Below are 130,707 nucleotides of genomic sequence, written 5' to 3' on the forward strand. Positions count from 1 at the left end.
AAGAAGAAAAGGAATGAAGAAATTAAATTGTCCTTTATGACACACCCACTGCCCCGGTGAGCTGTCAGGAGGACATGGGGGTTTAAACCTGTGATCCCAAAACCTTCAGGAATATATCTTTTAGACCTGTGACACCAAAACCTTCAGGAATATATCTTTTAGACCTGTGACCCCATACATAACATTTAGGAATATATCTTTTAGACCTGTGACCCCTTTAGGAACATATTTCTTCAGCTCTTCCCCACGATAAGAAATCCCCTCCCTGCAGCCAGTCCTGGAGGCACCAGTGATTCCTGTTACCCTGGGCAGCACTGGGGAGTGGTGGGAGGGCAGCTGCCACTGGGGAAACACCAAATTCCCAGTGTGAGCAGGCTGTGGTGGGTATTTCACCTGCTGCCTGCACAGCTCCCGGTGCTTTATCCACGTCTTGGCTGCCCAGCATGCTCCCAAGGGCAGCAGGGATCCCAGCCCCAACCATGAGTTTCCATGGCTGCCTCAAAGCCTGGCAAGGAAAAGTGATGGAAAACACTTCTAACAGGCATGTTGGGGGTTTGTTTGTTAATATAACTCTGCCTGAAATGAATTTTTAGTTTTTTGGAAGGGAAGTAATAACTCAAACACATAAGCACTGCTCTGAATGCTCATTTCATTTAGCTGGGGCTTGCTCAGTAAAGATGATGAAATTTCAGGCTTTCAAGTTTGTACTGGTTTTTGGGCTTTTGGAGGTTTTTTGTGGGGAATTTGCTCATCAAAAGGGAAATCTTTCCACCTTCCTAGAGAGGTGGTTAGTGCCCCAAGCCTGCTGGTGCTTAAGGTGTGTTTTGGCAATGCCCTGAATGACAAGCTGGAATTTTGGCCAGCCCTGAAGTGGTAGCAGCAGCACTGAGGGACAGACTGGCTCCCAGGGCTTACCCAGGGCATTCCAGAAGGCACAGCTTGGGCACACAAATCTGAGGAGGAGTTATGTGGTTTTGTGTTGATTTTCTCATGCCATTTTCCAGCCTGGAGGGTGTCCCAGCTGTCCTGAGCCCAGAGCCCCACCAGTGGGCTGAGAACAAGATTTTTGGTTTGTTTTGGGATTTTTTTTTTTTTTGTGTGTATAAAATGACAGAGCTGCTCCAAGTCCCTGTCAGTTTGGAGCTTTAGGGCAGAGGATCTGCTGGCTCTGCCAGCCAGGCTGTAACTGTGCTTCCACACAGATTTTTCCTCAGAGACTTTACAGCAAACCTTGGCTGCCACAGCACCGGTTTGCACTTTCCAAACCCTCCTGGTTCTGAGTTTGTCTTGCAACAGAGCCAAGAGTGGTGCTACAAAATTGTCTGCAGATAGCTGCTTTATGTGTGTGCTTGTGCCTGAGCACACCTGTGATTCCTGACCACCTGCCAAAATAGCCAGAAAGGGTTTTTTGTGTCTGTGAGTTTGACTTGTCTCTAGCCAAGAGCCAGATTTGCTGCACCTCAGTGTCTGACCTGTTGGTTACAGCTCCTTCCTTGATGAGGACATCCAAAAAGTGGGGCTGGCCAGAAGGTTTTATTTTCTGGTAATGGGAACTGTTGGGTTTTGCATCCAAAAAATCACAAGGTGCTTTACAAATGTGGATTGTTTGAAAGGAGAGGGAAGCCCTGGCTTGCTGACTCTCTCTAGAAGGGATTTGAAGCCAGTGACAGATTATTAAATTTATTATTATGATTTACTGGTGAGAGGAATAGGATTTGTCTCAGCTGTGGTTCTGCTGGTACATAAAACTAGCTCTGGGAGATAAAAGAAACAGTGGGAAGGATTCCACTGATTAATGGAAAAAGATGTTTACTTTTACAAATAAACTTCAGGTTTGCTGAGAAATGAAATTAGACATTGAGAGATTAAAGAAACAATGGGAAAAACCCCTGAATTCCATAAGAATTAAAAATTAAAAGGGAGGGTTATACATTAGAGGGAAATCTTTGGTACCAGGTGTTTTGGGAAGTCTGTACCTCTCAAGTACCTCAGCCAATGGGGAAAGAGAGAAGGGAAATGCAGCTGGGAAATTGGGATAAAAAGGAGGCTGCATCCTCCAAAAATTGGAGACACCCCAGGGGAATGCTCCATGGCCTCTCCCTTTATTCCAATAAAGTCACAGGACTCCTCTGTCTCCTTTTGGGCATAAACCTCTGGTTTTGTGGATTAATTTTCCTACCACTGGGGTTTTTGTGCCATCTCAGCATTCCCACACAGACCTGCAATGTCCCATTTTTTCAGAGTCCAAACTCCATCTCTGCCTAGGCAATGCCCTGGAGAGCTGAGAGAGAGGAGAGATCACCTGCTGAGAGATCACCTGCTGCTCTCCCATCCTGCCTAGAAAAGGAGCATCCAAGCTCTTCCATTTCAAACACACCCCAGGAAGTTCTTGCTGTATTTTTCTGGTACTAAACAATCCTGGTGACCAGGGTGCTGTGTGGAAGAGGGTGGTGCATGACAGGGGGGCTCAGGAGGCCCCAGAAGCACCTCCTGGGCAGCAATTTCTTTGAGCTGGGAGTCAGAGCAGCAGCTGGGTGGCCCTGCATGAGGCTCCTTCCCTAAAAACTCTTCCTGTGGGCTGGGGGTGGAGTGCTCCTCATCCCTGACAGGCTTGATCCTTTGTCTTATAGCACAGGTAAGCCAAGGAGATGGGAGACAGGCAAAGAGGGGAGGCTCTGTTCGTGGGGTAGATGATTTGCCTGCTCTCTTTGATCTCTCCCATGAATTTTTACAGCATGACAGGAGAATAAAAGCAGAGAGTGGCTCTTAATCCCACAGACCAAGCATGAAGGTAAACTTTGGATTAACTTGCTCTTCAGATGTTTTCAGAGAGATGTTTGCAGCAAAAACCTCCTGTTTAAAATGGGGAAATGGGACAGTGCATGACAGTGCTTCTCCTGACAGGCTCAGACTCCCACTTGGGGCAGATGCTGTTGTCATTGCTGCTCAGAGGCAGCTCTGGGATGGACAATTGCCATGTACAGATACTCTGTGGTTTTACATGACTCCTGCATTAACAGACACCAAACCTCCCTTGTAAATTGGCTGCTGTGGGGGCACTCACCTTTTTAAAAAGCTGTTTTCCTCCCAGGACCTGCAGGCTCAGTTTGAGCTGATTATCAAACCATACTAAAGCACAGAGTGATGGGCTGAGGGATCTCACAGCTTAAAAAAAAAAAAAAAAGAAAAAAGAAAAGAAGTAAAATCCCAGAGCTCATCATTGTTTTCCCAGGCTAAATGGTGTGGAATTGTTATAACCCATTGCAAGCTCAGCTTTGATCACAAGTCTAGGACAGCAGTGCAAGGCTGGGGTGCACCTGGCACTGTCATGATGCTGAAAGCTGCAACAGGTCATAGAAAATCCTCTGTAAGACACCTCCTGCAAGCAGAAACAGCACTGAGACACAATACCCACTCTTAGTCACTGGAACAGGGGAGAAAAGATTAAATCACACTCAGACATCTGTCTCCCTGCCTCAAAAAACTTCATTCTCATGCTGAGTCTGGTTTTAAAATGTCACCTTGAAAATGTGTGACATTTTAATGGGCTGATTGCCTGAGATTCTCAAATCCTTTAATTAGCATATGAATCACAATGTTAAATATTGTGGGAAAAGCATAAAAAACTAGAATTATGAGAGAATGCTTTGCATTTCCCTTGGTTAAACATATCTTGGGAGGATTGTCTCATAGAAATCTACTATTACAAAGACAAATGAGATTAAAAAAATTTCTGTGGTAGTCCCATTTATACCATCAGCTGGTTGTGATTGCATGGGGTTTTTTTTATTTTACAGCTGCCTATGAAAGCAGCCTGGGTGTTGCCTGTTCTTTCAATAACCCTGAGAGCCCATGGCAGCATCACCACAGTCACTACTGGAGCCCTGAGGATGGGTTGCATTCCCTTTTTCCACTTTTCTGATGCAGCTCCAAAATATTCAGCAGGATTTCATCAACATCTTTTGTTCATCTCTCTCCAGTAAACAGCTTTTTTTAAGAAGCTCCTTGGTGCCAGGGCTGGTGGGAGCTAAGCAGATGGATAAATAATGGCTGGATTAGGGTTTGTGGTTAGAGAGAACTTCCAGCTGAAACAAAACTTCCTGTAAGGATCTAACTCTTAGGAAGTTTTAGTGGCAGGAGGGGACAGTGAAGTTTGCACAGCAGGTTTTCATCTGTGAGCAGCTCAGTGCAGGAGCTGGCAAGGCCTGAGCAATTGCTGATGGCTCCTGCACAGCTCATCTGCCCTGGGAGCTGATTTGGGACAGAAATCTGCCTGAATGGGGGTGGCAAATTCCATTTACTCGTGCAAAAGTGGTGAAGAATTCCACAGAGGAACAATCTGGGAATGTACTTTGGATTATAAGATTGAGGAAAGAAAAAGGGCACAAACCACCTGTTAAAATGGATAATGAGATGATTGGCTCTCACAGTTAAGGGATAACTATCATGTGAATATTAAGAAAAGCTTTAGTGATGTACAGTGATGTTATTGTAGTTTAGATGCCCTCTGCTCTCCCCACAGTTCCCTTTCCCCCCTGTATTGTTGCCAGCAGACAGCCAGGGCTGTCCAGGACAGGTACAAAGAAGCTGCACAGGTGTCCCTTACCTGGGGCAGGTGGGAATGGAAAAGCTCAGGGGGTGCTTGGGGGGTGAGGCATGGCAGCACCTGACCTCCAATCCAGTGACAAGAAAGCAGTTTGCACTGATAAATGGCAAAGCAGAGCTGACTGACAGACTTTGGGAGGGGCCAGGGCTGGCTGATGCAACCCCAGGGGTGTAAAAGACTGAGCATCCAGCTTGGAGATGAACTGGCCATGTGGTGTGCATGAGGGGCAGCTCCCAGCACTGCAGCTTTTTCCTTGTGTAGTCCTTTGCTGTATTTCTGTCAAGGTTTAATAAACCTTTTTAAACTCTCAAAGTGAGCAGTTGTCTCTCATACCACGTAATTCAGGTTCGACCTTCAAGCATCAGAAGTCTGAGGTTAATCCAAACTAGGGTGTAGTTCATCCATTCATGGAGATTCTGTGGGAGCTGGAGCTGACCCTGGGCTTGGATCTTTCAATTTCCCTTGGGATCTGTTCAAATCCAGGGATCAGAGTTTGCAGCAGAAAGCCCAAAAGCACACACAAAAAGCTGTTTAAAGGAGGAGGCACCAGCAGACAGAGCCAGCTGTGAGTCTGTCCTGGGTCTCTGGAAATTTCCACGTAGGAACAGAGTAGAGGGATGGATGTTTTGGGGTAATTCGGATCTCCCTGAGAGATTGGAGAGTAACTGCAATAACACAATTTGTGTGCTGATGAAAGAGACCAAACACAGGAAATGGCACTGGGGGAGAAACGAGAGATAAACTCAGGATTAATGTGCAGAAACAACAGGAGAACAATCTGAATTCCCAGAGCAGGAGGCAGGATTTGCTGTTCAGGGCTGGTACCAGAGACCTGCCAGAGAGGCTGAGCTGCCTGAAGTGTGTCCAGGGCCATGGGGGGAAGGATTGATCCCTTTCTGCTCACCCCTCTGACAAACCAGCTGCAGCTTTGGGCTTTGCAGAGCTGGGGACCAAGGGGAGCCTGAGCAATGTCCATGCCTGTGCCTGCCAGTGTGGGAGATGCCAGCACTGGGTGCATGGAATCCCTGCTCCCACACCATGGCAGGGCCTGAAACCCCCAGCAAAAACAACCTTTCCCAGCTGGGAGAGACCAGGTGAGCAGCATGGTTCCTGTGGGGGATTTATTCCAGCCTTCCCTTTGGTGAGGTGGTGCCCAGGAACCAATCTCAGCACTGTCTGCTCTCACTGCTGCAACACCTGGGCAGAGCTTGGCTCCCAACCATCACTGAACCACCAAGGGAACTGCAGCTTTCCATGATGTACCACAGGAATGATTCCAAGGCTTCTCCTCCAAGGAAAACCATCCCTCCCCTCTCCTGTACAGCCCCTTCCCTTCCATTCATTATTGGTCTTTAGGAACATGGACTCTTCTCATGTCAACACATACACAAAATGAAACAATAACACCCATTTCTGTAGAAGAATATATTATTTAGCAGATCAGTTTAAAAGTTAAAAAAAAAATCTGTACATCTTTGAAGGTGTCTCTTGTTGTTCTGGTTTTTTTTTTGGTTTTTTTTTTTTTTTTTTTTTTTTTTTTGCATCAACAAGGATAAAAATGTGTTTGCAGCATGGTTTTTTCAGCTTTGTGCTCCCTTCTTTGCTCATGCTGAAGGATCCCATGGTGTCCAGCTGTACAAAGCAACCCTGCAAACTCATTAAGGTTTCTTCTGATTTCTTCTAGTGTAGAAAAAAAAAAAGAAAATTGCATCCACTATGCTGGGCTTCTGAATGTACTGTGAACACTATAAAATTCAGAGAATAATGAGGAGAAATGTGTCATTAGGGCCTACCAGGCAAACACAAATGCATGCCTGGACCCTTGTCAGTGTATAACATTTTTGCTGTAATTAGCACACTGCTGTACACACACAGAGAGTGTCTTGACTAAAACAACCCCTGGTGCCAGGGCATCATTTCCCAGAAAAGGCTCCTTAGCTAAACTCTGATTTGTCTCTACAGACTGTGGGCAGCTGGGTCACCAGAAAGGCAGATCTGCTGGAGGATGGAGCTGTGCTGCAGCCTGAGCAGCATCTGCAGGGAGAATCCTGCCAGGAGGCTGTGGTGGGAATGCTGGAGCCTGGGGAATCCTGCCAGGAGGCTGTGGTGAGGATTCAGGAGTTTGGAGAATCCTGCTAGGAGGCTGTGGTGGGAATGCTGGAGCCTGGGGAATCCTGCCAGGTCTGGGAGCCCGCAGTGTCCGATGGCAGCATCCCCTCTGTGAGGAGGCTGCAGGCTGTGGATCCATCTCTCCCTGCATGGTCCCACTTGGATTTTGATGTAGCCACCACCTCTGCTTGGCTAATGGAGCATTTCTCAAACCAGAGTAGCCTCGAGGCTCGTGGTTTGTTTGTTCAAAGGCTGCCTCCGCTCACTTTTCGGTACTGCCGGTGGTCAAACCTTCACTTTTCTGTTTCTGCAGCTGGAATGAAGAGCAGAGCAGCATTAATCCCTCTGACTCACACTCACAGTGCTGCTCAGAGTCCCACACTCAGCTCTCCACAAAGCATCTGCCACATTTCCTGGGAAATAATAGGCAGCAGCTTGGAATATCACAGGCATTGTTTCATCCAAACAGCTCTGGATGAATGTCCTGGGCAAGCAGAACTCAGTCTTTCTCATCAGCTATTGTACCAGGCTCTCAGATTATTAATTTAGTCCTCTTGTTTCAGAATATTTCTGAGTTCAAGCAGCTCCCATTTTTAAGGTCTCTTGTGCCAAGACACTGTAATTAAAGCTCCATCAGTTTGTGTAAAAATGCTGTTTCGACAGCTTCTGTAAACCAGAAGTAAAATCTCAGCTCAACTTGAAAATGAATAAAACTCAGAAAGTCTGGCAGTTGTATTTGAGTTCTTTTGCCCTTGTTTGACAAATGCTGCTGTCTAAATGGAAAAATGCTTAAAAGGCTTTGTTCTCCTTTAAAATTTAGTGCCCTCAGAGCCTCAGTACTTGAAGTGCTGAGGGGCTTTTTCTCCAAGCTTGGAGAGGAGATGGGAGGAGATGGGAGGAGATGGGAGCTCCAGCAAAGCTACTGTTCCACTCATGGATGATCAAGTGGAGGAACCTTCATTACCCACATATCAGACAATATCAGCACAACTGGTGCTCCAGGGCACTCCCCAACTTATTTTAGTGATGGAGTGGCTGATAGTGGCCTGCCCACATGGTGAATTATTTAATGTCAGAAGCTCCCTGCTCTGTGATGTCATTGGGGCAGGTTTATAGTGGATCTTGGCAGGGAAAAGAGGCACTGGAGGAGGTGTGCAAGAAAGGAGTGCAGGGCCATTGTCACAGGCTGCCGGGGGCTGGACCAGCACTCTGACTGCTGCCCTGGGCACTGCTCCTGCCCTGCCAGGCTCCTGAGGCAATGCAGAGAGACAGCAGATGTGGTTACCTGAAATTCCCACCTCCCCTGAGCCTTACAAAATGAGAGATGCCCTGTACATTAAAGTCCCCAATGGGCAATTAAAGGACTTCACTGATTGTGTGTTTAATCCTCCTGGGTGCTTTGCATGACAGAGTGGTTCCTCATAAAGTGCCAAGCACTTCCTTGATGACACACAGGTGACTGGAAGTTCCTTCCCAGAAAATAAACTCATGCACTGGTGCTGCAGGGCCTTGAACTGCCCAACCCCAGAACATTTTGCTGCAGTGTAACCCTTCCCAAGGGAGGGCAGATCCCTCCAGGGAGAGCTGTGCTCCCTTCAGGGGTTACCCCTGGGGTCTGTGCCTTGCAAGCAGCTCCTGTCCCGTGCCCATACTTGTGTGGCTCCTGGTGGACTCTGCAAGGACTTGTTTTTACTGCTTGTGGCACACACCTCTCTCCAGGCAGGTGTAATGAATGGGTTTCTCAGGATAATGATTACGCCACAAGCATTCCCACTGTTTCAGAATTAAGCTGCTGCTTAATTACAACGTTTGGCTTATTCATTACAATGCTTGCTGTATCAAGGAGATAACTGGAGTTTACCTCTTTCATAGCATCATCTATCTGTTTTAACCCCTCATAGTGGTCCCTGGATTCCCACAGAGGCTGGAGCATCACCTCCTCCACTTCTGGGAACAGCTAGGTGGGAACAAGAGAAAGACTATCAGCATTTCCTTTTGCATTCTTCAGCTTGCTGCATCATTTCAAGGAACACGCTGAAGAAGGGGTGTGGAAGGTCCATCCCCATTGCCCTGGGTCACCAAGCACTGCTGGGGGCCAACCCTGCAGCTCTGCTCTCCCCCTCTCTGGTTTCTGGGCCTGGGTGACTTTACCTTGGTCACTGTTTCGAACATGGGGATGAGGACAAACTTGAGGAAGCCGATCTGAGCCGTGGGTTTGGTCACTTTGTCGCGGTCCATGAACGGCGCCACCGGGAGCCCCTCGGATTTTTCTCGGTCGCTCTGGAACAAACCCAGAGAAACAACCCCGAGGTAACAAAGCCAGAGATAACAAATATTAATCCTGTCTAGCAGGCTGCGAGGAGAGCGAAGCACCAAGCAGATGAGCAGCCCTCAGATGCAGATCACAGAGGTGCCTGTGGGTAGCACAGGACAGTGATGTGCTGCCCTCAGGCCAATGTCTCTGCTTTGTGGAGAGCAGCATCTGAATAAAGAGAATTCTGTTCAGTTAATTCTGCTCAGCACCAGCGTCAAAGTGTTCACCTCCAGGCTTGACTCCATTTGCAAACCCACTGGACTTGTGAGGAAAAATATTTCAGGGCATACAGAAAGCTGGTAGTGGCTCTTGCTACTCTGAAAAAGAAGGAATAGTTCTGTGATTTCCTCATTGCTCTCCAGAGAGTGATTGTTCTCAGGTATTCAAACAGAAATCATATCTCATTCTTTACTAATGATTAAAAGAGAAATTCAGTTGCATCCACTTGCTTGCTGAGCGGGTTCTTTTGCTGGCATCCTTCTCTGATTTTTTGCAATAAAAGCTTTCCATGGAATCATAGAATGGTTTGGGTTGGAAAGGACCTTAAAGACCATCCAGTTCCAACCCCCTGCCATGGGCAGGGAAACTTCCACTAAACCAGGTAGTTCAGAGCTAGAACCAGACTGGGCTGTCAAACAGCAAAGCACCTTTGGGATTTGGAAATAGCAGAAAATTGTGAAATTGTGCAATTGCATCTCTCCCTCTCTCTTACCTGCATAAAATACTCCTCCAGCAAGCAATCTACCCAGGGCTCTGCCACCTCCATGGGGCGGACTTCGTTGGAGATGTCACAGCATTTTATCAGCACCATCTTCAGCTGAAAGAGGATAACACTTCAATGCTGCACTCCTAAAGCCAGCCTTTCCCCCCTTCCCACAACCCCTGTCCTTGCACTGCACTGGCAGGCAATGCTTTCAACCAGAAAGGACAATTTCAGATTTACCAGAGCTCTTAAATGGTCTGGATCCTTTTTCCCCTCTCTCAGCTGCTCTGTGTAAATCACTTATCCCCTCTCTGCCTTGGTTTCCCCCTCTGGGATGTGTCACAGAGGGATGTGCACTTATCTGCTGCAGGAAGAGATTCAGTCACAAATGACCTTAAAGTTTTTTATGGGGCACTCAGAGGCAGCTGGGAGAGGATTCCCCTAGAAATCGAACACAACTGCACTGGGGAATAGAGGAGACTAGAGGTTTTACTCTTATGGAATTTTTTTGCCCCCAGACTAAAAGATGGTAAGAATTTGTGGCCTAATAGAATAAAATTTTTATTTTCCTGATAGGACTTCAGGATTTCTAAAGCTGGAAAAAATCTATTTAATATAGATCACTTCCAAATTGTAATTATTTCTTGGTGTAGGATGGATTATTTTTTGATAATATATATTGAATCTCAGTTTTTCAACAGACAAAAGCTAACCTACAAGCTTTCACTCCATACACAGAAAAATAACAATCCACAAAACCTCCTTACACAGGTCATGTGTTCTTCATTTGTGTAATCAAAGTTTTCCATTTTTTCCTTGAAAGAGTCCAGTATTTCTGCGTGTCTCGCCATGTCTGTAGCCAGGATTAACGTAATTATCCCCTAGCAAAGAAAACATGTTCACATATTAACTTGACATTCCTTACAAGTCCTGCTATTGCAAAGCCAAGCAGGGTCTGTCTTGCACACAGAATGCCTCAGATGCACTGAATTGCTCATGCTGGAAGGGGAAATTTCTGTCTTGGAGCTGCCAAGGAAATGGGAGGGGGGTTATAAAGAGTTTGTGGTACATGAGGATCATGGTTTTATGTGATATTCCAGAGACACTGAGGCTTTTCCTTTCTCACTGACTAATTGTAGAAAAGCAAACTGTCCAACAGGATGTTAAAAGCCACACTCTGGCTGCCAAGATCCACTTTCCTCTCCTTGGAAGGCACTGTGGGTTTTGCTGCTGACTCTTAGTGGCCCTGAGACAAAAAATCATGATGTGGATTTCCTTTGTGCCAGCTGTGCCCATCCTTTTTGGATTAAGGGCTTTAAAACACTTGGATGAGGACAAGGAGCTCTGTATCCTCCTTCTGTGCAGAGTTTATGATGGGAAAACATGTGGTTAATTTAAAGTTGTGGGTTTTCATACACAACAGTCCATTTTGGGCCCGTGCCAGTTTCCCACACACTGGCAGAACCAGGAACTCCAACCAGCCCTTACACTGCTTCTTCACTCAGTGTGAAGGAAGGTGGAATGTGGAAATTAGGACTGAATTTTAGCCCTTAGAGCCCTGATGGCATTGTTCAGTGCCTCAGAGATAACTGTGATGACTCCCAGTGCACCAGGGCCTTTTCCAACAGCACCAGTGCTCTGCTGCTGCAAATCTTTTCCCCTTTTGAAGCCCCTCTTGAAATTAATACAGTGTTCCTGTAAAACACAAACTTCTGCCCTGAGAGCTTAATCCTTCCCCAGTCAGAGCTAATTGGCTCCTCCAACAATGCAAACATCTACCCCCAAAATGTCATAGGCTTTAATAGGCAGGATGCACTCATTATTCCCCAGCAATGCATTCCAGGGAGTGCTGCTCTGGAAACTTTCCAAGAACCCCTCTCAGATCCTGTCACTGGGATATTTTCTGAAAAATCCCTTTGCCAGGATTTCTTCTCCTGGGAAGCTTCAGCTTCTCCATGTTTTGCTCCTCTGGAATGTGATTTGGAGAACTGTTTACCCAGCATGTGAATTGTTTTTAATTAATGGCCAATCACAGCCAGCTGTGTCAGGCTCTCTGAGTCTGTCATGAGTATCTATTATCATCCTTTTCCAGCCTTCTGTCTTTTTTCTCTTTCTTTAGAATAGATTTAGTATATAATTTTCATATAATAAATATGATATGATATTATAAATAAATATAAATAAATAATTGTATAATATAAATATATTAAAAACTATAAAATAACATAATTATATAATATATATTAATAATATATATAACAAATAAATAACATATAAATAAATAAAAACAAATATAAATATAAATAACATAATAATATAAATAATAAATACTTATAATATAAAACTATAAGTAAATATTGAATAAATATATAAAACTATAAAATACATATATACATATATGTAAGACATATAATAAATAAAAATAAAATAAATAAACATAATGAAACACAAATATATATAATAAATAATACAAATAAACAAACATATTATGAAATAAATATATTAATATAATATAATACAATAACATATAATATATAATATAAGAATATAATATATAGTAATCATAATATAATATAATATGAATATATATAATATAATATAATATAATATAATATAATATAATATAATATAATATATATAATAAATATATAACTATATAATATATATAAATCAATATAATAAATATAATATTAAATAATATAATATAATATAAATAAATATTATTAAGATAATATAATAACGATACATATATCAATATATACAATATTACTGCTCTAAGAAACTTGGAGTCACATTCTCATCTCTCACCTCATCCTGGGCCCCTCACAGCACACAAGAAGATCCTCCCAGGTGTGAGGGCCTTTTCCAGCCCTGCCCTCCAGGGAGGATGAATCCCTCCCATCGCCGAGCAGGGAACTCCCTGCGTGTTTATAACCTCAGGGACGGTGTGCCCAGCATCCCTACCTGTCTGATCTGCTTGAACTGGTCCTGGTCCACGTTGGAGAAGATGTTGCACTCGGGCTGGGAGATGATCTGGAAGGCCACGGCGCAGTGGTGGTTCTCCAGCGGGGAGATGTCGTTGTAGCGCACGGCCAGCTCCGTCCGCGCGTTGATCTGGTACCTGGGGGAGGCAAACCCTGAGCACAGAGCTCCCCAGACACCCCCAGCTGCCCCAAACCACGCTGCTTCCTCCTGCTTGCATTCTTCTCTGTGCTCATTCAATGGGCTGCGCCTCTGGGGTTTTTTGGGTTGTTGGTATTAAGCCAGATTTTCACAGAAAAGAGATATTTAATATAATCTCAGGTGCTGATTCCCCTCAGTGGGTGAATACCAATAAAGAAATATAAATATACTATAAAATACCAAATTATAATATATAAAATACCAATACCAAAAAACCCCAAAGTTTTTTATGCCTTTTTTAAATTTTGCCACATTTCTAGGTTAAACTTCTAGTTTAATATTTTGCCACATTTCTGGTTTAAAAGGATGTAGAACAAAACCAGTAGGAACTGGGTTTGGTTTTTTTTTGATTTTGAACAAATCAAAAATGGTTTTGACGTTTTTTCTACCTCTAAAAAAATATCTAAACTGGTTTTTTGGGTTTTTTTTTTTGTTTTGTTTTTGTTTTTTTTGTTTTGTTTTGTTTTGACGTAGAACAAAACCAGAATTGAACTGGTTTTAATTCAGTTAAACAATTTTAATTTTAACTGAACTGTTAGTTCAGTTAAAACTGAACCCTCCTAATGCCAAAATGCAGAGATTCACACTGATCCCAGTCAGAACTGGGTTCTGCCCTTATTTAATGAGTGGTTACAAATAAATCAGATTCTCCCTCTTTCACATGCACACAGAAGTGTCTGTGGGTCAACAGCAATAATTTCCTCACATGAAAATAAACAGAGTAAAGTACACTTCATGATTTATAATTATGAAATAAAGTGTAAGCTAAATCCCCCTTTGAATTTTAGTGTAATTATTCCATTATAACATTTTATAGCTCTGTTACCAGCTGTAAAGTGTTTCACCTTGTTTTCTCAGGAGTTAGGGGGGAAAGTGTTTGAATAGGAATCTGAAAATAAAACATTTTCCTTACAGAACCAAGGACAAAACTCCAAGCTGGCAAAACCCAAGCTGGCCAACCCCAACCCAGACCTGAGCTCTGCTTTGAGAATGACCATCAGGGCCTTGGGAAAAGGTCAGGCTGTGAGAAGGAAAACCTGATCTACCAAAAATTGCCAACCAGTGTTACCTTCCCAAGAGATTTTAAGGGAAGAGAAAGCAAGAGAGCAGACTCACGTGTTGTTATAGCCTGGATGGTCCAAGTCATGGCACACTGCTGCAGTCATGAGAATCAAAATGTCAATCTGGGAAAATTTCTCCTGTAAAATACAAAACATGAATGTAGTATTGTGATTTCTACTTTCCCCATCCCTGTAAATCAAAAGAAATAAGGAAACCAGACATATTTACTTTTTAGAGAAATGCAAATCTGAGCAAAATGAAGCATTTTTCCTTAGATGAATTTACTTCAGTCAAGAGAGAGAATTTTGCCTTCTCTTCCAGTAAAAATGACTCAGATTTGCCTTTGTTGCATGAAATAGCAGCAGCTCAGAGGAGGCAATTTCCTTGAAACTTGCTATTACTGCAGAAATTATATAAAAGCACTGAGACATTACTGCAGTCTCTTACAAGTCACTTGAGCACCCTGATTAGGTAAGGGGAGGGCTGGAACATGGCTCTGTTGCATTCTGCATTAAATAAAGCTAGGAAAACAGCAAGAAAAATTAAATGTTGTGTTCCAGCAGCTTTTGAATAGCATGGACTTACACTAAAGCAAATTTTTCTTCATACTGCTACTGGCAAGAAAACAGAATTAGGCCAGTAACTGATATGTTTAACTATAGATAAAAAAGGGTTTTTTTAAGCGAAAAAAAGCAGTTTTGTCCAGCAATGAAACCAATATATGAGTGCAGGTTATCCAGACAGTGAAATTAATTGATGCCTATAGTTTTGGACAAAATAAAGGTGAAATGTGTGTCCTGCATACACTACATGCCAGGCTACAGGACAAGCACACATTTGGAGAAAACCTCTTTGGGAACATTTTGTGTCCCAGACAAAGAACAAACCCACAGACCATAATTCAGTTGGGGTTTGTCTCTCATTCCTGAACATTTCACTCCATCAGACTACAAAGTGTGCACACCCAGGAGGTGAAGTTACCTCCCCAGCAGCCTCAGAAAGCTGTGCTGGGGCTGGGGTCAGGAATGGGATGGCTGAGGTGGAAATGCAACACCTCTCCTTGTGTGCCTGGGTGTCAGATTAAGGTTTTTTTCTCACCTAGAGATGGTGTTTAAAAATTTTTTATTCTCTTTTCAGTTTCACATGAAGGGTGAGACAATAGAGATGTTATAATTCATGCCATCACAATCAGAAGTCAGCTATTTCTTAATTGTAGCACTCTACAAGTGTTTCTTGGCCTGTTAGTTTTTGCTATGCTGTACTTTAAATAATACTGTAATTAATACTGTAAATGCCTTAAAGCCAATAATCTAAGATCACTCTTTGTGGGTCAATACAATGCACCTTTCACAGTTCTATTTCCCTAAGGTATCCAGAGGCCATCCTTTGTAAGGCCATCCTTTGGAACTTGTTTCTAGCTCCATTTCTCTCTCCACAATGTCTGTCCCATTCCAGGGCATTTCTAAGTCAGCATTTCTTGTCTCAAGGTTTGCACACAGATGCACACTGGGTGAGCCTTCTGTCAGGCTCTGAGAATTCCCTACAAATCCATTTCCCACACCCGGGGACTGAGCAAGGGCAGCCTCCTCCAAGGCCACCACATTTTGCAGGAGAAGTGGCTCAGGTTTCAGGGTGGGAATGAGTGGGTGCCATGTGTCAAAATCCAGGACATTCCTCTGGCTGCCCGGGAGGACTTGAGACCCTGGCAAGGGGCTCAGAGACCTTGGCATGGAGTCAAAAACAGCTGTGCCTTTGATTTTAGCCCATGGAAACAATTACCAACTTTGCGTGAGGATTTACAAGCCCCAGGAGTTTGAGTAGAATGACAATGAATTTGTCACAGGGTGAAAATGTAGAATTTTGGGGATTTAGAATAGGGGTTCAAGAAGCAAGGTGGAGGAATCTGAGCGTGTTCTTTCTCCTTCCTGTCCTCCATTTTCTGCTGGGATGGTGGCACTTCTGGATTGGTTTAGAGTAGAGACAGACTGTCTAACATAGGTGATAGGTATTGGAAAATTATTGTTAATAAAGCACACATAGCTTTTAGTAAAAAAAGATATTGGAATTCAGGACACCCTCTGGCTGTCCTGGATTGCCAGAACCCCTGCCAGGGGGCTCAGAGATCCTGGCACAGAGCCTAAGACACCTGTGACTTTGATTGTGACCCATGGAAAAAATTACCAACCTTATATGAGGATCTGCAAGCCACGAAAGTCTAAGTAGAATAATAGTTAGTTTGTCACGGGGTGAAAAATAAGATTTTTGGGGTTTTTAGAATGGGGGTTCAGGAGGCAAGATGGAGGGATCTGGGTGTGTTCTGCCTTTCTCCTTCTTCTTCTTGGCCTCCATCTTCTGCTGTGATGGTGGCACTTTTAGATTGGTTTAAGGTAGAAGCTCACTGTCTAACATAGGTGATAGGGATTGGGAAGTGATTGTAAATAAAGTACATGTAGGTTTTAGTATAAAAAGCTAACACTGCCCTGAGGGCAGTCAGTGTGCCATGAACCTGCTGGACAGACCTCAGCACGTTGGAGAAAGAATGTTACAGATAACAGAAAATAAACAACCTTGAGAACGAGAGCCAAGGAATTCTGCCTTCCTCTTCAATCTTGGGGCTGGGAAAAAGAGCCTTTCTAACACCTGGGGGTCATCTGGACACCAGAGCCCTGGTAAGGCCAGGGAAGGGCTGTACCTGGAGGCTGCAGAGCGAGATCATGCTGTACATCATCTGGGTGACGCAGAAGCAGTGCCGGAAATTGTGGAAGGGGTTGTTCCTGTAATTGTCGTGGATACACAGCTGCAGAGAGAGGGAATGGAGCTGTCAGAGGTGGCAGAGCTGTTTGCCAAGCACTGGAAACCCTTAAAGGAGTCCTATTGTGATATAGGGATCTCCTTGAGCCAGGTCTGATGAGCTCTTGGAGATCTGTATCACACCCAGGATGGCTCAGCTACCTCAGATGGCAGAAAATCAGCAGGATGGCTTCTGTGGAAAAGTTTTAATAAAAGGCAAAACAACAAAACTCTTTACAGAGAAAAACAGAGCCAGGTGGAAGAAGTTCTTGCTCCTGGTTAAACACCTCACAAAAGCCATTAGTTCCTTTGTTCTCTTCTTTTTCTAGCAAATTGCTCAGGCCAGACTTTTTGGCTCCTGTCCAACTGGCTATCCTAAAGTTTGAGGTGAAGTCCCCCAGGTCCTATGAAGTGTATTTTTACCTAATTGAGGAAAGAAACTTCTGGGCTCTTTTCCTTTTTGAGGGGACAAAGGATAGTTTTGTCACTCCATCAAGAAGGGGCACATTCCTGTACTATGGGGCTCAGGATCATTCTCTGCTGGGACAGAGTGACAGCACAGGGCCTCTGACACTTTCTGCCTTCCTGGGTGATATTTGTGTTATAGATACATATTACAATATTGGCTTTTTGCAAATATTAAAATGGATTCTCTAGGTGTGATGTTAAAGTAACTTAGTTACAGAGATGTAGTTTTTATTTCTGTTGTTTATTAAGCTTAGACATGGTAGTGACGTAGCTGCTTGTGTTAAAATTCCTGCTTGGAGGGGATAACACCCAATGAACACAGGATGAGGACACCTGTACAGATCTGCCATCCATCAACACTCTCTGTCTGGAAACAGTGTGGACCAAGGCCCAAAAACTGGAGGTGATAAAAAAGGACTAAAACCACAGCCAAGGAATCTGCACGCTCAAAAAAGGTGGATCCCAAGGAGGAGATGTGCTAAACAATTCTTGGAACATGTAAACCAGTTTGGGGGAAAAGTTTACTATGCATAAGGGTCTATAACTATGCAAAGGGCTGATGTAATTAAAAGGTTTTTAAGGGATATCCCCAAGATAACAGTGTGCTCTTGCTGAGTGCCAAGATGCACCCATCATAACCTCTGCTCTGTGGTCCTTGTCTCCTATTGTCCTTTATTAAACTTTTAAATTTTCACAGCAGAGTGCAGGTGTTTTTTCACATTTGTGTGCTCCAAGAATTCACCAGCAGGTAAAGCTCACAGAAAATCCTCTCTCATGCCAGCCAGCAAGGGGCAAACATCCCAGCAGAGCTGCACCTCATCCTCAAGAGAGGACACTGCTCTCCTCCTGAATTTGTATTTCCAACCTTGCAGTGGCTAAATGGGGACTGTGAAGGGCTCAGAGCCCACCCTGGCCCCTCTCCTGCTGAATACAAACTGCAGCTCTGATACCCTGAGGCCTGAAACGTGCCTGTCACGTCATTTCCCAGGGCTCAGAGGTGGCACTTTGGGACGTGTTGCCTGGCACAGGGAAGATGTGAATGCACACCAGGCTGGGCACACCTGGGTGGGTTTTCTGTGCCTGTCAGCCTGGCAGAGATGGAGCTGTCACGGGCTCACAGGAGCCATTCTTGTGTGGTTTAACTCTCTGCAGATCCTGGCTTGGTTGCCCTCGTTTCACAGGCAGGATAAAGCCTGTCTGTCCCTGTGTCCTGGCTTGTGCCAGCCAGGCTGGCAGAGGGAGGCTGGCACATGTTGACACATGCCATGGCCATTATTCCAACCTTCCTCTGGTTTCCTGGCCCTCACGAAGCATATAATATAATATAATATAATATAATATAATATAATATAATATAATATAATATAATATAATATAATATAATATAATATAATATAATATAATATAATATAATATAATATAATATAATATAATATAATATAATATAATATAATATAATATAATATAATATAATATAATATAATATAATATAATATAATATAATATAATATAATATAATATAATATAATATAATATAATATAATATAATATAATATAATATAATATAATATAATATAATATAATATAATATAATATAATATAATATAATATAATATAATATAATATAATATAATATATCATCTAATATAATATAATCAATATCATTATATCATCTAATCTACTATACTCTCCATCGGTCATCTCATCTCTCACTCCCGATCATTCCTTCCTCTAATATCCTATACTCTCAGTACTTTGTTCCAGTCTTTCCCTGTATGTTTATTGTACAGTACTTTGTGGATTGTTGACAGTTTTGATATACATATATATGATTTAATTGGTTACTGAATTAAAATATTTACACTAGAATTTAATTATTAATTTATTTTAGGTCAATAATTTTTTATAATGTATTTTACTTGTGAACAAACACAGGTGCAGCAAATGAGAGAAGAATTTTTTTTTTTTTTTGAGGTTTAGAGAATATGAATTTTAGAAATTTTTTGGGAAGTTGTGCTTTGCTTTTTTCTGGGAAGAGAAATGTGGCAACACAAAGTGATGCCCACACTGTGCCACTTTGGAGCAGAGCCCTTGGGGCTTTTAAAAATCATCTTTCCTTCTTCAAGAAGATGGGAGACGTCACCCTGCCTGACCTTTGTAGAAAATCCACAACAAACTCCCCTCCTGTGCCCAGAGTGAGGCTGTCTGAAATGCTGGTGCTGACAAATTGCTTGGAGACTCAGCTCGGGGAAGCTGCCTGCAGCAGAGTGTGTGGGTGGGCTGTTGGTGTGTGTTGACATATCACCTTGCTTCCCATGTTTTTGGGCTGTGAAACAGGAGGAGGAGGAGGAGGAGATCTGCTTTAGCTACTACTCTGTGTTCCCCTTGTTTGTGTTGGGTTTCATCCCACCCCTTGTCTTCAGCTGCTTTATAAGGTCAGCACCACCCAGCTTTTCATTTGCCTCCCTCAGAGGGAGAGATTTACCAGCTTTTGATCATTTTTGGTGTCTCCTTTAATGCAGTCAATATTATTTTTCTAAAAAAGGCTTCACCAGCGTGGGGAATAAATTTCAGGAGAGCCTCCTGCCTTGTGTGGTGACATTTTATCCCTTACTGCAGGCTGTGCTCAGCCTTGTGCCTGGCTGTGTCCCTCCTGCAGCAGGACACCCAGCAGTGACAGCCCCATTGCTGTGCTCTAACACCCAGCCCCAGCCTTTTCTTTATCCTACCCAGCTACCTCTTGGTTTTGTGACATTTTCTAGGAGTCTACACCCACCTGAAACAGTGCCCTCTACTCTCTGCAAGCCCCTCAGGGAATTAGAAGAGATTCATGAGGTGTAAGTCTTTATTTTACACAATATCTGTATGATGAATTCACACCGTGATGTTTTTAATTATTGTCTCAGTCCATTTGTGAGACACAGAGGTAAGTTTTTACTAGTTATAATTCCTCAGGCTATCCCTGTCTGCTTTTAAAACAATGGGTAAAATATTTACTGGCTTACAGTTCTCTAAGAACACGATGGGTTTTTTCTAAGAAAGCAAATATATTCCTCAGATTTTCAGCAAACACTTTCTTTTGCTCTCCCTTGGACCTGGAAACTCATTGCTTTTAAAATATTCCAGTGTTTCTCCCTCAGCCATCTCACTTTTGGTATGATCTCATCTTTCTCACATTTTGCATCTTTGCAACATTCTCACATCAAAGACTGAGGCAAAGAAAGTTACCTTCTCAGCAATTCCTTTTCCTTCCTGACTTGCTCTTTCCTCTGCTCCCTGTGATTTAGCACTTTGAAGGATTGTTGCACTTTCCAGCTATATCTGAAGGCACTTGTCTTGCCTCCATTTACAGTAGGTATCAAGAGCATTCAGCAGAAATGAGTTGCTTTCAGTAATAGAAACCTCAGCAAATGCATGAAAAACAGTTTAAAAAAAGAGTCATTTGTGACCAGAAGAATGCAATCATTTTCTGAAGTACTTAAATTTAAAGAATTTGTACAGACTGAGTGCTTTCACTGGGGTTACTCGTGCCAGTCATGTCAATTCCATGACTAAATGCCTTGTTTATTGATCCTTGAACGTGAAAAATTGCAAACACCAACTTGAAATACTCACCAGCCACCTCTTCAAGGTGATGGGGTTGATGTTGAAGTCTCTGACCAGCCCAAGGTCGTGGTACATGTGCTCCAAACAGCTCAGCATCTGCAGCCAGGAACAGGCAGGTTATGGCTGGCTCTGTACATATCCCTTCAGGACACCCTGGGAAGTGAATTTCCCTCTTGCAAGCATCAAATCATTGCAGAGCCCTCTTGAGATGAAAGAAAGATGTTCAAAGGCTGCATGATTAAAGGCAGTGCAAGAGGGGAGGCAGAGAGGGCTGGGAGCTTTTGGAAGCAGACACGCTGCTCTTGACTTCACAGGTTTTGTGCAGGGCTTTGAATATCACACCAGCCCTCTGCAGTGGCTGTGATCTGTGTGTATCACAGCAGTTCCTGCCCACAGAAAAAGCATTGCCACTTTTCTAGTTCAGCTGGGATGTGTCCTGTAGCTCAGTGAAACCAGTGGGAGCCTCTCCCTGGCTGCACAGAGAGGGATCAGGCTCCAGCTGGATAGAGAATGACAGCAGGAAAGAAGAGATCCCTGAAGAAACATTTATTTCAGACCTTTGTCAATACCTTCTTTCTTTATGACTTCTTGTGAGCTCCTAACTCCACTATCTTGCCTCACATTTCTTGTTTAAAAGATTTCCCATTATAACCCTACAAAACTGCAGCAGTTTTGTGATTTTCCCCTCGTGGAGGCTGTGACTATGAGTGCCTACAGCTGAAATGCAGGCACAGGCAGCTCTTCCTGACAACATCTGCTCTGCAGCCCCAGGGGGGATTCAGGTGATTTAGCACCACCCCTCATGTTCAATCATCTGGGCTTGAAAGAATTAAAAACAAAAGATATTGATAATCTCAAAGAATTGAAAACAAAAAATATTGATATCTCAAAGAATTGAAAACAAAAGATATTGATAATCTTAAAGAATTGAAAACAAAAGATATTGATAATCTTAAAGAATTGAAAACAAAATATATTGATAATCTTAAAGAACTGAAAACAAAAGATAGTGATAAAGAATTGAAAACAAAAGATATTGGTAATATCAAAGAATTGAAAACAAAGGATATTGATAATCTTAAAGAATTGAAAACAAAAGATATTGATAATCTCTATATATTGATAATCTCAAAGAACTGAAAACAAAAGATAGTGATAAAGAATTGAAAACAAAAGATATTGATAATATCACAGAATTGAAAACAAAGGATATTGATAATCTCAAAATATTGATAATCTCAAAGAATTGAAAACAGAAGAAATTGATAATCTCAAAGAATTGAAAACAAGATATTGATAATCTCAAATAATTGAAAACAAAAGATATTGATAATCTCAAGGAACTGAAAGCAAAAGATATTGATAACCTCAAATAATTGAAAACAAAAAATGTTGATAATCTCAAAGAACTGAAAACAAAAGATCCCGATAATCTCAGTCTAACAGCTTCCACCAGCCAGAAATGAACAGGTTTCCTGGAGCTCAGGAGTTTATGTGTAAATGCATTCCCATTTCTGAAGGCCCAATCTGCAGGGGATGGAATGTGGCCCTTGTGTTAGAAAATGCAGTTTTTAGACTGTAAAGCAAACCAGGGGTTTCAACATGAGGGGTATCATGTCACAAATACAGCCCTGGGGGCATTCTAGTCAGTTTTCTGTTATTTAGGCTCTTAGAAACTCACCAGAAAAAATTATTTATTCTAATGAAACTTTATATTTATCCAGGGAAATATAAATATAAGTCATGGAGTAACAACAGGGCTGATTTTGAGTAATCCAAACAGGAAAAGCAAGACCTGAGGGACAATGCCATGAGCTGAATGCTGTTCAGATCACTTGGACTGCATTTTGCTGAAAATCCCCTTCTCCTGGTGGAAGATTTGTTTTGCAATAGTTCCATAAAAGCCTTTCCAAGATAAGAAACTTTATCCAGAAGTGCTGAATTACCCTTGGAAATGCAGCTGTTGCCGAGAGAGCTTTGGGTGAGTGAGGAGGAGACTCTCAGACCCAAAACACAGGGGAGTCTCAGTTTTCATGGTCAGCTTTCCTGGTCAGCAGCAAAAGGCTGAAAATGGGACTCTTGTAAGGCTTGGAAAGTGGGAGGGCATTTGAGAAGGAGCAGCCAGGCTTGCTGCAAGGCTGTGTTTGCTGAGGTGCAGCAGGGCACATCCTTCATTTGCTGGCAGCTGACCCAGCTCTGTGTCCTGCCTGTCCCCCTTGGAGCACGTGGGCAGTCTCACTGCTCAACAAGCACTGACAGAACTGAAATGTCCTCTGGAAACACAAAGCAGAGCTGAGAGGGACAGATACACCCATGGGGTGCCCAGCTCACCACAGCTTGTGGGGAATCTCATTTCTGAGCAGACTCCTCCTTGCAGGGCAGGTAAAATCTCCACACCCTCCTGTTTGCCTTGTTCTTGCCACCTGGCAGTGCTTGCTAGCCCTCTGAACGAGTTGCTGTGCTAAAGCACTGTCCCCCAGCCCACAGGAAACCGTGGATAATGGGTTTTGTCTCTCCTCATTCTTTCTTAACAGTCAGAGCAGCAATAATCCAGCAGTGTTGTGGTGCACCTGTCAGGCTGTAATTCCCTCTTGCCATGGTGCAGAGAGGGAGCAGTGGCTGCAGAGCACCTCTGACCACACAAGGGAGGCTCTCAGTGGATGGGAGATGGACCCAGAGCCACCAGAGAGCCCTTCTGTTCTTCTTCCAGACACAGGGAATACCCTGAAGGGAATGTGGTTGGCGTATGGGGTGTTTCTCCTTGTCATGCTGAGCCAGAATCACTCTGCCTGCAGAACCTCTGAGAAGGCAATTTGGGTGATTGCTGCTGGGGGTGCTGCCAGAGGTACCCAAGCCTTCCCCTGGGAAAAATCCAGCACCAAATCCCTGGTTTAGTCCTGTCCTCCATAATCCTTTCAGTGAGTGAGATTTGCTAGTGCTTGCTAAATCTGGTTTTCCATTACATTGTAAGATATCCACTCTTAACATCCTTCTCCTTCATGCTTCTGGAGGTTTACACATAGAACCTTCCAGAACCTTCTGCAGTGCAAGTGATGAACCATGAATAACACTAATAGCAGTTAAAAACAGAAGAAAATTAAGTAATTTGTGATTGCTGCTGTGGGTGCTGCCAGAGCTACCCAATCCTTCCCCTGGGAAAAATCCAGCACCAAATCCCTGGTTTAGTCCTGTCCTCCATTATGCTTTTATTGAGTGAGATGTGCTAGTGCTTGCTAAATCTGGTTTTCCATTGTATTATGAGCTGTTTTTACATTAAATTATATATATCTGGTTTTACATTATATTATAAGCTGTCCACTCTTAACATCCTTCTCCTTCACGCTTCTGGAGGTTTACACATAGAACCTTCCAGAACCTTCTGCAGTACAAGTGATGAACCATGAATAACACAAATAGCAGTAAAAAAAAGGAAAAGAAAAAAGCAATGAGATACTAATTGGCTTTGAATGCAGCCCTGCAACCTCTTCAGAACAAGCTGCAGAAAAAACCCCTCAGCTGAAGGGGTGTGAATCAATGCCTGCACCTCTGCCTGCTGCTTTATTGATTTGAGTGGAGTTATTGATGATGTGCTTAAGCACACACTTCACTGGGGATTGATTTGTTCAGATAAAATGGGATGGGACTACTCATGTGGCAGTAATGACAGTGCACCACTTGAGGGACTTTACTAGGAAGAGATTAAAGAGCAAATAAAGAGGAGCCAGGAAATGATAAGCAGCATAATCTACCTGGCATCTGCTAGGAAGAAGCACTGCATTTCTGGTGTGGTATGGAAATGAAAAAAAATATATAGAGAGAGGGGCAGAAAAGGGGGGGAAACCCTGCAGACTGTCTCAAAGGGCTCTTCTGGCCCTACTGGCTCTCAGAAAGTGCCACCCCTGCCAGCCTGGCATCCTCACCTCGTTGGGCTCCCACAGCCAGACGTCAAAAGTCGGTTTCCGCAGAGCCTCGATGGTCTCCTGGGACAGCATGTACTGCAGACAGAAAGGCAGGAGGGTAAACAAGGATGTCCCTGCCGTGGGAATGCTGTTGGCACATCCTTGGGGCTCCCAGGGTTCCATTCATGAGGGATTTAGCCACATTTCCCAAGGAGAGAGAAAATGATCTCTCCCTCTGGCCAGCCAGCCCTCCTCACCCTTCCTGCCAGCTGGCAGCTGCTCTTTGGGGTAGATCCTTGTGGAGCAGATCTTGGGAGAAAAGGGAGAGTGGAGGTGTTAAGGAGAGGGCCATGCCTAAATCCAGCAGAGAAAATCAAGGGCACGGGGCACAGACCCATCCCTGCACTGGTTCTGCTGCCTGCAGAGCATCAGGCACTCAAAGCTGCCAGTTAGGGAGGGGTGGTGTGAAGTGTCTCTGCTTACAGTGCTAAATTAGCTGGTGGGGATGATATGTTTATTTTCAGATGATTTATGCTCTTGTTTCGAGTGTTTTTTCAAGAGTGCCCACAGTTTCAAATTGGTTGTCAGCCTGCAAGATTCAAGTGATTTTTTATCATTGTGCTCAAAGCCTAAAACAAAATCAAGCTCATTCACCAGTTATGGCTGTATACAAAATGAAAAGAAAAGGAATGTGCAGGGCTAAAAGACATGGGGATATCAGGACTCCACAGATTCATCTTTTCAGGATCCTCTTCATCAGTGGTTTTGGGACTCAAAATCCTCGTGGCTTCAATTGGCCCATTTACCATGGCTGTCTCTAGTTTGGGTTTACCCAAAATTGTCATTCTCCTGAGCAGGTGAATGACAATTTCTGAGCCATCAAATTGAGACTTAATCCAAGGAGGAACAACCTAAAAGATTAATTTTTCTTCTTCAAAAGGCAAGGAGTTTTGCATTTGCACACACAATGCACATTTAGTGTGACTTTCTGCAAAAAACCTGCAAATTAGCAGCACAGATCTGGTGTTGCAATGATATCTTCCTTCAGCCTCTCTGACATTGGACAAATCCAGCACCTGACAACTGATAACAAATTTTGCAAATCTCCAAAACCCCAGACTCCCATGAGTTTTTGTCTAGGAATAATGCAGAAATACAAAAGTTTACTCTGAAGTGGTTCAGTGCAACTCTTTGTAGCCTTTATTCTTAATTCAAGATCCTAATGCAGCAGTCCATCAAAGTTTAATCTGACATATCTACTTATCAAGGGAAAAAAAAACCCTGGCTTAGAACTGCTGTGTTCTGTGAAATCATGTGTTAGTGTCAGGAGCACAAGCCTCCTGGGCAACAGTTAACTAAAAGAAATAGAAGTGCCAGAGTCTCTGCTTTAGTGGAGGTCACTTTAGTGGGGCAGAGCAGAACAAACAGCAGAATTTATTGCTCTGCTGGGCTCTGAGGACAAATGTGCACAGAGCCACGTCCGTGTCATAGATCTGCATCACCCAGGACTGGGAGGATTCAGGGTGGCTGAGCCAGCTTTGGTGTGTGTGAGGTGATGCTCATGGTTCAACCATGATTTGCAAATGGGTGAGCTGGTGTTTTGTCAAGGTCTGAGCTGGGCACTGGGCAGGCATCACCAGGCAGCTTTAAATAATTCTTGTGGGCAAAGACTGCAGGTTCTGGGATTCAAGACCCTGTGCTCTTGATGGCTTCAGCCTCATTCATCACTGTGGATTTGTAGTTGTGCTTGCCCAGGAGACATTTTTCTTCCAGCATTACTATTTTCTCTAGCAAACACTCTAAATCATTTTCACAGGGATAATGAATCATTTTGGAGAGGATCCAATGTTGCATTTTCTCTTTGTTTCCCTAAGTGAAGCACCCCCTTAAATTACTTTTTAAATTAAAAAATAATCTATTAGGAGAAAACAGGCAGCAGTACTACTTTCAACCAGAACACAGCATTACAGGGTGTTTTTGATTGTTGCTATGAGCGTGGAGAATAAACAAATATAACCAGACAAAAGAGTGTTAAATGTTGATGAATGCACAATGTTCATTAACATTTCAAACACTAACGGGCTTTCAAGTATTAAAGACTACTGAGAATTAAACTTTAAGTCACCACGGGCAACTGATGGCTTTTTCCATTGGCATTTTGGATCAGACCCTGGATTTAGAATAACAGGGAATTAATGGCTAAGGAGGCACACATGGTAAAGCAGCACTTGTCAGGGTGGCAGCCCTGCAGCAGGAATATGGGAAGAGAAAATTGTGTGGTACCTTTGGGTAGGATGGTACATCCCTCCGGGGAGCTGGCCTCTTGTTTTCATCCAAAAAGCTGTACTTGCAGGGACAGTTAGTCCTGAAATGAAATGTTCATCTCTTAACATGGAGGGAAGACAAGCTCAGTGCCTCAAAAAGTGCCAGAAGTGCTCTGGTCTCCCAGTGGCCACCCCTCAGAGCAGCACCCTGCTCCACAGCCTCTCCCTTTCTAATGCAGTGTTCAAAATGCTTCGGAAGTGTGATCCTCCTCAGGATTTTCTCCCCTTGTGCAACACCCCTGCTGCCCTTTCTCAGTCTATTTGCATTCAAGAGAGAAGCATCTGAGTTCAGGCAGGTATCCATGGATACCTGTTCCAGATTGCAAGGCAGGATGTATTCTATTTGCCATCTGCATGGCAGTTGTGTTTTGTCAAGTGGGCAGTTTTCCTTATCTCTTCCTCAATCACTCCTCCCTCTGGGGACACACCTGCTGATAACAGGCTATTGGATGTCACTGCATGGCTTATAAGAACTACAGCATCCCATTGGGAGATGTGAGCCCAGAGGGAGGAGCCAAGCATTCCTACCTGGATAGAATCTGGAGATTCTGGAACACCAGCACGGCTTCTCCACTGGATTTCCAGAGGAACAGCAGCTGCCTCTTCCCCTGGATCTTCAGAGGAAGACTACACCCTTTTCTACAGGATCCCTGCTCCAGCAGAACCACCCCTGACACTCCAGGAGGACTGCAGCCACAATTCCAATGGGACTGCTACCAACACCCTGACCAACAGGGTGTCAGGTGTGTTCTGACTCTGTCAGTGCTGTTTTGGTTTACTGCATTGTTTATCTTATCCTTTTATTTTCTTCCCTGGTAAAGAACTGTTATTTCCTACTCCCATATTTGTTGCCTGAGAGCCCCTAATTTAAATTTTGTAGCAATTCAGAGGAGGGGGTTTACATTTTTCCATTTCAGGGAGGCTCCTGCCTTCCTTAGCAGGCTTCTGTCTTTCCAAACCAAAACAATACCCAACCACTTCTCCTTAAACTTCTAGTGAGCAGCTTGCTCACTGTCCATGGCAGGCATCCTTCTCCAGGGCTGCCAGGGACCACGCTGGCTATGGGCACACCTGTGCTGATTCACTGCTGAGGGCACCCACTGAGCCTTGCTGCAGCCCATGAGAACTTCCACTTTGATGTTGTGACCTCCTTGGCTGCTGCCCCTGATGTGGGACAACAGCAGAGAGGCACGGACTTGGCAGACACCTCTGCTTGGCTCCCTGGTCCTGGAGAAAGGGAGCCACTGCCAGCAATTACAGGTAATTAACACTTGCCTGGTTATTAACACTGCCAGTTATCTACTCTTCTTTCCTCTGCATATGGAAAAGCCAAGCTGATGCTTTCCCATCTGAGCAGAGGCCCGGGGGGACCTCATCCCTCTGCAATTCCCTGATCAGGCTGCAGCCAGGGGAGGGTTGGGCTCTTCTCCCAAATGACCTCAAACTGTGCCAGGGAGGGACAGGCTGCACATCAGGGAGAATTCCTTCATTGAAAAGGTGGTCGAGCACTGGAAGGGGCTGCCCAGGGAGGTTTGGAGTCCCCATCCCTGGAAGTGTCCAGGGAAGGCCTGGAGGTGGCACTGAGTGCTCTGGGCTGGGAACAAGGTGGGGATCAGGCACAGCTTGGACTCCATGGCCTTGAAGGGCTTTTCCCAGTTAGTTGTCCACATGGACTTTATTAATTCTTGTGTGAAGCTGATCTTCTTGCATTTTGCATTTACAGAGTCATGGAATGGTTTGGATTGGAAGGGACCTTAAAAATCATCCAGCTCCACCCACCCTGCCGTGGGCAGGGATGCTGCTCACTGGGTCAGGTTGCTCAGGGCCCCATCCAGTCTGGCCTTGAGCACTTCCAGGGATTTATCCCTGGAGTCCTAACATTTGGATTATCCTCTCTCAGTTTTCAAGCTCCCTGCCAAAGGAAGCAGAAATAAACCTCCCAAAAGAAGCCAAGCAAAGCATTCCATTAACTCGGTTTGTGCATTTTTGATTATTACATTTTGCATTGTATCTCTTTTGAGTGATTCTCTTCTCTGGTGGGAATTAGTCCAGGTCTCTTTTCTCCTCTTAACATTGATGCCTGCTGTCATTTCTGATGGCAGTGTCAGAATCCTGTGAAAGTTATGTCATTTCACAGCTCATGGTGGTCAGCTGACATCAACCAGCTGCCTTTTCCTGCCCTGTTTAAGGAGATTCTCACTTGATGAAAAGCTGTCTTAACCGTTTCTAAAGCCGTTTCCTCAAAACTCCACTGTGTGGGGTATTAGTAGGATAAAAATAGTGAGATTGGGGCTTTCCTTGCCCTAATTGGAGCTGACTGCCAGGGTTAACTGAGGGTCAGCCAGCTATCTCTAATTCCCAGCTGTAGTAGGATATTTAAGCCTTCATCCCAGCACACTGGGGAACACACCAGTGCCAGGATGCATCAGACCTTCACAAATGCAAAACTGGATCTGCAAATGATCATGATTTTAAATGACACCATAATGCTATTAGCATCTGCCAGTGGTGAGTGCAAAAAGCAGACAAGCAGAAAAACCCAGCAATTTGAGGAGGATGCAAATGGAGCTGCTTTGGTCTTCTGAACAGAGAGCTGTACAATTCACTGTGCTTTTATAAACCTGGCTGCCCTACCTTACTCTCTCATTTGGTAATGTAACAGCAAATATAAGGACAGGTGAACACCCATACAGCTGTGTACACTGTGATCTTATTGAAGGAATACAGGTGCTCACAAATATTTATGTACATCAATTCAATTTAGATGGGATCCCTAACTGCCACCACAATGCATTAGCTAGCAAATGACACTGCACAAGGATGACAGGTCTAAATGAGAGCAAATAACATTTCCACTTCCCTGGGATGCCTCTGTTCCCACACACATCTCATGCCAGCAGAGAGGGTTTGCTCAGCCACCCTGGGGTGAAGCATCCCTAGGCTGGTGACCTGGGGCTCTGGTGCCTTGGGAATAAGGAACCTCAGCTCATTCCTCAGCAGCTCCTGATGGGATCCACCAAGGAGCATCATCTCCTCAGTCTTGTACCCACATCTAGCTGCTGCTTTGGCTCCCACACCCACGGGGTGCAGAATTCTGCATGAGCAGGAGGAGCCTTTGAGCAACTGGGAGGAGGGAGAGGCAGCTCAGGGTAGCCAAGAGGAGCTGTGACAGAGCCACGTGGACACAGCACCAAGGTGATGCTGAGCAGAGTGAGCCCTGCTCCTGCTCCAGAGAGAGCAGCTGTGAGTGTGAGCCCAGAGCAAGCCAGGGTGGGTGTCTGTGCCCAGTTGAGCCCACTCCCATCTTCAGCACATCTTTCCAGCCTCACACCCCGTGCTGGTCTCTCCTTTTGGAGCCTGTCACATCTCACCACCAGCCCTCGGTGAAGGTGACACCCCAGCTGGAGCTGGCTGCACTGAGCAGATGGAACACCTCCCATTCCAGCTTTTCTTGTTAACAGCTTGTTAAGACCACAAAATATAGATTGGAAGGTGACAGGATCTGGGATGGGAATTAGTCATGGCTGCTGGGACAGTCTCGTACTTCCTGATGTGGTGTGGTGGTGACTGGGTGAACATGAACTTGCCATAACTTCTTTTCTTGGACCTAATTCCCTGTCCACCTGTGCATCACTGCTCATCATCATCACTGTGCATCACTGTTCAGCTCTGCCAGCTCCCTGCCACAGCTGAGGCAAAGACACGTGGGCACACACGTTTCTCACATCACACCCAGCACAAATCAGCACACATGCTCCTGCATTGCTGCCAGCCTGGGCTTGGATTTTTCTAATGAGATTTCTCCACACACCCCAAAAAGAAATGATGCAAATCACAGGGCAGGCTGCATTCCACCCTGCTGGGATAAATCTGAGGCACACAAATCTGAGGTTAATAATGTTACCCTGCGTTTATGCTAATATGACAGCTGAATTTGGCCTTGGACTTCATGGGAATGAATTATCATTGTGCCTCCTGACATATCTGCATGGCAACATTCCCAAAAACGAGGGATTATAAAGCCTGAATCTTTTAGCACATTTCCCACTGCCCTCAGTAGGAAACAGTTTTGATTAAGGGTCAGACAATTTGACCCCGAGGCTGTCAAGACAGCAAAGTTACATTTGCTGAGAAAAATCCCCTTCACCCACATTTTGAGCAGCAGGGTATATTCCTCTCCAGCATCTTTCCCAGGAGTATTCCCAGTCTCAGACTGATTTGTTTGTCCTAATGGGGCACTTCAGTGACACAGGGGGTGTTTTCCAGCTGAGACCACGCACTGTAGGAAATGCAATTTTTTCTGCTGCTGTTTTAATTACAGCAAAACCGAGCTCCACCATCACAATGAGCCCTTGCATTAGAATGCAAATTCCCAATTTCTCGTTGGATTTGAAACGGATGATTTATAATAGCATGAGATCATAATTAGAGGAGCTGCTACATATTTATTTGGTAATTTCCCAGAATATATTGGAGCTGATTCGAGTTCCAACTGGTTCCCAACCAAAGGCTGCAATGTGCAGAAGTTCTTTTCCCATTCTCTCTCTCCCCCAGTAAATCTGGATGAAGAATTCCCATCCTGTATGATGACAAATAACTCCCAAGACCTTTTTCTCTATTCCCATGGCCCAAGCTAATTTAACTGGTGAATGGCTATAAATCTTCAAATGGTAAAATAAAGCCACTGTCCTTGATGGTTATTGGTTTCCTTGCTCTCTTACTTCTAAGCCCAGGAGATAATTCTGTGGAAATGTTGCACTAGGGTTTGAAACCAGGCACTCCTGTGGTTGGATGCGAGCAGAACTTACCTGCTGCTCCTTGCTGCCATTTCCTCCCTCATCTTTTTGATGTCACGCTTGCATTTCTCAATCTCCACCACTTTCAGGCCTTCCACTGTCAACAAAGGGAAACAACAGGGCTGTTACCATGGCCAGAAGTCTCAGGGTCTGGTTTCACAATGGTGCAAAACTTCAGGGAGCTCTGCCAGTGGGGTTATCCAGTGAGGCAGCAGCTCCCACAGGCTGCCTGGGCTCTCCCACAGGTGAGAGGTGCTGCCAAAGCAAGAGGAGATCTTGGAAACCCACAGGAATTCTCTGCTGCCAATGCAGATAACATCCACAGGGCTTTAATTCACTCAATGGCTATAACATCTCAGCTTCTCCACAGCAGCGGGCAGCTCTTCTGCTGCCTTCACTCCTGGGCTGCAGTGCAGGAATCAGAGGAAATCCTGAGCAGGAAAAAGCCCCACTCCCCTGATGGGATGATAAGCAGGGCTATGCAAACACGTCCCGGTAGGATTAGAATCCCCATTAAGATAAAAGGTTTTAATTCGGAAGTTCATGCAGAGCATTAAGGAGCTCTGAGAGGCATTGCTGGATACAGAAAAACCAAAGGGAGAATGCAGGAGGGAGAGGAAAATGTTGAAAATTCGGCTCTAATGATAGATTATTTTTTTTTTAAACTATTGAAATCCTGTCACTTCTTTTTGCCGATCAATTCTGTAATCAAAGGTTATTTCTACATGCAGCACAGAAAATCCTATATTTCCCTTCTGCATGTAATTGTGAGAGCCACGAGGCAAAAAGTTTGATTGCCTTTTTATGCAGCAGGGCCCTTCATTCCCCGTAGCTGAGAGAGCCCAATGCAGTGAGAGTGTGAGAATAATTCTCCCTTTTCTTTCCCCCTCGTTGAACTGTCAGTGTGATCAAGGACACAGCACCATTTATTAAGTCCATGTCATTCACATGCAATCCTTTCACAGCTCATTTGTTTACTGAGCTCGTTGTTTGCACGGAAGAAAATCAGCATTCAGCAACTTTCTTAGAAAATCACAGTCTGGATCACACTTATCTGGAGAGCAGGTGATAAAACCCTGCCTTGAAGGGCACAGCTCTGGAGATAAGCAGAGACCTCAGTTTTATTTACCTTTAGGAGAGTAACAACAAAGATTGCAGCTGGAACTGGGAAAAGGGAAAGAGATGTGTCTGAGCTAAGCCCAGAATGCCACATATTAGGGGAGGAAAGGGAAAGGGGGGTTTGTTCATTTTTGTTTACAGGGATGCTCTCTTAAAAATCCCATTTAGACATTTATATTTTTTCATCTGTCATTGTTACAGGCAATTTCTTTGGGTCATCACAAAGTGGTGATGCAGGCAAGCTGCTGTCCTGCTCATTGGATATCAGTTCTGGATACCTGCCTGCATTTTTTTGGGAGCTTTGTCCAACTGCTGATGGTTAGCTGTGGCTGACCTGGAGGCCTTGTGCTGCTCTGTGCACCACTGGTGCAGTCACCTGGGAGAAATTCCATTTGCCAAGGTGTCTAATTGGTGACCAGTGCCCATCTGAAGCAGTGGGAGCCAAGCAGAGTTTTCAGTGACAGGGAAGTGGGGCAGGCAGCTGCAGGGGGGAGGGGAGTTCTGGTGCAGAATGTCAGCCCTGAGCATTTTTTCGTGTTGCATCTCTTTGGTTTTCATCCCAAATCTCTCTGGGGGAGCAGAGAATTTACATAATTATTTTCTTAAGGTAGATGTGAAGTGCTTACAAATTGCAAAGGGTTTTTTTGCCAGCTTCCTTATTCTTGTATGGGTGCTGTGCAGAGTAAGTCAAGCCACAGGACAAAGCATTCCCAGTGCCTGCTCTGCATGGGCTCATTTTCCAAGGGGAAGTGACAAGCTTTAGCTGGGATTTAAAAATCAACTGCAAGATTTGGCTCCCTGAAAACACATTTCTGGTGAGGTCTCTAGGCAGGAATGGGAAGGAGGCTGAGAACATTTCATGTGAGGTGCAGATGCAGTGCTGTCATGAGCACTTATCCCCACACACACACATCCCCTCTGGGGAAGAAATCCTGGAGAGCACAAGTGGAAGTGGTGGAGAAGGGATCTCTGAAGAAAGCAGGAGAAAAGGCAAAATAAAAGCACAATTCTTTCCACAGTTGGCTTGCAAATGATAAATGGCCATGTCATGTGCACTGATGAAGGGCCCATTGCATTATTCTGCAGTGAGAAATACCTTCTGAAAAGACCCTGTGCTGTCTAAAGAAATCCTTGGGCTGAATCCAGCAGTGAAACATGGCTCTCAGAGCAACCTCTGGGAGTCCAGCTCAAGCAGGGAGGTTGGACACTCCCTCTCTCCCACGGTTTTGCTCCTCAAACATGACAGCCCAGGGAATTATTTCAGAATGCTGCAGACTGGGCTCAGTTGCAAACTCTGGAAGTCTGATTTGGAGCAGAGAGGCAGCCCAGGGAGCTCCTTCCCACAGATTGCTCCATCAGCTGCTGGTTCCATCAGCAGTGGGACCCACTCAGGGAGAGAGCGCTCCTTTGGGGAGCAGGGAATTCAGTCCACCTGCCTGGCCCTGCAGCTCTAGGCATGCTGCCTTCCCTAAAACAGCACTAAATAAAGTGCTGGAGTGGGCAGGTGCTCAGTCTTTTCCTGCCAGGAATGGCATGAATGCCTTGGTTATCTCCCTCCTGTGCAGTGAGCTGCCAGTGTTGAGAGGCAGAGTGTGTGCCAGGGATCCCAAAAGCAGCCCCTGGCTGGCTGGGATTGCTGCTTTCTTGGGCTGCCAAGGGGATACAAAGACCCACAGCTTACCTCATGTGCTCTAATCCATGGCATTTAGCCCTGAGGAGTGGAACTGGTCAGAAGTTTCACTAAAAATGCAGAGTGACTGAGCTCATTTTTCTTTTCTCTCTTTTTTTTTTTTTTTTTTTTTTTTTTTTTTTTTTTTTTTTTTTTTTTTTAGGTCAAAGAATAAACCAGCAGAACCTTGGGAGAAACAGCAGCCAAACAGGCAGGGAGGAATTCATACCTGGGTTCAATTCTGGGGGTAGGCAAGCTGCAGGTTGCCCCTTCCATGGACATCCCCCAGCACCAGGAGCCTGAGGCTTCCCTGCAGCTGCTCCTCAAACAAGGACATTTCTTCCTCTCTCTGCTGACAAAGGGATCAGCCTCCCTGAGCAGCTGCAGGGTCAAGGTAGCTTCTGGTCAGGGGAAGTTTCAAGAACCAGAAACTCTTTTTTTTCCCAGCTAGCTCTTGTGGGAAAGTTGTTTCTGCAGCTGCAGTGCTGGGAAAGGCTCTCCCTGCTCCTGACTTCAGTGCTGAGCATCCTCAAGGAGAGGGGGTTTGAAGTCAAAATTGGATGGCAGCACCTTGTCCATACCCCTCCCTGCATCTCTGGGACCTGTGTTCTGCCTGATGTACTGCACCAACCCAGGGGGAAACAAAACAACCCAAAACTCCAGGAAAGGAGCTCATTGGCAGGATGCATTGAATTTGGCTGTTGCACTGTGACAATGTGGTCGTGTTGTGGTGCAAGGAGTGATTGAGGGAGCTGGGGGTGCTCAGCCTGGAGAAAATGAGACTCAGGAGTGCCCTCATCACTCTCACAGCTCCTGAAAGGTGCCTGTGCTCAGCTGGGGCTGGGCTCTGTCTGCAGCAGCACTGACACAGCCAGAGCTCACAGCCTGGAGCTGCACCCAGGGAAATACAGGTTGGAGAGCAGGGAAAAGGTTTTCAGTGAAAGAGTGATGAAGTCTGGAATGTTCTGCCCGGGGAGGTGGTGGAGTCCCCATTCCTGGGTGTGTTTAACAAAGCCTGGAGGTGGCACTGGGTGCCAGGGTTTTGTTGGGCTGCTGGGGCTGGCTTGGACTCGATGGTCTTTAGGGTCTCTTCCAATCCAGGGATTCTGGGATTCTGTGGAGGGTGGGACTGAGAGCAGAAGGAAGGTGCTACCCCCTGGAATTACAGACCAAACAGCCCCAGTGAGGGTGGGATCAGGTTCCCCAGAGTCAGAGGATCAGGGAGTGCAGAGGGATGGGGAGGGGGGGTCACTGCTGGGTGCAGGAGGTGACAGACACCTGGGCCATGGGGACACGGGGGGCTGGCCAGGGGCTGGGAGGGGGAGATGGGGAGGGGGTGGTGGACACCCTCTGCCACAGGGGCATGGGAACAGCAGGACATGGCCCCAGCCCCAAGGCTCAGTGGAGGGCTCAGCAGGGAGGACAGGAGGAGCTCTGGCTGCTGGCAGCACCAGCCAGCCCACCCTGGTCCCCACACCAGTGCCACCACAGGCTCCCACCATCCCCATGGGCTGACCTGTGGCCTTTGGGGCTCAAAATTGGCCAAATTACAAGGGATTAGAGAAAGTGGAGGAGGAGGACAGGTCAGAGGTCGCAAGGCACCAGTTCCCACTGTGATAGCAATAAAGGGACACTCACATTCAACCTTTTTCTCCAGCATTGCCAAGTGATTAGCTACTTCCGTTTTCAGTTCATTGATTTTAAAAACCCTGGAAAGAAAACCCTCATGTATTAATGTTATACATTTAGTGCTCTACCTACCCTAGGTGCTAAGGACTTTTGCTGGAAATGTCCATATTTCTGTCTCTATGATTGATCTGCCCAGCCCACGTTTGTCATAAGGAAAAGCAATTTTTCCATGGAAATGCTAACACTGGGGCAGAAAATACACCTGGGTTTAATTTTCAGAAAAAATTAACAAGAGATATATATTTTTTTATGGCCCTGGGAATGTCCTGTGGCTCTACAACACTTCATCTCCCCCTCTCTCAGCAGTGACTTGCTACTGTAACCCCCAGGGAAGCAAAGTTAAAGTGATAATTGTTCAATTGGTAATTCATAATTGTCCAAGAGCAGCGTCTTGGTGTCTGCAGGCTCTGAACCCTCCTCCCCTCCTGCCGAGTTACGCTGCTGATTTCTGGGCTGTGGTGGGACTGGTCTCTCTTATTGAAACCAGCTGGGATTAAATAAGCAGCTGCACAGATGTTGAGAAATCCTCTCTGAGGAGAGACATTTTTGGGTGAAAAAGGGGAAAATGAAACAAATCTGATTATTTGACTGCCCAATGAAGCAACATTTCTTTTGCTTCCTAAGAGGGAAGGAGCATTTACAACTTGATCTCCTTTTTAGATCAAAGATAATCACTGAAATTGCTTTTGGTTTGAGCTACTGTATTGCTGTCAGCAGGAAATAATGTGTCCCAGACCTAAATTTGGCAGGCAGAGTGGGATTTGAAAGATGTCTTAAATGCCCCTCTGCCTCCTGTGAAAATTTCACTTCAGGCTGATAAAAGAAATAGCATTTTAAATTAATAATGATGTTCAGTTTCTTACCTTGAGAACTGCTCAGCAATCTGTCCCAATAAATTCTGGAACAATTCTTCTTTCTCTGAAAAAAAAATAGAAGGAAGACATGATAGAAAAAAATGAAAGAAGACACCCTCAGCCCTTCTGCAAAGTGGTGTCCCCAGGCTTCCAGTTCTGATGGTGAGGCCAAAAATGTTTTAGGTCTCTGAAGAGTGACAGGGTTTGGGAATCATTCCTTGTCTCACCTGCCTTGCTCTCCCTGCAGGTTACAGCCAGGGTTGCCAGAAGTTTTATTTTTGGGAGGCAGGATCTCTGAGAGGTGGCTTGTTGTAAGGCAGCCCTTTCTGGAGAGGAGACCCTTTCCCAGAGCTTGGGTGGGACACCCAGAATCCCACCTGGCTTCTGAGAGTTCCTGCTCACAGTCAGTGTCTCTGCATCACCTGTGACAGAGTGCCCATGAACAACCCCTCAGCTCAGGAACACTCAATAAAACCCAGCTTGCCTTTCAGTCTTATCCTGGACACCAATTTTTTTCCTGGTGCAAATGCCTGAGGATTGTGCTGCCTTGCATGGACTCCAGGCAAACACGAGATGACAAAGTGCTGTCCCTGCAGAATGAGCTCTGCCCTTCCTGGTTTGTGGGATGGACACAGCAGGGCACAACTTTCCCAGCCCCTTTTCCCTTGAGAACACAGCCTGGATGGAGCTGCCACAGGGATCCTGTCAGGATCCCATTGTTCCCTGAGTTCCTCCACACTGGGAGCCCTCGTGGGCTCTCAGGATCTTCTGCTGGCTCAGGAAAGTCAGCCTGATGAAGCCCCAGCCTCTTCCCAAGATAATCACAGGACTGTAATTCCCAGCACAAGGAAAAGCAAGCAATCCCTCACAGCAGGACCCTAGATTTCAAGGGACGGCACACTTTAGGAAGGAAGAAGTATGACAGCAATGTTTTCCCATCCTTTAGCATGTCCACACAGAAAGGGGAAGCCCAAATCCCCTTTGCTGAGCCCTGAGGTCCTGTTTTGGGATTGTTCCCTCTTTCCCCCAGCAGCTAATGCAAACTGCCCCAAAGTGCTGCGGTGATTCCTGCACTGGGGCTATGCTCAAGGAAAGGAAGCACTGAGAGCACTCAGAAACACGCTGCAGGTCACACAGCACCTGTTTGTACCCCACACAGAAACACCCGATGGCATTTCTGCAGATACTTCTCATCCTCCCCCGAGGGAACACGACATCTCACAAGGTAAAACACATCAGACAGAAATACAGCCCAGCATTTGCCATTTATTTCTAAAGAACAGCTCTTGTGCCCGTTGAAAGGATTGGCAGTTCCTCGGGTATTAGAGACATCAGCAATACTTGTCAGGAGCATTCACATCGCGGTCAAAACAATTTGCCTGTCACCCCCTGTGTCTCAAAACTGGAGCAAGCATTCTGTGCTCTGAAAGTCTCAGATCTAATTCCCTCTTTTTTTTCTTTTTTTTTTTTTCCCTTTTTTTTCCCCCCCAGCTCCCAGCAGAGTGGCTAGCAGAGAAAACAGAAATTGCTTCTTCTCACCGAGACCCATTTTCCAGATTTCTCACAAAACCCAAGTGCTGGTACAAAGCAAACGCCGGGTCCTGTTTAAGAGAGGAGGAAACTTACCGTGGGCAGCGCCTGGGATGGCACAGAGTCCAACAGGGAAAACAAGCAGAAAAAGCAGAGAAACCCCTGTCCTCTCCCTTCGGTGCTGCTCAGCCCTCTGACAGTGGCTGGAGCGTGCCAGAGACTGACAAGTTCCCTATAAACACTGTTCCAGCAAAAAAAAAAAAAAAAAAAAAAAACCAAAAAAAACCAACCCAACAATCTTACTTTCACTCCCTCCCCCTGTCAAAACTCACTCTGAGTACTAAGAAATTCCCATCCAGGGAACAGTCAGCTGCAATCTGATGTTTATGGATGTAATAAAAGACTTTCAAAATGAAGATGTATGTTTTTATAACCCTAGGGTGCAGTAAAGATATATGACTAAGAGTGGCAGCTCGCCTCATCTTAAAGAGACAAAGATCCATTTCTCTGCCCTGTTCCTTCCAGAGGGGAAGACCTCTGGTAACCCCGGGTTCCGAAGAAAATGAGACATTGCTCTGACATAATTTAGTCTTGTTTGTCCCCTCCTTTGTAAAACAGGAGGGCTAAGTGTGTTTTTGCTTCCTCCATTACCCTCTGCCTTCTTCTTTTTATACCTCTGGGCAGGGCTGAAGCCCCAGTTTCACACAGATACCTTTTACCTTGGATTGCTTCCTTTGTTTTGCTGCAGTTCCCTCCCTGAAAAGGAAATCCTGCTGCAAAAAGCACTGGCAGCAGCTCTGGGTGCTTTGCTGAGGGTCCTGTTGCAGCATCCCCAAAAAAAACCCTTTCTTCTCCCCTCACTCCAAATGAGCAATATTTACAGGTGTTCAGCAAGTCAGGTTTTTGCACAACATTCTGGGTGTTTTGCAGCTGACAAATGACAATCAGACCCCCCAGAAGATGCTGCAATGGTTAATGCTGGGCAGGGCCAGGCCAGCCCAGGCTTCCCCAGGCTGCCCAGGGCTCTGTGCCCTGCTGCCTGCGGGCACAGGCGCTCCTGCTCTTTGCCCTGTGGCCTCTGCCAAGCTCAGCTGGGAGCTTGGCCAGGACACCATGGAGGAAGGAGCTGCTCTGCCTCATCTCCAGCAGGTTCTGGGAGGAAAGCAAGTGTGGGGGGAGATGGCAGCAGCGTTTTTCCTGTAACCCCTGCCGCGGCCGGGTGGGAGGCTGGCAGGGAGAGCCCACCTTCCCTGCCAGACTGTCACCAGGGGCACACTGAGCAGCTCAGGTGAGCTGCCCTGGCACAGATGGTTCATTACCCACTGGCAGACACCCTCTGCCTCCCACCATCCTGCTCACAGGGCCTCTTCCTGAACCCTCTCACCCTCTGGGATCATGGCCAGGGAGCCACCTCCATCCTCCCACTCCTGAGGCTCCCTTTGCCACCTTGCCAGCCTCTGCCACCCTGCCAGCCTCTGCCACCCTGCCAGCCTCAACAGGCTGTGGGCAGGGAGTCCCTGGGCTTGGGGGGTGGCTTGGCTTCCCCCTGGCTTTTCTGCTTTGGCCAGGCAAGGCTGGGAGGGCATGGGCATCTCCCTTTCCTTGCCAGCATCAGGCTGGTGAATTCCTGCCCTGTTTCTCACAAATGCTTCTGCCTCTGGCTCAGGCTTCTCTCTGCATTTCACTTTCTGTGGTTTGCTTGGATCAGGGCAGTCAGAGGAATTAAAAATACCCACGAGCAGCCAGGGGGACAAAAGCCTGGGGAAGGGGTGAATTTCAAGCCCGAGCCCACATCCATGAATCTGTCACACGGAGCCCCAGATTCATGGAATTCACAGCTCAGGTTAATTTGGGCTGTTGCATGCAAATTCCCCATCAGGTGAGCAATCCCAAAGGAGTTGGCCACATCCCAATGCACGGAGCAGCAGTGGGAGGAGGATTTTTCTCTCCCAGGCTCTGCTTCCTCAGTCTTGCCTGAGCTGAGAGCATGAACAGCACTCCAAAAGGAGGAGAGAGAGATGCCAGAATAAGAAGATTTAGACACAGTGATGAGTTTCTGTCATTTTACCAATACCAAAGCACACAAGATCTCAGGTATTGGATCATCCAGGGGGAAAATCATCCCAGTGCAGCCACTGCTGGGCTTTGCTGCCCTAACTTTGGAGAGCAGGAAAGTCCCTGAGAATGTTTTCCTGTCCTGTCAGGACCACAGTGGGTCAGGCTCACTTTTGATCTCCACAACAGCTCCTTTCTCTGCACTGTTAGAAATGAAACAGATTTCAATTTCATCCCTCAAGAGGATGCTGCTAATAGAGTTTGTTCATCTAATTGTCACCCCTGTCAAATCTGTAAGTGCCTGCACCCTACTAATTAGAGCAACAGCACAGCCATCAATTTGTGAGTTGTGAGCCAGTTCCACCAGGAGGACACAGACCAGAGCCCTTCTGCTGGTGGGAGGGAGAGGATGCTCATTCAATGGGTTTGGGAATTAAAATATCACAGAGAAAAGGGTTTGCCACAGGGGTTTTGATGTTCTGCATGGATAGCCATGAATCTTCTGGTCCAAGGCCATAGGAGGAGGGACAGGCTGTGATCCAGCAGCTTCACAGGCTCAGAGCCAGCCAGCTCAGGCCTCCTCTAACCCTCACCCTTATCCTGACCCTCACTTGCAGACAGCTGACCCCTGACACATCCATGGCTGCTGCATCCAACACTCTCTGCAATAATAATGTTTTTATTTCCAACCCTCTCCCCTGACTATGGCCAGGAAATGAAGAACTTAGCAGGACTCCAGTGGGTATCTCCTCTGCTGGATTGTAGCCACTGCTTATGTTTTTCCTCCCTAAGGATTGTATTTCCCAGTCCCACCTTTTACAGCCTCTGTTCCCTGTGTCATTCTCCTGCAGCTGCCTGGGAGATTGCTAAAAGAGGTTCATTACCTCCCACCACTGTGAAAATTGGGGTGACCCCCTTTTTGGCACCTATTTGGATGAGCTGCTTTGGGAAGCAGAATGATTCAGGCAGAGTTGTGTGAGAAGTGAAGAACAGAACAGAGCTGGTTTGTTGGTTGTTTTTTTTTTTCTTTTAATGAAAAGGAACAATTTATCACTCTGTTTATTCTTCCTACTGTCAGAAAAATGTCAGGAATGCTTAAGATTAATGACAAGCCATGTGAAAGAGAAAAAGATACCAAGGAACATTAGTTCCATCACACTCAGCTCAGCTTTCTTCCTCTTTCCACTGCAGACTCTGTCTTATGTTTTGACAATCTATGGCCAGAATTTTTCTTGCCCTTTTCAGCTCAGATCTTTGGAAATCCTTGTTCTATGAAGTGCAGGGAGTGAAGAGAGATCTTGCTGACACAGTGAGCTGTGCTCTGCACAAAGCAGAGCCACGTGCTGTCAGCTGGGAATGACAAATTAGGGCCTTGGGAGAGTGTGAAAAGTCATCCACAGTCCTATAAAAATATACTGCTAGCTTCATGTTAGGGGAATAAAAAAAATGCATTCAAAAATGAGTTTATTTTCTAGAAAGCCCCTCAATCAGCTTCCCAGCTGGTGTAACTCAGTGGCATTCCCAGCTGGAGCCATGCTGGCCCCATTTCCCTGCCATGGGGCAGCTGGGGACTGGTTACTCACAGCAGCTGGGACACAGAGCCACGTGCTCCACCCCACCTTTTCCCTGTGATAATGCAAACTGTGCTCCCAGAGCAGGAGAGTGATGCTGCTGCAGCAGGGTTTGTCACCATAAGGAAACACTTTGGCAGACAGCTCCTTCCCCTTTGCAGTCACACGTGTCCCTTGGCTGGGACTACCTCCCCCTGGCAGTCACTGACCTGGGGTTTGTTTATGGCTTCCTACAAATCTCACTGTGGGTAGGTTCTTCCCCGTTCCCTCTGTGCTCTCTTTGCTCTCTGTTCACCTTTGCTCCCTGCACAATCTCCCTGCTGGTGCCTCTGTGTCCTCCCCACGTCCTCCTTTCCAGATGTTTCTGCCAACAGCCTCAGCTCCTCGTGCCTCCCCTTCTAGAACACACACAGTGCTGTCAGACACTCTGTTTCCATCCATCATTCAGGACCCTAAGCCAGAAGATGAGGTGGGACCCCCAAAACATCATCTCTCCTGTCCCAACAAACCCACCTGCTCCTGCCCACCGCTTTTTCCAGCCCCAGGCTTTCTGTCTCACTCCTGTTCTGTGTTTCCAGGACAATCACAGCCTCTTGCCCTTTGTCTCTCCTATCTTCCCACTTGACTGCTCCAAGGAGTGTCCCCAGCTGATGTCTCCTCTCCTGCTGCAGCCCTGCCAGCCTCTCCCTGTGGCTCCAGAGTGTCCAGGCTGCCCTGATGTGAGTGGCATGAGACTCTGCAGCTGCACAGGTGAGAGAAACCACGAGCCAGATGCTCACAGGAACTGCCCCAAGCCAAAGTTCTGCTCCAGTGTCTGAGAGCATGATACTGACAGCAAAGAGAAGTGGGAGGAGTGGCACTCCAGCCCTGCTGTGGCTGGGGAATGTGCTCCAGATGTGTTCTTTCACCCAAGCCCTCTTTAATCTCATCAGGTGAGTTTAAATATTTATCACACTTAGAGCTACCATGCCCACAACAGAAATTATGTTCTTTCCTCAGCCATTTGTGAATAACATGAGGCTCAAATGTTGTGCTCAGCTTTCCAGCAGAGGAATGGGCAGGTTTAACAAAACACTGCAGGACAGGCTTTCATTTTCCTTGCCTGATCCCCCCCCTGCTCCATTCAAGGCTTTCCCCAGGGCATCAGGAGTGCTGAGTCAGACCAGAGCAAGGCACTGGGAAAGACCCCTGGACTCAGCCATTCACCTGATCCTCAAATTCATTGAAATTCAGGCACATTTTTAAAGCTGTCCTGCAGAACACTGTGATCAAACACTTCTTATTCTGCTGCAGCTACAACCATGACAGCGACATCTTCAGGTTTTTGCCTCATGGCCACATAACTTCCACATGCAAATGTTTGCAAATTCAGCTTTAATTCAGCTTTAGTAGATTCAGTTCAAAAGGGTCATTTTACCTGAGAGCTGCTCAGTCATAACTGGTATCACTTTGTATGGGGACCTGGAAGAGCCACAGAGGGTTGATGTTAGCAGCACTCAAAATGCAGTTTGCATTTCACATCTGTGCTCCCTGAGCAGTACAGAGAAGTATCTGAAGATATTCCAAGCTCTCTTAAAACCTGTGAGTGTGAGTAAGCAATGGACACTTTTTCTGAACACAGAACCCTCTGATTTACAGAGAATTTACAAACAGAATGATTATATTCTCTGATTTAGAAACAGAATCATAGAACATTGGAATGGTTTGGGTTGGAAGGGACTTTAAAAATCACCCAGTCCCAGCCCCTTGCCATGGCCAGGGACACCTTCCAACATCCCAGGCTGCTCAGAGCCCTGTCCCTGTCCAGCCTGGCCTTGGACACTTCCAGGGATGGGGCAGCCACAACCTCTTTTTGCCCTGTGCTTGTGCACTGTCCTGGGCAGGAGCTCCCTCCCAGCTGCTGGGGCTGCCCCACACAGTATCAATAAAGGCAATGGCATTGAAAAGTCATCATGAAATATGGGCCAAAGCCAGCCATGAAGAGACCTGAACTCATCACAGGCTTTGAGTTTGCTTTTCAAGTAACCTGCTGGTTGTGCCCTAGCAGGGCAATCAGGAGTGGGGGAACAACAGAGCTTTGTCAGCAAACAGGGAGGGATGGGAACAGATGTGCTACACTGAACACATAAAAGCAGCATTTTTTCCCCTAAGACAATTCCTCCAGCTTTAACAAGTAAAAATCTTCCAAACCAGCACCATGCTACAGCCAGCACACATTTCCTCTGCCATCCCCCTCCCTCTGCTCACCTCCCCCTGCACACCAAAGGCTTCTGCAGGCAGCCCCCTCCCTTGCCTCGGGCCTGAGCCTGTCCTGGGGGAGCAGGAGGCAGCAGGGCTCACCTCTCTGTGTTGGCAGGCATCGTGGGGTCGATGGACACCATGCAGTTGTCTGCTGTCAGAAGGGAGATGGTGGTGTTCCTGAAAAGCAAGTTCCAAAGAGGGTTATGTGACCTGGAAATGCCAGCTGGAATTCTGTGCTGCTGCATGTGATGCAGAGCCATCCTCCCTCCTGCAGATGCATCTTTTCTCCTTGCTCCTGGCACCTCTGTTACCTCAGAGCAGAAAGAGTCAAAGCCCAGGGCAGGGTAGGCTTGATGCTTCACCCATGTAAAATGTGAAGTGTGATAATTGTTGATCTCAGGGCAGACCTTGCTCCCTGCTAATTCATTTATTCTTTTGACTCATTGTATAATAATTTCTGTTAAAAAGCTGTATTTTGTGATACATTGACTCAGCAGCCACATATTGACTCATGCCATAAAAATGACTTTTGGTGCTATGAATGTTTTGAAATTATTTAGTTACTCATTTACCAAAACAAACAAAACAAATATCTCGCTGAATATGGGGTAATCCTCTTTTTTTAATTACTGTGCTAAGGGTGATCTCATAGGCTCAGATGTAAACCTTGGAGGTTTACTTTGGCTCCAGGATCCTGGTTGAAATGCAATTTTCCGTTGAAAATCTTCTGATGAAAATAAAATGCCAAATATGCAGCAAACACCCTGACTCTGAATGATTAAAACTGCTGAACAAAGTTTCCTGGGTGATGGAGTGGAAGTCTTTGACATCACAGGAAAATGAGAGTTATTAACCTCTCTAATGTCAAATGGAGGAAATAGAACAAACAGCAAAGGGCATTAATTCTGTCCAGCAGCTTATGCAAATTCAATTTTATCTTTCAATCCTCAGAGCTGGCGTCATGCAATAAAACCATTATTAAAAGACTGGCTTATTTTTCTCCTGCACTTTTCCTGTACTGTAAAGTTGTGTGTCCAGAGATAAAGGCTTGGCCTTGTTGCAGCCAACCTGTGCTGCTCCAGGTCCTTATTCAGACAGCAGATCCCCCCCTTCTCGAGGTGATTAAGGGATCTGGAGATGATTGAGGGGCTTCCCTCCCCTGCTCCAATGCCTGGAGGTGATGGATGGATGGATGATGGATGGATGGATGGATGGATGGATGGATGGATGGATGGATGGATGGATGGATGGATGGATGGATGGATGGATGGATGGATGGATGGATGGATGGATGGATGGATGGATGGATGGATGGATGGATGGATGGATGGATGGATGGATGGATGTTACACCATCCACCACATCCCAGCCTTTCCCACACACCTTCCCATGACCCTGGACCCCTCTCAGCACTGAGGTTTCACCTGGATACTGCTCTTGAAGTTGAAGGGAACAAATCCCATTTGGATTTTCCCCAAATGGAAAATCACAGCAGGAGGGTTACAGGGATTTTGTGAGACAACATAAATTAGGCAATATGTGGCCTGGGAAATGGATTTGGAGATATTTATGCTCTATAAAATGGTTAGGCTGGGGTGCTTTGTGTTTGACTATCCCACACCTGGGACTGGATTTTAAAACATCTGAAGAGAAAGCTTATTACCTGGTGGCAATACTTCTTGTTGTCCCCATTTTCCCCTTAAAAAAAGGTTCTAAACAAGTGCCTGCATTTCACTCAATGTGGGCAAAAATGTAGTACTGAGATATAAGAGGTAGGTGTGCCCAACCTGTGTGTACTCAGGGCTGGGCTTCTTCACTTGATTTAATTTTAGATTATTTCTCCTCTGTTCTGCTCTGTTCCACTCTGTTCCTCGTGTGCAGCCAACACTGAGGTGGCTCAATTCCCTGCCTCCACATTTTCCAGCTCTTGATTGCCCCAGTTTCTTCTTCCACCAGACTGGAACAAGAGACAAGCCTGAATAGCAGCTAAGTAAATCATTTGGGGCCTGTCTTTGAATTGCTCCCAAAGGAAAGAAACAAAAGTGAAATGAATGTCACAAATGACAGACCTACCTCGGTAACCCTGTTGCAATGCAGAAAAGGTCCATAATATCTTTGGAATTGCAGTATTTACTGAAGATCACCTTCCAAAGGCAACAGCAGCAGAGGGGAAAAAAAGAAGAAAAAGAGAAAGGATGGTTAGTTCCCACAGAGATATAAATCCTGTTCAGGCATGCACTGGGCTAATTTTTACAGCACAGTCTGTGATTTCAATTATCTGATTTGATTTCTGAGCTGGAATATTTCTCTGCTCCTGTGTAATACCTGTGTCTTTGTCAATAAAACAAGGAAGCTCTGGAGGTCTAAGTGCTGCTCAGAAGTGTAGCAATAAAGTGTGTGAGCTGAGAGCAGGGGGTTCCTCAAAATGCAGTGCTGCTGTGGGATGATAACAACTATAAATTAAAGAGGGCAAGAGCCTAGATTTAGGTAGAAAACTGCCCAGATCTGAGCAGGTCATGGGATGGTATGAAAGGGCATTGCTTTTTGGACTACACCAGCTTGTACTAGGTTGAAAGTGAGCAGAGCCTGTGCCAAAATTCCTACTGACTGTCAGATGTTCTTGTTGTTAGGTCAGAAGTCAGACCTGGGATTACAAAATTTGCCACTGTTACCTTCCCATCTCCCCAAACACCTCTTCATTCCCCCACCCTTCCACACACACCAGGCAGCCCCAGTGCAGAGAAGACTGAGCAGCACATCCCCCAATCCCATTTTTCTGTTCCTGCTATTCCTGTGCTTTCAGTGGCACAATCCCAGCCACAAGACTCCTGTGTCCATCAGGACTGGTAGTCATGGTCCTCTCAGCTTCTTCTGCAGTCAGAAAACACTTTAATGATGCCATTACAGCATTTCCCATCAGTCTCACTGCGCCCCAGTGCAATATTTAAACTCTGTCATCTAAAGCTTGTTAAATTACTTGCCCTGTATTTTATCATGGGTGAGTGGCAGGCCAGAAACAGAGCCCAGGAGTCCTAATTTGATGTCTTGTTGGATTAAGAGACAGCACACTGCCTCTGAAAGAAAAACACTCAAGAATTCAACAGCAGCCCTCTGCATGAGGAGTGTCCCATTTCAATGAATGTGTATTTGTAGGATGTCTGTCCTTGTGACTGAGGTCCCTGAGGTTGCTTCCAATCCAAACCCACATCTCCTCTGTTGGGTGCACGTTGCACCATTGAATCTTCCAGTGCTCTAAATCACAATCTTGTTCCTAGTGGACTTATTGGGGAAAACAGCCATTGACAAGGATTTCTGCTGCCAGTGAAAAAAAATTAAGTGTGGGTGGAATAAAAAGAAAGTGCAGACATGAGAATGAAGGATGGGGCTTGAATGCTTCTGCCAGTGTTGTGCCCCTTTCCTCAGAGCAACTCTGAGCTCCTCTGAGTGGCTGTGGTGGAGGCTTTGAACCTGTCATAGAATTTAAGTGCCTCATTGCAGCCAGACTCTCCTTAAAGCCAGGAAAAGCAACAAGCAGGGGGAATGGTTTGTCCAGTGGGAATGGTTTGTCCAGAGGGGATGGTTTGTCCAGAGGCTGCTGGTGCTGATGGGATGGTGCAGGGGCTGGCAGGACAGGAGCAGTGGTGTGGAGGGGGGCAGCTTCCCTGCCCAGAGCTGCAGCCCTCTCCTCTCACATCCCACAGGAATGAGCCACAGAGCCTCTGGGCTCAGGATGCAGCAGCTCAAAGGCCCTTGTGGAGATTGTCCTAATGGCAAAACTCAGTAGGAACAAGAAACTTGCATTTTGCAGATGAGCAGGGACATCAAGGTCTGAGTTCTCTCCTTGCAAGTGTCAGAAATGGGATTTTCCACCCCCCAAGAAGTTTCTCTTGCCACCCACCACAGGCATCAGGGGTGTGCATGTCCACAGGTCAGCCTGGAGGCTGGTGACCCAGGAATAAGGAATGTGTCACCTGGGATGACAGCTGGGAGGAGACAGGGGGCTGCAGCCACCCCCACCCCGACTGAGCAGGTCCTGTGTGTTCACTGAGGTGAGGACCACGCTGGAAAAATAACAAGTCACCATCTAATTAAGGACTCCTCTGAAAGGTGTAGGTGCCAGGAGGTAATTCAGCCTGCAGCTTCACTTTGTCAGCCTTGACTTTCAGGTGCTTTAATTCCTAATTTGTCACAGCACTGGTGACACTGTTCCCCTGCTCCTCCAAGGTGCCTTCCAGGCTGCAGGGGAAGTCCCTCACCTGGAGCTCTGCCACTGGAAATGGGGAAGTTCTGGGAGATGCCAGTGCCAGCTCAGAGCTCAGGGCATGCCAGCCTGAAGTACCAGGACAGTCTGGACAGCACAGCAAGGCCTGGCTTGCCCTGGTGGGCACAGACACTTGATGAAAGCTCCAGCCTTCAGCTTTCAGTGGTGGTGAGGAGCCTTCTCACTCCTGAGCAAAGCATCAGGGGGTTGGTGGCACAGAGGAAGATGATGGTGCTCACTTCTAGAGGCGGGTGTGACCCACACCTACACTCACACCCACCTCCCTGTGTTCTGCCCCAGGTGAAATTACTCCAGGCAGTATCTTCACCAAACCTTCATGTGGCATTCACGTTCTCCAAAAAAATCCCTTTGCCCAGGATTTTTCTCCTGGGAAGCTGAGAAGCCTCAGAGAAAAGGAAAACAATTCTTATCTCATTTGCTTTTCCTTTGTAGTGCTCACGTGGAATGTGTTTGGAGGTTGTTTAGCCACAGGTGATTGCCTGATTAGATTCTGCTGGGAGTTGTTTTGATTCTTTGGCCAATCAGGGCCAGGCTGGGTCAGGGCTCTGGAGAGAGTCACCAGTTTTCATTATTATCTTTTTAGCCTTCTGTAAGTATCCTTTCTGTATTCTTCAGTATAGTATAGTATTCTTTAATATAATATAATATTATAAAGTATTATAATATAATAATATTATATTATTATAATATAAAGTATTATAATATAATAATATAATATTTATTGCTTTATAATATTATAATATAATATTATAAAGTAATAAATTAGCCATCTGAGAACATGGAGTCAGATTCATTATTCCTGCCTTTGTCAGGACACTCTCTGCAAATACATCACCTTTATGCCCTTGATTGCTGAGGCAGGGAGTAACTGCTGCTGGGGAAATGGGTGTGTCTTGAAAGTCAAGACTGACCCTTGGTTATTAAAGAACAGAAGCAATCAAGGCAATAAAATGCAGCCAGTGGAGTTCAGGCAGGGCTGAAATCCTGCTCCTAGCAGAACCCAGCACCCTGACAGACTGACAGCTGCTGAAATTGGCTGGCAGAATATTGGAGTACAGCTGGTACAGGCAGTAACTGGGCAGATGATGTCAATTGTGGCTGAACAGAGGCCAAAGGCTTGTCATGTGCCAGGAGTGCTATTTCAGGTATTGAGGTTTCTTATTCTGGAAATCAATTATTATTGACCAGGAAAGACAAGAGAGGAAAAGATAAAAAAAATTATTAGGGAACATTAAAGGTAAGAAAGTTGGCCTGACACATAGAAGCAGTAGGAACTTTCAACACACTGAGGATGAATTTTAATGTTTCCTCTTACTCCATGCAATAGTGAAAGAGTGGGAAGCGAAACAAAGGCTGTGATACTAGATCATGAGCATCTCCATACATGCTCTTCAGTTTTCCATACTTGGCATTTTTACTTAGGTTTGCTAAAACTGGATTTGTGAATCACCCACTGCAGTTTTGTACTCATCTCAGGATGCTTGTCCTCAGCTGGTTGTTTTTTTTAATCAAAAAGCACATGCTATTAAAATTTCCTTCTGTTCTGAGCATCTCCCTTGTGCTCTAAAGCACAGCAGCCAGCCTCAGATGTTCTGTAGGAAGGTGCAATTGCTCCTGGTACTGTCCCCTGGTCCGTGCTCCCAGCAGAGTGGATGCTGGTTGTGCTGATGGAACACAGCTGGAATGTGGTTTGGAGGGTGGGAGGAGAGCCCTGGGTGCTATTGATGGCTCCAGCACAGAACAGGAATCCTGTGTGCCTGGAGTCCATCACCCCTGGGGGGACATCAGCAGCAGGAAGGCAACGTGGGGACGCTTGGCTGGTGGCCACACTTTGGTGGCACGTGGGCTGTCCTGTGCCCTGCAGCTTTGAGGGCAGGCAGCCCTGGCACTGGGGGCAGAACATCTCACCCAGCCCTGTGGAGCTGTCCCTGCTCAGGCATTGTCCCCAGAGCTTTCCTGCTCAGCCTGAGTCTCCATGGTCATACCTTTCTGGCACTGTCTGGGGGTCTGATCCACAAATTTCATCTCCCTTCAGACCTGTCTCAGCTGTCTCTGACCCACATCTGGGGTCCCTGTGGGTGACAAGCCACTGCTGAGCTGTCTCACAGGACCTCTTTCCCTGCATTAATGCCTGGTGCTGGAAGATATCCTTGCTCAGCAGAAGATTGAGATCTTGCAGAGGCCAGAATTGGGAGAGCACAGCAGCTCCTCCAGCTCTGGCAGTGGGCTAAGATCATGCATGTGTAGGGTTTCCTGTGATGAAATGCCAGGTTTCCTCAGAGTGCACATTTAAAAAGTGCATAGTCATGCAAGTCAGCCCAGAAAATCCAGGGATGAACCTCCAGGGATGAAGAAAAAGAGGATACAGGGACTCTGATATTGCCTGGGGGCACAAAGGTCTCCTGCAAGACCACTCAACACACAAGACACTCAGCTGCTGAAAGCAAATGCAGGACTGAAATCAGGTCTGAGCAGAGTCACAGCAGTGACAAACCACGTGGGGAAGGGAAACAGAGGCCTCTGCTTCAGCTTGCAGACTGATGGCTAATTGCCAAGAAGAAAATCAGCCACATACAAACCCTGCTAACAGCATTTCCCTTGGGTTTGTGCCAGGAGGAACAGGCTGAATTCCTGGAAAGTCATGCAGCATCTGCAAACAGGTTTTTTTTTCCCCCCCTGGGAGTTAACATGATTTCATATTTCTGTCCTTGCTGTTGTTATCCAAACCTCTGAGATGGTGGATATGCCATCCCTGGGAACATTCAAGGCCAGGTTGGATGGGTCTCTGAGGAATCTAATCAATTTGAAAATGTCCCTGCTCATTGCAGGGGGCTGAACTAGAACCCTTAAGGGTCCCTTCCAACCCAATTCTATGATTCTACCACGTGTAGGAAAAATAAACAATGGCAGGAAAAGCAGCTTTCTCTGAATGCTTGACTTGTTAGTGCCAAGGAGTTTCCACCAGGATCAAGAAGCAGCCATTCCATTAAAGAGGGCAGCTCTCTGTGTGCCTTGGGAGCAACGTGATGCAACTGGGGGGAAGGCAGGATGAATAATGGCTGAGGCTTTTTGGGGTGGAAATAACATTGTGATGAGGCATGCAGGGACTGCAAAGTAGGACAGCACAGTTTGATGGGGATGCCTGGTTCCTGGCCTGGCCCTCAATTCTGTGGGACTGGTTTCTTTCCTGAAAACAGTCCTGCTTTTTTTTTTTTTTTTTTTTTTTTTTTTTTAACATTTTCTTCTGAAACAAGGAGCTGTTGTCTCTTAATCCACAGTATCCACCTCTGGTCTAGGACAAGGATTTAAAAACCCCTCTTGGGAAGAGCAGGGATTAAGAGCCCTGGTGCTCTGGGCTGGCTTCCCCACTTGGAGAGGAGCTCAGATTAAGGGCTGGGATGGAGATTTTACAGAAGGACCATTGTGCACAGACTCTGCAGCCAACCAGTTTATAACTAATCACATTATACTTTGCTTTCAGATAGGATAGGTAAAAACACAGTTTAGAAATCCAATTTGTGTTCTATATTTGATCCTCAGAACAGCTAATCCTCTCTGTAAACAGCAAACTCTGTCCAGAACATTATCATGTTCTGATCTGCTGTCTGTAATTGGGTATTCTTCCAAGAATTTAATTTCTGTTTGATTATTTTTATTTTACTCTGGTAAAATTCCTAAATAGATAATGTAAAAATATTTTTGAAGCCAGTGTACCCTCAGTTTCCAGTTCTACTTCATTTCTTCTGGTTTCAACCTGCTGTCTTCAATACTTTAGCACTTGGTCATGTCTTTCATTCAGCTCAGTGAGCAATGTTCACAGTCAGGGTTGAAATTGCAGGCTTTAAACAATCTAAATTACAGTCTTTCACTAATGAGGGTGGGGGATACTATGTCAGAAAAGATTCTAGTAAAATTCAGATATCTTGCATGGACTGTGAAAATTGCTGCTGTTTCTGCAAGAGCAGCTTTCATGGAGGGTTTCTGAGCTATTAAGGCAGAAGATTCATGTGAAATTTTTCATTGTGATTTTCCCTGTCTTTCCAGAGGTGTTTGTCATCCATATCAAAATAAAGAACAATCCAGAGGTTTTAGGTATCCCTCTGTAGGAATCTCTGGAATGAATTCATATTTCCCAACCCATAAACAAATAGGTCTTCCTCAAAAAATATAAATAAATGTCCTCTCTGTCATAGTGCCCAATATCCAAAAGAAGTTTCACCTAAAATCCCATATTTAAAAACATTCCAGCTTTCCCATTCTTTAAACTCAGATACAAACATAGCATCAGCCCAATTATACCCAAACTCTCAGTCTCCTTTTTTATTTCTGGCACTAATTAACAGCTGATATTCAGAAAACCACTCATTTATCTGAGCTTTGACTGTTAGGAGCATTAAAAATAGGCTGCCAGATTTGCCATCTGTTTGATACAGGGGGAGCTTCTCTGAGAGAAGAAGAGAAAACCAGAGCATGTGTGCACGTCCATGTGTGGGGGAGAAAACACGAGAGCCCTCAGCTGAGCAAAAATGAAAACTCCCTGAGTTTTCATTTGGCTCTGACAGGGGATGAGGAGTGTGGCAGATATTTTATCCCAAAAGCCACAGCTCTGTAATGCTGCTGATTCACACAGCTCTGGGCAGGACGTGGCTTAGAATGTTCTTTTCAACACGAAATGTCCCTCTGGGGTTTGTTTGGTGTAATTTTAACCCTCCCCAGGCTCAGCATCCCTCGAGTGCATCTCTGCCAGGTGACTTCTGCTGCCAGCAGAAAAGGAGGACAATCTCCAAATCAGCCCAGGTGTCTCCAAAACCCCTCTGGGATGGGATGAATCATCCCTGGAGGTGCCACCTGTCCCCTCAGTGACTCCAGGGGAGCCTGCAGGACTCTCCTGGAGCAGCCATCCCTCCCCCTGGGATGCTGTGGTTAACTGGGGTCAATCCCATTCCTTTCCCCATGCATTGCCCTAAATTAGGAAACAGGAGCTGCCAGACAGAGCTGGCTACCAGGTTCCTGAGGCATGTGGCATGTGGTAAGTCACAGTCCCCACCCCTGTAACAACCCTGAACAGAGAGCTGTGGGAAAATAGATTTTCCTCTTTTTAGGAGAGAAGAATGTCCATGAGGCACTCTGAGGTGTGTGAGCCCAGGACAGTCTGGCAGATTGTCCCTGGGAGGGGCAGAGTGGCAGAGGTTGGCTCTTCCACTGGGAGCAAAGAAGCATCTCAGTAAATTTGGAGTCATCAGGGCTCACAGAAAAAGGGAGATTACATTCAGGAGAGACTTGTGCAACCTACTGACTATACTAAGGGGCACATTGCAAATATTGCATCTGTCAGTACTAATTATTAATGGCAGAACACAACCAGGAGCCAGCAAGGCTGATTGTGAGGGGCCAGGCTGAAAGTTTCCTATCTTCTGCAGCAGAAATATAAACATTTCATAAAAGCATTTCAACCTTTAACAACCAACACAAATGTCTATATTCTGGCTTTTCTTAACACAAGGAGGGCACATTTGCTGCTAATGGAGTACTAAGTGCAATTAACCCTGCAGCACACCAAGGCATGAGGCTTGAAATGTTTTGTAAACTGGATAATAGGGATGCTTTAGCACCAAATGTTCTCAGTAGCTGTGAGTGAAAGTGCTTGTTTCCAAGCTGCTCACACAAATAAAGTCTGACATTGGAACTGGCTTGGTAACAGAGGACTCTTGGAAGGAAAATGTTAATTAATGGAGTGAGGAAAAGCAGGTTTGAGGAGAGACCAGCAAAAGGCTGACTTGAATCGATAAGGCAAGTTCATGAGGAAGGTTCTGATGCCTTGAGAGGCTGCCTGGAACAGAGGCTGGACAGTGTTAAAGGATTAAAGTAGGGATTTATGGAAAAGGCCTTCAAAGGATGCACCTTGGACTGTACAAGAGCCTGGCCAAGGCTACACCCAAGATGATCACAACTTTTCACACTTTTATAAGTTTTGGTCCGTTTCCATGTTAGGGTTAATTGTCCAATAACAGCTCCAGGTTACACAGTCCCATCCTCCCAGACTGCTCCCCTCTGTTTGCTCTTTGCACTTTTTGGGGCTGAAGCTGCAGTGGTGTCCCTGGTTCTGGGGCTGGATTGTTTTGTCTGACTGAACTGTGAGGAGAACTTGCTGACACTTTATATGAAGTTCAGAGTTCTGCACTAATGCAGTACAGGATCTGGAAAATATGAAAGCTAAAACTAAAGGCATCAGTTCTAGAAACAGAATGATTTTGTCATGTTTGTGAGGAGCCAGAAGAGTTGTTTGTGAGGAGAATAAGCTATATTTGCCTGGTCTGAACCCGTAGGTAACACCAGAGTTACCTATGAGAAAAGTGTTAGACCGAGAGTGTTAAACTTACACTTTGTCTGGACTAGTGTGAACATAAACTGCAATAAATACAATATACTGAGTGTGACTTCACAAAGATAAACAGCAGTAAACAAGCCTTGCTGGGTGATGGGTGTGGAAGAATTTTGGAGCTGTGCTGGAATTACAGAGCTGTGCTGGGATCATGGTTTTGTCCTCTAAATGCTCTGAGGAGCCCCCACTGAGGAGGAAGGAGAAGGGGGAGTAGAGGAGAGAGAGGCCCATGTGTGACATTATTTTTCATGTTTTTAAAAGCATGGGTTGAAGCCATTTTTACCCCTTAAAATGTTTATGTGCTGCAGTGTGACAGAGTTCAAGGAACCTGCTGCTCATTTTGTGCTGCTTTACAAGAACAAGCAGCCACCTCGAGTTCACCAGGGCCAGCTGCAGTGAGAAAGCCAAGGTTAGCCAAGACCTGGACAGACTCAGGCTGCTCCACCTTTCCCCTCCCACACCCACAGAGCTCTGCCAGCATTAGGAAAATGGCCTTGGTCCCACACAAACATTCCTATGGCTCACCGTGCTCAGGCAGGATGTGCAGCCCCCAGAGGTGCCCATGTCCTGACTGCCATGAACACCCATCCTGTGCACCCCTTTGCTGTTTGGCTGCTGGGAGGGTGTTGCCCTAAATCCTCAGTGCAAACAGACACAGCGTGGGCTCTGTGGGCTTGCCTTGCTGTGTTGAAAGAGTCGTGGGGATGCAAAAATACTTCATCGCCTCCGAGGGATCGTCACGCCATTATTTTTCCTGCCGTGTTTTGTTTTTCATCTGAATCCAGTTTTGCAGGTTAAAAATAGCCTGGTGAGCCTTGGAAAAATCTGTTGGCTTTGCTAGAATCTGGGCATTCATAGCACAGATGCTGCTGCTGTAGCTGAAAGGAAAATCTCACGTGACAGAAGCGATTCCTGCGCGCTGATGTTTCGATGCAACAACCTCAGTACCAAAGCTCAGTCTGAGCCTTGTCCTCTCCTTTGGGGACCTCAGGCCAAGAGGAACAATGGCTCAGTGTCCTGCAACACAAGTCAGGTCAGCAGACACCCAGAAAGCTTGAACTCAGTGCATTTTTTTGAGGAAAATGAAAAGGGCACATTTTCTGCTTAACATCCAGAATGACTCAATAAACCAGGAAAATGACTCTAAAATTCTTTAGTTGCTTTCTGAGGAAAATACCATTAGTGATTTCATAGAATCCTTGACAAAGGCAACAGTCCTCTTCTTTTTTTCCAGTTACTTCAGGCTCTGTAGCTCTCTGATTTTCCATACTTGTTACAAATATGATGTTGATTAAGACACTGGAAACAGAAATCCTCTTGAAACAAGCATTTTTCTCAGATGAACTCCTTAAAACTCTGCAAGCAAAGCCACTAGCCTGTGACATTTAAGAAGGAGAGCCATGAAGCCATCCTGCTGGGAATAAGGCCACTGGCTGGTTCTGCTCTGCTACCATTTAAATCTCAAAGGTCAAAAGAAAATGTTCTGAGTAGTTTCTCCATGGAAAAAAAGATTGGGCATGAGCTGGGGAACCTTGGGTTTTTGTTTTTTTTTTTCCTGGTGGATGTTTTAATTCAAAACAGACTCAATAGGAATTTTTCTTCAAAAAGCAGCCAAAGGGTTAATAACAGTGTGAAGGAAAATAAGCCTCCAGATCTGGCTTAAATTTGGCACTTCTCCACTGATATTGGGGGTTTGGGTGCTGGACCCCATCTAGTGGCACTCCAGGAAGTAGAAGAAATCCGTGGGGGTTTGATGAGATCACTTTATCTACATGAAGCACAGCCAGGGCTTCCCCTTGCCCTGCTGTCCTCTCCTGGGCCTGGCAGCAGAGCAAGGCTGGGCTGCACATGGAAGTGATTCCCTGTGTGCTCAGCCCCAGGTGCTCCTGAGAAGTGCAGGGGGGAGGTGTTTGTCCAAGCAAGTGGGTGGTGGACTGCTGGCTGAGAAGATCTTTTACAAATAAATAAACCGAGCATCCCTTGTTTCCCCCAGGTGTGCATCCCTTGACCCCAGTGGGTGCTGGATAGGAAGAGGGTTACACTGGAACTTCATTTTTCACCCAGCTCCAAGAAGAAGTGACCTCTTTGAAGCTGTTCTGTGCAGAGCCCTGGATCTGGAGTGTGGCTGTCATCCCACAACCTTTGATCTTCCCCTCCCACAGCCCTGCATGACCATACCTCTGCCAGCTTGGGGTTTCACAGGTGGAGTCTGCTGGGCTGGGCCACCTCAGGTCCTTCCTAAAGCTGCCCCAGCTTGGAGAGGTGTCAGCCAGCTCTGCCCACTGGGGGAGAGCCCAATGCTGTGGTCAGCTTTGGTGAAGGCAATTTTGTGCCTGGTTGTGCCTCTGGAAGGTCAGTTTAGCTCAGTCCCCTCTTCTCCAGTCTGAATAGACCAAGTGACTCCAGTTGCTCCTCATACAGCTTCCCCTCAAGGCCTCCACCATCCTCATGGCCCTTCTTGAGACACTCTCTAATAGTTCAGTGACTTTTATATTGTGGTGCCCAAAACTGCCCCCAGCACTCGAGGTGAGGCTGCCCCAGCCCAGAGCAGAGCAGGACAATCCCCTCCCTTGCCCAGCATGTGATGGGGCACATGATGGCCCCAGGACTTGGATGTCCCTCCTGGCTGCCAGGGCACTGCTGATCAATATTCTAATTTCTGTCAACCAGAACTCCCAGGTCCCTTTTCTGGGTGCTGGTCTTCAGCATCTCCCTCTCCAGTCTATGCACACAGCCAGGGTTACTCCATCCCAGGTGCAGAATCCTTCATTTTCCCTTGTTGAACTTCATCCAGCTGGTGATTGCCCAGCCCTCAAACTTGTCAAAGTCTCTCTGCAGGGTCTCCCTGGCCTTGAGGGAGCCAACAGCCCCTCCCAATTTAGTGTGATCAGCACACTTATTTAGTATTCATTACAGTCCTGTGTCCAGGTTGTTGATGAGGGTGTTGAAAGGCACAGGAGCCCTCCAGAACCCCACCAGTGACTGGACACCAACCTGATGTCACCCCCTTCACTACAACCCTTTGTGCCTGACCTGTGAGCCAGCTGCTCATCCACCATTCCACACAGTTATCCAGCTGTGGGCTGGACATTTTGGGCTGGACATTTTGTCCAGAAGGACATTGTGACAGACAGAGATGGACTTCAGCCCTTCCTCTGGGACGTGCTGGCACCGGCGTGGTCCTGCTTTCAAGAGGGGCTGATGGTGCCTCCTTTATTTTAATAACTCCTGGGAAGGATTTCAAAGCAAGCCAACTCTTCTTTCGTAAGCACCAGGTCCCTCTGCCCTCCCTGCTGTGCCCCTCTGGACCTGCCAGCACACAAACCTACTTAGTTTAGCTCCTCTCTCCTGCTGCAGAGCGCTTTGCAGCGCTCACCTGCGGGGCGCAGCGCCCCGGGGGAGGCGGAGTGCGGCTCCCCGGGCCGGGTTTGTCCCTTCCTTTACCCCGGTGCCGAGGTGAAACAACTCCTCCCAAAGTCAACAGCACACCCTGCGGCAGCACCGGTGGAAATTCAGGATGAGGCCATGGAAACGCAAAAATTGGCTGTGAGCAGCTGCAGCCACAAGCAGCGCTGGGCTAGGATGCTCAGCTCTACTGCACGGTGCCCAGCAGGGCCAGCTGGCGATGGAGCTGGGCCCTTTCAAACTCAACAAGTGCTGTTATAATGAAGCTCGTTCTTCGTTATTGGTTGACAAGAAGCTTAGCATTGATTTAATGAGTTCCCTTCAGAAGCCTCCACTGCTGCATTCCTTGGAAGATTAAGGGCTGCTGCTTTTATTCCCCCCTCCCTTCTGCTTCTTTCTAATGATGTTACTGAGAAGGCAGGAGAATCTGAGCTATGCCCTGCTTACCGCTGGGTGAACCCCATTTACACGGCATTTTTACTTCAGGAATCCTTCCAAACATTACACGGGCGGGATTTTACATCTGACAAAAGAAACAGTTAACATTTGCCGAGATTAAACCCCCTTTAATGCTGCCTGAGTTTGCATTTGCTTGCTCATGTGACTGTGCCTCTCCTGTGCCTTTAGTGTTAAAACTACTCTCCAGAGGCTGGTTGGAGAAATGCTGTATTTTTTTTTTTTTGTTTGTTTGTTTTTTTAATCCAGCATAGATGACAAACACTGTGCATTACCGACATCTATGGAAACACTCACCACCCTTTCGAAATGCCAAAACATTTTTTGCATTGAAACTGAACTGTACTGGAGGCTCCATTCAATCCATGCTTCGGCGGGGGGCCACCAGGCAACCAATTTATTAAACCCTGGAAAAAGAGAATCAGAGCCCTCAGCTCAGCAGAGCCCGCAGGGACCATCTCCCGGCAGCACAGGGACCACCATCACGACTAAGCTACGTCTAAGATGGATCAAGAGGAGCAGCTTTCTCTGGGGAATCCGGCACAGATCTGGATTCTCCAAGGTCTTGTTCCTGAGGACGCGACTTTGAGCGGTGGCCGTGGGTTTCCAGGGCAGTGCTGGAGGGGGCTGGAGGCGTGTGTGGTGGGATGGGACTGTGAGCACCAGCTCCCCATTCACTCACACAGCGCAGGGCAGGGAAAGGACGGGGCATCGTTGCTGTTTCTTTACAAAATTAAAAACAAAAGGCGACACGGGGCGAGCGGAAAATTTAGAGCAGGAAGACGAGAGTGATGTGAATTTTGAAAATCTGAGTTTACTTGCTCTGGACCCTCTCAGCAGCTCTGTTACAGAAAAGGCACTTGGTTTGCGGCCAAAGAACTGCTGACAAAGAGAAGGAGAAAAAAAAAAAAAAAAAAGGCTTGCAGAAAGGCGTCGGCATTGTTTCTGTTTAAAAGCAGCGGGCTGTCAGCCCGACAGCATGCGAGCTTTCCCTTTTAGCCAGGACACATTTCTCCCGCAGCTCTCCCTGCGCTCTGAACCGTGCTTAACCAAACGAGGCAGGCGAGCGGCAGTGAAAGTTTGAATTATCGGCATTTACCGGCAGCTCGGGCAGAGGCGGCACGGGGGTCCCGCAGCCCCCGGCGATGCGGCGGCATCGCGCAAAGAGCCGGGCACTGCCTGACCTCCAGCTCGGCCCGAGCCAGGTGCCCACGGGCAGAACCAGTCTCCAGGAGCTCGGCACGCTGTATTCCCTGCTCCCACTGCCTGGGGGGGAAACCTCGCCCCAGGCTAAACTTTGTAAACACGGCTCGACGCCGCTCCGGGAGCGGAAGCCAAGGCGGCTGCGAAGCCGAGGATCCCCGCGCCGGCAGGGAGAGCTGGCAGCGACTTGGTGTTGGCAGCGCCCAGCCCTCCCCTCTGCCAGCCTCCCCTTCCCCTTTAAATAAACATCCGTGTACAAAGCAGAAGGCACGCAGGATTCCCCCCCCCCTTCCCCTGGAAAAGGGATGCGGAGCCCGTCTGGGATCGGCCGCGCAGCAAACGCCGCCCGCAGCCGGAGACGCCGCTCGGTGAAAAACAGCAAAAGTACCTTTTGAATTCTTCCATCAATGTCCAAATAAATACATTTGGGCCGGTAAGTGGAGGAGGCAGATCCCATCTTGCTACAGCCGGGCTCTCACCGGACTTGTTTCCAGTGTCAATCAGAGCAGAAAATCAGGTCTGTCCTACCCAGCCGAGCCACCGCTGCCTGACAGTTTGGTGTCCCCGCTCTTCTGTATCCCACTGTACTCTCATTCTGGGAAGGTCCCTCCTCTAACATGCATGCATTTTGCTGTGCCTCTGTCTCTCTCTGCCACCTCCTTTTAGTTTTGCTTCCCTCCGAATCCAGCTGCCTCGGACAGGGAAAGACACAGGCTCCAGATGCTGCCTGCAAGCCCCCTCTCCATTCCCATAGCAACAACCCCTCGTGGCTTTAAGGCTGAGAGTGGCTGGGCATCCGCACTCGGGCTCTGACCCTGAGACTGGCCGGCTCCTGTTATGCACGAGATCGAGTGGCATTTATCCCCTGGGGGGCTGCGGAGGAGGAAAATCCCCCTTCATCGGGGTGCTGAGAGATAGAATTCGATTTTACGCTGAAATAGGACCGCAATTATTAGTGAGTGCCTCTCCTGGTGAGCTGCTTGCACAGTGACAGGCTCCCGTCTGGAAGTGCCCTGTGCTGGAAGTGTCCTTTCAGACACCCACTGCCAGCCAGGGCTTGGACCGTCTCAATCCAAACTCAGCAGCTCCATTTCCACATCCCTCCCGTTATCATCACAAGGACAGAAGGAGCTTTTTTCCCCCCTGTAAGCACCAGCAGCACGAAGAAACCACAAACCCCATCCTCTCGCCCACAGCCATCCGTGCCACCCCCGGAGTGAAGGAATATGTTATTTAGGGGAACGTGAAATCTCCTGGCAAAAACATCTCTCCCGAGGAAGGCAGGAGGGAGCGCAGCCCCGGCGGGGCTCCCGGAGCGATGCCGGGCGCTCCCTGCCGTGCCCGGGCTGCGCTGCCCGGGAGCCGGGCACGGTCTGGGCACGGCGGGCACGGAGCTCGGAGGCAGCACAGAGACTGCACAGGCAGCACAGAGACTGCACAGGCAGCACACAGCCCCTTCTGACGGCATGGGCTCTCTGATTTTCCGGGGATTTTGATGGAGGGACTGCAGAAGCATTTTCTGGCCTCTTCTGGGCTGTGCGGGCTGGGAGAGCAGGGTTGGGGCAGCGCGGTCAGGGATGCTCACCCTGCCCACCCCGAGCCCTCTGTGCAGCCAGAGAGAGACAAAAGTGACCCCAGCAGAGGCCAGGGGGCTTGGCTGTGGCTTGTCCTTGGCTGAGGCTTGTCCTTGGCTGTGGCTTGTCCTTGGCTGTGGCTTGCTGCCCCTGGGAAGGCAGACAGGGCTCTGCTGCTCTGCAAAGGGGATTTGTGGAGGTCTGAGTGGGTCCCAGAGCTGACTGGCAGTCAGAGCTGGGCTGACCCTTCAGGCTGAAGCCAGTGGTGCTTCTAAAGCTCTCAGAGGCAGCAGCAAGGTGGTTCTTTTGGGAAGTGCAAGCCTTTGCTTCACATCCTTCCTCTGCCAGCCTGGAGCAGGCACTGGGAGTCTCTCAGGAGAGAGCCCTGAGCACTGCAGGGGTGTCCTGGGGGTTGTCCTGGGGGCTGTCCCCTCAGCTGTGCCACAGCCTGTCCCTTACCCCACTACCCACTTGACTGTCCTCTGGGCTGAATTGCAGTCTGTCCCACAGACTGGCCTGGAAACTCTCCCAGAGGCTGATCCCTCAGATCACCCCACAGCTGATCCCCATGGGTGTTCTGAGCTGCAGCTTCTCCCACTTCACCAGCCCTTCCACACAACCCCACTGCTTCTGCCACCAGTCAGGAGCTCTGTGACCCACCATTCCACACCCTGCTCTGCTAAGCACTGCCTTGATCCTGTTTTGCTGTGATTCAGGCCTGAGTGACTTGGTTGACCCAGCAGGTTCCTGAGGAAGATGGCCATGATGACAAAAATGCAGCCATTTGGAAAGAGACAACAAGAACACTCACTCTGGGGGATGCACATGGGACATTTGGGATTGTAGAGAGGATACTGAGCTCTCCTACTGTCATCACCCACTCCAGGAGTGATCAGACATCACTGGGGCATTTCAGGACTTGATCACACATCACTGCCTAATGATCAGAGTCTCACACTGGTAAGAATCAATTTTTTAATATTTTTTTTAATGTGACCAGCTTCTCCAGCCAGCAAAAAGACAAGCTCTGAAATCCAGATGATGATCCTAATCCTGCCTCTCCACTGTCCTTGTCCTATCCACTCTCCCTATGTATTTGAAATTGTGTTTCTTAAGCTCCAGCACACATCCCCCTCTCCCTAATTACATTAATACTTGTTGGAAAAACTGCTTTGCTGTACAACTGCTGACTATTGCTCTTTTCAAGAACTTCATGTATGAGTGAATCTTCAAAAGCTGAGCACTCAGAAATTATGACAAAAGCCTGATGCAATCAAAGGCCCAGTTTAAGACCAAGCCTGAAAGAAGACAAAAGATAACATTCATCAAAGAGAGTGTGCAGCTCCAGCAGATCACTGCCTCTAGCTGGTTTAACCTTCCAGAGCCTCCTTATTTCACTATACACTGGGCAATGGGGGGCAAAAATTATTGGGAAGCATTATCCTATCTCATCCAGTCCTTCCAATCCAAGCCCAAACCCAAGCAGAGAGCCAGACAGTGATTTTCCATCATTTGCCCCAGAGGGATGTTTTGCCCAGCTCAGGGCTCCTGTGCCCCTGACCACATCAGCTGTTTCACAGCTCTGCTTTGCCTGCCCTGGGTGTTTTACTGAGGCCAGCACCCTTCCCTCTGTTCACTCCAAGCCTGGGATGTGCCTTTTGGAGAGCCCAGGGTCCAGCCTGGGCCCAGGGATGTGGCAGTGCCCCAGCCAGGTGTCACTTACCCCGGGGGTGCTCCCAAGGAGTGACAAAGGCACTTCTGTCTCCCAGCCCTGGTGTCAGCTCCGTGGGGGTGGTGCAGAGGCAGCTTTTTAGGGTTTCCAAGGAGCAACCAGAGGAGGTTCAGATCCCACATTGCCCTGGGGCTGCTGCTGTCGAGGCACAGCTCAGCCAGGCTGGCTTTGCACGGGCTGAGATCTCCCCCTGCTGCAAACCCTGCTCAGAGGGAGAGGGAGAAGCTTTAAGGATGAAAGGGGCTGTTCCAGTCACTCTCCATGCAGGCCTGAGGTGGGGTGGCACCATTCCTGTCCCCTCCCATCTGTGTCTTCCCCAGCCCTGAGGTCACTGTCTCTCAAACTTGGTTTTCTTGCTGCTCTCAAGAAATTCAGTGCCCCTTGCAACCCACTGTGTGCCCATCCAGACCTGGGCACTGCACAGCAGGGGTCTTCAGAGGGACTGAAATGGGGGGAAAAGAGCCAGAAAGTGTAAAACTTCAGTGAAAGATATTGTACTTTGAAAAAAAGTGTGCCTAGAATTAGAAACAGGGAATAGAAAATAGAATTAAAAACGTGAAATCAACTTTTTTCCTCACAAGTTCCATGCTTCAAGTGCTTTCTTTGCCCATAAATCCCTTCTGCTGCAGGTCCCTTGTGTCTGTCCATCTGTCTGTCTGTCTCCATGTCCCCACAGGGCCCTGACCTGCTGCTTTACTGCTCCAACCTGCCAGAATGCCAGATTGCCCCTGGAGCTGGGAAGGTTTTCCTTCCCCTCCCACAGCTCCTCTTCTCCCTATTTCACTCAGTCTTCTCTCCTTCTTTGGTGTTTTGCCATTTTTGCTTCTAAGTTGTTTTTTTTTCCCCAAGACCTGAAGTCATGCAGGTTTCTGCAGGAATTAACTCTCTGACTGATGCTGTTAACAGCCAAATGATGGCACTGGGAGCTCCTCCATGCAGAGCCCCACTGCCCTTTCCAGCCCAGCTCTCCCTCCTCTCCCTGAACCCACAGAAAGATCATGGCATGCTGCACATGGAAATTTTACCTCACTTCTTTGCACATTTCTTTTACACTCTGCCAGATTTCCACAGGCCCACTCCTGGAATTGATCACATTGAATGTTAATTAGAAAAGGACTGATAATTAATATTGGGACCTTGACAGGATTTCTCCTCACATGCCCTGAGGGTGGTGTTTGACCCCTGCCCTGTCAGCAGCACAGCTCCCCACCTCACTCCTGGCTCCAGCCCCGTTTTTGGGTCCTGCTGCTCACCCCAGCCCCATTCCCAGTCCATGCAGTGCAGCCACACTCGCTGCCAGCCTGGTTTCCATGGCAAACCCCCAGGAACGTGGGCTGGAAGGGAGCTGTGACATCTGACGTGGCTGCTCTGGGGCACTGGGGTGCAGGAGCAGAGCTCTGTGGGTGGGAGATGTGGGATTACTCACCCAGGAGCCAGCTCTGCTCTTCACTCCAGCAGCCTTGGCCACCCTGGTGATAATGCTGCCTTCTCTCTCTTTACAGCTGGAGGGGAAATTCTGGTGCCTACCAGTGATTCTTGCTGTGTCTCACCCCTCAGAGCCAGGTAATGGGCTCAAATCTTGTGGAAGTGAGAGCAGCCACCCCTGGTACCTCACAAATATCTGTGTGTGCAGTGCTGGCCTGGAGAAGAGCAGACTCAAGCCATAAAGAACTTATAAAGCACTTGTCCAACATAACATCTGGCATTTCTTGGCTTTTCTCTTTTGTCTGCTGAGGGAAAAAAACCCTTTTTTCTCCTGCTCTATGTTAGCATTTTTTCAGTGATCTGTTTTCTACAGCACTTGCAGTGCCTGGCAGGTGCCAGGCTGGTTTCCTGAAGGTCTCCCAGTGGGGCAGACCCACTGCCTTTCCCTGCTGGCTGAGGAAGGAGCTCACTCTCCACAAGCATTTCCTTTTGCTAGAGCAGAGGCACCAGGTCCTTGGCTCAGCCCACCCTCCATCCTGGTTCCACTTTCCATGGAATTCAATTCCAGTTTCACCTCCAGGAGCCACAGGACCCCAGGAACCTCCATCCCTGTGCCATGCTGTGCCTGCAGAGAGCCTTGGCTGCCTCCTTTCCACCGCAGCCTCTCTGCCTGATTTCCAGCCTCCCTTCCCTCTCTGCTTTCCATTTCCTACCTCTGTTTCCCACTGCCATCTCCTCAATCCAGCTCTCTCCTCCTAGGCTTTCATTTCCAGTAGGAGAGAGCCAAGAATCCTGTCCCAGGCACCTCTGCAGGACGTGGAGCTTGCAGGGCAAAGCACAGACACACACACACAGAGGGGCCCCAGCTGGCTGGAATGACCCTGCTGCATCCCTGGAGCAGAGCTGCTGGGAAAGCCCAGCTCCCAGAGCTGTGTTTTCATAAGGTTATGGAAGGAATTAAGAGACCCAACTGGAACTTTCAAGAGCTGATGAGAAAAAAATAAATGAAATTAAGTGTGCCTGGAGTCACCCAATAGATCATTTAGAGGGATGATGGCCAAGAAGTGGAAAAATCAATTCCCTCCATTGGGCAAGGCTGGCTCATGCTCTTGGCAGCAAAGCCTGAGCAGGGGCTGCAGCCCGTGGTCCCAGACTGCAGGGAGGGGATAGTTGGCTCCATCTGGAGAAAGCTGCCTGGCATTTTCAGTGGTGCAGGAAAGTGAAGTTCCCTGAGCTGCCTGTTTTGGGAGGCTGCCATGTGAGCAGCTCAGAGCTGTGCAGTGACTCACTGGAAATCAGCTCCTCCATCTCCCCGACAAGCAGATCTCAGACATCCCCAAGTCTTGGCAAGCCAAAGATTAACCCAAAGGCTGAGGGCTGCTGATCCTGCTCAGCCTGGTGCAATCTGTGCCACAGATCACAGAGCTGGGGACAGGGGGTGTCTGGGCCACAGACCTGGCATGGGCAGAGCAGGAGGTGATCGTTCCTGACTCATCCCTGGAGCCTCCTTGTCTGCTGATCACCCCCTGCAATAACATCAGCACAGCCCCAGCAATGTCTGCAAAGGGTTTCACTGCTTGGGGCTGCTTTTCAGTGGGTGGGAGATTGTCCCTCAGCTGCATCACTGCAGAGCCAGCCATGAGGAATTCCTGGAGGGTCAGGCAGACTTTGCACAATTCTTTGCAGTACATTGAAAATTAGACTTTCCATGTTAACATTTTCAAAGTAGAAGTCTTCATAAATAGCTAGGTAATCTCTCAGATATATTTTTTTCTGTGATGTAGGTATTTTCTCATTTTCCTGCTGTTTGTGCATGGCTGTTTCCATTAAGGGGCAGGAGAACATTTTCTCAATAGAAGAGATGAAAGAGTCTCTCAGCTTTTAGGGAGGGAGGCCAAAAAACCGTCACTGAATCCATGAGAAAAAGATGACAAAAGCCTCCAGTAGCTCTGAAACTGTCTGATGTGCTCTGCCAGAACATTTGAAGCCAACATGAAATGGGGACATTTTTAACTAATTCCCAAAATTATGAGTACTTGAGTGTGACTTTTCCTGGGAGTCACACAACTCTCCAGAGCGTTCCTACCACCTCCAAAAGTCTCAGGTCACCACCAAAGGAACTCAAAAGATTGGATGGCAAATCATTACTGTCTGCCTTCAAATAACACATTTGTGGCTCTTCTTTTTGGCTGTCTCCTCTTCACTGAACCTGACTGTTCATCCATGTCAGATACATAAGATTCCCCCTCTAGAACTTTGAGAGCCAGAAACTCTCACTGAGGAAAATTGAACTGAGATTTTCATGCAATAAGACAATCCAATTTCCTGAGGAAACAGTAAACATCATGGATTAATGGTGTGGTCAGGACAGAGGGCAGTGCTGAAGTAATGCAGAAAATGAAAGGGAAGTAGCTTAAGAGGGAAGGGAGTGCTTCATACAGAACTTGAATTTTATTTTATTTTTGGATTACTTTTCACACTGCTTTCTCCAGCCTCCATTTGATTGGACACAGCCCAGATTTTCACCCCAGTGCTGGGTTTCAGCCCATGCCTCCCCTTCCCTCCTGCACTCTCCTTTTCTTAGAGGTGGCCCCAGGCAAACCTTTTAGTGAGAAGCTTCTTCCAGAGGGGCTTTGTTAGAGGCTGGACCCTCTCCAGTCACAGCACAGCTGAAGCCATGACTCCTTCCTGGTCCTTCATCCTCCTCTTTCTCCTTTCTCCTTCGCCTTGGAATGGATTTCACTGGATTCACACAAATTCATTTCCCCCCCACTAAATCCTATCCTCTCACCTTCAGCTGCTCCCACGCAAGCTGGACACTGGATGTGAAGGCTTTCCTCTGCTTGGACCTTAGCCCCTGCCTAAAAGATTCCAATAGGCAGGAAGGAGGTTTTCAGACAAGAAACTGAGATCAAGGACGTACAGAAATAAACACACAGAAATAAAATGAAAACCCAGGAGCCCTCTGCTAAAAAGGGCACAATGTTGTACCCAGCTCTTTTCTCCAGCCCCACATCTTTTTTCCTGCACTTTTTACTCATTTGTTTTCCCCTGCTGCTGTTTCCTCATCACCATCATCTCCTCTGGCCAGTGCTCTGCTCTCCACTCCCTGCCTGGTTGAAGGGGCTCCACACTCTTCCCCTGCCCCACTTCATCCCAGGGTTTCAATCTCCCTTCAATCTGCCATCCAGCCCTTCTGCCAGCAGAACCAGCAGCTCCCTGCCCCCCTCTGCCCCAGGAATTGTGCCCAGGGGCAGCAGCAAAGCCCAGAATCACTCAGCAGCCAAGCAGGATTCCTGCAGAGGAACCCAAGCCCTGCTTCCCTTGGAGCGTGGCACTGGGGAGAAAGCCAAAGGCAACACCCCACTTTGTTTCTATTGCTGCAATGGTGCTCTTGGTCTGTTTTATTTCTCCTCACTGCTCTCCCCTCCTCCCACCCAAGCACATCACATTCCCAGGGTGAGGGGCTGAGGCTGGGGCTGTGTTTGGGGAAGAGGAGCTGCTGCTCAGTGGAGTGCCTGGGTTGGGTGCAGGTTTTTGCTGCATTCACACTTTCTAGAAAAATCCCTTCGTTCAGGATTTTTCTCCTGGGAAGCTGAGAACCCTCAGAGAAAGGAAAACAATTCTCTCATTTGCTTCTCCTCTGTTGTGCTCATGTGGAATGTGTTTGGAGATTGTTCACCCACAGGTGATTGTTTCACTGGATTCTGCTGGGAGTTGTTTTGACTCTTTGGCCAGTCAGGGCCAAGCTGTGCTGGGGTTCTGGAAAGATTCACAAGTTTTCATTATTATCTTTTTGGCATTGTGTAAGTGTCCTTTCTGTATTCTTTATATAGTATAGTATAGTTTAGTATAGTATTCTTTAATATAGTATCATAAAACAATAAATTAGCCTTCTGAGAACATGGAGTTAGATTCATCATTCCTGCCTTTGTTGGTGCACCCTTCAAATACACTAATCTGTGAGCACAGCCATGTCTGGGAGAGTCTCTGCAGAGCTTGAAGGCATAACCTGCACCATGAACAGGCTTCCTTCCCCCTCACACACACACCCACACCCACAGAGACTGCTGCTGGCTCCAAGAATTAAATATTGCCAGCGTGTTACAGCATCACGTTACAACAAACATCACCATTAGCATTGCTGAATGTTAATTTTAGGAATTCCCACCGAGTCCTCTGCAAGGATACACAAACCTCCAACAAGATTAAGATATCCCAGCACTATCCAAGAGGAGCCCCCCCCTCTCCTCATGTTTTGGGATCCAGTTTCTCCCCAGTGCTGCCTCTGCTGCTCCCTGGATGCATCCACTCTGTGATCCCTTGGGAGCCTGCTGGCTTCAGAAACCAGCTCTGCCTCTCAGTCCAAAGCTGAGGTTTAAACTCCATCAAATCCTTCTGAGCCCATCACTCAGGATCACTTTGTGAAAGCATCCTGCCCTTGGCAGCCCAGCCCAGCCTCCAGCACACGCAGGAGCTGCTGCAGGGCAGCTCAGATATCTGCACAGGCAGAGCCCAGCAGAGGCTGCTCCAAAACAGCCCAGGATTTGACTCTGGGTGAATCAAACTGTAATTCACAAAGTAATTGCTTGGGCAAACTTGCTTGAAAACAGACTCATGCCACAGAATACTAAACTTGCATGGAAGGCACACAGCACTATCTTTTTTTTTCCCCCCTTTTTTTTTTTTCTCAAAAATAAGACCAACAAGGCAGTTTATCATGGGGATGTGTGTTTTTTTTGCTGTTGTTCCAAGCAGAACCCGTTTAAGCGGACAATTCCAACTGTTATTGAAAAACAGAGACAGCAAAAACAATGCAGAAGGCAGCTCCTGATGTTTATAGAGATGCATAAGGTGAATGCACCAGAGCAGCTAATCAGACCTTCTGACTGCTTTTATGGGTCTGGGAAGGCTAAAAACACCCTGTGTATGGGAACTAGCCTGCATTTTGGAATAACATTTCCCCTTTGATGACACAGAAGGATGACATTTAGATGCTGCTTTGACAGATGCATTATTTCATCAGAGGATTTCAAGCAGGCAAACAGGGGAGCTTGTTTTCCCTGTTACTGTAAGGCTTACATCATCTGCAACCTTTCTACCAGGAGGTCTCATTTCAAATTTCACTGAATATTGTTCTGAGAAGTGCATGTGCTAGCTCTGCTCAGATGTTCATGGGATTTCATCCATTCCAGCTCCATTTCTAGGTGCTTTGCTGGTGATGGATTTCACCCTCCTCAAAAGATTATGTGCTGACACCTGGGGTAAGTTTAGAGCTTCATGATATGCCTGGCAGGGATTTGTATGAGAATTTAATCTATCTAATTTAGCTGTAACACAGGTATCTGTCCTAAACCAAACATCCTTGGGCTTCTCTGCCTGCACCCCAGATTTGTCAGTCACCCTGGCTCTGCCTTTTTGGGCTGGGGACATCTATTTTGAGAATTGCCATTGTGAAAATCAGAGCAAGGAAACCCAAAGGTTTCTATTTTTCTCTGCTTTCAGCAACTGCACAGATTTACAGGCAGACACACAAACCAGCTGAGATAGTGGATCTGCCTTGGTGCCAAGCAAATGGCCAAAATTTGGAAGAAAGACTATGGCTTTGAGATATTTTTTCACCTCTTTTGTTCTTTTTTTACCATATTGTCTTCCTTTCATGTAACTGAAAAGCTGCAGCCAGAGGGAGAGGGGGAGGAAGATTTTATGAAGACTTTTAACAGCAATGGCTAAATTGAATCCCATTGTTACCCTCTCAGAACAAAACTAAACCTGCAGATTCTGCCACAGAAGGACACAACATTCAGCTGCTTCCAACCAGATGATCAGAGCAATTTAAGAATAAAATTCAGAACCTGCTGTACTTACTAAGCTGAAGCCTCCTGTGGCCTGTGGTGAAATTGGGTGACTCAGACTGGAATATAATACCCTGTCCTTGCAGCAGAAATAACAGCAGCGTGTTTGGTGGAAGATGCAGAGGGAACTCACCCCTTCCAAAGGTTTTTCCTGTGTCATTCAGCTGTGAGGGGCTGCCCACACCAACCACCCTTCACATCACAGGGAGGAGATCTGAGAACTCAGACATTATTGATCTCTTTGTTTCAACATACCAACTCGGGCTGCTGCTCCCAGCTCTGGCCCCAAGGCTGGAAGCAGCTGCTGGTTTCTGAGTAACCCATGAAATTCAGACCACCTGTTCAGGGTTTAGGTACCAGATAAACTGAGAATAACTCCAGCCTTGTAACAGCATTCCAAAGTTCATTCCTACATGGCAGCACATGTGAAGTCGGTTTAGTGTCCTCCTCTGCTGAAACAAACAACTGGACCAAAGGGAATATTGTGGAAATGTGGGAATTTGTCAGCTGCTTTGTAAGGGAAGGAGGGAGAGAAACCCTACCCCAGTAGGACCATGAGGTGAAGAAAACATCCTTAAGTACAGCATCAAGAGACTTGGCACACACTTTCATAGCTGATCTCCTGATGCTGGAGTTGAGCAGGATCCTGAAATATGCTGAAAAAAGTTTGGCTCGTGTATTCCCAGTTTACAGAGCAATGTTTCACTGCAGCCAAAGGGGAACTGGTAGACAAAGGAATTACAGAGGAAAAAAAACCCCAAAAACCCAAAAAACCATCCCAAGCATCAACTAATTATCTCCTTATTCAAAACTGGAAATTAACCAAAAGAAGGGAGACAAAGGAGGAAACAACTAACACTTTATAACAGCCCAGTTTATGAAACTCTTGGGCAGTGAGACATAACCCAGCACTTCAGGTCACTGGACATGAGGCTGAGTTCTACCAGCAGTTCAACCTTCCCCTTCCCTCTCCCCAGCCATGAGGATGACAGTCACATTTTTAACTCAGCATGGCAGCAAATGTAGTTCAAGGTCCCCAGAGCCCCAGAGCAGCAGACACAACTCCCAGGAGTGTCTGCAGTCCCTGCAGGCTGTGACAGCAGGGCAGGACGTGTCCCCACCATCAGAACAGCAGGGCAGGACATGTCCCCAGCATCCCCTGCAGGCTGTGACAGCAGGGCAGGACGTGTCCCCACCATCAGAACAGCAGGGCAGGACATGTCCCCAGCATCCCCTGCAGGCTGTGACAGCAGGGCAGGACGTGTCCCCACCATCAGGACAGCAGGGCAGGACATGTCCCCAGCATCCCCTGGCTGGCTCAGCAGAGAGCAAAACAAAGCCAAACCAGCCTTGCTCCAAGGTGAAAAGGGCATAGGTCAGCAATGAGAACATCCTGTCAGAGGTTGGGACAAACCATGAAATAATCTAATCTAACATTTACATAATACACAGGCCCTAAATTTAGTTCAGAGCAGAGATTGCCACCATTACCCATCCTGGGCCTTGTCATTTGATGGAATTGTGATCAATCTTCCCCAAATAATTTCTGTATGAAATCCACCAGCCTCCAACAGCTCTAAACACCCTCTGGTTTCATTTACACCCTCTTACACCTGCCTAATCCTGAGTAGCACAAACCACCCCAGGCATCAGTTGTTGCAGAAACCTTCCAGCAGCAACCAAAGAGCTGAGCCTAAACACGAGTTCAGCCAGAGTCTGAGGCAGCACAGCCTTGGCACAGCACACGTGGAGGAGTCCCACTGTTATTCTGAGGATGCTATGCCAGAAGCACATGCAATAATCTCCTCAAAGGAATGGCAGAATCCCTTCTGGAATTTCCCTTACTAGCAAAACACACAGGATTAAGGCTTGGTGCACCGAGTGGGTTTGTAGAACTTAGAGGTAAAAGGAGTCCCAAAGCAAATGATGAACACAACACTGCTGTTCCTGCTATTTATTTACCTTCTTCCCACCCTACAAACCCTTCCTACACACAGAGACAAACCCCCCTCAGCCTGTGCAGCAACAGCCAGGGCTTCACAAAGATTATCACAAGGGAGGCTCCTGCTCCCCATCAGGCAGAACAGAAAGTGGGATTTGAGTCTCCCTTCTTTTATCAGGCACCCCAGCTATTCTTTGCTTATTCCTAGGAGGCACCTGATCAGAATTTTGATCAGAAATTCTGTAACCAGAAGTTGTTTTCCTTTCCAATCAGTTTTTCCCCAGTGCATCTGTGGTTTGGACGTTGCATGTCAGGCAGAGGCACAAAAACCCCCTCAAGCATTTTAACAGAATCAAGACAATAAATGTTGGAGATGATCAGTGCTAGAGAGAGAGGATGAAGCTTCTGCATGTCAATTCCATATACACTGAAGAGCAAGCAAAGCAGACAACAAAAAAGTCACCTTAAAAGTCACCATAGGAGTCACACTCAGCCCAAATTTGACTCAGGCAAATGTCCCAGCAGGGATGTCTGTCCCTCCAACCAATAAATGAAGCATTTCTTCATGGAGATGGTAAAATATAAAGTACTCAACACTTCTCTGTTTAGAAGAGAATCTATTTTTATTCAGCACAGGATGGTGAATGGATAAAATTCACAATAATCAGCATTAAAAAAAAAACAAAAAAAAAAAAAACACAACAGAACCAACTCTGCAGTCACATTAAATTTTTAAATTTGGCTGCCCCTACTGGTCACTCACATTTTGACACACAAAATTTTGTCAGTCTTGCCCATTTCCAGATGTAAACACCTGATACTAACAAAACACACAGTTTATTCACTATTTGGGGGACCTTTAGGGTTTTTTAAAATAGAAAATCAAATCTTTTTGTCCAACAAATTTGTATCTTGGAGGAACTGAAATGTAATCTGTCATTACCCCATACCCAAGTCACTGCAGTGCAAAAGCTATTCAAATAAATAAATAAATAACAGCAGCAGCCACAAGAAATAAAACCCAAAACACACTTAAATATCTTCAGAAATAAACCAAAAGCTTTTTAACATCAGACTTCAGCCCACAGGGAACAGCTTCTCAAAATCTGAGCACAGCAGAGCTTGAACTGTTTCAGTAAACTAGTGTAAAGCTCTACACACATTTTTGGGGAAGGGGACTGGGATCCCCAGCTGAAGTGGTCCTCCATCCATCTCTCCCTCCTTACACAGGCACTGAGGTTGTGCCAGGACAGCTGTTTTGGGCTTGCAGTGTTATTTCTGCCCCATCAGAGGCTGTTTCAGCAGTGCCTCAGGTTCAGCCTGGTTGAGTGAGGAGCAGTTGGACATTCCAGGAGGATGGGAGCCCTTCCAAGTAACATTGCTGCACAATTCTGTCACATTTAACCACAGCCCAAGCACAGCACAGAGATTTGAGTTCAGTTGTGGAGAATCTCCCCTGGTTTACTCTGAATGTGCAAGGTCAACCTTCCATCCATTAAGTGCAAGGACAGGACCCTCCTAGAGCTCCCTGCAAGGACCTGGCACCTTCCCTAAGTCCCTGTGGATCATCCTTGCACCTCTGCTCAGCTAAACAGCTAAAACTGAGCCCATTCTGACACTGCCCAGGTCAAGCATGAAGCACAAACCAGTAGAAGCAACTCAAAGACTGAGCAGGTACAAAACAGCCCTGGAAATTAAGTGTTAGCAGCAGCTGATGGGACATTCCTGAATATTTTGCAGGGCTTTTAAAGTGTTTTGCTAATCAAGTGTAAAGACTCTTGCACTGTCTTACAAAACTTAAGAGCATAGAGCAAGACAAAGGCCTAGAGCTTTAATAAATACAGTTAAGGATAACACACAGTTTAAATTACCTAATCTTTGTGATCTAAGTATAAACACCCCATACAAAAAAAGATTTCTTTTCACTTTGTACATCTTAAAAACGCAAAATAAAATCACAGAAACATTCTGTTTTCAAAGCAGACAGCTGTAGAAAGAAATGATATGTTCTGAAGACATTACACCATCTATTTTCTGGGTAGCACTAGGTACTCAAATGTTCTCTTACAAACTACCACCCACACAGATAATTTTTCTCCTCTGATATTTTGGTTCCAAATCTAAAACCCAGAGCCACTTGATAGAGATTTCTGGATATTAGGGCCCAGATCTGATGATGACTTCCACGTGCACACCCAGCACTGGAACCCAACAGGGACCCCTGTGCCAGTGGGCACCAGAGCAGCTCCCCCTGCTCAGTCCAGTGCTGCTCACACAGGACAGCTCACCGCTCTCTGCCACCCCAAAGAAACCCCTCTCATGTCAGCCCAGCCTGGCAGGGAAGTTAAAATGCACAACCACTTTATAATGTCCTGAAAAATCATTAGAGCCCCCACTGGAAATTCTGACTCATAAACTGCTTTTTGTTGCTCAGGACTCTTTTTCTTTTCTTTTTTTGCATAATCCTAATGGAGTACTAACATTCATCCAGAGGATCTGTGAAAACTGCTAAGTGCAGTACACAGCAAGAGTAAATTCTCTTTTATAACCTACCAAAAGGCTGGATGCTGTCCTTGGGATGGAGAACTGTAGCTAAAACTTAATAATATAGCCAGGTGATTATTGTGTGAGCAGCTTCAAACCCTAATAGCAGCACATCTTAATAACCAGCTGATATTGTCCTCTATGAAGTGATGCTCTCAGTGTACACAAGATGACATAAGAGACACACTGCTAACTGATCCTGGGACAGCCCCTCATAGACTGTTAAAATTTCAACTTCCTCCTGCTCCAGCTTTGCCTTGATTGTTGGCAATTACACAGTTCATAGTTTCAATTAAAAACATCCTATCAAAAGAAACAAAAAAGGCACTTGGTATTTCTCTTTGGCTCAGTTGAGGCGTGCTGCTGAAACCTTCCCCAAGTCCCCATCTCTTCTCTGATGGACAGTGGCCATCCTGAGGTACTTATTCATGTGCAAAAATCAGAGCTCCAGGGATTTACCAAGTCTCACACTGCTCCCAGCAAACCTGCAAGGCTCCTGACCACACAGAGACCCTTGAAATACAGAATCAGCTGTGCCATGGGGTTTGGTTCTCAGGGAGCAGCTCCATCCACGGGCACACTCCTCATCCCAGCTCTGGTAGCTCAGTGCTCTTTGAACCTGGGGAAGAAAAGCAGCCAGGCAGGAAAAGCTGAGGTGTGAGGCAGAACAGACACCAAAAGGCAGGATCCAGCCCCTGCTGGGCATTTTTCTATTCTCTCCATTTTACTTCTCCAAAATTCTACAATCAAGGGCTCAATTTAGATTTTGTGTCTGGATTCAATGGATTTTTTTTTCTTAATTCAAAATACTGTAAATTCAGAGTCACCCTTTTCTTTAAGGAGAACTTTTCCAAACAGTTACATTTTAAACTATTATTAAACACAGGACAGGCAATTCCCCACCTGCACAATGAAACCCATGGAGGATTAAATATTTGGGGAAAAAAGCCCCCATAAACAAGAGGCTGTGACAGAAGTGTGTTTTCAGAATTTTTTTTGAGAGAAGATGTTCTAAAGGAAAATGTCCATGGTTTGAAAACATCAAACTGAGGTTACTCTTTTGAAGCAGAATTAAACCAGAAAGAAATGGATCTACACAAACCTTAACATGCCCAGTCTACATTTAGGTAATATGGGACAAAGGCTGGAATTGATCTTGGAGGTCTTTTCCACCCTTAATGATCATTTATGGCTATATATGGAAGGCTTAGAAATGTATTTTCAAATGTTATTAAAGAGCAGCAGCCATAAAAAACACTTACAGGGTGTGATCTGCATGACACTGAAGTTCCTTCTGGATAAGACGGAGTAAGAGCTGCAAAAACAATCACAAAATCTCCTTTAGCATCATCCTTTAGATAAACAAGAAGCAGAATTATTCATTGTTATTTGGAGAGTTTCTCATTTGAAACATTACCCTGTAAATGCTGAATTTGGTTTAAAAAAAAAGAAGATTTACAGATGTTCAGTAATGTTTGGCAGAGGAACTTTCACAATAAGCAGGCAAGAGGAAAATAATTTCCTTTTTGCATCTGAGAGATCAATTTCTTTATAAAAACCACAATGGTTTTCTGGTTTTCCTTTACCAGCAAGTGTGTAAAGAAACCAGCAGAGGGACCCCGAGGCTTCAAGAAAACGTGTCTGAAAGAAATTGCAGCTGCTATTTGCAAAAACAACAGTGTGTGAAAAGCTTTATTCCCACAATTAGTCAAGGTGAGTGCAGACAGTCACCTTGGCTTGTCTGTGCAGCATCAGGGATTTCAAGTGCACTTGAAAAGGATTATTCAGATAATAGCAGGAAAGGGATTTTACAAATACAACATGATCGTTCTCATGTACATTAGAGATAGAATTGGAGCTTTCAGGGTTCCTCACTATTTCAGGTTATGTTATCCTCAGAATTTCACTATTGTAAATGTAAGTTTGCTCACTGCTGTAAGTATGAATACTTCAAGAAGTTAAATATTTTCAGAGGCACAGAAGTGGCCAGGAATGACAGAACTGAATGCCACATAAGAGGATAAAGCCCCCTCCAGGTATCCTTGCAGAAATAGCATTTGAACACAGGTATCCAAATGGTGCACTGCAAAACCCAGGAAAACAGAACAGTTATGCAAAAAAGGATTTACTGCAACTGCAGAGTCAAACCTCTCAAAACCAGAGCTTTGCAAAGATGTTTTAATTGATTCCTCAAAGAAATGTGGCTTTTTTTTTTTTCATTTTAATCAATAACTGCAAGAGAAAAACAATGAGAACTTTATCTAGGAAAAATACGACAACCTCCCAAGCCTCACTCTGCAGCATGAAATACCAAATATTGAAACAAGCTGCTGACCACCAGTGGCAACACACTTCAGCTATTAACTTATCTAATTTATTTATTTAATTTCCACAGAATTATTCATAAACATGAAAAAAATTACTTTTGAAGTTGGGGTTTAATTTGAATTTAGAAAAAAAAAAAAAAAAGCCTCAGTTGTAACCCAAAAGGCTTCCTGATTTTCTAGTGTCAGGAAGGGAATGGTCTGACACTCTCAGCTCCTCTGCAGGAAGCCAGAGCTCAGTGCTTTGGACCAAGCCAGCACCTGTGTGCTCTTCTCTTCTTTTCCCAAACATCTGCTCCTGGTTACTGTCAAAAGCCAGGATTGCCAGTTCTTCATCTAATTTAGTACAGCTGTCTCAGGGCCCATCTGGAAAATGTGCTGTATTAACTTTCAACAGCTTCATTATCAGGGTGATTTTGATGATGGAGCAATGTAGGAAAATGCTTTTTATGGCTTTGAGAAACTGGCTTTAAAGACAACAGAAGCGATTCTTCCGTGAGTGGAATCTGAAACAACTTCTAGGTCTAAATGTGAAGGCTTACTTGCAATTATGCCTGCTCCAAGCTGCTCAGCCAGCAATTAACAGCTGCCTATTTGCTCAGGAATTGAAGTTCATCAGAACTGATCTGCACTTCTGATTAAAATTAGATGAACATTTCAAAACAAGCAAATTTGCTGTTAGACTGAAAAATCTCCTACACCACTGGAAGTCTAATACAGCACAGGATATTGAAATGGCAAAAGGACAATTTGTATTTTGGGATAGTTTAACACAGAGGAAATACACATCAGCTAAAGTTTTATACTTACTAGCAAGGCACATGCATCTGCCACCATGAGCATGTAAAACACGTTGTTCCAACCAGAAGGGGAAATAAGGCCAGCCAGGAGAGGCCCCAAAGCTGCACCTGAAATACAATACTGGCATTATATTTTGGTATTTGTATTACATACTGTAGGGACTGTGCAGTGTAAGATTCACTGTACTGAAATGTAGTTATCCTGAATTAGAGTATCCATTTTTCCACCTAATTAACTCAGTATTACCTAATGGATTAAAAAGTCCCAGGAGGTACAAGAACATTACTGGTACAAATGGGAAGCTGGAAGACTTAGATGTGTGATAAACATCTGCCTTTGGTCAACAAAATGCTCATGCCAGTCTGAGCTGAATTTTACTCGGTTTTCCCTTCTATATTGAGGGCATAAATAAAATATCCCTGATCCCAGGACAGCCCAGTGCCATCTCCTTTTGCTGTCTGTGCCCAGTATCAGCTGATGCCTTGAGAGGCTGCCTGGAACAGAGGCTGGACAGTGTGAAAGGAATAAAGCAGGGATTTATGGAAAAGGCCTTCAAAGGATGCACCTTGGGCAGTACAAGAGCCTGGCCAGGGCTACACCCAAGATGGCCACGAGTTTTCACACTTTTATAAGTTTTGGTCCGTTTCCATGTGGGGTTAATTGTCCAATTACAGCTTCAGGTTATGCAATCCCATCCTCCCAGACTGCTCTCCTTAATTCCCTGTTGATTGCACTTTTTGGGCCTTTTGGGCCTTTTGTTGTTTGCACTTTTTGGGGCTGAAGCTGCAGTGGTGTCCCTGGTTCTGGGGCTGGAAAAGGATTGTTTTGTCTGACTGAACTGTGAGGAGAACTTGCTGACACTTTATATGAACTTCAGAGTTCTGCACTAATGCAGTACAGGATCTGGAAAATATGAAAGCTAAAACTTAAGGCATCACAGTGATCCCCTTCTGTGGTGGTGTCTGAGGGTCCCCAGGATGAGGGAAGAGATGAGAATCTTGACAGTATGTTTCAGATGGCTGATTTATTCTTTTATGATATTATATTATATTAAAAGAAAATGATACATTAAAACTACAGTAAAGAAAGAGAAAGGAGACATCAGAAGGCTAGCAAGGAATGATAATAAAATCTTGTGACTGACCAGGGTCTATACAGCTGGACCATGATCAGTCATCAAGTAAAAACAATTCACCAATGGAACCAATCAAAGATGCACCTGTTGGTAAGCAACCTCCAAACCACATTCCAGACATTCCAAGCCATCAGATAATCATTGTTTACATTTCTTTTCTGAGGCCTCTCATCTTCTCAGGAGAAAATTCCTGGCCAAGGTATTCTTCAGAAAATATGTCAGTGACACCCCCTTCCTCCCACCCTCAGCTGTGGGATCGCTGGAGGTTTCAGGGGAAGTTTGTGCTATTCCCCATTTCCAAAACTGCTCTGAATCCTGGCCAAATACGCCCTGAAGAGCCCAGATTTTTGCAAGTGCTTTGTTGTAACCTGTCAGAGCTGGGGCAGGTGGCCCTGGCTTACCCACAGATCCTGTCCCGTCGATGATCGCCGTCACCGTGGACAAGGCTCTTGCGTTCCCCTTCAGGCTTTTGTGGGTGCCCTGGAGGGACAGAGATGGTTCAGACCCACTCTGAGCTGAGCTCTGGTGACAGCACCCATCTCCCAGCCCTCCACATGGGCTCTGTGCTGGGGAGATGCCTCAAGGCCAAGGATGAAGTGGGCATTGCCTGGGGTCACCTCGGTCTTGCCAACACCTCCAGGCCAAGGACAGGGCTCCAGAGGATGCCTGGAGACTTCTGCCCTGCTCCTTGTGCTGTATTTAAAACATTCCTAAAAGTCCAAATAAGAGGAATTTTGCCTCTTGCTTGGTGCCCTGAAGAACCAACACATTACAAAACAAATTTCCAAAGTCTCCCTGCTGAGCCATGTTGGTGTTTTCACATGGCATCTGTGACTTGGCTGACCTGATCCTGCTGGAAGTGATGGCAGCTTAAGTACCTGGACTTTTTATTTTCACACGCCTTTACTTGTGTTAAGGTCTGTGCCAGATATAACTTTCTGATGGGAATTACATCACCAGCTCATGTCTCACACAGCTACAGCTCCTTCAATCATTTAAAAATGCAAAATACAAAAGGGGACAAGGCACGTGCACAGAGGCCAGGCTTTGCATGCAGCCTTCAGACTCAATCTGGGCTGTCACCCACAGTCTTGTGAGTGGTCAAGAATGATTTAGAAGCCTCTCACAAGCACGGCACTCACTCACACTAAAACACAAACTCTAAGTCCAATCTCAGTGGCTGAGTTCAGCACTGCCTTTTTCCAGCTTCTTACTCCTTTGCTTTGGGACAATGCAGCCCCTTCCCTGGTGACCCTGCAGAAGTCAAAGGGCTCTCTCTGGAGGACAAATGTCACAGGGAAAGCCAAACTCACCAAGTCAGCAGACACAGCAGTGGTGATCAGGGCATAAGGGCCATTCACCAGGGCACCACTGATAAGCAGCATCACTGTTCCAATTAAAAAAAAAAAAAGTGAGTTGTATTTGCAGGGAATGTCCTGACAAAGGGAGGAAATGATGAATCTGACTCCATGTTCTCAGAAGGCTCATTTATTACTTTATGATACTATATTATATTAAAGAATGCTACACTATACTGTAATAAAAAATACTGAAAGGATACTTACTGGATGCTAAAAAGATAATAATGAAAACTGGTGACTCTCTCCAGAGTCCTGACACAGCTTGGCCCTGACTGGCCAAAGAGTGAAAACAGCTCCCAGCAGAATGCAATGGAACAATCACCTGTGGGTGAACAATCTCCAAACACATTCCACATGAGCACAACACAGGAGAAGCAAATGAGATCAGAATTGTTTTCCTTTTCTCTGAGGCTTCTCAGTCTCCCAGGAGAAAAATCCTGGGCAAAGGGATTTTTCAGAGAATGGGAATGCCACAGAGTTGTATGAGAAACTGTTCACCAAAACAAGAGGAGACATCATAGCCCATGGCTCCCAAATGGTTTAGTCCTTCCCTGGCTCCCCTGACCCAATACAGAATTGGGAAAGGAAGAAAAGCAACCATTCCTCTCCCTGTTCAGTGCTCACTCCATGATGTGAATTCTCAAATGTACCAGAAGATGGGGCTGAGACAAAAGCACTTCCAGAGTATTTACTGATCCTGAGAGGTCACAGAAAAGGGAATATTTGACCAAACTGGCCATGAGGGCAGGGGTTGCTCACAAGATGCACCCACAAGTCCCTTCTCTCCTTGTAGAGCAGCAGAGGAAAGGGAAGGAGGCCTGCAGGCAGGTGAGACAGCACTGCCCCACTCCTGTTTCTGGTTTGAGGTAACACACAGAAAGCCACAGGTGAATTCTGCCTACTCAAGTGAAGTTAATGCTGCTGTCAAAAGTACTACAGGCAATATTTAAACATCTCTGACATCTGGCACAAGGGATGTAAAAAAGCCTGTGCTGACAAGCTCCAAGAAAACTGATGATAATAATTAGATGGGTTCTCTTGCCACTCCTTACTCATTTTCTACCTTCATACTTCAACATGTAAAAAGCCTACAAGACCAAATTTAAAAAACTGATTCCATACTTCCTCCTCTAAGGAAAAGATAAAATAGAAAACACAAAGGAAAAAGCATCAAAGCTCATAAATGCAAAGTTCATAGAAAGCCAGGTAGAATAATTTACAAATACTCACCTACAGTAGCCTCAAGGCCCATTTTACTGACTGCAGAGAACATGTACAGCTGGAAAGAGAATAAATAAGCACTCAGAATACCAACACATGGACTAATCCTGGGTTCCCCATTTGCCCCATGTTAACCACAAGACATCTTAATTGGTATTATATGAAAGCTTCATGTTTTACTAAACCCTTTCAGGACACAGTAGAATGACTGTTTGATTGGACACAGCAGGGAGATAAGGGGTAGGATCCCATTCCTCTATGTCCTTTAAAAAGGAAGGGCTGGGTTATGAGACCACTCAATTTTAAACTCTCCAACTGCAGCTTCAACACAGCACAGAATACAACTCATGAAAAACATCAAATAAAAATGTCTCATGTCCATCTTCTGGTTTTCAAACAGTTACAGCTCAGAAATTTTAACCTTTGAGCAGCTAAAATTCTGGCTAACAACCGAACATCAAATTTTACAAGACAGTGAAACTTCCCATATATTCTGTAACAAAAAAAAATTACATGAGACTTTTTTAGTAAACAAGCTTGCTAGCTTGTTTAGCCCCAATATCTACACTTGCTCAACTTTTCATGCCAGTTTTTAACCTGGCCTGGACTCTTTACATCCAGGCTGGGAGATGCTGCCTGCAGAACTGTCCAGGGAATGGTGTCACAGATGTGGGACAGGCTCTTACTGTGGGTGCTGCAAGCAGCAACATCATTCCACAGGTTGATGCTCTCTTCTCCAGCCTGTCTGAAATCAGACCTGCCAAGATCCCACCTGAAAGAACACACAGCTGTGAGGAAAACATTCAGGGTGTGTTTTGCACAAAAGACATCAGTTTAATTTAATGAAACAGAACCCAGTGGTTTTTGCTGCATAGTTACACAATTCACACAGCAACATCCTCATGAACCCAACCAGTTTTGACCTGAAGACAACAGAACCAGAACTTGCTCCTCCTCATTATTTATTCCAAATATCCAAGGCAAAAAGCCTTTTATCAGGTACCACATGGCCCTGCTGCTGGAGTTCTGGTATCCACTCACTGGTCTCACATTCAATAGAAAACTTGGTTCTCTGCAATGGGGGAAACAAACTAAACTGTCTGCATTGGCATAAAAATTTATTCAGTGGTCACCTTGAAAATTATACAGGAATAGCCTAGTCCTTATTATTATTATGATCTCCCAATTTTATCACATCCAGTTCTATAAGACATCAGGAAAAAAACAGACCAAAACACCTGTGGCCATTAACCACTAATCTTAAGTTAGATAGGCAAAAAGAAGTATTTTGATGGGTGGTGACCAAGACTCATAGGCCAGAGCTCATGGAGATAAAAGATTCTGTAATTTGTTTATTCTGATCTGTACTGGGCAGTAGCACTGGCTGTGAAGGTATTTTACTAGATTTTCACTTTTCAACACAACTCTCAGCTCAGTACCTTTACTGCTACTCTTCTTCAGTAGAAATAATGAATATGCACTATAAAATATGTAAGCTGTGTACACCAGAGCCTTTCCTGAACTGGTGTGGTCAGGAGTGAATAAAATTAAAACTTACCAAAGATCCCACCCACATCAAACAGTGTGGAAAGGTCCCCAGCTCTTTTGGCATCAAGATGCTCTGGTGAGAGAAGCAAAACATTTGTCTGATTTCAGGATTATAAAACATGGAAATCTCAGCAGTCTTGTAATGCCAGGACAAAGGCATCTTACAGCAGAATTCTTCGTTCAGATAATCCTCAGTAAGATGACATTGTGTAAATTAAATAAAAACAAAAGTAGGTATTCAGCAATACAGACTTTTGCAATTATTCTCACTGGAAGAGACATTTTACTACTTTTATAACCAGAGAATTACAGAATGCTCTGGGTTGAAAGGGACCTTCAAAGGTTATTCAGTCCAACCCCTCTGCTCCAAGAAGGGACATCTTCAGTGAGATCAGAGCTCAGAGCTCCACCCAGCCTGAGCTGGAATGTTCCAGGGATGGGGCATCCACAGGTTCTATGGGCAGCCTGTTGCAGCATTTCACCACCCTCACTGCAAAAGATTTCTTCTTTATAGCTACTCTAAATCTACCCTCTTTTAGTCTAAAATCATTACCCCTTCTTCAATCAAACAGACCTTGCTAAATAGTTGGTCCATCTTGCACTCTAAAAGTATAAAAAAAAAAATCAAACCAGCAGTACTGAACAGAAAAAGGAACTCATTTACACTATTTTGTGTCTGTTTTAACAGGACACTTCAATCTCGAAAAATATTGTTAGAAAGTAAAACTTTTCATTTGTTTGCAAGAGCCAAAGAGACAGCATTTATGCTTGGAATTACTGAAGATAAGCCAGATACTTCTGTTTGTTTTGAAAATGCCCTCTCACAGAACTGAATTCATAAACCTGCTTGGTGACTTACAACTCCCCTGCTACTGCAGCACAGAAAGCCTCTTTCAGAAGCAGTAATGTTTATTTGCTTATTTATTCCAAGCTCCTATGTGCAGAGACTCTGCAGCCATAATTCAGTACCCCTTTCCTGTAATACTCACCCACATTTGTGATGTAGAGGGGAAGCCAGAAGAGGAAAGTGTAGCTCACCAGCTTTGCAAACAGGAGACAAAGGGAGAACTCCACAACTCCCTGAGAGAACAATGAAAACAATTAGTGTCTTAGATCTATTTGCTTCCACAGACCATTATGAAAATGGTTTCTAGGAAGCATTTAGGCTTTTCTTTTTCTCTCATGAATTCCCAAGAAGCATTTTTCCCCTGAGAGCACAAAGCTTGCACTCTGAGCAGACTCAGGTATTTTACTTACATGCTTCCTTTCAATTGTACTGAACTGCCTGAAGAGAGAGCACTAAAATGGTACTGAATAACCTGAGCAGAGAACACAGAAATGAATGGGAAGGGTTTTACACTGTTTGGGAACACCTGCATCACTTATTTCCTTTAAGTAAAGTTGTTATACAGCATTATAGCAGGTTTGGAGTGTGTTCCAGAGAAACTGGCATCTTTTTGTGCTCTTTATCTCCTTCTTCAGATGGGTTCAAGATTCCTCCCTTATTGCTCAGCTCTGGAAAAAGCCAGTAAACCAGTGTGACACAACTCAGATCAGAATGTGGTAAGAGCACATCACAGACTGGGCAATGACCTGTTAAAGCTTTAACTTGCTCCATCCTCTTTCCTGCTGAGCACATAAAAGTGCATTTACTGCACAGAGCTGCAACTAAACTGCAAATTACCCCATCTTCATTCCCTTCACCATCTGATAACTTCTTGTTTGAAAGCAGGTTTCTTAAATCCCTGGTATGCAGGGCTGCAGTTACCCTGAGGAACAGCAAACACACTCTACGTGCAGCTGGGACCCTTCCCAACACCAGGCAGGACAAATCCCACAGGGTTTCAGAGATCCCAGGTGGCAGCAGCAGCAGCAATTTGTCACCCTCTACTTCCACCCTGCTACAGGAAAAACAGCAGAGGACCAGACTGAACAAGAGAAGATGCAGGAATTCAGTGGCTGGGTGCAGGATCTTTTTTTTACTCTACATGTGGTCCAAATCAATCTGCAAATTATCCTAATTCTGCATTCAGGTTGAGAGGAAAATCAAAAATGACATGTTCTGACCTTGAGGAAACTTCCTTTCCTTTACCAGCAGTCCAAATGTTTGGGCTGCCTGAAACTTCTCAGACAAGACATTTTAAGATAAAAGCTTTTTAAAGCAATGCTGAGGAATGTAAAAAGGGAGCCATAGAAGGAAGTTCTGACACACAGAAGTGCTTATAGATTCAGTTTGTTTTTCCACCTTAACAACTACATGTCATTAAGTTCAGTCAACTTCTAGAACAGACTTTAGGACAGAAAAAACTATTTCAGCCAGAAGGGACCTACAGCAACCACCCTATCCCACTGCTGGACTCCTTCAGGGCTGGCACAAGTTGAAGCATGCTGATAAGGTCATTATCCAAATGCCCCTTGAACATTATCAGAGAGAGATCAGCAGCTCTCCCTCCCCTCCTCAGGAAGCAGTGAGGTGCCCTCTCAGCCTCCTTTCCTCCAAATTATCCAAGCCCAAAGTCCCCTGCATTTCAAGACTGTGAAATGAAGTTAATACCCACTACTGTCCTGTCACTGACATATTTTCTGAAAAATTCCTTTGCCAGGATCTTTCCTCCTGAGAAGCTGGGAAGCTTCAGCTTCTCCAGGTTTTGCTACTTTGGAATGTGATTTGGAGAACTGTTTACCCAGCATGTGAATTGTTTTATTTAATGACCAATCACAGCCAGCTGTGTCAAGGCTGTGAGCAGTCACAGGTTTTTATTATTCATTCCTTTCCAACTCTCTGATATCTCCTTTCTCTTCCTTTAGTATAGTTTTAGTAAATAATTTTCTTTTAATATAATATAGATCATAAAATAATAAATCAGCCTTCTGAAAGGAGGAGTAAAGGTTCTCATCTCTTCCCTCATCCTGGGGACCCTCAAACACCACCACACTGTCCCACCTAGAACTTCATGGAAACATGAGTTTTGAGGCAAAACTCCATTCTGAAGAGGAGCAGCACAGGCACTCACAGGTATCCTCAGGGCCCCAAGGAAGCTGATGGCTGATGTCCCATGCCTTCCTTCCCCAGTGGCCAGGGTGCAGTTCTCACTGTCAGTGAGTAAATGCTGCATCTCTGCATCCTGCAACGTCCCCCAGCAACAGGTAAGAGAGAGAAGAGAACAAAAACACAAAGCACACATGAAGAAATCAAACAGCTCCCAATAATTTTTAAAAACAAATACCTAATTTGTCAGAGGAAGTGACAGCTTTTAAAAATGTCTTGGTGTGGACAGCCAGAATACACAGAGAGAGCAGAGACTATATTTAGAGTATCAGGTGGTATCTGTCAGTGTGCATACAGTCCATAACAGAATCAAGAGCACTTCAAGTCAGAACACTTTCTGTTCTATTGAAGAACAATTTCAAGTTGCAAAACCCCCACATATTAAGAATACATTCCATGGAATAAAACAATTTCCAATTTTCCCTCTCCCCACCACATAAATGTGGTCCAATTAAAGCTGACAAGCTACTTATCCTACAACATTGTGCACAAGAAATTTCTGCAAGGACACGTCTGTATAAAATCATGTCTTATCTTCTTTCTGTACAAATACTAAGCCAGTTTTTCAGGCTCTGCAACATCATCTTACTGACTGACCTAAGCACAGACCATCTTTCCACATGAATTATGGACAGGGAGTGCTTTATGTTAAACAACCACTTTTTTTTTGTTTTGTTTTGTTTTGTTTTTTTTTTTTTTTTTTTGTTTTTGTTTTTTTTCAATCTTTTCCATTTGAGCACTGCAATCCCTAAAATATAAAAGCCTGGAGTTCACCAGCATTGCCCAAGTTGTGAATTCTGAGTTCTTTTCTAGTACTAAGAAGGATTTTATTCCAAGAATTCCACTGGCTGCTAAGAATACTTGTGGAGCAAGTTACCACTGCACAAGAACAAGCCATCCCAGTGTAGCCAGGAGGGTTGATGTTATTCTTAATCCTCTACCAGACTGAAGTGAACTCAGAATAGAACTGAAAATTTACATCTTACAGCTGTACACAGAGAAAAAAAAAAAACAGGCATAAATAGACCTCAGTACTTCTTTTCCAACTTGGAAAAAGGATGGGAGGCAGCTATCCTCCCTTTCACCTGCTTGCTGAGAGGCTTTACCAAGCTGTGCACTTCTCCTATTTATGTATTCCACACACTGTCTTCCTTCTCCTAATTCTTCAGCATCTGAGCAAAGCCTCAGTGAAGAACTAAGCCTCAAATACATATTTGACTGTAGGCTAGAAAGGATATAACAGCAGGCTGTTCCATTTCCAGTGCTTATTGCAGAGATGAAAACTTGGATTAATATTTACTAAGCTGATGGGGGAAGAAAAAAAAACGTAAGTGCTGGAAAAATTCAATTCTGCTATTTTACATTCAGTGATTCTAAAAAAATTCTGTTTTTAAATAACATGATTTAGGAGAGGGCACCAGGGAACCATCTGGACACCTGAGCCCAGACACTCAGCACAGTTTTAGAAGCTGCCATGCAGCATCCAAATTTTAGACTTGATTGTTAGATGGGATTCAGGACTTAAAGGAGTCCAGTGTCTGGGCTCAGGAGATAAAGCATTAACCAGAAGACAAAAAACCATCCAGAGACCTTTGACATGGCCCTGCAGACCTATGCCATGGCCCAGGAGTCACTCCATCATCATAAAAACATTTCTCTTCTGAATTACTGGAGCAACTTCAAAACTTGAACTATTTTAACAGCACCAATTCAAACCATAAGTTATTAAAAATTTTTAAAATATGAGAGAGAGAGAAGAAAAAGAAAGGAAAAAAGAAGGGTTTAAGCAGTGAAGCTCCCCACTGGATTCTAGATGGTGTCTGAGCATCTCCTGCACAATCAGCACAGCAAACCCAGCCAGCACTGTCTGAGGCAATGCTGCTGATTTCTCAGACAAGCAGCTCTCAATCTGCTTTAGAAGAGTGGGTAAATATTGCAGCAGAGGTGACCAAAGTCCAAATAACTTATTTAAACTCATGCTGGAAACTTTTGTTGATAATTTGGGGGGTTTTATGCTGCACAGAGCTAAAGGATAAATAAACTCAGCAGTTTGTGCTTGGCAGAGATGACTTGTACAGCCTTGCCAGCTTGTCTAGAGCATGATTAGGCATATGGCATGCTCTTGATCTCTGGGGAAGGATTCATTATCCCACAATTTTGGGTCATTTTTAAGAGGCCAACCTAACACAAGCAGCAATGAAGGCACAGAGGTAATTCAGGTCATGCAGCCAAAACCACATTCTGCTTTCAGTCACTGCAGACCCTGAGTATTTGCTTCCTTTTTACAGTAATTGCAGAGGTCAATGAAAACCCAGTAAAAGCTGCCATTCCAGTGTGCTTGGAGACCAAGCCATAAATGCAAAACATCTGCTGTTTGTAGAGGCTCAAAAGCTGCCTGTGAAAATCAGCTCCAAATAAGTGCACCACAACCCTGTGAAAAGGGGAAGATGTTCAGCTTGGCTCTGACAGGAACAACTTGTTCTTCTGTCACTGGCAGAAAATCAGGAAGCCCCAAAAAGCAACAAAGAAGGGGATTTAATGATTTTATTATTTTTAAACCTTGTTGAGACTGTATTACAAACACACCCCAGCTGGTAGGGAGGAGAAAAGGGGGGATATTCCAAGGACTGCCAGCAGTTCCCCCAGCTCATTGTCTGTGCTGTCCCTCTGTCCTGCTCCCAAGGGACACCAGTCAGGGGGACAGGGGTACAGTTTCCTCACCCTTGGCTAGGCAGACCCTTCACAGAGTGGCAGTAGCAGAGTTAGAAAGGAAATCTCTGCCTACTATTTGCTGATTTCTGTGGTTTTTGGCTCTGTCATCATAACTTAGAATCATAGATTGGTTGGGGTTGGAAAGGACTTGAGGATCATCCAATTCCAACCCTCTTCCACATTCCCAGGTTGCTCCAAGCCCCATCCAGCCTGGCTTTGGACACTTCCAGGGATGGGACAGTCACAGTTTCTCTGGGTCACTTGTCCCAGTGCCTCACCACCCTTTCTTTCATACATTTAAAGAATTTCTTCAGTAAATTCCATCCTGTCTAAAGACACCTGCAGATATTCTTGCATCTCCCCTTACCTTCCAGGTTGTGAAACAGCACTGACAAATGGTTTCTGGGCTGGATTCTGTTGTTGGGCAGCTCAAAACCAAAATAATAAACTCAGTACAGAGGGGCTTTAAGCTGTATTGAAGTGTTTCCTCAGCAAAAATTTCAAAACTTTTTTTACCAACACTGATTATTCCAGCCTGTGAATGCTCATTATTATTCTATGGGCAAAGGATAACGAGAACAGGAAGTTTCTATTTTCCTGGAAAAGTGTGAAAGAAGTTTAAAAAAAGTTATCCTCTCAGGATACAATGTGCCAAGTGTACTGAATACAGACACAAAATTTCAAATGGAAATTTTCAGTTCATGTCCATCACAAGATAAAATGGTATTTTGCCCACAAAATGGGCAAGTCCAGAATTCATCTTCTAGTGAGAAATAGCAGTCCTTATGGTTATGAGTTTTAAGCAAGACTTTTGTGAATAATTGTGTATATTTAGAACTCTCCATTTCCACATATAATCTTGTTAAGTACAGACAGCTTTTGAAAGGAAAAGGGAGAGAAGTGAGACTGCAAGGATGGGACACAATATACATAATTTAAATATTTCAAGTGGGCTGCCTTTACAACATTTTGCAGTGCATTATTTTTGATGGAATTGTGTCAAGATCACAAAATAAAAAAAGACCAATTGAGCAAGCAGTGCCATCTCCAACAGCTCAGTTTGCATTATTTATGGCAGCTAATGCTTAGTTCCCTCCTCTGAAGTTACATTCGTGTGTGAAGATGGAAGTAGATTTCAGCATCATAAAAAGAGGAATAATCTTTACAAACAGTAAATATTTCATGTGAGCCTTAAGAAGTCTTCTATGCTATTTTACAGCAATATTTTGTTTTTTACCTGAGGTTTGCCATTTTCCTTAGCATTTAAGGTTGGCATCTGGATTCTGCACCGAGAGGCACCGTTCAGGAAGGTTTTAGAACTCTAAAAAAAGAAAACAAAAAAACTCAATTTTTTCTGCTTTTTTTTCCTTTTTTTTTAGGATTACATTAGTGTCAACCATCTGTCCAGAAAAAGTTTTTGTGCATTGTAACAAACATAAACTGGAGCATCTTTAATTTGATGACTTTGTGTTTTGAGATTTTCAAGTTCTTATACAGACCTATGGCAATGGACATAAAATGCACTCACAAATGGATCTGAAGGCTTATTCCACACTGGTTTTACACAGAGGAAGCTGAATTCAGAGCACTGTCATGCCCCTCTCAACATCTTTAGCTGCTTTTTCCTCTACTGAACTTACTGACATTGCACACTCAGTTTTTGCTTTAAGCAGATAATTCCAACAGCAACTACAGGAGTTGATTTGCTTAATGAAGATCTTGATTTTTCACTTTCCTAATCCCTTTAAGAGAAAAGTTCATCCCTTTAGCTTATATTCAGTAAAAAAACCAGTAAGACTAAATTCTTTTAGCCCATAAATTCTTGTGTTCTTGTGGACAGGAGTATTGATGAGGAGTCTGAGCACCTCCAGCAAGTTCCAGAAGAAAAAATGAGACAAAAATCTACATTTTAGGCACCAGATGGACTTGCTTTTTATCCTCACTTATTAACAAGTACATTCCTGTGTCAGTTCACACCAAAATTCACTGGAAAACACCATTCTGAGATCTTTAGTCTAAATAGATTTACCAGGGACATTCAGATTTGCCTGCTGAATTAAATACACAGCTCTAAAGCAGGTTTGCAGTCAGGTATGGACAACCTATTGCTGAGTCGAAAAGAAGCACTGTGTATTCCCCAGGGATGAGATGCTGAACTGTCTAATCACACACTGGATGCTACAGTGAAAAAAAAAAAAAAAGCTAGAAAAATAAAAAGCCCTACAGACTCTGTCCCAAATAATCCCCTCCTCAAGCTCACCACCACAAATAAAAAAAGAATGCAAATCCTCACTGAACAATCCAGCTCAAAATCAATCACTGGGTAATTCTTCCCCCCTGCCAAAAAAAAAAAAAAAAAAAAATCAAGAGTATGTATTTCAGTGTTTTTTACACAAATTGCCCTTCATCAGTCAAATCCTTCTAAGAGGAAAAAAATACTTTTGAGGATAAACTGTGGTAGTTCTGCAGCTCAGTTCAGAGCTGAGACACAAGCAGTATTGGACATGCATTCCTCAAAAGAAACCAACAACACTCGAGCCCCCAGGGTCTGATCAAACAGATTTTTAAGTTATATCTTACAGAAAATCTGGTTCTTGTCAAAAATGTGATTTACAAGAATCCACGGGGAAGAAAATCCATCACCTAGAGACAAGTCATCTACATTTATAATCAGCAGCTCAGCAGAGGAAAAATGAATGACTTTTTCATTTGACTGACAAAAAATAAGATTTACTACGGTAAGGAGAAAATGTCTGGGGAAAAGGACTAGACTGAGAGGCTGCACATTTAATACTTGGGCTTCTTCCTCCTTTCCAGGAGATAAAAATTGCAGCCTGGTAATTTTTAAATGCACAAGCACTTTGTAACAGGAATTTAAGGGAGGGAAGTTTTCTGAGAATGCAAAGTTGATACAAAGGAAGTTCTCAGAGTACAAAGATGAGTTTGCATGAACATGATGTAACTATGGGGGGAAAAAAAAGGCACAGGAAGAAAATATGAGAAGCAATAAAACCAGTTCTAAATCACATTTCCCAAAGGGGGGAAAAAAATTAAATCTCCTCTTTAACTTTCAAAAAGGAAGTGCAGCAATTCTGAATAACACCCACTGACTTCTCACTTGCATTTGTCATAGGTACAGCCCTTCAGAAAGTCAAGATTAAGCCTCCAATGCCAGCATTTAGAAGCACTTTATTGTCCTCAAGTATTTATCTGGAAACAAATTTCAGCTGGGTAAATCAGAGCCAAGATGAATTCAGGCAAATGCAGCACAGCCCAGGAAACCAGAGAATAAAGAGAAAGAACCACACACTCAAGGCTCTGTGCCTGACTCTCCATCTGTGGCTTTGGACAGCTCAATGAAATCAGATTACTCACCACTACAAACTCTGTGGAAATATTGGGCTCAGGACCATGCTGCAAATAAACATTAGATCAAATTCATCCAAGACTGGCATCACACAGAGAGGACTGTGATCTCTCAATCTTAATATAAACCCTAAGGCCTTCCCTCGTGCTGAGCATTTATTTTAGTGCTGCTTAAATTTAACTGGCCTCATTCTTCCACAAGGAGATTTAGTTTTTAGTGCAGAGCTGCCTGCACCTACCCAGGACATCTGGCCAAAATTAGCTGCCACAGCCTTAGGAGAAAGGCAAGTGTGTACATTTAATACCTCAAAAAAAAAAAAAAAAAAAAAAAAAAAAAAAGAGATTTCTAACTATTTGCAAAAGTACATAAGGTTGTTCAGGTTGAACAGAATGACTAATCAAAAAAAAAAAAACCAAAAAAAAAAAAAGGACAGCAAGTATTTTACACCTGATAAATTATAGCCCTTGTGCAAAACAGATAAAATATTTCCCCCTATTTTACTACATCAACCTCCCTTCAATCAGCACTCACTTTGCTTTACAGTCAGAAGCTGTCATCACCACATCTACATCTGGACATCTTGAACTCCTACCCAATTAATTTCTTTAATTTCTAAGGCCACCTGTCTGCGGTGAACAGAAGCTGTGAGCCCCTTCCACAGGGGTTTAGAACCCTTGCAGACCACTCAGGAGTGAAGTATTTGGGCAGTTCCAATGAGATAAAGCTCCCCAGGACAAGGCAAACCTCAGCCTGAGAAGGGTCCAAGGCAAGTGGGGAAGCCCTGTGATAAACTCCTCCCAGATTTCCAGATGTGAAATGGGAATAGGGGAGGAAGAAGTGATTCCTTCTGCTCTGCAGAGTGAGGTTTCCAGGGAAACAGGAGGTCAAACATCCCACACAGTGAGAGTGAGCCTGGGGCAGTGACCCTGCTGCTGCTCTAGTGAAGATTGAGTCAAATCCTCCTCCTTTTCTGCAACTGGGAGGAATTGCTCCTAAATACTAAATGTTTTGTTAAAAGAATCATGATAAGTAGATGTTCCATGTCAGAATTTTCCACACTAGCTCACTGAGCCATATGAGCAACATATTGTGCAGAGCTCTTTAGTTATGCTTTCCAGTTGAAGTGTATTTGAAGTAAACAAATATTTATTTCCATAAAGCTTAACAGGATATTCTGTAAAAACAATGCTCTGAACTATATAGAATCTAAGGAAAATGGGACTCTTAACAGTAAGCAATGAGAGCCACTTCAAATACTCTCAAGATTTACTGAAGTTACTTCTAAGAAATTAAAGAGAAAAAAAAAAGAAAAATACAGAGCATAGTGTGAGCCCACCTTGTCTCACAGGAATAAAATAAGAAGTTCCACAGACCATCAGAAGCATTCAGAAGCTTTATCAGAAGTGCTTCATTAAAGATTAAAAAAAAAATTAACTGGAAGAGAGAACACAGAGTAGCAAAGTTGGCCTCAGTTCCTATTCAAAAGCATTTAAAACTCCATTGACCTGAAAGCATTAGGGGTAAAAAATGTACAATCTGTACAATCTACCTGTGAGCCTGGCAAAGAAAATGCATGGTTCACATGATTCACATGTACAGACAATTCCCATGTGGGATTCCCTTGGGACTTTCACCAACAGCCCTGATTTGCCCTCAGACATGGAAAACCTCATGGTCTGCTCTGCCAATCCCCTCTACTATTCCAAAACAATACCTGGGAATGTGGCAGACCTGACTGCCCAAGGGTTCCTGGGAGCCTGGAGCAAGAACTGCTCCAGATTCTGGCTGCAGTAGAGACAAACACAGAGCAGAGTCTCAGGGAACACGAAACAAGATCAACCTGTGAGCACAGTCCTGAGCAAAACTGGGCCAGGAATGACATTGCTGCCATGAGAAGTTAAACACAGCTGGTTTTCCTAATGCTCTTTCTTGCCTTTCCTTGCTTTTTACTTTTCTCCAATTCCATTTGGATTGCCTTCCTCCTCTTAGGTTCATGAGGCAGAAAAGGAATCATCTCACACAGTAACTTAGGACTTCCTAGGGAAATCTTTTCACCTCTGACACAACATTCTAAAATACTTCATAAATAAATAATATTTATTACTTATTTACCTACCTTAATACTAAATAAATACTTAAACAAAACACCCTACACAAAGATGCTCAGGAAGACTGAAGAAAATTAAGAAAACTCGAGAAAAAGAAAAAAAAAAGAGATATTAACAGTTTTTACTTGGTTTACTGTAAGATCATCTATTCCAAAACAAATTAATTCACCTCTTGATTCATTTACTTTGAGAGAAAATAAGCTCCTGGTTTACCAGTGAAGCACAGAGGAGTAATCATTGCCTCAAGCACAGCATCAGTTAGAACAGCCTGGCACAAAGAGCCACACACACAATCTGATTCACAGAGCCATCTTATTAAATGTGTCTGTTAGGAGGCAAAAAATCAAACAAGAAAATGCAATTACTTACACTAGATGGTGTGCAGGAGCAACTGACATCTTTAGGATCTGAAATAAAATACCACACAGAGCTAATAGTGAAAACAAGCCTAAATCTCTTAAAGCATTTTTAAATAGTGAAACTTACTGACAATAAACTGACAGTAGAGATAAAAAGTGCTACTCTGGCAGTCCAGCTAGTCACAGAATTCTTGTTGTATCTGCCAAAATTACCTCCTGAGACAGGACAATTCCAGTAAAACAAAAATTCACATGTCTGCATAGGGACAGGATGGGATTTCATTTCTAATTTAAAGTGCCAAAAGCTGCTCCCTCAGCTGCCTCCTGTCATTGATGGCACAGAGGATGATGATGGTGGGGGCTGAATGGCAGCACAGAACATTCACTGCAGCCAGGTGGGACCTTCTGCCAAGGGACACTGAAAGCATTTACCACCCAGGGGGCTGGTGGCAGGACAGTGGGCTGAACTCTGAAGTGTCACTCTCTCAGGGGAGCTGGGGAGAGGTCTGGGGCACAAACCAGATGAGGAACAGCTGAGGGGGCTCACCTGGAGAAAAGGAGGCTCAGGGGTGTTTTACTGCTGTATTTATTATTGTCTGTAATTCCCTGCCAGGAGGGGTCGGGCTCTGCTCCCAGGGCACAGGGACAGGAGCAGAGGGAACGGCCTCAGGCTGGGCCAGGGCAGGCTCAGCTTGGCCAGCAGCAGGAATTTAATCCTTTAAAGGGTTGTTAAATACTGGAAGGGGCTGCCCAGAGAGTTTTGGAGTCCCCATCCCTGGAGGTGCCCTGGACACTCAGAGCTCTGGGCTGGGGTCAGGGTGGGCATCAGTCAAAGCTGGATGTGATGACCCTGGAGGGCTTTTCCAACCTCAGTGATTCTGCTGGAAAAGCTCTTTGAAGGCACACAGGCTCTTCCCCACCAAGTGTTCTGGGAAGGAGCTCTCTAAGCAGGGGCACAGCTGAGCCCTCCATGGCTGTGTCCCAGTGACCACTCACGTTCAATGAGGAACAGGAAACAAACAACCCCCATGAGAGCCACGATGACCCCAGGCACCACAAAGGAGAGACCCCAGCACGTGGACACCCAGTAAGCAGCAATCAAGGATCCCAAAATATTCCCCACTGAAGTGTGTGAATTCCAGACTCCCATGATCAAACCTCTCCTGCATTAAAAAAAAAAAAAACAACAAACCAAACATACAAACATTAATTATAAGCATTAATCTCTTGAGAAAAGTGTATCAAAATGGCTGAGCAGCTGTGGTGTCAGTGAAATATGTCTTATGGTTCTTTATCTGATCATTTATTTATGCTACAACCTCCACCTGGCAATTTCAAGGCACCTAAATATTAATAGAACTGTTGTAAATCCTCTGTGCATGACAGAATTTATCCTGCACTTCCTGGCATTTAAAACCACCACTAGGGTTTGCATATTTCTGGACAGTTTCTCTGATTAAAACAAATATGCTGATGTTGTGTAGCACGTGGACACCAAGTCTGATGCTGTTGGGAATAAAAATCCTCCTGCAAACACACTGCACTGATAACCTGATGCTTGCAGGACATGTCAGACTTGTCATGGAGAAGAAAACAAACTGTAGAGGATAGGGGGAGCAAATTCAGTATTTTCTGATCCCATTCTGGACTTGCTGGGCTCTGTAGAAGGTGACACCTGCACCAGCTTGGATAAACACACACCAGGTTCCTGTCTGCCTGGAAATCCCAGATTAGAGCTGCTGCACATCAGCTCCATCTGAGCTAAGATAAAGCACAAAAATCCCACTGAAGTCATGAAAACAGGGATTTTTTTCCCTTTTAAGTCACAGGAAAACTGCCTTGCCCTCAGCAGGATTTTACCTGGAGCAGCCTAACTTAAATAGAATCTTTTTCATGGCCTGAAGACAAAAGTTAAGAGTTCTGCTCATGCTTCATGGAACTAGAGCAGAATGAAAACAAGGACCAGGTCACTGACATTTAAACCAGAGCCCTACTCACCAGCCCACTGTGTGGCATCCTAAAAGTAAAGGATGCTGGATGCTGCTTTTGCACAAAGCAAAGCCTAAATAAATGTATTTATTTTGCACAGACTCCCCAGTCTTGTTCAATATTATATGATAGCTACCATTCTCTGCATTTCCTAATGGAAAATTAGTTTGAGGCTACATCTTTTTAACTAACATCTTTTTAACTATCCTGTGGTTTATGTCAAAATCAAATACTGAATTTCAGTACATCTTTCTCCGGAACTGATTAACAATAATGCTCTACATGTACAAAGGATGGTACCACAGTAGCATTATTATATGCTACATGCATCAACCATTACCAGAGCCAGTGGGTTTGGCATGCAGCTCTTGCAAAATTTATGGAAAATTGCTGTATGGTGTGACAAAATAAACATCATGAGTGATCACAGTGCAGGATTAAGATTAAAAACAAAAAAACCAAAAAAAGCTGATGATTTAAAGAAGGTGATAAAAGAAAGATTAAATCAGTTGCCATATGTATTTTGTCTTCTAAATTAATTTTCAAGTTTATGTGTGTTAGAAAAAGACATTAAAAAAAGGTATTTTTTACAGTTATGCCCTGACAACTGTTTTGAAACACAAATGAAAACACAAGAAATTTCACATTAAAATGGCATAATAACAGCCTTTACTAAGGATAGTTTTAGACTGTTTATATTTACAAGAATTATTCTAATACAATTCTGAAATAATTCATCTGAAGAAGAGCTACCACAGAACACTGTTTTGACATGAGGGAGACAGTTCCAAACCAATATATAAATTAAGCAGCATAACAAAGGAAGCTCCTCTCAAGAGTCTAACTGATTTGTTTCATTCAAAAAAAAAAAAAACCAAACAAAAAAAACCCTAAAAAACCCACAGAAGCCTAAGAAAGATATTTAAACAGATATTATAATATCACAGCCAGAATGTATTGATCTGTACCTCCAAAGCTTTGGATTTTGTGTAATTTACCTTCCTTTTCCAAACCAGTTGCCAATACATGTAACGACACTTGGCCAGCCAGTGGTTTGCACCAGCCCATTGGCTATCTGAAAGTATATAAAAAATAATAAATAAACATTTCCTGTCATAAAACAGGTTCCTACACAATTCCTGCCAAGTTCTGCATAGGGAAAAGGAAGTCTACAGAAATGCATTGAATTTAGAAATTTAGTGGGGGGTTTTGAAAGCATTTCTTCCCCCCCTGCCCCAAGAATAAACAAGTTAGAAAGTTTTGCAGAATCTTCCCTCTACCTCCATCTCTATAATTAGTTTATGATTTAAATCACAGAATATTGTAATTCAGTCACATATTTACCAAAAATCACACTGCTCTGAGCTGAAAAGAGAAGTGAATTCCCCACAGTCAAGCAGCAGCATAACACTTATCTCAACTTGAGCATATGGCAAAGCATGTTTGCAATCAAATAAAGCAGAAAAAAAGCAAACTTTAGGGGAGACTGGGTAACTTAAAAATGCTTAACAGACATCTGTAAATAAACTGAGAGGAGGAATTTAATTTAATATATTCAGGGTGAAGTAAGAACTATTTCAGTCTCCACATTGCACAGAACATTAACTCATCTCAACTCCTAAAAAGCTCCCTGTCTACAACTGCACCATAATACAAATACCCAATACAAAACCTCACATGCAACAAAAACCAAGCTCACTCCACCCAACAAAAACCAATGGGGCTGGTGGTGTGAGACCCCCCTGGACTTCTGGGCTCACTGACCACATCCCACAGGGCAGAGACAGTCAGTTCAGCTCTAGAGGAAGTTTTTCCTGTCCTGGAAAACCCCTGATGCCAGAGGGCTGGGGTTATTAATTAATCACAGATTAATTGATGACAGGGTTACAGAAGTGCTGTGCCAGGTTAGTATCTCTGCATGCCACCTTGCTGACTGCCATGCAGATGTGCCAGAGGTGAGAGTGTTACTGCAACAACACAGGAAGCAGCAGTGCAAGGTGCAGACCTGCTCAAAATGACCCCATTGCCAACCCTGGCCCAGTCCTGACCTAAATTCCATCTTGGCCAATGGTAAAAATTCTTGTGACACCTGACCAGAGCTCTGAAAAATCTCCCACAGTGAACTGGTTACATAAGCTGCCTGTTCCCAGCCACACCAGTGTGGGAGACTGCTCATCATTAGCAGTGTAAATGGAATTTTCCTGCAGAGAAAGCCAGGATGTGTCACTCAGGTCTTGGCAGACTGACAGAAGTAAACACGTTTGTTTCAAAACTCACCCGCATTTAAGCTTGCAAAGATCTGATTGCTGATTTGACACAGAGTGAAAGACATTAATTTGCTTTCAACTAAATAAAAAACCCCACCATTTTTCAAAAATGAAGCCTGGGGGTACCCACTCTATCACTTCTGCCTGTCATCAACAAGCTATTCTAGAATTTACATCCTCCCACCCAACCATCACTGTGTGCAAGTGAAAAAACCCCAGTATCACCCTAAACAGCACCATGGGAGGAACTCTGAGTGTCTCAATTCACACTGTGCCTACCTGGGCCATGATGTAGAACCAGAGATTATGCACATTATAGAAATAACCCAATCCAAACATTGCAGTGAAGAGTCCACTGGCCAGCATCCCCCCTGTCAGGTAGTAGCGGATGGGCAGCCGCTCTCCGATGAGTCCACTTGGAATTGGGGAGGAAATAAAGAGAAAAGCCATCATTAAAAATGAGAACACACCCCAAAAGCCTTCACAAATGAAGGATATTTTGTGTTGTTTAAAATTCTGGTTAAAGAGAAACTCTACTGCTAACTGCTGCTTGCCTTTGCAGCAGCAAAAGAGCAATTTTTAGCACTTGACAGGGGAAAAAAAGCCCCGACAAAAGTTCATTAATTGCTGAGTTCTGACATCTGCACAAGCATCTTTCAGGGAGATACTCATCTGGAGCATATTCAAAGTCATTTACTTACAGAGTCATTTCCCAATTCTGTGTCTCCAGCCATTGAAAGTGAGACTTGGCTCCCTTGCTGACTACTCAAGTCATGAAGTCTTTAGTCAATAAAAAGAAGCATCTCCACACAGCAGCTAAGACTGCACACTTTATGATGGGCTTGGTATTATTTTAGGAGGTGTCTGCTCCCATTTTTTGACCAAAGAAAGCCAGGACAATAACTTAAACCCAATCAGTGCAATTTGGAGACTGGCTGGAGATTGACTGACTGATTGATTTACACTCTAGATGAAAAAAAAGACAGGCTAGACTTCAATCTGGAAAATATTCCTGCACAAGGCAGGCAAGATTGGTGCAGCTAAAAAGCTTTCTGTGTATCAGAGATTGATACCACTGGGGCTCAGAATCATGTTGGCTTTTTTCCCCTCAGCAATCAATTTCTCACTCTCCATCAGAACCTCTGCAGTAGGAAAGCACAATATCACAGAAGTCAAATAACCTCATAAATAAACAGTAAAGAGAGTGGGGTTTTACCTTAAATACATCCCAACTGCATATGCACACAAAAATGAGTAATCCAGAGCTCCCAGTAGCTGTTTGTAGTTGCTCTTATCTAAGAATAATTTTCAAAACAAATTGTCACTTTAAATGTGCTAATTACTTCCCAACCATTATTACATATAACAACAAAATGTCAGTGAATGTGCACTGACATTCAATTTCCCATAGGCACATTTAGACTTCAACAAACATTTTGTCAATGTTCTATTTAACAAAACAATACCCTTCTGCCTCTAAGATATTAGGAAAATATTGGCAGGCCTCTCCTAAACTCTACCTTATTTAAAACAGACTTTTGGAAGAGAAGAAACATCAGTTACTAGCAAGGTGCCCTTTTCTTAAAAGGCCTTAGGCAAAAGAAAATCCAAAATCCAATTTAACAGACTTGATTAAAAGTGATAAGATGAGTTGCAAAAGCATGAGGTCCTAACAGTCAAAATGTCTTAAAAAAAATAAAAATCCATCATCATAGAGGCTTTTAAACAATCAGCTTAATATTTTTTTAAATATTAAGTTATTTAAATATTTAAAATATTAAGGTTTTTTTTTAATGTGTAAAGCCTTTTGTATTTAATTTTCCAGCTATTCACAAAGCACAGAGAAGTTCTGCTCAAAAAAACCCGAGTTCTGCCCTGTAAAGCAAACAATCACACCTAAATGGGAACTGCAGACAGCACAGAGGGAGCAAAGGGGCTCCACCCCCATGGAAACACCAACTCAACTCCCAAGGGAGCTGAGCTCATATCCAGACATTTTGTGCATTTATTTGCAATAAATTGCCACAATTGCTACAGGCTCGGAGCACAAAGTCACAGATATTAAAGCAAATTCCTTCCTCAGTGTTTTTCTGGCAGAACTCCCAGCTTTACCAGAAAAACACCTGAAAGAACAAATCTAGAGTGCCAATCCAAATGGGCAGCTTGGCAATAATGTCCATGGAAAAAGGAGGACATGTGGGCTGAGAACACTCATTAAAAAAAGTCAATCAATATTTCAGACAAACAAGCTCAATTACCCCTTGGCCAAGGGACAAGAAACACTGCCCAGCTTTAAGTGTATCCTTATTCAAACTGGGGGGATTGAATTTTTCCAGTAGACTCTGAAGCAGGAGTTAATACACTGGATTTTGTCCCCAGAAACCCCAGAGCTCAGATCTTTAATTATCTTTGAAGAGAGCAGGACTTTTTTTTAAATTACTAATTAAAGACTAATTAGAATGTATGGCTACACAGACTGGGGTGGACTGGCACATTGACAGAATGGACTAATCTGTTTCACTGAGGTTTCTGGGAGCAGTAAAAGTGTCAAGAAATGATTCAAAGTCTCATTTAAAGTCAAATACGATTAAATTAAAATTTAATCGTCCAGTAGGCAAATATTTTTTTTCTATTCAAGTGAAAGGCCAGGTTCATAAACTATCCAGTAAGTTGTCAAGTCTCAACTGCAATGAAATCTCCCCCTTTTCTTCATTAAAATGGAGAGAAAAATATTCCTTCAGGCAGATAAGGACTCTGTAAAGTTCCAATTTAGATAAGCACCAAGTAATTTCACTTAAAAGATTGCTGGAATTAAACAAGCAGAAAATAATAATGATTGATTTTATTCTTCACCCTTTTTTTCTAAGCAGACATGCTAAAGACAAAACCCATTCTCTGGCTGAAAACTGAAACCATCTCTTAGATATAACAAGTAAAATAGTATCACTTATTTAAGTGAATAAGTAAAATAATATCACTTATTTAAGTGGCAAAAAATCCTAAGGTAAGCCACAACTTCACTTTCTGTGGAGAAATCAGTGAGGACATGGAAAACAAAACACTCCTTCCATGCACATCCCTCACATCTAAATAAATAGCTAAACATTAATACATAATAATTAATAACCTAATTAAGAATATCAGCTCATTATTAGGAAATAAAGATACAAAACCAAAAAAGCCAAGCCCTACCAAATGGCTCCCATCCACACTGAGAGGCATTAAATGGCTTTTTGACAGGCTGGATCTGGGCAGCATATTCTTTGGAGGAGTCAAGTTCAACTTGGCTTGCACAATGCTTATGCAGCTCTCCCTGAAACAGAAAGGACAAAAAAAAATGGAAAATTCACTTGCAAATTGGAGACTGATAACTCTCCTACAGCAAGAAATTTAACAATTCTAGATTTATGTGTACCTGTGTCAAATCTAGCAAAATCAGTGAAATTGTTGGCCCTAGTTAAATTGCTTGGTATTTTGCTGGGGGAAGCCACCATTACATGGTTAGAAAAAAAAGCAACATTCTACAGTAAACTGGTGTTTCTGACAGTGAAAATCCCTGAAATTCTGCAGTAACATCAAGTACTTTGCCCACTGTTACTCCTCAGTGTTATGCAATGCAGTACTGGGGAATTTGGCTTGTGTCTGACAAGTTATAAACACTGAAGATTAAAATAACAAACCCAGAATTAGAGAACTTGTGTCATCAGCTTCACTGGGAACAACCACAGGGGTACAGAAAATGATGACCATGATGCTCAACAGTACTGGGAACACTCTTGTAAATGCCAGTGGAATGTTCAACTCATCAGTTATGAGCAACTTTCCTCAACCATAAGAATGCAGAGCTCTCAAATATCTCTAATTAGATTCATTCACATGAATTGAGCACAGGCACAGCTGCTTCCAGCCCAAACCCCAGACTTACATGCAATATTCTAGGTGTGGTCTCACTAAAGTTTATCAAGCAAATATCACTGTGTGCCAGCTTTATCAGTCTCTCATCATGAAAGCATTTCAAGTTAAAGGTTAACCCTGCCTTCCACAACAGGAAATACTGAAAAAGACAATAACATCCTTGTCTGGCAGGAGCAGGAGGATGTTTAAACAAGGGCAACACCTCTCTTACCTTCACTATACTGATAGGTTTCCTTGAGAGATGGAAGCTGGCATACAGCAGGAAGGTGAGAGAGAAAATGAAAGCTCTATACCTACAATAGGAAAGGAAAAAAAAAATTGAAAATTATTTTATTGAGATTTTCTTTTAGCACCAAGTCACACAGAACCATAACACAAGTCACTGATAATGCTGGAATAGTGGAAGATAATTATTTTGAGCTCTCCAGCAGCCTGAAGAACCACCCTCCCAGTTATGCTGCTTCCCATCTGCTCTGATGTGGCCTTGGGAGGGAGCCTGGTGGCACATGGGGACAGGCAGGACAACATGGCAGTGCCCTGAGCCCACAGAGCTGACCTGCCTGGTGTGCAACCCTCCTTTGGGGGCTGTTAGATATCAGCTCAAAGTTATTAAACATCAGCTCAACACCTTCCTGTCTCGTTGGGTTTGGTTGCTAGGACATAAGTGATGGCTCTCTTAATTGTCAGTTTGGAGAGTTCCTTCTGTTCTTACTGCTTTTAGGATTTACTTTTGCTTTTCTCTAACAACAGAAATCAGTCATTTTTCCAGAGATGGACAGTGGGACTGACACTGGAGCACATGAACAGAATTGAGCATCTTTGGGCTTGGGAAGGAATTCTCCTTTGTGCCTCACTGGGATCCTTGGGTCTTTCTCTACAGTTCAGCTGAATTAAAAGGGCATCTTAATTTCACTGTCACTGCAAGCATTAAACAAAGACAATATTCTGGTCTATTCTATTCCCTATCTGTGGTTTCAGTTGTTTAAGGAAAGCATTTTGTGGATTTGTGCTTTTAAAAATTCCCAAAATGTGTCTCCTGGCTCCTTCTAGCCTTGATCTTAAAATTAACATCTGTAAATGTAAGTACATATATATATACAAATATCTGATTATCACACTGCCTACTACACTCCCTGATGTTTAATTAACCCTTTTCAATAATTTTTTGCCTTTTGAACTTTTACATAACCATGTTTTATAATTCTGGCATATTCACAGGAAAAAGAGTCATCCCACAAGCAGAGTTATTCACCCTCATGACTGAAAACATCCTCACAAGGGATAAAACTGCAATTACTTAGTTCCTGCTGCTCAACTACTGAAAATGTCATAAAATTGCTCAGATGAAAAGTGATTTTTCTTTCATTTGGTTTTTTTTTTGGTTTTTTTTGTTTTGTTTTGTTTTTTTTTGGTTTTTTTTGTTATTCACACACAATTGATTCAGTATTCTATCTCAGGAACCACATGAACTGATGCCATAAAACTTCCAGGATTAGTTTTCCTAATGCAAGGAGGATTTGATTTTTGTTTGGTTTTGCTGGGGGGCTTGGTAGTTTTTACTTTTTTCAATATTGCAGTAGCAAGAACTAAAACCATAAATGAACAAGTCTGTATCACACATCAAATTAATGGGGAGAAAAGACACTTCTGGCTAAGAAAAGAAAGCCAATCTTGAGCACTCCTCCCACCTAGGATCTTGAAAATGCAATGTACTCTTTCAAATCCATACCTTGCACAGAAAAGGACAAAAGGCTTTATTCTCTAGCACACTTTTCTAGTAAGGGTTGGTCTGGGTTTCCCAGCAAAGTATCTCACTTTTTATAGGTCAGCAATATTTATTTATCATACAACTGACTGTATGTTCTTCCTGGATGTATTAAACAATGAGAAAGCAAAAATTCTGAGCAAGGCAACAGATACAAACTCACACTGTGCACAGCAAGGATCACCACCACCACTTCCAGACTTACCACTGATCTCGTGAGAATGAAGTGATGAAACGGATCCCAGGAGGAAGCTGAGCCATCTACAGCTGCTACCAGATTTCAGGTGACACAATTATGGATGTGTGGCAGTGTTATTTGTTCTTCTGCAAGTGTAACAAAGATCCCCCAAAGCCTGTGGATTCCACAAATGTGGAATGTCTGCTGCTGGGCTGATCTCCTTGCAGGTTTTGTTTTTTCCTTCTACCTTCAGTCACGACGTGGCAAAGTCTTCACTCTGCCTTTGTTTACTGCTGATCTTCAAATAAGAGAAGCTGGTAAGTAAACAGTCTGGTTGAGTTATTGAGATATTTTCTAATCATAATATTGAATCAGCAATTATCCATTCCAGAGGTAAGTAATTCACATCACTAAACTTCACATTAAACATGTAGTGGAGAATTTTAAGCCTATATAAATTGCAGCCTTCTCTGATTTTATAATTTATTTTAAGAGCTTGTCATGACACAAAGCAGTGGAGACACGAAGGAAAGATGCACTCAGAACTTGATCCAAAGCCAGCTTATATCAGAACACTCAGCTTTTGTCCCAGAATGACTATGAACAGGCAACTCCCCAGCTCACAAAGATCTGTTTGAGCACATCTGGAACATTTACGAGCTTGCAATTTGCTTAAAAACGGCTGTAGTGTTTCCAGCCTGGAATGAGAGACTCCTCCAGCTTGAGAGTGGGTGCTGCTAAACAATGCTGCCAGCAAGGCTTGACCAGAACTCCCTCTTCCATTTCCCTTACCCAGTATCAGCACTGCACAAAGCTCCACATCATCAGAAAGCCTTGGAAAAGGAAAAACCAAGGGTTTCCACCACCTGAGCTCCCTACAGCAGCCAAAGGCAGGATCACATGTGTCTCAGTACACAGAGAACAGTGAGACTGCAGTGGTTTGGTTCAAACTGGCACAGAGTTCCTCCTGTTTGCTCCAACATGGGCTGAAGCCCCTTGACAATAAAACCCCCCAGATTTTATTCCAGGTGCTGCAACAGGAACTGGCTGCACTGTTACCTGGCAGCTGCTGAGTCAGGTGGCCAAAGGAGCTGTAGGCAAAAAGTGTGACCACACAAAACCAGCAGGATCCAGGGACACTCCAGGACCCCACAACCTTCCTGGCAGCCCTCTTTAATGCCAGCACAAGCCACTGCCATGCTCCTGATGGGAAGCTGGTAGCATTCAGGATGAGCTCTCCTGGTAAACAATGGGAGGTGAGAGGAAGCTTGAAAGCACAACTGCCAAACCCACGGCTGGTGTTCATCTTGTTCAGAAATCAAAGCTGCTGGTCCTCAGTCAGTTAAGTGACAACAAACAGGATCTGCCACATCCAAGCTGGCAACTTGAGAGCTTCACCACCTACCCAGGCTTTCTCCCCAGGAATAAAGGACACTACCCCCTCTTTACATAACTGTGTATCCCTCCAAAAGATCAAGGCTCTGCTCCTTGATGCTAACACATTCTTGTCATACCTCTATTTTTTCTACAGTGTCCTGGTTCAGCTTGCCACCTTCCTACCCTAAAAGTGAATTGACTTGCTAATCTCGTTTGGCATGTTCCACCCCCTCTCTGGCCCTGAATCAGACTGTGCAATTAATCAAACCCCATAATCATTCCCGCCCAACACGAGTTTCCTATCTCCTCTCTGAGATTGCTGAGGTTAGAGAAAGTGCAACCCTACCCCCTCCTCCCCTCTCCCAACTCCAGATAAAGATCCCAGTCTCCCTTGTGTCAGACCTTGGCTCAGGTGCCTGATCCATCAGAAATCCTGCCCTGAAATACAGTTGATCCAATAGATCATTCTGTGGCCATAAAACTGCCACACAGAATAAATCCAAGGTAGCAGGGGCATAAAGACAAGGACTAAAAACTGGGATTGCTCCTTACAGCTGGCTAGTTAGGTCAGATTTCAAAATTCCAATTTCAAAACAGCTATTTCTTATTAGTTATATCTGTGGTTGAAATGAGCTTCAGACAGCTCCAAGTGGGAGAAAAAAGGTAAGGAAAAAAAAGAGGTTGGCACAAGTAGCTCACAGCAGGAGTGAATTTTTCCTCCAGCAGTAACAGATTCATTTCAGGGTGATCCTAAACCCCATTTCTCCTCTCTCACAGTTCTCTCCAAACACCAATATGATTGCATCAACCACACCAAGTGAGATGACAGAAATACCTAGTGGGGAAAAAAACTGAGAAGCCAGCAAAGAACAAACACCTGAGGTCAAACACTTCCTTAAACAGTTCTCTTAAAATATAATAGGACAGGGCAATCATCATTATAGCAAAGCAATTGTTTAGCAGGTTACTATTTAACAGGTCTAGTGCAAGCAGGAAAAGACTTCACACATCTTACAGAAGGTTTCAATGCTCAGTGGTCCCACCAGGCTGCACATCTGTGCACCTGCTGCTCTCACACCACCTCCCAGCAGAGTATCCTCAGGATAAATCCCATCACAAGAATCCCAGTCGTTCAAACATGACTGGGCTATCAGCAGCACAGAGAGAATGGCAGCCTAACTCTATTTGACAGGGTTGATTTCATTTTATGTACTGCAAGCAAGAACACCTGAGTTCTCATTTACATCTCAATAACTTGTTTCTGTCTTTGCATATTTCTAAGTTCCTCTGACATTCATGTGCATTTTAATAAACATAAAAAATACCCTCCAGATGTTGCCTTAAGTTTTAACTTTCATATTTTCCAGATTCTATACTGTATTAGTATAGAACTCTGAACTTCATATAAACTGTTAGAAAGTGTTTTGAGACAAAAAAAAATCCTTTTTTAGCCTAAGAACCATTGCAGCTTCAGGTCCAAAAAGTATAAACAATAGCAAGTTGAGGAGAGCAATCTGGGAGGATGGGACTGCATAACCTGAAGCTGTAATTGGACAATTAACCGTAACATGGAAACGGACCAAAACTTATAAAAGTGTGAAAAGTTGTGATCATCTTGGGTGTAGCCTTGGCCAGGCTCCTGTACTGCCCAAGGTGCATCCTTTGAAGGCCTTTTTAATAAATCCCCATTTATTCCTTTAACACTGTCCAGGCTCTGTTCTAGGTAGCCTCTCAATGCATCACATATAAGCAAAGAAATTTGTGGCAATAAAACTTGTGATAGCAGGTTGTAAATTTCACCTTTTACTGGAGATTAAAGCAGACTTTAAAAACCAAGCTATACTTCAGTAATCACACTAATAGGCTACAACACATAACCAGTAGTTCATCAATACAATTTTTTACATTTCAGTGTTACTAATGAAGCCCCATGTCCCATTCAATCACTCAAATTAGTGTTTTACATTCTTTCACTTTCAGCAACTATTTCTGCCGACAGCGAAACCAACCCTCCGCTTCCTCCTTGCTGTACCACAACGCACAAAGCCATATTCCCGTATTTACTTTGAAACCATCTTTACCTTTCAAACTTGGTACTGCTCCTTCGCTGCAGTGGCTGAAGCATTCCTTCCTCCCTATTTCAGGAAAGCAGTCAGCGGGGAGCGGCTCTTTGCCCCTGCAAACACGGCACAGCCGGGCTCAGCTGCGCTGGGGAGGCAGCGGGAAGGTCCTGCCCGGACACAGCGCAGCTCCCCCGGGGCTGAGATGAATTCTGTGAATGTCTGTGCAGACACCGGCCAACCAAACCCTCCCCGGGCTGTCCTAAAGGGCTCACAACGCCTTCGCACACACGCGGATCAAATGCAAATTGTGCTTAATACCCGGCAGCTCTGCACCTGAGCCAGAACCTGCCAAATCCATCACTCGGCGCCTTAAATAGCCGCGTTCCTTCTATTTAATGCAGGGGGGGAAAGGGCTCACCGTGCTTAGCTACAGAGCAGCACAGCTGTAAGCACACGGTGCCCTGGGAGCCGCACAGCGACCAAGGCGGCCCCAGCATCCCAAAGGTCAAGGGCAGCGGAGCCGAGCAGGGGAAGGAACAGGCACCGCCTTCCCCGGGACCACGGGCAGGGCAGGTGTCGGGCAGGGCAGGGCAGCACCGGGCTCAGTCTCGGGTCCCACCGCAACCCCGCGGCACCGACCTGCGGTGCCACCCCCGAAACCGAGCAGCGCCTCCCAAACGACCCTCCCCGTCCAGCAGGATAGGAGCTCCGGGGAAAAATAAACGGGAGAAAAGGAGACAAAAGGCGGCGGAGCGCCGGCGGCCAGCGGAGTGACAGAACGCCCAACGCCGCGGCCGCCGCTCCCCGGCCCGGCCCGGCCCGGCCCGGCCGCCGCTCCCGAGCGGCCCCGCGGCCGAGGAGCCGCCCCCGCTCCGCCCCCGCCGCGGGCTCGGCAGGTGCGTGGCCGCCCCCACCCGCACTGCCTACCCCGGGCTGCTGCTCCCGGTACCGCCGCTGCCTCCTTCTTCTTCCTTCTCCTCTCGCTGCCAGCCTGCCGAGCCGAGCCGAGCGGGCCGGGCGCGGCTGCGGATCGCCGCCCGCCGCCGGAGCTGCGCGGCGGGACCCGGCGGCCTCGGCCCCTCCCGCCGCGGAGGAGGAGCCTGCGGAGCGAACCCTTGGCTTGGGGAAGAGCGGTGCCCGCAGGTCAGCGAAGTGATCCTGCTCCTCTGTTTAGACCAGGCGAGTTTAAACAGAGGGGTGCTGAGTCCAGGTCTGGGCTCTTAAAGACAACAGAGGTGTGGAGCTCCCTGTAGCGGGTCTGTCGGAGGCTACGAAGATGAAGGGACTGCAGCATCTCTGTGATGAGGAAAGGCTGTGGGAGCTGGGGCTGTTTAGCCTCTAAGGAGATAACTCTAAGGGGACCCCACTGATGTGTATAAATAAAGAAGTGTGTCAAGAGGATGGATCCAGGCTCTGTTGATGCTGAGCAAAAGGACAAGAGGAATGGGCAGGAGCTGATGCCCAGGAAGTTACACCTGAACAGTGTCTGAGCACTGGGACAGATTGTCCAGAGAGGCTGTGGACTCTCCCTTACTGGAGATATTCCAGAACCATCTGGACACATTCCTGTGCCATGTCCACCAGGCAGGCTGGACCTGTGACTCACTGTGGTCCCTTCCAGTCTGACCATTTTTTGATTGTGAGCTGTTGCCTTAGCCTCTGGCAGGGCCCCAGCTCGCCCCTGTCCTGTCAGAGAGGGAAAAGATGCTCCCTTGTACCTGCGGTCCCCATCTGTCACCATGGCAGCCTCTTCCACTCCAGGTGTTTCAGAGTGGTGGCTGGACCTCTGCACTGCCCAGCATTGCCAGTGAGATCCCCAGCTTGGGCAGGTGTGCACAGGTGCTTCCCTGCAGCACTGTCGGACACACGAAGGTATTTCTGGTGCCAAACATTCACAGATCATCTGAAAGGCGAGGGAAACATTCAGCAGGAATTCATTAAAGATGAAAGAATACATTTGCTTTACTTGTCTCCTGGTTTCCTGATCCTGCTGTGTTTCAGAAACCCTATAGCAAAGGTCAATTTATTTGTATAAATGCACACTTCCTGCTACAGGAAGTGTGCATTTATACAAAGTGTATTTCTTCATCATGACTACCTCACCAGAGCAAAAAACCCTGTACTATTTCCCTCATCCAAGACTGAATAGCTGCTGAAGTTTCCTCATGCAGGTTTAAATTCATCTGTGTCTGTCCCTTGTAGAGCACCACGTCCCTGGCAAATGACCCCCTTAAGGCCCTCACTGAAGTGTCCAGTGTTCTCTTTTCCCTCTCATCTTGCACTGCCTGTGCTGGGAATACCAAGAAAAGAAACTCTGACTCCCAGTGTGATGTTCCTTAGGCTCCACATATCAAACATTTGGACACATGCTCAGCTTTGCTCCATGATCCCAGAGCACCTTTCCTTCACCTTCTCCCAGGCAGTAAAGGAACCCTTCACCCTTATTTTCACATTTGCAGAATCAGGGTCTCAGAGTTGTACCTGAACCATTGCAAATGCAGGTGGGTGCTGTAAAATCTGCTGCTTTAAAGCTTGTTGGTGGCAAATATTGATTCCATCTTTCTTGCTGAGATTTTTAACATGTGAATCAGAGATTTAATAAAAAAAATGGTTTCTCCAAATGCTGCAAATGTCTTACTTGGAAAGTTAATGCACTGCTCTTAATAATCACCAATCATACCTTCTGAGGAGATGATTTGAATGAATCATGTGGCTGCACTTCTGCACAAGCACCAGAAGGAACCCAGGTACTGTCTCTTTAGACTGGTGCACAGATACAAAAAACAAAAAACAAACAAACAAACAAAAAAAAAAAACAACCAAAAAAAACCCAACCCCCCCCCCAAAAAAAAAAAAAGAAGACACAACAAAAAAGATTTGTCCTCTTACAGCAGAAAAGGTCAGACCCATCACAGTGCATCTGTATTCATGGTTAGCCCTCACAAATTATCACAACTATTCATCATCATGTGAAATCCTTATTTTTTAAAAAATTGCTGTTGCCTTGGCCGTTTTGTAATTCCTTAAAGAATTTAACCTTGCTTGAGTACCTTACTATTCTGTTACAAGCAGCTTGCAAAAAGCATGAGCCAAACAGCCCCAGAAAACCCTGATATTTTTCATACTTAAAGTAGAAACTGCATCTCCCATTCAAATAAATGTTTCCTGTAATCCATTCCCCTGGCATCACTGAAACCTGCTGGCTGCCACACTTGGCACAGCTGCTGTCTCTGCTATGCCAGCGTGGGTCACCAGCAGCTACAATTGCCAGAAGCCATGAAATAAGTAGGAATACAGGGAGAGGCAGCAGCAGGAACTGGTGCTGCTGGTTGCACAATAACCTCACAGAGGGGCCAGAGGTCGGGCAGAGATAAAAGGAAATCTACATGGTTAAAAAAACAGAACACGCACACCCACAAGGTTTAAAATAACATGTGTAATCTAGAGCCTCTCAGAAAAAACAAACAGAAATCACGCTTTGCTAGTTGCTTTCCAGAAGGAAACACAAATGAAGGGTTTGGGCCAGGAAGTTGTTGTGTTGGGTAGAAAGTGTGGCAGTGGTTTGGCTTTTTAAACCCTGGCAGTGTTCGTGGCAGAGGAAATAGAAAAGGATGAATTCTTGTTTGCAAAAGCAAACAGAAATAAAGGTGTGTGAGTTGGCAGATGCTTTCATGTGCTTGTGATGGTGCTTCTCTCAGAAGAGATAATCTAATTTCCCAGTTGACAGGTAAATTTTACTTTCACAAGCAGTGCTCTTAACTCCTCAAGTTCAGACAAAGCAAAACTCTTTGAAGTCAGTGGATGTCAGTGTTAACTTTCCTTCTCTGAATAGGTGATGCTGGCTGAGCAGAGGTCTGGATGCCAACAATTGCATCCCTTAACTGATTAAAATACTTAATTTCTTTCCAGTATAGTGCATAAAAATATCTTTTATGATTCATAATTGCACAGTTGGAAAAGACTAATCTGTTTGGCCACAGAGTGATTGCTTTGTCTTAGGGGAATAAAAAAATTCATAACTCATTTACATAAAAAGGGTTGTTAAATGGTATTTAACTACCCAAAAATTGGTATTTACTTAGACTTTACTCTTGACAAGTAGCAGGATTCTGAGGACTGATATAATCATGATTTTTGGTTGCCTTTATTAGTTTTGCATGCTTTGTTTTCCCAACAGAGCAGCTGGAATATTGTATAAGCAATTGACATCAGCACTGGGTGCAATCCAAATATAACCTGCCATCGAGCTTTGGCAGGCAAAAAAAAAAAAAAAATCCAAAGGAGCCAAAAAAAGAGAGGCTTTGAAGGCTGTGTCTGTGTTTGGGAGTAGATGGGCATTTGGAGGGGCTGGAAGCTGTCAAGCTGAGTTAGCACATTATGTCCTGTCTGTTGAGAAATTCTAGTGCTGGCTCAGTGCCACACTAACATGACCACAGAATTTCCACACTGGTACTTCCATTGCTTGTTTCATGCCAGAAATCCAGTGGGAATCACCAGCTGGTAGCTTTAGGAAAAGACACCAGCAAACAAGACCACAGGGCCAGCAGAGGCTTTTCCCCCCGCAAAACAGGGCAGTACCTGAGTACTAAAGGTGACTTATGAAGAAAACACCCTGAAACATGTGGAACACAGGCAGGGAGGGACAGTAAAACTGTGTACAGATGCCTACATAAAGATAGATACTGGTCAGCCTGGAGGACACAATTAGAAATAACAGCATTTATTTGAAACCTGTGAGTTGTCTATTGGACCCTGCTCTGACTCTTCCCAAGGCTTTCCAGAGGGCTGGAGAGTGGGATGGTTAAACCACCTCATGCTGCCTAAGGAAGGATCTGTTTAAAAGGTGGCTGTAGCAGCAGTGGGGTGTTTTGGGGATCTGCTGAAGGGAGCCCTGGGCAGAGCTGCTGCATGTGGCCTGGGATCATCGGCTCCTGGAGCAGGGATGGAGGTCCCCTGGAGCAGCTCTCACACCTTCAACCACCTGCTCACAGAATAATGAACAAAAATGTTCTGAGAACGCAGAATTTAAAACAAAAACACAACCAAAGCCAAAACACAACCAAGCTGTATTATTATACATCATGTAGACCATGGTCCATGAAAAATGCAAATCTATTTTGAGGAACTTATCTTGAAGAATTTAATTCTGCTTCCTGCAGGAAACGGGATTGTTTTTCTTGTTATTTTGCCCTTATTTCTACTCTTAGATTTCCTGGAGAACTGGGTAGAAGTGCAAGATATGGCTGTAGAAACAATTGCTGAGGAGCAAACAGAGTGAATTAAGCAGGTAGGCTGCTGGCAGATTTTCTTTTTCCTTGCTTGCAGACTTGGTCACTGAAGGGTAGTTAGATGAGGAGGGAGCACTGAGGCACCTTGTAGCAGAAACCAAATACCAGAACCATGGTAAAATAGAAAGCAGACCAGAGCAGAGCTTGCACTAAAGCAATTGTCTTGCAAGTCATGAATAAGAAGAGGATGTTAGAAGGTATTTGAGCTGACAGGAATGAGGAGAAAGCAAATTAGTCCCATCTACCTCAATCCTTTCATTACTGTCTATTGAATTAATTCTGAATTATCAGATTAGGATTTCAGGGGCATGGACAAAATGATTGGGCTGCTTGAGCTTTATGTCATTACAAGCTCTGCCTGAACAAAGAAGCTTAGGCTTGGGGTTTTATTTAATTAAAAAAAAAAAAAACCCAAAAAAAAAAACAAACCAAAAAAAACCCAACCCAGAAACACTTCCACAGAAAAATAGAGAAAATTGTAATATTGGTGCTGCTTTATTCTTATACTGACCATAAGATTTTTTTTTTAATTTTTTTTTTTTTTATCTCATGAGTGCCAACTGCTTTCTTGGTATCACTATAACATTGACTGTTGTCAAAGTCTTGAGAAAAGACATCAGCAACAATTTCCCAAATGGGACCACAGGGACCTCTGTATGTCCCCACTGCACTTTAGTAAAAAGGGAGACCCCTTAGGTAATAGGAAAAACCTGTCAATTTTCCCAGATGTCTGAAGAATGGAATGCAGACTGTACTTCAAATTGAGCAGTCAGGTCAGAGAAATGGGAGGCAGGATGTAAATACAGCAGAACTTTCCCTTTGATAATCTGCAGAAGGGAATTAAAAGGTCATATTTAGCCAAGAAACAAAAAAAGCATTATCTGTATTTCAGGAATGGCTTTCACACAAATTTAGGTTTTTAGTCGTCCTGCCTCAGGGTATGCAATGTTAATTGTACTTGGAGGAGGCATTTGTAAACTGAGTGGCTAGAAAGGTCATTTTCTTGTTCTTCTGACTTAGTTATGAGCAAAAAAGAGGCTATCTTTACTTGGCATATACACAGAGTAAGCAGATTTCATTTTGCCTGTAAAGAGCCTAAAAAGAGCTGTGTGGAAAGAAGTTCCCATTTTGCAAAGGATTTTGTCATTTCAGAATCTTGCTTAATACTAAATTGGAGGAAAAAAAACAGTATATGGAACTTGGTGACAGTAAATTCCACTTTGTCCACTGTTTTTTCCATTATCTCAGAAAATATTGAAAGTGTGCCTGATGATATTGCAGAATATTAAAAAGACCTGAAATGCAAGAACTCCCCTTAGGATATTATTTCAATTCCCTAATCCCACATTTTTCCTCCAAAAAAGGCTGTTGAAAACAATCTGGTTATATTTAAGTGTCAGGAGGAACAGATCTCATTTCATTAAGTTTTTCCTGACAGCTCCTGTTGACACTTTGCTAATATCTGTTACCAGCCATAAACACTTTTATAAGGAGAAGGATGGAAATTACTGTCTTCTAAGAGGGGAAAAAAATATTTCCTTGCAGATTTCTGTTTTTTAAAGTCTGGTCAAAAGACATAATCCTGCCCAGGTCTGCCCTACCAAAAGCAATGAAGGATCAGCTGCATCTCTAATTGAGCCCAGAGCAAAACTCAAACTGAGTTCAGTGCCAAGGACTGGCCCTTCCAGAGTCACCAGCTCTGTCAGAAATTGTTGAGTAATGTGAGAAGTGAGGACACCAACCTGTGAGTCAGGCAAATTATCTCCACTTGTCCTGGTGATTTTGATGGGAGCAGATGAAAAGGCAGCTCCCTAGAGCCCCACTGCTGGCAGGGTGGAGAAGAGCTGGCTCAAGAGGCACTGCCCCTGGAAGAAGGATGCATGGTGGGACAGGGGCAGAGATCAGTGAGCTCCTGAAGGCAGGAATTCCCAAGTGCACTGAGTGGGAATTAAGCTGCATCCTGCCTTTAGCACATGAGAGGCTGTGTGTGCACCCTGCTGTATTTTTATCACCCCTTTGAAGCAGGACACTGATTGAAACACAAAGGTCAACTAATAGTCCTGTAGTTTTGAATGTTCATTGTGTGTTTTCAAAGCTTGGTCAGTGCTGGAAGTAAGTGTTCAGGATGTTTCACAGGCCTGGCACAGCAGCATTTTCCCTGCAAAATCCCTGAATTGCAGAAGTGTCCCCCTCCTAAGAGAGAGTCAACTCCAAGGTGAAACAGGAGCATAACTGGCCTCAAAAGTGCTTTTTGGGCATTTCTTTCTGCAGAAAAGCTGAAAACGAAAAGAGGAGCTTAAAATAAAAGTGAGGCCTTGCAAGGCAGGATAAAAGGAAATCCAGGGCTGTCCTCTCCCACAGGAGACACCTTCTGACTTCTTCATTCCAGCAGCCTTTTCCTTTCCTCTGTTGTTGTCTTTCTCTGTTTTTAAGCACCTCTGGCAGCTTGGGTTTTAGTGGCTTTGGGTTTTAGTGGAGCTCTGGCTCCCTGTGGGGCTTCTGTCAAACTCAAACCAGGAGCTTCCTCAGGGTCACTCACAGCTGTGGCATTTCTGCTGTCCCTGCCAGGGTGACTGGCAGTGCTGGCAGCTGCCAGCTCAGCCAGCAGCAAGAACAGAGCAGGTAATCAGCACAAATTACCCTCTCGGGACTTTGGACAAATGAAATTTGTATACAGGATCAGCAGGACCTTAGGAATATTGGTCCTTTGACAGAAAAGGGAAAAGAGCAGGAAAATAAGGATGATAGCAGATCTCCTTTCAACAGTGACATACCTGAAGCTTAACTTTAATCTGACATTGAAATGCATCCAAATTCAACTAGAAGACAAGAAACTACAAAATAAATTCTTCTTGACATTAATTATATATAAGCTGTAGCTGTCCTCACAAGACAGTTTTTAGGTATAGAAAACTTTAAATTATGCCTCCCTCATTTAAGTAAAATGATCCTGTTGTAAAGACATTTATTCTATCTGTCACTTCTGGGTGCTGAGCAGCTTAACTTCTATTAAGAAAAAGTTCTTAGGTGCTTCTAAAGAAAACTGAGCTGCTTCAGACCCTTTTCCTTCTTCAGAGCTCTGAAACAATAAGCAAGAGCAGTTAATGATCATTATTAGTGGTCATCCAGGGGAGTGGCTCTGATGTCTTGTCACTGATGTCTTGTCACTGCTTCCTGTTTGTGTCACAGCTGTTCCCTGAGCCACGTCACCTTCCAGGGCAAAAGACACGTCTGGTTATTTTTGTCCTCGAGTTTTAACAGGCAGCACCTCCCTATGCATTCCAAACATTAATTCCCTTGTCACTCTGAGCCCCAGTGTCTGCTTAGAATTAATTTGCCATGACAGACCAAGTGAGCACTTTTATAATTAGAGACATTACCTTATCACAGCTAAAAGAATTTAAGCCAATCTTAGGTGCAAGGGAGAAACAGAGGCATCACCAAGATGTGCACTCATGTCAGCTCTGCAGGACGTGAGCAGAGCAGCAGTTTGCATATTCTGCAATTGCTTATTACCAGTACATTATGCAAATTAGGCTTCCCTAGTCAAATGCTGGAAGTGTGCAGGAAAGAGAAATAGGCATAGAGTTTGGAGTCAATAAATGTATGATGCTCTGCCAGCTAACAAAATTTAATTTCAGCATTCTTAACTGCTTCAAAGGCAAAGTGCTCTCGAATGAGTAACTGGATGTTAACTCAGAAGCTGGAAGGGTTCCTGTGAACACAGAGGTATTTACCAATAGTCTCTTCCTTTTTCATCTTTACCCAGCTGAAGTCAAAAAGAGACTTGCCACAGAAGGGACACCTTATTACTATTCATACATTATTTAAATACTGGCTATTGCAATTCCTGCCTATGAAAAGGATGAAACCCACCTGAATATGGTATATCTTTGTAGAGTGATGACCCTGTTTTTCTTCTGGTTTGGGTGGTGTAGCTTTGATTTAGGGCATAAGGTGACCTCCACCCATTTTCCAGCCACTTGCCAATCTTGTCTACCTGAGAAGCATCACCTGCTCTGCCCAGTGCCTGTCTAGCTCACTGCTTTCCACCAAGCAGTGAGCTAGACAGGCACTTGCCTGGCTCCTCTTGTGAATCCTTGGCCATTAAATTACTGTGCAAAGTGATGGTGAGGTGGTTTGCCTGACTCCTATATGAGAGAAAACAAAAAGTGGACTGTTACTTCTGAACATCAATAAACCCGCCCAAAAATGAAAGAATCTAGGTGGAGGAATAGGTTTAAAATCTAAAATGTTGTTTTCAGGCCAGACCAGCTGAACTGCTGGGGGCTCTCAGAAGGCTGATGGGGTGTCAGGTCACATCCCAGATACCAGCAGTCTCAACACACAAAAGGCACTGGCTGGGAAAAGCTGGGGGGGAGAGGCGGAGGGTTGGAGTGACCTCAGATCAGCCAGTCCACGCCCTGCCAAGGCAGGGTCACTCAGAGCAGTGACACACAGCACATCCAGGTGGGTCTGCAATGTCTCCTGAGAGAGAACTCTGTGTCCTCCCTGGGCAGCTGTTCCAGAGCTCTGCCACCCTCCACATAAAGAAATTCTTCCCCATGTTGAGGTGGAACTTCTTGTGTTCTATTTGATGGCCATTGTTCCTCATCCTGATGCTGGACACCACTGGATAGAGTCTGGCACTGTTTTAAAAGGAGCCTGGGCAGCAGTGGGAGGAAATGTTGAGAAGAGCTTTAATCTGTGAAACAATTAAGAGTTGATGGGCAAACTCTGGGTGATGTCCCTGTGTTAGAAAACCAATTAAGAGTTTAGGGCTTGACATAGTTTAGTGCTCACAGACCTGGAGAAGGAAGTTAGCAGAGCCTGGGAGGGAAATTTATTGTTGAGAACTGATCAGAGTTTATAAACCACATCACATAAAGCAGAGATGCCCTATCTGGGAAAAAAATAATAAAAAGACTGAAAAACACAGACTAATTAGCATGAGAAGCGAGAAATCAATAACAAATAGAAGACAGAATACTAATTAATTAAGAACTAGAACCCTGTGAATTGCCAGCTAATTAACATTCATCTCTTCGCTGAAATGTATAAATAGATAAGCGTTTTGATGACGGACATGCATTTTGCGGGGAGCCATCCCCGTGTTCCTCCAACACCGAATCACGAATGCCACCTTTCCAACAAGCAGCTTGGAGAGTTAATTTTTATTTCCCGGTGCTCGGGTTGCGGTGTCCGGGCAGGCCCCGCTGAGGAGCCGCGCTCGCTCGGTTGTCACAGCGACGGCGACGCCGCAGCCATGTCGGATGCGGGCTCCGAGGACGCCGAGTCCGGCGAGGCCGGGAAAGACATCGGGGTCCGCGGGGCCCGGGGGCAGGGGGGAAGGGAAAGGGAAAGTGAAAGGGAAAGGGAAAGGTAAAGGAACAGCCCCGCTCAGTGCCCGCCGGGCCGGGCAGGGTTGCCGAGGGCAGCCCCAGGCACAGCTGTGTCACCTGCCCGGCTTCTAACGCTGGTTTGGAACAACGCGTCCGCGCTTTGCAGCTGTGTGCCAAGAAAGCTGGGGGTGCCGGGGTTTGGAGCCGAGCTGGAGCAGCTTTCCTCAAACACCTGTGTCCCTCTGATGAGTTGGATGGTGGCGGGCCCAGCCCTTTAACCCTTTTCCCTCCGCGTTTGGCAGGAGTACGAAGGCGATCGCGATGGCGAAGGGCAGCGGCACGGCTTCGGGAAGGCGCGGCTGCCCAACGGTGACACCTACGAAGGGGAATACGAGCATGGTTTGAGGAGCGGACATGTAAGAAAGACACCGAGCCTGGTTGTGGTTCTGCTTCTGCAGTTGGGCTGTTCGGGCTCTGTATTGAAATAAGGGTGAGAACTGATGGGTGCTTCATCTGTACCAAATGTGTTTCAGGGGACCTACAGGTTTAAGAACGGTGCTCTCTACACCGGGAACTACCTTCAAAACAAAAAGCATGGCAAAGGTGTCTTTTTTTATCCAGATGGATCAAAATATGCAGGTAAAGCAGTGAACACAATTGCAGGGATTTCTGTAGCCAAAAGGACACATTCCCCCCTCACTCCTCCTCCCTTCACAAATGAAAAGAGAGAGTGGAGAATGTCTTATTTTAATAAGATAGAAGATATTTTCTTCTTATTACCTTTCTAGTAACAGTTCTGAGAAGCTTGGGACTTATTTATGGTGAATCATGTTAAGACATATATTAGGTCTATCATTTAAAAAAATAGAGCCCTTATTTAGGGATTGGGATACCTGAAGTTTGAAGAAATAATGAAAGTTAGAGTTCCCCTGCTTGCTGGAGAGTACCTGAAACAATCAGAATCTATCAGTTAAGTTTCAAAGGACAATATTTCCCCCCTTATTTCTAAGCTAGGAAAGAAAATACATTCGCATTGTGAAAGCTAAAAGCTGAGAGCAAAATGAGCAGCCCAATCTTGCCTTGCAGGAACAGATGCTCTGAGTTGTTTATTTTTATTTTTTTTAATTTATTTTAAGTTTGATTAGAAGAATAATTAAGACAAAAACCAACTAGCAACCTTCTGAATAGATGTGCCCCAATACTCACAGGACAGCTTCAGAAAATGAGTCAAATTAAAGTAGCTCCTCTTTAAATTAATGTGGAAATGTCACATTATCTAATGCAACTATAATACATTTCCCAATTCAAAGACAGGACTGGGCTGTTATGTGCTCACAATGGTAATAGTGATAATGAAGGCAGGTAATTATAGAAAAATGGAAAGGGAGGTCAGGCAGCAGCATTAATGATTGTGGAGAGGAACAGACTGATGGAAAAAGAGCAGGGGGCTCTACTTTAGAGTAAGGAGTGGTGTAAGGAATAGTGAGGAATTCCAGTAGTGCCATAGCTTTCTTTTCCTTCTCTAATACTTGTGTGATAATGTTACAAACTGGACACAGTGAAATAAACCAGGTCTCACACTCCTTTTATCCTTTTGTCCTTGAAGGAGACTGGGTGCATGACCAGAGACAGGGCTATGGAGAATATCTGTATGCAAATGGAGACACCTATACTGGAGAATGGGCTAACAACAAGAGGTTTGTTTCCTTCTCACAGGAATGTTTCAGGTCACCCAATGGCATTAAAATGCAAACATTATTTTCAGAGCATGTCTGACTGCAGCAAATGAGGTATAGGGGTGACCTTGGCAATTTAGTCCAGCTTGAGTAGTTTCAGCTGCTTAATTAATAGAGTTTTAATATCTTAATTATAACAACAGCCTAAATTCATAATATTCATTGCTATAAAACAAAATTATTATTTTCTCCCTAGGCATGGGCAAGGCACATATGTCTATAAAGAGACAGGATCTAAGTATGTTGGTTGTTGGGTAAATGGAATCCAGAATGGACCAGCTGAACTTATCCACCTAAACCATAGATTTAAGGGCAGGTTTCTCAATGGAAAGGTAAGTGTGCTTTCTATTCTGAACAGTTAGCATGGAATTGCCTTAATATGACCTATTTCCACTTAAAACAAGAAGCTAGGCTTCTGATCCTTTGTACCATTTCCTTTACCATAAGTGTAACACATGAAACTGAATTATTCTATAAACACAATGCCAAGTTTCTTTGCAACATTGCTTTCAAACTGTAGTGTGACTGACTGTTGTATGGAATTTGTAGTAAAGGATATTTTACATTTCTGTGCTTGTTATGGGTTAGCTGTTCAGTTCTGCTGATGTTTTTGTGTTTTTATGCAGCCTTTAGGTCGTGGCAAATTCATCTTTGATATTGGATGTGAGCAGCATGGTGAATACATACAACCAGTGCAGGTAAAAGAAACAGTGCAAGAGCACTCAGTAAATCAAATCTATTGTTGAGGAATATATAAAATGCCTTACAGACAGTGATGTGAAAGTAGATCTTATGAGTCACAAAGGGTGGAAACTCATGCATTCTTAAGAACTACATGAGGTTTCATTTTGCCTTTTTAAAATGTTTTCTACTGTGTAAGCTTTGAAAAGTACAAGATGTGATTTTGCACTGCTTGCAGACATGAATCCTTTCTACTTAAAAAGAATCAGGACCTTTCCAATACATTTGAAGCTTCAAATCACAGAGGAATATAGAGATATTTGTATACACATTTAGCCTCTATTGCATTTTCTTCTGAGCACCAGAAAACAATGAGCAGTATTTTTTTTGTATTTCTGAACTGCTTGGTGCTATGCATACAAATGGTAATTTCCAGCAGGGTCATGTTTGGGAAATTTGTCCTATTGTTGTTCTGGTCATGTTAGGAGCTTAATATCCACAGCTTCTAATAATTGTAGGAAGTGGTTGGGATCAAAGTCTGTTTTCCCTTCTCTATGCATGAATGTTTTGAAAGATATCTGTTTGATACGGTGCAAAAATAGCTGCAGAAGTAGGAAACATATTTTAATATAACTGTTTGATTTTTTTTTTTTTAAATGCCACATTTTAGCTTAGAGTTTTCTGCCTCTGTTGTCTGACACATTAGTTCCTGTTACACACTCTGAAAACTCTCTGATGCAGCAATCATTCTGAAGGATAAAATAATAATCATCAAAATCCTGTCAATTGTGAGAGAGATTTGCAAAGCTTGGAGACTGTTATGCTTGTTTTCTGGCTGAAAGCAAGAGATCCTCAAATTAAGTGTCAGATTCAAAGGAGTATCCAGAGTAATGTGTGTTTCCTTAGTTCAGTTGGGAATTCTTAGGTGAGTTTTTAAAGCAAGGGACAGTTCTATCACTAAAGTAAGATTAAATTTTACCCTTTTGCTTTAGTTGAAGTAATTACAGAACAAAGCCCATTAAAAAAGGAAAATAAATTAGCTAATAATACAGACAATGATTCAATTATTTACTCCTTCATATTTGTAGAAAAACCATTATTTTTTTAAATTGTAAAAATATTTTCCCATTTCAAAACCATAAGCTCTGTGCACAACCTTACTCCCTCCTAGACCCTTTCAAATGTCCTCCCTAGGCAAAGATTGAGGCAGAAAAAGTTGTTTGTTCATTCTGGTTCTCTGTGACACAGACAGTGCAGCCTCTACCAGACACAGCATCAGGTAGCAATCATCAGTAACAGCCAGCTGATTTCATCAGGGTTCAAGAACTTGGTAGTTCTTGTCCAAGATTTGCAGCTGCTGAAGTTCCTCCACCTTGTAAATACTTTCATTGCCATTTTGATCCCAGACAAGGAGGTTAAAGTAGACTAACCCATCATCTTCGTTACTGTCTGCAGGATGAGATCCTGGATTTCATGAATTCTCTTCTAGGAAAAAGAGGAGGAAGATGAGGATGAGCCACCATTACCTCTTGAACCAATATGGAAAGTATCAGAAATTACCAAATTAACACCCTGGTCTCCCCATGATGAGGAGCTGCTAGTCTCCAGAGAAGCAGCAGGTGCAGTAGCTGAAGAGGAGGAAGTTCCATCAGCTATAGGTTTGTTCTGGAAACATCTGGAAACTCCATGTTTTGACTATGGTGACCATTGTTTTAGGGGTTTAATATCAAGTGATGTGAGAGGGTTTTTGTGTTTCATTTTGTTTTTCCTGTGATTTTCCATGCATTGAATGTTTGGAACTTCCAAGTCCATTCATAAACTGCACACTATGTATGTATCTGTTTTATTTCACATAGCATGAGATAGAACTGTCTTGGGAAGCCTGTGAGTTATTTGACTCTATATCATGGCTTATTATACAAACTTGATTATAAACAGAGAAGATTTTGTGAGATTTCTCTATGTGAACAACAACTGCAGCCTTCAGTAGGACTTAGAGGTTATTACATGGAAACAAAGGCTGAATGCAAATTTGTAAAATTGGTTTTCTTTGGTATTTCTAATTTCTTATATTTCAGATACTGAGGAGGGTGGGGATCACCTTGCAAGTGATGCAGGAGAGGAAGGTGAGGGAAAAAGAGAGGAAGAAGTAAATCAAGATCAGGAGGATCAAGGTGAGAAATGGGGCATGTGTGCTCATATTTTAATTAGCAGTCAGAGTTTGAAATAGTGGATGTCAATCAGCTGAAGCCATGCTGCTGCTGGGAGACCATGAGAATCTCTGCCTTTCATAAGGAGGACAGTCCTCTGGAGAAGTAAACTATGAGAAGTTAAATTCATATACTGCAACAGAACAAATTAAAAGTGACACTTCTGTGCATATATACCTGACAGCACTTGCAGAGCTGAATTTGTAAGAGATTGAATTTCCAAACTGTGTATTTTTAAAGAAAAATGAGAGAAAATATGGCATATCCTGAGAAGTTCAGGAGTTTTGAGCACTTCGCTTTTCTCTCATGAATACAACTGTGTATACTTAATTCTCCCAAGTGTAGTTCAAAAGCAGGCAAAACAAATATGAAGAAACAAAGTTTTGGTGTCGTTATACATTCTGATTTGAATAGTCTTTGGTTGGTTTTTTGGTTTCTTCTACAAACCAAGGAGATTTGAAATTCAGGTGCTCAGGTTTTCTTCCAGGCAGTTCAGAAGCCTGTTTTAATACACAGTTACAAGAAGCAACAGGGATGCATCCATGTTTACTCATATTTAGCTTAGAAGCCTCCAACCAATTGTGTTCTTTGTATTTATCCTTAAAATTTACAAGCTTGCCTATCAGATATGAAAATATCAGATAAATTTATCCAGTTTTAATCAGCCCATTTTACAATAAATCCAAGCCAACCACTGTCTTTAGGGATTAGAAAATACCTTGAACCATATGAAAATGCCTGGAGGTATACACTAAACATTTAGGTCAGCTCTTGTAGTTTTCAGTTTATTTGCTTTTCATTTTCAGCTCTGAAGGTGCTCTCCAGCTTTAGAGCAGGACAGGCAGTTGGCTGACTTGGTGTGTGGGACTGACATCTTATAGGATCCCTGGGCTTGGGTCAAATCCATCAGAAATCTCAGCAGATCATAGCTCAGCTTTGGATTTGGCAAAAGTGCATTGAGTCTGGTTTGTCTCAAAGACCCTTGGACTCAAGTAACCATTTGGACTGAACTTGATTCTAATAAATTTTCTGGCCCACCACAACAAAGCAGTTCTGGTTTTCCCAGTGGCTTTTCTAGGGTGCTTTTGAGAACAAATGAGCCCAGGTGTCTGTCAGATATGGCACAGAGGCAGATGCCAATGCCTGAAAACACAGCAAAGTGATAGATTGAAAGTTCCCTCCAACTCTTTGTTTCCAGAATCAAGGAATTGGATGATTTTAAACATTTTTCAGCATAGGTCTCCATCCATAATTAATAAGGCAATATATTGTTCCCCTTGTCTTTAGGTTTAGCAAGATTAAGTTATAAGAAGGAATGATTTGAAGAAGATATGCATCCTGTGAAGAGCAGATATAACAAAATCTGTCTACTTTGCAGCCTGGTATTCCCTGCCCCTTTGTCATCATTCTTTTTCCACGCAGAAATTCCCTCTTTTTTGTTCTGCATTCTTTATGATATCATCTAACCAGGAGGCATTTTTGGCTGTTCAGAGTTACATATGGGCTGGCTGGCAGTCAGTGTGGGCGTACTGAGCCTGTCTGCCAGCTGACAAACAATGTAAACAACTTCAGTTCAACTACTGGCGTTGAAAGGCAGTGGGTGAGGAGGACTGAGGTGGACAGCAGAGTTCTGCAGTTACGTTTTAGATTACTGGGATTACTTTCCAGTGTTTTATAATAAAATGCATCTCTACGCCCTGTCTTTCCTTCTACTCTACAGAAATTACTGATTTCGGAGGATGAACCAGAGGAATCAGAGGAATTGGGTATAAAGGAAAAGACCCAAAAAATGAAATTTTTAAGTAGATGATTTTGTGTGGTAAGCCTGCAATATTTTTCTTTGTAAAAGGTTGTGTTAAGATGTTTTAAATAAACATTTTTAGGTGCTTTGAATAAACATTTCTGTCAGTGTTCTGTCTGGAATGTGTATCTTTGGACCTTTTATACTCTCAGATTCTCACAGCAACTTCCTTTACTCCATGTAGCCAGTAATAAGGTGTCAAATCCAGTGTGGAATTATTCTGGATTCATGAAGCCATGAAGCTGTGTCCTCACAACCTAATCTTCTACTCCTGATGGTTGTTGTCTTTCTTGAACCCTGCCTCTGGGCACAGAGACTTGGGGGTCTTCAGGTGAAGACAAAGGCAGTACTGGACTTCCCAGCTCTCTCCATTTTCCCTGTCACTAGGGCACAATTCCAGACCTACATTTTCCTTGTTGATTTTGTTGTTATCCTTGCACCTGTAGAAGCTCTTCTTGTTGCCCTAAATCTTCCCTTGCCAGTTGGAACTCCAGTTGAATTTTTTATCCTAACACACTGGTGCAATGTTTTTAAATTCTTCCTCTTTTGGCTGGTTTTCCTTCTGCTTTCTGTATACTACTTGTTTGGTTTGGTTTGGTTTGATTTTGGTGTGTTGCAGCTCAGTCTCAAGATCCTTCTTTACCATGTGCCTTCCTTAAGCTGTTTCAAGGATATTGAACTGATCAGGGTGAAGGGGTGGCTCTGTAACAAATTCCTGGCACTCTGCCACATCATCCGAATGACCACTGGTGATCCACAAGCTCTTAGCAAAAATGTTGTCCGTATACAGAATAGTTTCATGCATTCAAGCAGCTTCTTCACATGGAGAAAAACTCTCCTCCAAATTTTACTTTTCTGTCTTTATTAATGAGCCCTTCATTCACTGGAGAGCTCTGGTTACGTGAGCTGTCCCACCCTGTTTCAGTTTTCCCGAGGATGTCACTGTTCTGCATCTGAAGCAGTTCCCAGTTCCTCCTTTTCCTAGTTTTACACATATACACTAAGGCAGGCTCCTCTTTGAGTTGTTTTATCTTCATGATGGGTATCTTCCTACCATCACTCTGCTCCACTTACGTGGCAACCCTCAGCTTAATTCCTTAGTGTAAGCAGTTCTTGCCATCCTCCAAGATACCAAGTTTCTCCTCATCAGATTCTCAAACCTGTTGGAAAACACACTTTTTGTTGCTCAGAGGAGCCATGGTGAGTAAAACCAAAGCAGGAGTGCTGTGCTCCTTTCTCTGCTGAGGTACAAGAGGTAGCAAATGCAGCTATTCACCTGCCCTGCTCAGCTTCCCATCCCTGCAAATGTGCTGAGGGAGGGCTGGATCCACTGCTTGTGTTGTTGGGGAAGCCATGCAAGAGCCCTGGGGCCTCTCTCATGAGGAAGCAGCTCCTGGGATGTCTCTGTGCTAGAGCACGAGAGAGATGGAAGAGGACAAAGTGAACCCCAACTCCCAGCCCCTTGCCCAGCTGGCTGAACACCAGGCCCTCAGCAGGCACTTGGTGAGGGCAGTGGGGGGCTTGTCCTGATAACAGCAATCACGCAGCACTGTTTGCAGACAGTCCTTAGTTCTGAACTGATGTTGCAGGCTGTGGACACAATGAAACATGGAACAGGCTTTCTCCTCCTTCCAGTTTGACATTCTCAGGAAAGGAGGCAGCAGGGAGAAAAAGGCAGCTTGCATTCACCCTTCACAAGACACAGGGCAGGGGGAGGAAAGGTCTAGTCACTGTAGCTGTTCCCACAGGGATGTGAAGGCTGATACCAGAACCCCAAGGGTCACTTTAAGAGGTGCATTCCTGCAGTTGTTGGGTATTGAGGGCCAGCACTGCAATTTTATTCACTGGGCTTTGCAATTCTGCCACAAGCCAGGTGCGTAGGCCTCAGCCTCTTGGACACAAAGATTCTGTGATCTTTCTTTTTTGGAGGAGAAAGCCAGGCCCATTGGTAGCCAAAGCCCAGTGCCCAGAGGTGACACTAGCAGGGTTCTTTATTGCATGAAAAGATGTGGGGGGCTGATTGTTTAACTCTGCAGTTGTTGCTTAGTGCGCAAACAGCATCACTCAGTAACACTGAGGGAAGGGGAAACCTTTTGTTGTATGAAAATCAACAAAAACTCTGAATTTGACACTGGTGTCTTTGGCAGGCCGCTGAACGCCCTGGCCCAGTATCCCTAAGGAAAATCTCCCTCACAGGGGCCAGGGCACATCAAGGACTACAAGTGCCGAGTCTGTGGCTGCTCCATGCTGCTTCCAGAGGGATCGGCTGTTGAAGGGCTGTCGGGTGTGGCCCTTTGTGACACAGGCTTGAATTACCAGGGCCCGTGGTGCTGCAGGACACGGTGGCACCCAGAGGCCCTTGTGACACGGCAGAGCCCCGCCCTACCAGAGGGGTGTCTGAGGGGGGTCTGAGGGGTTCAGAGCCCCGGGTGCCCAGTCCCAGCAGAGCCGCTCTGCCGGGAGGAAGCAGCTCCCCTGAGCGCCTCTGTGGCAGGGCACAATGGAGCAGCTCATGGAGGAGGTGAACCCCAACTCCCCCCCTGCCATGGAGCAGCCGGGCCTGTGCATGAAACCCCAGGTGATGGCCAGGCATGGAGGAAAAGGGGACAGAGGGAGCTGGCATGGGGCTGGAGGCAGAGGCCCAGGGGCCAGGGCTGGGCCAGCGACTGTGCCAAGGCGGTCGCCTCCTTCCCCCACACCCAGGGCACAGAGGCAGGGCCGTGCCCCACACAGGTCCTGGTGCACCCCCAGCCGCCACCCTGGGTGGCTGGAAGCCCTCAGGGAGCAGAGACAGGGGGCAGTAGGGGGTTCAGAGCTGGCAGGGCCACAGACTGTGGAGTGGGACTTGGCCAGGAAGGACAGAGGGAGGAAAGCCTATGTGGGCCGGGAACTGGCCCAGTGGGGAAAGGAGAGTGGCCAGGAGCTCAAGCAGTGGGAATATGAGAGATACCAGGAGCTGTCCCAGTGGGGAGATGTGAGAGTCCAAGGACTGTTCCCTTGGGAATATGAGGGACACAAGGACCCTTCTCCTTGGGGAAATCAGAGTGTCCAAGAGCTGGACCAGGTGGAATATGAGAGATACCAGGAACCTTCCTACTGGGAAGGCATGGGAGTCCAAAAACTGTTCCCTTGGGAATATGAGGGACACAAGGAGCCTTCTCGATGGGCAGATGAGCGTGTCCAAGAGCTGGACCAGTTGGAATATGAGAGATACCAGGAGCCTTCTCAATGGGGAAATGAGAATGTCCAAGTGCTGGACCAGTTGGAATATGAAACATACCAGAAGCCTTCTGGATGGGGAAATGAGAATGTCCAAAAGCTCCGTGAATGGGAATATGATAGATACAAGAAGTCTTCCCAGTGGGGAGATGTGAGAGTCCAAGAACTGTTCCCGTGGGAGTATGAGGGACACAAGAAGCCTTCTCAATGGCAAAATGAAAGTGCCCAAAATCTTTACCAGTGGGAATATGAGAAATACCCTGAGCTTTCCCAATGGGACAGCTCCACTGACCAAGAGTTGTGCAAAGAAGAAGTCAGACAAGACACAGAGCTGTCCCAAAGGGGACACGGGAGAGACATCGAGGAGCTGCAGAAGGGTGGGGAGGAGATCACCATCACCACTATTTGGATCAACCCCAAGTACGCACAGTTCCTGCAGGACCCCGACGCTGCTCCCCAGGACTCGGCCAAGGCAGCAGAGGCACAGGGCCAGGGCCCCCCAGACCCCTCAGCTCCCCAGGTGGGAGCCCAGCCCCTCAGGGAGCAGCCGGCTCCCCCCAAGAAACGCCCGTCCCGCTTCAGGCGGGCGCTGCGGGCGCTGCTCCACTGGCCCTGCCTGAGGGCACAGCCGGACAGTCAGTGCCCACTGCCAGAGCCAGGCTCAGTCCCGCAGGCCCAGAGCCTGCCCCGTGTCACACGGGCTGCCTTTGATGTCCAGGGGTCAGGGACACCAGTTCCATGTCGGGAGAATGACCTGGCTGAGGCTTAGGGCTTGAGAGGCGCCAGCCATGTCAGACCAAGGGCAGGTGCACAAAGCCTGGGGAGAAGGAGCTCCTGCTCAGAGGGAACACCAAGGATGCAGAGTGACAGCCACAAGGACATTTGGCACAACTTCCCAGATAAGGACAGAACTCATAAAGCCAACTCAGCAACTGTGCTGAAATTAGCTCCAGCTGGGGAAAAGGTACTTCTGGCACGGGGAGACAGTGACAGTGACTCCCGGCCCAGTGACCGCAGAAACACAGCGAGAAAAAAGAAGAGACAGACTGAGCACAGAGAAAGACTAGTTAGCATAAAAGCAAGGGAATCTTTAAACCAGTAGAAGAAAAGTATCAATAGAGATATTAATGCCAAGATACTAATATTAACTATTAAGTTATTGTAACTTATTATTATTCAATAATAAGATAAACGATTGCATCAATATGTAATGCATAAAGAAACAAAATACCATTATAGAATACAAATATAAATATTGTATAATATTTAATAGTTATAATGTCTATATATAATAACTATTGAGAAATAATATAGTTTGAATAAGATGTCAAAAATGTAATACATGATCTAGAACATTAGAGTTCCATATAATAGAAATGTAACATCTAAATATTTATATATGATGCTATTAAAAAAAAGAAAATAATTTTAACAAAAAATAATATATCAACTTAATAAGAGAGCCATATAACTGGTAGCCAATGAGCACGAATGCCTTTGTTC

General features: G+C 44.9%; 3 protein-coding genes and 1 long non-coding RNA gene across 12 annotated transcripts; 2 read left to right on the forward strand and 2 right to left on the reverse strand.

The window, feature by feature from the left end:
- Positions 1–6,106: 6,106 nt before the first annotated feature.
- PDE9A (phosphodiesterase 9A) lies at positions 6,107–61,130 on the reverse strand. 4 transcript variants are annotated; one of them, XM_009089578.4, is made up of 18 exons: positions 60,705–61,130; positions 46,662–46,732; positions 44,688–44,765; positions 43,765–43,808; positions 37,201–37,255; positions 36,287–36,357; positions 31,873–31,957; positions 27,024–27,105; positions 24,762–24,836; positions 20,851–20,937; positions 16,670–16,774; positions 14,032–14,114; positions 12,697–12,853; positions 10,500–10,613; positions 9,742–9,846; positions 8,867–8,995; positions 8,577–8,672; positions 6,107–7,028 (listed from the first exon to the last, which is right to left on the reverse strand). In XM_009089578.4, exons 1-18 carry the CDS (start codon positions 60,771–60,773, stop codon positions 6,978–6,980), a joined length of 1,557 nt encoding a protein of 518 aa, XP_009087826.1. In that variant the 5' UTR covers positions 60,774–61,130; the 3' UTR covers positions 6,107–6,977. The 4 variants fall into 4 exon arrangements, with proteins under 4 accessions (XP_009087826.1, XP_050834782.1, XP_050834770.1 ...); XM_050978820.1 differs by lacking the exons at positions 43,765–43,808; positions 44,688–44,765; positions 46,662–46,732; positions 60,705–61,130 and adding an exon at positions 38,818–39,107 and having other exon boundaries at positions 6,108–7,028; XM_050978825.1 differs by lacking the exons at positions 36,287–36,357; positions 43,765–43,808; positions 44,688–44,765; positions 46,662–46,732; positions 60,705–61,130 and adding an exon at positions 38,818–39,107.
- On the forward strand, positions 60,486–70,902 carry LOC127060028 (uncharacterized). Of its 2 annotated transcripts, XR_007778546.1 has the most exons (4): positions 60,486–60,749; positions 62,634–62,850; positions 70,243–70,311; positions 70,721–70,902. It is a non-coding gene; the product is annotated as an uncharacterized LOC127060028 (long non-coding RNA). The 2 variants fall into 2 exon arrangements; XR_007778549.1 differs by lacking the exons at positions 70,243–70,311; positions 70,721–70,902 and adding an exon at positions 65,125–68,805.
- Positions 70,903–73,453: 2,551 nt separating this feature from the next.
- SLC37A1 (solute carrier family 37 member 1) lies at positions 73,454–109,986 on the reverse strand. 5 transcript variants are annotated; one of them, XM_030234284.2, is made up of 21 exons: positions 109,855–109,986; positions 108,946–109,040; positions 105,515–105,780; positions 103,756–103,837; positions 102,822–102,942; positions 100,846–100,924; positions 99,909–100,044; positions 98,361–98,437; positions 96,370–96,536; positions 95,384–95,421; positions 90,777–90,860; positions 86,793–86,903; positions 84,768–84,858; positions 83,789–83,851; positions 82,917–83,002; positions 82,240–82,288; positions 80,962–81,035; positions 80,050–80,128; positions 78,523–78,620; positions 76,651–76,703; positions 73,454–76,007 (listed from the first exon to the last, which is right to left on the reverse strand). In XM_030234284.2, exons 3-21 carry the CDS (start codon positions 105,568–105,570, stop codon positions 75,992–75,994), a joined length of 1,560 nt encoding a protein of 519 aa, XP_030090144.2. In that variant the 5' UTR covers positions 105,571–105,780; positions 108,946–109,040; positions 109,855–109,986; the 3' UTR covers positions 73,454–75,991. The 5 variants fall into 5 exon arrangements, with proteins under 5 accessions (XP_030090144.2, XP_030090143.2, XP_030090145.2 ...); XM_030234283.2 differs by having other exon boundaries at positions 105,515–105,785; XM_030234285.2 differs by having other exon boundaries at positions 105,515–105,801.
- Positions 109,987–119,469: 9,483 nt separating this feature from the next.
- On the forward strand, positions 119,470–125,948 carry RSPH1 (radial spoke head component 1). The gene is made up of 9 exons (XM_030234695.2): positions 119,470–119,538; positions 119,860–119,973; positions 120,091–120,196; positions 121,164–121,254; positions 121,490–121,625; positions 121,920–121,991; positions 123,464–123,632; positions 124,053–124,148; positions 125,905–125,948. Exons 1-9 carry the CDS (start codon positions 119,482–119,484, stop codon positions 125,925–125,927), a joined length of 864 nt encoding a protein of 287 aa, XP_030090555.1. The 5' UTR covers positions 119,470–119,481; the 3' UTR covers positions 125,928–125,948.
- Positions 125,949–130,707: the final 4,759 nt, after the last annotated feature.

Source organism: Serinus canaria, chromosome 1 (genome assembly GCF_022539315.1).
Source record: "Serinus canaria isolate serCan28SL12 chromosome 1, serCan2020, whole genome shotgun sequence".
NCBI classification, from domain to species: domain Eukaryota; kingdom Metazoa; phylum Chordata; class Aves; order Passeriformes; family Fringillidae; genus Serinus; species Serinus canaria.

Bases quoted from the DNA above. Each gene is read 5' to 3' on its own strand.
- SLC37A1 (XM_030234284.2), bottom strand. From the start codon at position 105,570: ATGGCTCAGCTTCCTCCTGGGATCCGTTTCATCACTTCATTCTCACGA. The intron at 95,422-96,369 runs GTGAGTGGTCAC...ATTTTATTTCAG, and splicing joins TTTCCTGTTCCTCATTGAAC to ATCCTAAAGATGTCAGTTGC. The intron at 80,129-80,961 runs GTGAGTTTGGCT...CTGTCCCTCCAG, and splicing joins CTGCTGTGTCTGCTGACTTG to GGCACCCACAAAAGCCTGAA.
- PDE9A (XM_009089578.4), bottom strand. From the start codon at position 60,773: ATGGGATCTGCCTCCTCCACTTACCGGCCCAAATGTATTTATTTGGAC. The intron at 31,958-36,286 runs GTGAGTGTCCCT...CTTTGTTGACAG, and splicing joins GCTGGAGAAAAAGGTTGAAT to TGGAAGGCCTGAAAGTGGTG. The intron at 9,847-10,499 runs GTAAGGAGGTTT...ATCCTCTTTCAG, and splicing joins ATGAAGAACACATGACCTGT to CTGAAGATGGTGCTGATAAA.
- RSPH1 (XM_030234695.2), top strand. From the start codon at position 119,482: ATGTCGGATGCGGGCTCCGAGGACGCCGAGTCCGGCGAGGCCGGGAAA. The intron at 120,197-121,163 runs GTAAAGCAGTGA...TTGTCCTTGAAG, and splicing joins AGATGGATCAAAATATGCAG to GAGACTGGGTGCATGACCAG. The intron at 124,149-125,904 runs GTGAGAAATGGG...TCTACTCTACAG, and splicing joins TCAAGATCAGGAGGATCAAG to AAATTACTGATTTCGGAGGA.